The 117,543-nt window shown below is 42.1% G+C and overlaps 2 protein-coding genes across 3 annotated transcripts in view; one reads left to right on the forward strand and one right to left on the reverse strand.

Annotated features, from left to right (window-relative positions):
* The window catches only part of KCNS2 (potassium voltage-gated channel modifier subfamily S member 2), a 7,400-nt gene extending 6,521 nt beyond the window's left edge, over window positions 1–879 (reverse strand). The window contains exon 1 of one of the 2 annotated variants that reach the window (XM_027717609.2): window positions 781–879. The gene's annotated coding sequence lies outside the window, so the exon portion shown is untranslated. Of the gene's footprint in view, window positions 746–780 lie in introns of those variants that run through there. The other variant, XM_027717608.2, reaches the window with a different exon arrangement.
* Window positions 880–60,696: 59,817 nt separating this feature from the next.
* On the forward strand, window positions 60,697–107,589 carry NIPAL2 (NIPA like domain containing 2). The gene is made up of 11 exons (XM_027717557.2): window positions 60,697–60,801; window positions 78,705–78,773; window positions 80,992–81,163; window positions 90,049–90,108; window positions 92,088–92,209; window positions 97,319–97,415; window positions 101,501–101,636; window positions 103,481–103,569; window positions 105,363–105,426; window positions 106,738–106,832; window positions 107,139–107,589. The coding sequence occupies exons 1-11, from the start codon at window positions 60,697–60,699 to the stop codon at window positions 107,231–107,233; spliced, it is 1,104 nt and encodes a 367-aa protein (XP_027573358.2). The 3' UTR covers window positions 107,234–107,589.
* Window positions 107,590–117,543: the final 9,954 nt, after the last annotated feature.

Consider the following 117,543-nt stretch of genomic DNA (forward strand, 5'->3'; position numbering starts at 1 on the left):
GCCGCAGCCCCCCGCCGGCGCTCCCCGTCGCCCCCGGCCCCCGCCCGCCATCGCCGCCGCCCGCGGGGGCCGCCAGGGCTCGCTTCGCTGCCCGGGGGGTGCTGGTGCCGGTGAGGTGTCGGGGTGATGCCGGTGCCGGGGAGATGCCGGTGCCGCTGGGATGACGGTGCCGAGGGGGTCCTGGGGGGATGCTGAGGGGATGCCGGTGCCCGTGCCGGTGGGGTGCAGGTGCCGGGCAGGGCAGGGCAGGGCGGCCCCGGTGGCCGCGCGGTGCTGAAGGGACAGCGGCCGCCCCGCTCAGCAGCGGGAGGCGGCGGCACGCCCGCTCGTCATGGCGACGACCCCCGAGGCTGCCGCCCGCCCCCGCCGCTCCCACCTACCCCCCGCCCGACCCCGCCGGCGGCGATCGGGGCTGGTGGGTGGGCGGCCGGGGGCTGCGCAGGGACGGCCCGGCGGGGCCGCTGTGCCGGCGGTGCCTCCGCTCGCCCGCTCCCGCTCCTGCCCCCGCGCACCGGCGGCAGCGGCGCCGCAAACTCGGTTTCCCTCCCCACCGCGGTCCTGCCTCACGCCGGCTCCGAGGGGGGACGGGGGACGCCCACCCGCGGCCGCAGTGGTTCCGGGCAGCCGCGGACCCTCTCCTGAGGGGCGTCACCCGCTTCTCTACCACTCATCCTGCCGGGAAGGGACCGGGGGAGAGGGTGCCGCTATCCCCCCCTCCCCGCCCGTGGCACCAGCAGGTCCTCGCTGTGTTGCCTGGGCAGGGTCCCTGCGGGGACTCACAATAGGAAAGACGGGAGCACTCGTCGGGGCCATTTGGCGTGAGGAGAGCGGGGCTGCGTGTGGAGGCTGCTAGCCGCCCCCTCAGCTGCCAGATGGGACCCCCGACCTCCCCACGCTGCCCTGCCAGCCGTTTCAGGAGGGATGATCCTGAACGGCAGAACCTCGAGCGGGGCGGGTGGAAGGGCTGACCTCCCTGCGTTGCTGCTCTTGGCGGGGCAGAGTTTTCCGGCTGGCCCGGAGTGGAGTAATGTCCAGCTACATGGCCAGCGAGAGCAGCGTCCCTGCCTATGCTGGAGGCGACTGGGAGGAAATCTTTTCCCTCATGCTGAGCCCGACCTGAGGCCGAATTTTCTGGGCAGAAGTCTGGTCCTGACAGTCCCTGCGAGCAGGAGCCGACTGCGCACCTGACTCCCCGATCAGAGGCCGGCTGTGCAGAGCATAGATGCTCTGAGACAGGTGCTTTACAATGGGCTAACCCGCATGGTCTCCTGCCAGCTGCCTCCTGACCCCCTCTCACTCATGGTCCCACGCATCTGAAGTCCAGCTCCTGGAAATGAATTGCCGTCAGTGCTTTGTAGGATTAGGGAAGGCAGGGGGATGAAGACTCCTCGCTTGCTTCCCCCCACCCTGTCAGAGCCCCGAGCACTCCAGCCCTGTGCATCGCCTTCGGCTTGTTCCTCAAACCCTTGGCAAGGGAGAGGGGTTAAACCTTCCAACTCCAGCAGCCCATGAACCCTATTTACAAGGAACCCCCAGGTAATAAAGAACAGCCCTTTAAGAGCCCAGGAAACCGAGTGCAGACACGGAGTGGGGCAAGTAAGTCCTGGTGCATGGCTGGGTCTCCAGAACCCAGCTTTCCTGCCTGGGGTGTTTGATCACCCCACCACATCCCACCGATGCTGGTGCATTGAGTGTCCAAAGACTCCACATCTCTGGAGACACTTCCACAGCTGTGTGCATGGACCCGTAGCACCCTCAAGCCCCCAGAAATGCTTCAGAAAAATCCATGCTTCAGTAATACTACAGATGCTGCCTCTGCATGCCTTTTCTTAGGTGGTATTTGGTCTTGCTTTGCTCTCCTGCTGGTGGCTGCCTCCTGCCTCCCTTCCCTACAGATGCCCTGGCTCAGAGCTTTGTGTCCCAGAATGCTTCACTGCATATCCAGTGACATCCCAGGGGACATTAAATTATGTACACCAGGCTGCCCTCCTGGCCAGGGAAAATGCTGCTCCTCTCAGTGTGGTCCCCCAGCTCTTCCCCTTCCGGGACGGGGCACACAGGAGATAGAAGCTGCACGTAGCAGGGAGGAGGCTTTGCAAACCCAGTGACGACCTGCACGTTTTCCTGTAACAACGACTTTTCATGTTCAGAGAGGCATCTGTCCTGCCTCCCAGCAACAGCGTAGCTGTTGGGTTACTTTGTGACAGCCGCCTCCTCTCAGGGCTCTGCTGGCGAACTACTCAACTGGGGAGCTCTAATTGTACTGGCTTTTAATGCCTGGGGCAAGGGATGGCAGGACATAGGACTGGGAACCACCACGTTGAGATTTCTGAGTTGGATGCCATCCTAGGGCTTGGATAAATCACAAAACTTCTCTATCGTAATTTCCTGCTCACTCTTAGGAGAACAAGCATAACTTGTATTCCTTAGTGATGTTACAAGCAATAGTAAGCTGCTGCTGCTGGTAGTGCATTCAAGTGACGTCTGTGTGTTTTCATGAGCTCTGCTCTATCCTACCTATCTAGTGGGGTCTTTAAACATACTTAAACATCCTCAGAAAATTAATTAAAAAATCATTACTCTTCTTTCTTACTCTTAAATATTTTTTCCCTAATGCTGCTTCAGAAGAAACTAAGTGGAGATACGTTTAGAGGATTTCCAAGCTTTTATACATTGTTCTCACCTTCTGAGCCACTTTACTAAGAAAAACGGTTATAAGCAGTCTCATTACTCATTTATCAATCTCCATTCTTATCTTTACCTTGCAAAAAGCACTGGTCACTTTTCTAATTTGCATTTTCTTTTAAAAGACACAGTGAGGTTTATGCAGAGATGCTGGAGATAAGCAGCAAAGCAACATAACTGCATAAGGATACAACTCCCACTAGCGTAATATAACTGGTCCTGTAATTAGGGCTAATTGGATCAACCCAATCATTTTGCTAATAAGGCTAAAATGCTTCCAGCACCTAAGTTAGTAATCCAAAATTCATCTGAATGTTTCTGCAGGGTGTGCTCTCTGCTCCACAGACACAGAAGCAAGTCTGTTACTGACCTAGTACTTTTGCCTTTTCCAACAGTAACTACAGGAAAAATTGCTGTGGAGACACTATCACTGGTGGAATCCAAGGCAAAAGATATGTCAAAAGAAATCAGATATGTCATTTTTGCATGAAATGAGCTTGTGATGTGTCAGAGAAGAGCACATTTTGGGATAAATACAAAACAACCGTTCATTTCCAACGCCTTGCGGATGTTTATTGGACTGGAGAGAATGCAAGAGGAGTGCTGTGGTGGGGCTGGGCTGGGAATGTAAGGAAGCAAGAAAGAATTGCCTGTTGGAGCGGGGAGATGAATGAGTGATTCTTATCACCCTAGGGCAATAGCTAAACTAACTTTGGGTTTGCTGGTTATAGTTGCTGACTCTGAGACTGTGTGAGAGAGACAGAGCTTGTTTTATTGGTACACATGGTACCATGGTTTTTAAGGAACACGAGAAGGTGCCAGTGCTGTGTAAAAGCATGGCATGTGTACAGGTGCCTGCCAGGGCCGGGAGACATGGCACAGTGTTTGACTGTACACCCTGTCTGGGGCTTGTGGTGACCTGAACTGTGAGGGAATATGGAAATTATTGCCTGCTGGCAGCTGACTCAGCGTAGGAAGCTGCTGCTTAAGAAGCCATGTCCTTAGACCACATCTCCTGTCTGGTCCCTCTATGGCACTGTGTTCTGCAGGTGGGATACCCCGAGCCTTGGATGCATTATCACCTTTGAAGAAGTGAAACTGCTGTGATAACTACTACTTATACAGTGTTAATGAAGTACTGAATAGGGTCTAAAGGAAGTTATCATGAGTGGTTTTATTGGCATGGTGGATTTGGTGGATAGATTCGCTCTGAACTGGAGGACACAACCATCTATTATGCTGAAGGTGGAACTTTAGTCTGAACTTCATACTTATTGAAAAGTTCCCCTCTCTCCCCAGAGCCAGATTCAAGTGTACATTCTTGCTGAGTGTTTTCTTTTGCTCCAAATGGATTGGAAAATCCTAGAGTCTTAATGTGTTGGTTTAAGATCAATATAAAAGATTTGTTTTTCTTTCCAAATCCTCACAGATGGCTGAGACCCTTTTGTGACAGCAATTCTACTGCCACAACTGTTGACTGTGACCATTTGGTAAATACATCTAAAAGAAATCAAAATGGTTTTGCACATCATGATCATTTAAATACCCAAAAAGGACTGTTGCAGAACATTGCCAAGTCTAAAAGAATGAGTAAGTTGAAAATAGATTTAAACAAAATCATAAAGGCTACATACATCTCTGGATATTTATCCAAATGAACTGAGTACAGCCCAAGTTTGGCAGAAACCCTGATTGAGAGAGAACATTGCAGAAGAGGGACCCTTTTAAACATATTTTTTTCTTATCCCCTCACATCAGCAAGGTAGCCATTCTCATGATGTTTGGTTGCTGGCAGTCTATGGCCAGCCTTTTCTGCCTGGAAGCTTAATGAAAGGTGAGATTAGCCCTGCTTTATGATCTTTCAGTCATTCTCAAATCTCCCATAACCACAGGCAGAGAAGAAGTGCCATTTGTTTATGAGTCTTCTCACCCTGTAAGATCCCTGGCTGACATGCCTGCTTTTCTCAGGAGGGAAAGGCTTTGCACAAGCTCTGTGGTATTTGCAGTATAAAACTGGGGAGGGAGGAGAGTCAAACAATTTACTAAGCTAGAAGTTTACAAGGCAGTGATAGCCATGTTGGAAAACAGACCTCCACTGTGATAGAGTGGAACTCCAGTGGACCACAGAAAGGCCATCTGGCTGCTGAAGAAACTGAACCACATACTGAACATGAACTGAACATTTCTTTTCGGCTGACAGCACCTCAACAGAGTGACAAATACTGATCTTTTGTGGTGTGCTGATTGCATGAGCAATGAAGTTTTTCTGTGATGACTCTGTGGTATTCTGCCTTTTGTTGTGAATTGACCTGCTTAGTCACTGTTATGCCTGCTCCACCTGATTCTTGACTCTGAGGGACATGCGGCAATATAACCTTTTGCAAGCCCAGTGGGAACCTTTGTCTTCCTTAATTAAATCACCATTTCCAGATTCATGGAGTGCAAGGCAAAAAAGCATCATTAGATAATTGTGGCTTTCTTTTAGTTAGATTACAGAATTTCAACCTTCTGTCCCCTCCTGAAAACTGATGTCTGAGGTGGGTGAAATGAACCATACTGACAGATCTGCCCAGGCACCAGCTGAACTTCAGCAGTTAGCATTTCCCGTAGCAATAAACAATGGGAAAGAAGGGGGTTCAGAGCTGCATTTTTGGATGTAAATGTTGACCCGATGCAGTGCAATGGTCACTTTCCCAGTGGTATTTGGTGCAGCCAGCAGTGGGCATGACCTCTTTCATATTTGCTTGAATGGAGGTGGGGAGAAAGAGGATCTTGCTTGGATCCAGGTGATAGCTACTAGTTTTAAATCATGACTAAAAAGCCTACTTCTGTGCTATCAGTCAGATGACATCTCACTTGCATTTGGAACCTACCCCTGTGTTTCTTCTCTTATGCTTCTCACACTTCTGTGTATCTAGAAAACAAAGTCATGGGAACTCCAGCTACAGCACAGCTCCGCTCCTCTGGACAGATCCCCAGATTTGATATATTCTCAGCTGATTTGCTCTCACTGAGAACATGCCTCATGCTCAGATGGTGCAGAGTGTTTTGCCTCCATTTTTTTCTTCCGTGCACTTTTAAAGAAGATGGGGGAAATGCTTCTTGCTCTATGCAAATTGGAGAAAACTCATGCAAAACAAATCTGGGCCCCTTATTCTAAAAATAATAATTGAGATAATTTCTTGTTTACACACATATATATGTATGTGTGTGTATGTGTGTGTATGTATGTGTGAGACACAGGAATCTCCTCCTTACATTTTAGGAAAACCAAACCAATAAGTTTAACATAAGCAGGAAGAGCAGTTCCTACTTGGAAACATTTTACTCAATGAAAGCATGAATATGAGAAACCCCTTCCTAGCTTGCATCTTTTTCAGTCTGTGAGGAAAACTGATTTTGATTATGAAACCAGCATGCAGAAGGGAGGAGAAGCTTCTCAAGCTAGGTGACCCAAGCTCATAGCATATCCTTATTTTCAGGAGTCACAAAGGACCATGCAATACTTTACAGCGGTTAGTAGGCTTCAGGTCAGGGTTGTTCACTGTTGCAATGATGGGTCAGCTCCAACGTTGTTAAAATCACCTGACATGGATTAGTATTATCTTCTTTCTTCTTCCTTTTTGGGGGCAGTTTGGTGCTAGGAGACCCTTAGCTAATTCTGTGTTTTTGAAATAAATAGTAACAACATTGAAATTGTGTTGGTAACAGCCAGAAGAGACTGCTGCTGAACACAGTTTCTTAATCCATTGACTGTGCCTTCCAACCCCTTGGATGAGTTTCTGATGGGTGTCCAAGTCTTCTCATCCATATAGTCACATCACACAGCATATAGCCAGCCATGAGACCTGCCCCACTGCTCTTGCCTTTTGTTGCCCAGCTTCATCACTAGTGGTATTGGCAAGGATGAACTGATCATTCCACGGCCAGCACATCCACAGAGGCTGAGGCTAGTCTGCAGTGGGCCAGGTAGAGTTTGGAATTATAAGCATCTTTACTAACCTTAAAAAAAATTAGAGGAGCATAAGAGAATGTTACACGTCATCTGTCCAGATGTATGTATTTTACAACTCAAAACCTTAATGCCCGGCTAGATCAATGAATGAGATAACACAAAGAAGCAAAGGAAATGGGAGGCAAGCATACCAGTAGCATTCCCTGCACCTCCCAAAGGTGTTTCTACAGAGAGAGAGGAGAAGGTGCACTATCTGCTTTCCATGTCTGAGTTGCCTCTGACATCCCTCCCTGGCTGCCCAAACAGCTTGATGCTGCAATATCTGGTGCCTAAAACCATATGAGAGGAAGCTTTACTGGATTTTTGGATGAGACCATAGCAATTTAAATAGAAAGATTTCGAGGAGCTAACTTAACTATTAAGACCCTCTCACCATAGAGGACCATCAGGAACTCCAGCCTCCTGCATCCCGATACTTGTGTGGCTCAGCACAGATTCAGAAACTACTGGTTCCTGGCTTCTAAACAAAGGTCTCAGCTTCTTAAATATGAAATACTAGCATTTTCTGTTTTTTTTTTTTTTTTTTTTTTTTTTTTTTTTTTTTTTTTTTTTTTTTTTTTTTTTTTTTTTTTTTTTTTTTTTTTTTTTTTTTTTTTTTTTTTTTTTTTTTTTTTTTTTTTTTTTTTTTTTTTTTTTTTTTTTTGTTTGTTTTTTTTTTTAATGAAGCCACCCAACATAAGATCCTTTGTTTTATCTTCATATTATTTGTGAAGGGTTTAATTGTTGCCCTGAGGCCTCTGGTGTTCACAGTTCTTTAGTACCCAATTTATTTACATCAGTTGCCCCATCAAGAAAAGAACAAAGTTTGCTTCTGAAGTCAGCCTGAGTATGAAGAAACTTAAGGGTCCTGGGTGGTTAATAGCAACATGGGCCTGAAAAGGAATGGTTCAAAGTGGCAATACAGGTATATTCTTGCAGTTTAGCATCGCCAAAAAGGAGTGATTGAAAGCACATCACACCTAACCAGTTTCCTGAAGCTTCCTAAAACAGGCACTGTGAATACTCTCTGTGAACCATTCACGGTTGCCGCATAAACCACCATGTGCAGAGTTTGCCAGCTGAGATTTTAAGATAAATCCAGCTTTCCTTGAGCTGTTTGTAGCAAATAGCTTGGAAGGACATGACCATTACACACTGCCAACAAAATATGTTTCTGTAATGGTATGACCTCCAACAGATTCTTCCTTTTTTGTTTTTGGTTTTTTTTTTTTTTTAGAACAAGCTAAAGCACAAAAAGAAAGCTTTTGTTCCACACAAAGCCTTACTGTGATTAAGATAGGTTTTTTGTTAAATTCTGTTTAGTGAAAAACAATCAACTCTAATAATTTTTACCTTAATAACTGCCCACACAGCAAAAGGAATTGAAAAACTTTTTCATAACCTGCATAAAACTTATGTTCCATTTTTAAAAAGGGAGAGCACCCTCCACTTGTTTAAAAATACTAATGAACTGTTTGCAGCAACAGTCTATCTCTGAGTCATTCACTGTAACTTTGCAATGGCAGTACCTTGCCTGAAATGTATCTCAAAGGCAGTTTGGTGTGTAATTTATCCTAAAGGTTAGACTTGCCTATCTAAGGATCTGATTAAAGGTATGTACATTCTTATATGCCTCCAAAAATATTCTGGTTGTAAAGAGGCCTCTCACTAGTGGATGAAGGATATAGAAACTATTTTCTTTGGATTTGATTCACTTTGATATTTTTGGATCATATGTAAAACAAGAATGAGCCAATTTAAAAAAAAAAAAACAAAAGGATCACTAAATAAGATTCTAATTAATGTTTCCCACTGTTCCCACTGCTATCATAGAACAAAAGGTTTTAAAATTTCTGAAACATGTTGGGACATCTGTGCTCAGTTTCTATATACAATACAGAAAGTCCAAAACATCATGGGAAACCTTATTCTGAAGGGATGCCATTCCAGATCCATGCTCTGAAGAGTTTCATATGGTTCAGATCAGTTTATAAGAAAAGCCTCTGAACTGTTTTATCCTTAGCTAACATGATTTTAAACTTCAATTTTTTTAACCTCAATTCAAGAAAGCACTTAACAATATGCTTAATTATAACCCCCTCTGTTTTTCGGAATCATGCTTTTCTTTACTCTCCTGGAGTTTGTTATTCCTATAATAGAGTAAGAGGAAATAATGAAGTAATTTTTTTCCAGAGCTTATACTATGAAATTATGAGAAAACAGCAGTAGTTTAAACTTCACCATTTGGTTTGCTGACTGATTCATTTGCTATAAAGTCGAGTGAGGGCCAGCATGTTGTGAAGAAAACTTTGTTTTTCTTTTCAAGCTGCTGCTTTGTGGAGCAATTCTGAACTTCATTGCAGTTGGAATATTACGCTAACCAGCTGCTGATCAAAGACTTCACTGAATCTAGGTCAGGTCTAATTTATGAAGCTCACAGAGTTAGTCACTATGGCAGCTTTCTGAAAGGTACAGATGGAGAATCCATGAGCTGCGGGAACAGAATTACGGGGCTTCTTCTCACCATCAGTTTTAATGCAATTTGTTTTATTTCCTTTTCCAGGAGTTCCATTTTTTTTAGAGTTCCTAGTAAAAGAGAGATTAAATGTGACAGCCACATCTGTTTTAGGAAATTCCCGTGGAGATATCAGATTGGTAGCTGACTCAAGCGATGTTAAAAGTAAATGCTTCTGGTCTGAGCAGGTGGTCTATGAACACTATGAAAAATCTGTAGCCTTTTATAGTGACTTTCATCTCAGGATCTCAAAGTACTCTGTAAACATGAGTTGATCAAACCTTACAATGTCTCTGGGAGGTGATCACTGTAATTGAAGGGAGTGGGTTTTATGGCTCACAAGTTTGCTGCTGGCTGTGAAATCCTATTTTTGATTCACATAATCTGCCGCAAGTAGAGCAGATGTATTGCTGCTGTGCCTGGAAATAAGAGCTGTTTGAGAGGTAGCAGGGCTTGTACCACTGGTAGACAGGTTCTTCTTTTGATCTGCTCCACTATCCCCTTTCCTCCTATTGTCTTCTCCTAGTGCTGCCTGTCAAGTGCACATACCACTTTTGTAAATCACCTTGAGTGAATATTTTCTAGAGAGAGCTTGACATAGATGTATGCTTTAGAGATTTTTTCTCTGCAGTTCCTAGGACAAAACGTGTGCTGAGATGTACTTCAGCCAGTTTTCTACCAGGTGTAGCAGTGGGAATACAGCAGTGCTGTCTGTTTACAGTATTGTTGGGGTTAATTTCAAAATCTAAACTTAGCAGCACGGAGACCACACCAATAGTCAGAGAACATCTGTTTGAACAAGGTTCTGCAGCCAGCAGAAGCTGCCTTGTAAAGCATTCCTGTCTGACCCACAGAAAGGCTGGAACATAGGCATCACCAAGGGCAGGTTTCCTTCAGTGAATATTACTTTTGTAATTCTCAAGAAACAATGAACAGGCTTATTTCAGAGTCCAGTCATAACATGACAAATAATATTTGTGTGTGTACATCCACATATGTGTATGTGTGTGCGTGTGTAGGCACTGCTTATATGGTTACCACCAGTACTTAGAATTAAGGACAGGAGTTTGATACAAAATTAATCTTTCTGTGGTTTGTTTTTACTTTGGTTTGGGGTTTTTTTGTTTATTGGTTTCTATAGCTGTAGAGGCTGTTTATGTTGAGCACACTTTGACTTGCACTGAACATACATATTCTAGTTCTAATTGTGGCCTCCTGGGATTTTGCCATTTGGACCCTCCAAAACCAGTGTTACTTCCTTCAGTAAAACTTGGGATAGAGGGCATGGAGGAAGATCAGTATTTCCAGATGAAAATACAGGCAGTTGCTTGGATAGGGACATGAGGCTTTGTTGTCTGTGTGATAACACTCAGATTATAAATATCAACTTTTGACAGTTTGGACCCACAATCCATTATGCTGGCTGGAAAATCCACATTTGTTGTTTTAAACATTCCAGAAAATATGATTGCCATCCAAGGCTGAAAGCAGAGTCTCCACGACTGTTAGTCTGGAACTTGTACTGCATATTATACCTCCTAGTATAATAAGGTTAATAATACCAACTCTATCCCCAGCCAATATTTATAGCACAAAGAAATCCTCAAATGAAAGGATAGTTGAGGGCTTTATGGTGTTACACCAGGGAGAATTTGACATCTGATATTCAAGTGGTTATAATTTTTCAGTTTGTTTTGTAAAGGATTTTACCTTCCCATCCTCACAGCAATCAGCATATCTGGATCCCCACCCTGACTGTGACCTCTGGATATTGCCATAATATAAACATTAAACAAACATAATTATTGATAAAAAGTGCGCAGGTTATTTCTTCCCTCATTTTGTCACTTAAAAGGTTTTCATAGGCACATATTGTTCCTAGTCTACAGTTGCCAGTAAATTAATACAATGACCAGTATGTGAGCATAGTGTCACCGAATTAAAAAAGCTGAGGATTCTTTCCAATGACTGAACCAAAGTGCCTGAGTTCAGCTTTTGCATTTCGGCTACATCACAACATGCAACAGATATCTTAGCAAAATGTATTGAATGATCAGATGGAACTGAAAACAACCTGGAAGAAACTACAAATTGTACTGGGGGAGAGGAAGCAATCAGGAAGCTTACTGTTGTAAAAATTTGTTCTGTATCCCAAAGAGGGGAGTAAGAAGAAGAGTTTTTTGGGGATTAAAATGTGTAATAGCAGGCAAACCTTTGTACACTCAGAGTATCCATTTCTCAACACAGCAAACACTAACACAGAAACATATGTGATGAGCAATAACACTCATAAATCTTAAGAGATTATGTGTTCCTAAAGTACGACTTCAGAAAGATCCATTTTGTTAATTGCCAAACTTCAGCATGATTCAATCAAGTTTTGTTTAATCTGAATTTATTTACTCTTTGTGATGATGAATCACTGAAAATGTCTGTAGTCCAGTCTGTCGAACTAATTTATCAGGCATTTTGATGGACTGGCGATTTGTCTTTTCTGAATCGTTCATGGTTTATTTATTTGTATCATCTGGATTGTGTAGAACAAAAACTGGAGTCCTGCCAAGAACTGAACATTCCTCAGTGATGCCTTTAGTAACAGGAAACACTCTCTAGATAGGTATTCTTATTGCAATATAGCCAAACAACTAAGCCAGGAAAACTCTTATCTATGGACCCAATATCCCAGACTAAATTAATTTGTTAACCTGGGTGGGTTTGTATCAGAGACACAACCTTGCAAAGATGGACGACAGTGGGGAGGCTTCTCTGTGCAGGACACGGGGGTTTCCTTGGAGGGCCAAGAGTATAGGTCATCCCAAGAAGAAATAAGACAGGAGGGTGTTGCTTACATAGCCCAATTAATGTGCAAGTACTGTGTAGAGAGGCAGTCTCACACTAGCTGTTCTCTTGTTCTAATGGATAATAATAGTATGAGACAGGCCAGTCTGGACTTCAGTATGAGTTGGCAACTTATATACATTCCCAGAACTGTACTTGAATGGTTGTTCTCTACTGAAATCTGCATCACTATGACCACACTACTGTGGTTACTTGTTAAAGCTAACTTCAGAATATCTGCAAGGGGCTGGCATGCCTACCTTCAACTCAGGTATGTTGCTTTGGCCATCTCTTTTCCAAGGGAATGTATATCATCAAGTATTTTTCAGAAAGACTTCCAAGCCTTTACCTGTGAAAGAATTAAAGAATAAACACACAGAAGTGGCAAATTATTTCCCAGATTGGAAAGTTCTGATTTTCTGTACATGCAGATGCAGAATAAGAATCCTCTCACTTCCAAAGAGGTGCCATATGCTAGGTCTGGGCTCCCCACTACAAGAGATGTGGACATAAGTACAGTGAAAGGCCATCAAGATGTTTGAGGGACTGGAGCATCTGGCATACGAGGAAAAGGGATGAGAGGTTGGGCTCTTCGGCCTGGAGGAAAGAATGTTCCAGGGGATCTCAGTATCGGGTATAAAATACCCGATTGGGTAAAGAGATGAAGAAAAACGATGGAGCCAGACTCTTCTTAGTGGTGGTCAGTGAAAGGACTAGAGGCAATAGGAACAAACTGAAACACAGGAAACTTTACTAAAAGATAAGAAAAAGACTTATTTGATGCAAGGGTGGTCAAGCAAACACTGCCACAGGCTGCCCAGAGAGGTTGTGGAGATAGTTAAAACCTGATTGAACATGATCATGGGCAACATGACTGATTTGGGCAGAGGATTGACTAGAGGCTCCCCAGAGGTACCTGCCAGCCTCAGCCATTTCACCAGAGTAACTTAAAAAATCTCAAGTATTTGTTATATTTTCCTGACAATAGATAATGAACAGAGCATTTCAGTTTGCCAAATAGACTTTAACACTCTTGAGCCTTGGGTCTATGATGTTCTTTTGGTGAGCACTCAAATAGTAGATATTAAGTAGATATCAAGCACCATTAATGGAGCAACAGTACTAGAACACATGTGGTAGTAAATGTGTGCACAGGTATGCAACATGAGTATCAGTTAAGGACATAAGAAGAAATGGGGATGTGATTCAAACACCAATCAGATGTGCTTTATTAGCTACCATTCAAGGACTGCTGTTCCTACCATAGCACTGAACTTGATCAGTGGCATCAGATTTTTGTTCGTATGCTTATTGTTGCTATTTCATGGGCTACATCAGCTCTGGACTTTGCTCAAAGCCTTCCTTAGGGTAATTTTGCCATCATGAGAAACAAAGAAATTGTCAAAATCCAATGTCACACGGATTTATGCCATACCACTGGAGTTGTTAGTAGCAATAATCAGGCAAAAACATGTCCCTTTCTCCTGGCTCCTCGGTGTATTGAATTGCTCTCTAGATTAACTAGCCCTGAATAACAAAAACCGACCAGTTTGTATCTGAGGACAGTGAAATGCTTCTGAGATATCCCAAACACATTTGGCATGTTTAAACACATCCTTTCAGCTTGTCATTTTTCACACAGCTTCTAAATGATACTGATAATAATATCATTTATTTTGCATGATTGATCCTGTGATTCTTGCTTCTATATCTCAAATGCAATACTTCCAGTCTTGGCTTCTTTTCTTCTGCAGGGAAATGCATTAGAATTCTTCAGTTATTCTAGATATTTAGAGCTGGAAGACCAAACTCCATTTATATACAGGCCTAAAGTTACCAAACAACCCAAACTACTTCAGATCTAATTGTTTTATTAATACTTCTATGTTGACTTTGATTGAGGTAAGAGATTTAAATTGCCAAAAAAAAAAAAAGAAAGAATTGGACTTTTATGTACAGACATATGTATTAGATCATTTGTGAATTTTTAACATGGGAAAACAGCCATGTTCAAATGATACGAAATATTCGTATAACAGTACTGTTACTTGCTGGTGTTTCTTATCTGAAATTAACTCCACAGTAATCAGTGTAATTGGAAGTATATAAAACCTGGGGAAGATCAGAATGGAGATGTGTGCTTTCAGTCTTATTTTAGATTCAGAAATCGGCCCAGGGACTATGCACAGTTTGAGGAAGAAGGTACTTAGTTTTCCTATCCAGTTACAGATCTGCTGTGGGTTATTTGGCCCTAAAATCTATGGAGACAAAAGTAGCTAACTGATCCTCTTTTAACAATATGCCTTAACTTTTTATATCTGAAGGAGAGCCAATATGCTGTTAAATCTGTAAAATTAACCAAAATTGAGGGATAGAAGCTGGATTGACAGCAGGAGATGTCAATTTGTCTGAAGAGTATCTTTTTCAAGAAAAGATGTACCACTGTTTTCCTGTGGAATGCACGAGTCACGTCTGAAGATATACAACTGCAAAAGCCATCTGATAATAACAGTGTGTCAGTATTAGAAGCTCTGCCAGTGTCTCTCCACTCACCCGCTGAACTGTGGTGAGGATACAAAAGTTCCAGTTCTGCTGTTTACCCAGCTGTGCATCATCTGGTTCCATGGGAAGAATTTATCTTTCCAGTTTGTTTTTGCAAAAGGCCTAAGAAATTACTTGAAACAGTAAAAAAAAATAACCCCCCAAAAGATCATAATAATTGCCAAGCCAGGTTAAGGAATGCCAGAACTAAAACTGCCATAATTCGAGTCCGTTGTGTATGTTGTCTTCCAATTTCTAATGGTATGACCACAAACTGGTGGCTTCTTTGCCTTATTTTTTTCCCTCGCTGCAGAGGATAGACTTGCTGTGGGATGAATCATGGTTACCTCATTGCAGAAACTCTGGAATTTAGAGGGTGATGGCAAAGGAACTTCAAGATAGGAAAGGATTGTACTGTGGTTTGGGAAACTGAGTTGTCGTGGTATTGGATTTTGTTGCTATTATGGATTTTGTTGTTATTCTTCTGCACATCATTCCAAACATAATGCGGGGCTAGTCACTTAACTCACAGCTTTTCACAGATGGTAACTGATTTTCTGGAAACCCTGACAACTGGAATATGATATGGGATATGCAGAATACTCACTATTATGGGAAATTTGCTTTGAGGATATATTTTAGATGCTGAAAAAAAATCTGTCCTTAAACACCTCAAGTGAGAAACCAAAGTCTATGGTTTCTTTTGGCAATTTTGACTCAGTGGTCATGAGTAAACATAGAAGGTAATATTTCCTTCTCATTTTCAGGAGCCCTGGGAAGATAATTTGTCAATGCTCATAAAACACCAGGGTCCTGCAGAGGAGACCATAAAATGACTTTTTTTGGAATAAGTAGTTGTTTCAGCACTGTGTGAGATGATAGGTACCATACCTAGAATAAGGGGGGAAAATTTTTCTAATAGCAATGCCACTATTTTTGTGTAGTGAATCAGCAGGGAACCATGGCAAAGTCCTTGACAGTTCATTAAATCCCTTCCCTTGCCTGAAAGCAGGATCTGCTAGGCCAAATGTTAGATATTGGTCTAAGCTCCAGTGACAGAATTTTCATGATTGCATGATTTACTATCACTTCACTTTCCATACCATTAAAAAGTTTTTCCCAGTAGCAGTTGAAATCTCCTCTTCATTTGCCCAATATTCAGAGAAGAGAGAGAAATGTTCGTCTGTGTGACTGTCTCATAGCACACACATAAAGGGTGCAGAACTAAGATTATCCCTTTATTTCCAAAGAGATTTAAAAATTGTCCCAGACCAATGGTCTGCAACAGTACTTGTTGGGGCCTGACTGCCTGGAGAGCAGCTTGGTAGAAGAGGATTTGGTGGTCCTGGTGGATGGTAGGCTGGCCATGAGCCAGCAGTGTGCCCTGGAAGCAGGGAAGGCCAACAGCCCCCAGAGATGAATTGGGAGCAGACTGGGGCAGGTGATCCTTCCCTTCTGCTTAGCACTGGTGAGACGTGTCTGAAGTGCTGGGTCCACTGTTGGACTCCCCAGAACAAGAAAGATATGGATATTATGGAGCTGGTCCAGTAAAGGGCCATTAAGATGTCTAAGGGACTCAAGCATCTGACACACAAGAACAGGTTGTGATAGCTGCAGATGCTCAGCCTGGAGAAGGGGTCTCATCAATGTGTACAAATACCTGATGGAGGGGTTGTAAAGAAAATGGAGCCAGAGCTTTCTCTGTGGTGCCCATTGACAGCACTAGAGGCAACAGGGACACACTGAAATGCAGGAAATTCCACTAAACCACAATAATAATACTTTTTCAACCCAAGAGTGGTCAAACATTTACACAGGCTGCCCAGAGATGATGTGGGGTCCCAATCCCTGGAAATATTCAAAACTCTACTAGAGACAATCATGGACAATGTGGCCCTCTTTTGGGTATGGGACTGACTAGATGATCTCCAGGGTGCCTGTCAGCCACAACTATTGTGTGATTCAGTGCCTCCAGGAGTTTATAGGAAGCATGACCCTGGCATTTACCTCCTGCATATTGAAGATATTGAACAACTCTGCAGTAAAATTGGAAATGGCTGTTTCACTTGTGGACTGTCTGTATAATAGGCAGAATCAGAGGAGAAATATTTAATGTTTGAATACCTTTTATGATTCTGTATGGTGAGAGTTCTCCCTTCTCGTAAGGATCTTTAGTTTGGGTGTCTTCCCAGCTTTCTGGAGTAAGGTGTAATAGTTTTTGTTGGGTTGGTGTTTTGTTTGTTTCTAAAATATATTTCTATATTTCTTTACCTAGGTAAAGAAATACAGCTTGTTGCCAAGTCTAATATTAATGACTTATTAAAATGCTCCTCACTTTCACTTTTGCCCTTATCTTTTCCAGACAGCTGGGAAGCCAGTTCCTGGTGTCTTACGCTTGCAAACATGATTTTCAATAGATTTCTTCTTTCATCTCCTTCAGCCCAGAGCATGAGATATCGTTTTATAATGGATTATAGCTACCTGTCTGGGGAACGGAGTTACCTAAATGAAGGGTAATTTTCCAGTGTATTCTGGACATTCACGTGGCACAGGAAAGAGGCCTAACACCTTGAAACAATGATCCTGTAAGAAATCAGTGCTAGATTAACACCACAACCAATACTAGACCTCAAAATTTCTTGCCCTTTCCTCTTTTTGCCTAAATTCCTGAGCCATCTGCATTTCCGTCAGCTAAGTTTTTCCTGATCATCAGCTTCTAGTCCTGACTCCAGAGCCATCCAAACCCATATTGGGCTGAGCAGTCGGCTTTAAAGCTCACAATCCACACTGCCACCCCGTGCTTTTCTTCTGCTCATGTTTTTCAGGTTCCCTTCTCCCAGGGAGGACAGTAAAAGCATGAATGGGAGGACTGGTAACCATGCTCCCTCTTCTAGAATGTATTGTTAGAGCAGTTTGGGGGAGTTGGGAGATGTGGGCTCAACTTCACCCTGACAAAAGGAACAGTGAGATCAGGTTTCTCTCATCCCTGAGGAATAGTGCAGCCCCTAAGCTGTGAAGTGTCCAGGTCCCTATCTGTACGTGATTTTTTCCTGGGTGGTACCTGCTGGCAGGTCATTCACTTTCTCTTCTCTTGTTTTTGCTTCAGCTGTTCCCTGGTTTTATGATTTTTTTTTCCTTCCCAGGCAACTATACTGTGAGGGCAATTAAGGGGAGAGAGAGATTCACTTCTTAGGATTTTACAACAGACAAGACGCATCAGCAGACAAACCCTGGCTGCCATTGCCCTCTATATCCATTCAGTCTCTCCTCTCAAAGACAAAAGCCTGTTTCCTTGGACCTATTTTCTCACGTGTTTTTATACAATCTAGTTTTAAGGGATTCAGAGAAAGAAATGTCACAGGTAGCAATTTCACAGGGCAGTACAGCTCACCCTGTCAATGAGTCAGCCTGTAATTCTTCTAGCTTGTTTTTGACCCTTGTTCCTCCTCACTCCATAAATCAGTCCTTCTCCTCCTTTGTGATGTTTACGCTGTCAAAACAGATAGACGTCCCCAGGGTATTTCCTCACCTCCAGCAGATAGTCTCAACATTAACGCCTGAGCACACTCTGCTCTCTTTGCTCAGCTGTCATACAGCCAAACTTGTCTCATTGACTTAATTTCTCGTAAATCAATAGGTCCAGATACTTACCCCATTGTTTCCCCTGGGATGAGTCTGCCTCACAAGATCACAGCCAGTTTGTTCATCTCTGCTGTTATTAGGACCTTCTGCCTCTCTTCTTTAAGCACATTTCTCCACTTCATGTCTGCATTTGAGATTGAGCTTTCTCCTGCAGACTACTGCCTTGTGCCCATCCACTTGGCTGTTGTTTTGTCATTTCCAGCCTAAGTTTCTTTATGGTTTGTGTCTGTCCCCATTGGTTTACACAACATATTCATAGGAGTTGTTACATCAAATATAAATTGAATTAATGTGGTGTTTATTGCTTCCTTCCAGATCATAATAGGCATTAAATAAAAACAGACTTAGGGCAGATTTCTAGCCTGCCTTTCCTCCCCTCCCCACACCCAATCCATGCCCCACATAGTCTCCCATCAGCTCTTTATATTCATGTTTATCTCTTGTTCCTCTTTGTTTATGGACTCACAGCCTGTGTTCAATCTCTGTGACACTGCTCATTTCCCAGCCAACTTGCATCCATTTTTCAAGTAATTTTGTAGCTGAAGCTTTTCTCCGGACTGGCTGTAGGCTGCTTCTTCATTCCCTTCATCAGCTGGTTTTGTAAATCAATAAGAAAGGAGTGACTATGTTTGTTTGGCAAGATTTAGCCTTTGTTGACTCTCTGGGATGACTTTCATGCTGGTCCTAACCAAAAGCAGCATTATTGGTGATGGGGTATGTGCTCCCTTTTGCACAAGCAATGAAATCTCCCTAGGCTCTTCACTGACTGATTTTATTAATCCTTTTGTATTTATTAATCCAGTCCCTTAACAATGTGAAATATGGGCCATGATGGCCAGCTGGTTGTTGTTTCGTGCTGACTCTTATCTACCTCCTACTAGCAAATACTTTATCCATCTGCTAAGGGATGTCTCAAATTTGTAGCAATAGGAAAGAGACTGCCATTGAAAAATTCTGAGAAACAAATTGTTTTTTTTTTCCTCCTAGACAGATCTAGGAGAGCAAAGGCAGGAGGGAGATTCATGTGGTTAAGACGTCATCTCCAGCAGAGCCAACATCCCTCCCACATTGCAGTAGGACCTGTACTACAGTTCCAGCAACCTGGTCTCTGAAGGCAGGATCAGGTAAAACGAGCTCTTACAACCCATCACTTATGGTTGGCACTCCACCACTTGCTGCTACTGGGGATCAGCCATACAGGTTGGTGCAGAGAGGGCACTGAGTGGAATCACTGAGATCTTTCTGGAGAGATAGGTCCATGGGGATGAAAATCATCGAGACCCGATGAAGAGAAACACTGAGTAGGGTTTCCATTCCACTGCTACACATTTCTGTTCATTTTTCTATAGTCCATCAGAGCTGAGAAATGCAAGTTAAAAAAAATCTTGTCTTTCCACAAGAAACATGATTTACTGTCTTGCCAGTCTCTTCTTGCCCCTTAACTCAGAGTTCAAGCCTTTCAGCACAAAGAAATAATAAAACAGTCACAGTCAACCTGATCAGTGGTAGCTCAGCTCACTAGTGGGCTAACTGCTGCAAGTGTTTTCTAGGTAGGCTTTGGGACGGAGAATTTGCAAGGAGGACTTTCAATGTGACCAGGGTACATGGGTGTTTATGGATCTTGAATAACAAAAACTGTAGTACTGTAGAATTGTGACCTTCCAGACCAGGTGAATCAATGGAGGGATTCAGTGTGAGCAGAAGTATGGGCCAATGCCCTTTGAGGGGGGATGGTATGATCTGACGTTTGATCCAGCACTGAGCTAGGTAGGGAGCAGGACCAGTGACCACAGTCCAAGCAGGATGATATCCAGAATCATCGGAGCAGGGGGACCATGCTCAGTGACCAAGTCGAGGGTGCAGGACCCAAGGAAGAGTTCTGTGCCTACAACTCAGTCATTAAATTAAATGTGTGCAGGCTAAATCTCAGGCACTGAAAGTAACTGGCACAGGAGGGCCTTGGGTTTGCTTAGTTTCCAAAAAAGGATGACTGCATGAAAACTCCAACTTGAGCTACATCCCAAAGCATGCTTTCAAATTGTTTAGGAGTGTTTGCTGGCACAGACTTGGAGCACGACAAGGGTTATTCTTACAACCTTACATTTAATGTGATTGAGTTCCGTGCCCAGGAACAGTCTCTGGTGCTTTTCAATTTACTTACACAGAGATACTTTATACATAGCAAGGTACAAAGAGTGTAGACCAAGGTCTGGAGCATTTCCATCACTCACAGACAAACACATAGGCCTCTCAGTCCCCTATGCACACTGTGGATCCCCAGTAAGGTCAGACACCAAGCCTACCCAGAAACTAGCCCTTGCATCCTTTTGTCTCCAGCTGTGTCACGCCCAGACTTGCACACACACATGTGCACTTGCACACACACGTAAAAGGGTCTTCCAGCTGACTCTGAGACCCCACAGTCTCTTCAGGAGTAGACCTGGATCTCCTGGTGCCTCCAGTAGCCAGTCCCTCCAGTGGTCTCACTCACAGACATGCAGGTATCCAGCCCAGGCTTATGGCCACTTTGGTACTTGACTCCCAGGCCACTTCTATCTGCTGGCTAGTCTCTCTTGAAAATAGCTAGCAATGGCATTGTTGTACCACTTAGTCGACAACCAACAATACAGTTTCTTATGTCTGGATTGTTGGGACCAGGATATAATTTTAAAAGTTACTCTGGTGGAAGCAGACAGCATTGGCATTTTGACCCTCTGTCACTGCTGTACAGCTATAGACAGTCAGGTCATAAGCAAACAGGTCTAGAGCATCAGGTTTTGTGTCTGCAACTATACAAGGAGGACAGGTAGTGGACTGGTCACCTTGTGAAGCACTTTTTCAGAATATTGGGCAAGGAAGCTGCTGGGATGCACATGCACAGAGATGAATGAAAACAGCATTTCCATACAGGTGTCACTGTAATGCTGGAGATACTGATTATCCTGAATGAGATCTAGATCTCTTGGCCTTGACAGAAGTCTCTTTGGAGACATGCTTTCTGTAAGGATGGTTCAAATTATAAGGGAGATACTGCTTTTGTGAATGAAGGTTACTGGTGATTTTGTCAGTCCTATGTAAAAACCATGTAACCAAGACAGCTGTATTTGCAGATCCACCAACTGAGAAATGAGGAAATCAGGAATTTTTCCTCTTCAGCATAGGTAGCATAAATGTTACACAGTGACCCTGGTTCTTGGATTACATGGAAATAGCAATGCATAAAAATCACATTTCCATTACTTTTAGGGAGCAGACTTTCAGCTTTATTCTTCACATAAGCATGTAGCAGGAATAAGAGTATCAGGGTAAGAGTGGAGTGCTTTGTCTTCTAGTGAATCCTTTAGAAGTTAAAAGCATTAAATGGTATTAAGCTTCTCCAACACAGTTTGAAGACAGAATATAACAGAAGATTAGAAGCCACTAACTAGTCCCTGCTGTCCCTACTCCTCAGTTTTACTAAGTAGTCTCAGCTGCTATAGTGGATCTGGACTTTTCTTTTCACAAGTGAAAAATGTTCTCAAGGACCATGCTTTTAAAGCCACAAAGCATCAATTGCACCAAGCCATGTAGCCTAAATGCTCTGTTTAAATGGGTAAAGCCACCCATGGTTTGAATGACATCTGCAAATGTCATTAAAACATTACTATTCAGCCAATATGGTGATTCTAACGAGAAGGTCCCTAGTGCAGAGAGACAGCATCAGTGAGCTGCCAGCCCCATGCACTGTACTGAAACCACATCTGCAGTAATGACACCGGATTTGGATGACTTGGCGTGGAAAGTTATAGCCAGCTCTGGTCTCTGGAGAGAGGAAAAGAGAAGGTTTTAGAGTGACTTTGCACCTGTGAAAGAATGTGCTGCTATTACAATGCCCAGCACCAGCCAACCTTTGCACCAGGGAGGGCTGGAGTGCTTTAGGAAGCTTTTTGCAACAGCTATGGTCACTATAAACACAAATGGAGAAAGCAGCTATTAAAAGATTTTTGAAAGGCTCTCTGTTGGTTTCTACTCTCTCTAGCTGCCTTTGGAAACATTAAGGATGCCAAATGATAAGCTTTGCAGTCCTCAGCACTCCTGAGACCTGAAAGAAATCCGTTGGCAATTGTTTTAAGCTAATGATTTCCTGCCGGTTGATTGGTGCTTATGTGCTGACTGGTGAGAGCCTGTAGCTACAGAAGTTATAAAAACAAATTGCCTCTCTGTTAAGGAATGCCAAGCTGCCTGCTCAGTCTAACTCACTTCTACATTTTTTATTTTAAGGTCTGTTTGCAAACTCTGAGCTTGGTCTCTGCTGATTAAATAGCCCCCTGCTAGGATTTACTGGGATAAATCCCTGAGCCACAGTAGGACACTGATAGCAGGATGCTGTCTCTCCTAGTTAAATTAAGGGCACTTGAATGTGTTGCATTTAATGCAAATCACATTGGCTATTAGATTCTTGGGAAACTCTTTCTCTTGAAAAAATAGGAAAAAGATGATATTTTCAACAGGTGGGTTCTGTGTTTAGTCCCTGTTTGTGACTAATCAACTGCTCCTCAAAGGTATTAGGCTTGGGTCAGAGCTGGAAAATCACCTGATCTCCAGAAAAGCCAACAAGAAGACTTCATTCTGGGGCTGAATTCTCCAAAACACTTGGGTACATGGGTCCTATCTGTGTGGAACTGAAGGAGTCAGGCTACAAAATGCAATTCTCAAATACCCTGGCTCAGGAACTGCCTAATTCTAGAGACACCTAAGGTCCCTTCAGGGGACTTCCTTCAGGAACTTATCATTAGGTTCCTAAAATCTGAGTGAGTGCTTAGCCCTTTTGTGAAGTGTCTCTTCAGAGCATGAACCATACGTGCCTGCCTGGATAGCAGACACCTACAGGCAGGTCAGAGGCTGCTGGCTTTGAAGTACCTGGCACATAGGGCCAGGGACTACCAATAGCTGTCCAGTAGGATAAGCTAAACCAGGATGTCCTAACCCTAGGATTCTGAGGTTAAGATATTTTGCTTACCTCAGAGTAGTGTCTTCAAGTGAAGGCGGATGAGATGAAGCCATTCCCCTTGTGTTCGGTTGCCTCTTGGCTGCCTTGGGTGGCAAGCCACAGTCACACAGTGTGCCACCAGACACTGCTGTCCCTCAGTGCTGTGCTTCCTGCAGGCTCCTTGCTAGTTCTCCAGTGAAGGCAGGTCCAGAAGCTCTGTGGCAGCACAAGGCTCTCAGCCGAGGTGACTGCTGTACAGTGAGCACAGTAAGACTGTCATGTTCCAGGGCATTCCAGTTCTTCTGAAACAGAAAGCTGACATGACTTCTGATTTAGTTAGTGTTAAACAGGTACTTGTGAAGGAAAGCAAGGTCTGAAAGTAGACAAGGGATCCTCTTGTCCCCCTCTAGAAGGGGGAGGGTTCTTCAGAGCATTATACAGAGAGTTAAGCTTGGCAGCCCACCTGGACCAGGCAGAGGAGAAGAAAACTGCTCCAGGTGAGGGAATCCTCCCCCCTCACACAGCTTAATGACCAGCAGTGCAGTAGGCACAAGGTCCTTTTCAGGAATATCTTTGCCAGAGAGACCAGGTCATGACTAACAAGGCATTAGGCTAGAAGACTAATTCAATGACAAATCATAGAATCATAGAATCATGGCTTGGAAGGGACCTCCAAGATCATCAACTTCAACCCTTGATCCACTACTGCTGTGGTTGCTAGACCATGGCACTAAGTGCCACATCCAGTCTCATCTTAAAAACCTCCAGGGACAGAGAATCCACCACCTCCCTGGGCAACCCATTCCAATGTCTGATTACCCTCTCTGTAAAGAATTTCTTCCTAATATCTAACCTAAACCTCCCCTGGCAGAGCTTAAGACCCTGCCCTCTTGTCTTGCTGATAGCTGCCTGGGAGAAGAGACCAGCCCCCACTTGGCTACAACCTCCTACCAGGGAGTTGTAGAGAGTGATGAGGTCTCCCCTGAGCCTCCTCTTCTCCAGGCTGAACAGCCCCAGCTCCCCCAGCCTCTTCTCATAGGACTTGTGCTCGAGTCCCTTCACCAGCCTCGTTGCTCTTCTCTGGACCTGCTCCAGCACCTCAATATCCTTCCTGAACTGAGGGGCCCAGAACTGGACACAGTACTCCAGGTGTGGCCTCACCAGCGCTGAGTACAGGGGAAGAATCACTTCCGTGATCCTGCTGGCCACACTGTTCCTGATCCAGGCCAGGATGCCATTGGCCTTCTTGGCCACCTGGGCACACTGCTGGCTCATGTTCAGCTTCCTGTCAATCCAAACTCCCACATCCCTCTCTGCCTGGCTGCTCTCCAGCCACTCTCTCCCCAGCCTATAGTGCTGCAGGGGGTTGTTGTGGCCAAAGTGCAGGACCTGGCACTTGGCCTTGTTGAACCTCATCCTGTTGGAATCAGCCAACCTCTCCAGCCTGTCCAGGTCCCTCTGCAGAGCCCTTCTGCCTTCCAGCTGATTGACACTCCCCCCCAACTTAGTGTCATCTGCAAATTTGCTAATGGTGGACTCAATCCCCTCATCTAAATCATCAATAAAGATATTAAACAGAACTGGGCCCAGCACTGATAGAACTGGGCCCAACACTGATCCTGTGCTCGTGTGGCCACCTGCCCCTGACTGAGCAGCTGCTCCTTGATGTTGGTAATGGGGATGTACCCAGTTAACTCCAGAAGGTGAAATGAGAACAAGTGGACCTGCAGGAGATTCAACACCAGAAGATCAGGCAGGCTAGCAAAGAAGCAAGATCAGCTGCACAAAAACTCCACTTGTTCATGGCAGCAGGCCTGGGGGAGTGGCACTGGGGCTGTGAGTCCTGTAAGCCATGGACTGGGGGAAGGACTAGAACTGGGACTGCCCATCACCCACTGAAGCAGGTATAAAGGGAGATGCTTTGTTATCTTGGTACATATGTGGAAGTAGAGCCCCCAGAATTATGAAGTGAATGTATAAAGACTCGGATCTTATTTCTGACCACAGCTTGTCCTCTTCACTCCCTGAACGAACATGATAAAAATGTGTGATTACAATGTTGAAGCATCAGTACTGGCCATTTTTAGCTTACTGGAGAGCTACTGGGGAGCTGGCAAGCTGGGCAGAAAAGAGTGGGTTTGGATTTTCTTCTAACTCTCCCTGCAGAGCTGAGAAGAAAAGTTCCCCACAGACCATCAGTCCCTGCTGCAGTCTCAGTGACTGTGATTCCCCATCAAGTGTCCAATGAACATTGTGTCAAACCCACAGAAAAACGCCACTGCAGCAGCCTTGTGTGCGTGGCATTAGCTGTGGGATGCCACTGCAGGAACTGATGGGGTAATCGTTTAGTAGTGGACTTGGCTCAAGCAGAGGAGATCCAAGTGCTCTCCACTGATCACATGAAATTCACACCTGAGAATGGGCATCTGCCCAACCTATATAACATAGTGTTAGGTCCAGGCTTGGCAGGTAATATAGATGTAATACCTGGAATTTCAGCTTCCTTTTGAAACTAGGTTTCATTTGGTCAGTCTTATTTTTGATGGTCCACCAGTAAAAGTGCTATTCCCATTATTATTTCTAACGGTATGTTTCTCATCACTACCAGCCTATGCATTAGTTCTAACACAGTAGCACAAGCCCTGAATTTTTTCCATCATGCACAGGCATTGAAATCATTCCGTAAATGCCTCACCAAATAGGACACAAGCTTCTCTGGGAACCTGTGCATTTTATGTAAGATGAGTATGTGATCGTTTTGAACTCAAAGGCTATTTTTGTGATGTGGGGGAGAGAAGGTCAGTTAGAGCTGAGAGCCTGGATGATTTCACAGGCGTGCTGAGCTTTACCAGGGGAGGTGAACTTTTCCCCTCTCTGGAGCTTGAGTCTTTCAGTGCAATTGCTGCTACATTTTCTGATGAAGTCAGCTTTGGGGAAATGTTTTTTATTATCCACTGAGGGAAGAGACACAGAAGATACCTACCCACAAGAACATGTTCTTTTCCTGAAAAATTTAAGCTGATCAGAGTGGGAAGCAGAGTCTTGAACACAGTATTATTATTCAATCTGTCGACATGAAACCTGCTCTTTCAGAATCAGCAGCACCTTCACAAATCTTGTAATAGGCAGCTGCTGCTTAAAATAATGTAACACAGACCAACAAGCCAGTTGAAGGCAGTAATGTAGATTGCCTACACATTCATGCTTTTCTTTTAAAATTACGAATTGATTACACTCCTCTCTGAGAAATATTCCTACCTATGGCAATACTCTGTTCAGCTATATCTGGGCGTACGCTTCCAAGTCAAATAAGCTAGTAAGTGCATACACATTTATGTTTCTCTTGGTAATCATGACCTTTTCATAGCATTCTGCAGGCAAATGCTCTAGCTGTCAGTGATATAATACAGATGCAAGCTTCTCTGTCAAATAAAACTGTGCACTAGACATGCAATCTCATTGCTCTTGAAAAGAAATCAACATGAAAATATTGTTATTTATACAGTAACTTTAATTAGCAGAAAAATTGCAACTGACTGTAATCCCCAAGCAACTAAATGGCATGTATTTTGGACTTCTTATTTAATAAATTGGCTACTACAATCAATATGGTCTGCATCATCTACATGAAAGCAGTGCTTTCTTCCCATTCATACAATAAGGCACATAATCTCTTCTTGCAGGCCAAGAAATCATTTGGCGAATGTACAAACAAATATAACAGCAGAGGCTCACAAAAAACATCTGAACAATTTCTATCAGTGATGTTTTTGATGGTATTTGTCACTTCATTTTATATTTCATTAAATGGTAGGTATCACTGACCAATCAAAAGTTAAAGTTATCCATTCCAAGAATATTTCTCTGTTTATTACACTTGTTAGGAGATGACACAAAGTGTTTAGCAGTGCAGTTCATAGATGCAGGGGATTTCTAAGCCCAGAAGGGACTGCCAAGTGAGCCTGACCTCCTGTCTGTCTCCAGATTTTAAATTACTTCACATTGCTTCTGAGTACAACAACTTTTTTTTTTTAAACTAAAATTTAACTTGCAGAAAAGCATTCAGACTTGAACAGGGGGACATTAGGAGGAAACTGTGGAAAATCCATCCTTTCCAAATTTTTTCCCAGTGGTTATTTGTTCTCACTGATAAGAATCTGTGCTTTATTTCCAGTGTGAATTAATTTGGCTTCATCTCCCAACCACGGTTCTCATTACACTTTTCCCTATGAAAACGAACTACCCTTTCAAAGTGGGTATTTTCTTTCATTAACATCCTTGTAAATTAGTTCTTTCTCTTCTTCTTTTAAATCAGGCTGATTTCTTTAAGTCTTCCAATATAAGGAATTTTCTCTGGCCCTTCAATATTTTCATGTCTCTTTGCATCTTCTTCAGTTTTCCAGAAGCCTTCTAAAAAGCTTGAGAAAGAGTATGGTGATGATACACAGTATTGTGGTTTTGGTGCCCATACTCAGTGGCTGACTTCAGTTAGTTTTGTTCACCATCAATTATGGTATTTGTTTACTGGGACCTATTCTGGGTCACCCACTCCAGACTAGGATACCTTCTCTCTGCAAAGGTTTGATCTCCATTCCTTATTCAGAAGTGTACAACATACAATTTACCTGTATTAAAGGGTATTTAGATAGAATGAGCACAGAATTCGTCTTGCATAACTGTCCAGCCCACACAATTATTTACTTTTCGGTTACCAAATATCTTATTAGCAATGATTTTATGCTTCCAGATCACCAGTGGAGACATCAAAAAGTGCCAGGCTCAGCACTTGGCCTGACAGAGCCTTAATAAAGCCATCCTGATTCGATAATGGCTGTCACTATGATATGTTGGTTTCTCATCAGCTTAGTGTTCACTTTGTTGATATTTTCTAGCACTACCATGAGAGCATTGCGTAACACTAGATCTAATAACTTGCCAAAGTTGAAGGGTGTTATTTATAATGATTACCTTTACTGACAGAAGATACGCTGAAAAATACAGTGGAGTTGTTGGAAAAGAACTGCTCTTTACCCACATGTAGTTGTGAACTTGCTGAATAAACCTTGATCTGATCCAGAAATTTAAAATTTAACATCCCCTCTCTCTGGAGGGAGAGTAACTGTTCAGTGTGTGTCTTGGGGGTGTGGTCCCAGCCAAGAGCTCATGGCCAGCAGCAGCTCCCAGAACCTGCTGAGAGCTCATCTTCCCCCTCCATGGCCCATCCCAGAGGAGCTGCATCCCCCATCATGCTCCTGTTTGCTTGTCTCATTCCACTTCAGCAGGCTGCAGAGATGGTGCCACTGGGGAGGAGGCTTTTTATGTACGTTCATTTCAGTTTAAGAAGAAGACACAAAGCAGGGGTTTTGGCCAGATTTGTGTTGTCCCCTGAGTGCCTGTTTAGGCCCAGCATGGTACATTCTCATCTGCAGTTGCCTTTTGTGAAAGTCAATATGAGTCTCCCCTGTGAAATACCCTCTACTTCCCGAAGAGACAGGGGGACTTAGGCAGGTTATGGTAGCCCTCCACATGACCTTCTCCATTCCTCTACAATCACAGAATCACTGAATGGATGGGGTTGAAAGAGATCTCTGGAGAACACCTAGTCCAACCTCCCTTCTAAAGCAGGTTCACCTGAAGCAGGCTGCACAGGGTTGCCTCCAGATGGGTTTTGAATATCTTCAGAGAAGGCAACTCCACAGTCTCTCTGGGCAGCCTGTTCCCCGAGCTCTCTATCACCCTTGCAGTAATGACATTTTGCCTCATATTTAGATGGAACATTCTGTGTTTCAGGTTGTGCCCATTGCCCCTTATCCTGTTGCTGGCCATCACTGAAAAGAGTCTGTTCCCATTCTCGTAATACCCACCTTTAAAATATTTGTATGCATTGATAAGATCCTGTGGTGAGTTGACCTTGGCTGGATGCCAGGTGCCCACTCAGCCACTCTATCACTCCCCTTCCCAGCCAGACAGGGGAGACAGTAAGGTGGAAAAACAACTTGTGGGTTGGAATAAGGCAGTTTATTTAAAGTGAAAGCAAAGCAGAAGCTTGTACGTGCAAAAGCAAAGTGAAAGATAGCAGGGTTTATTCTCTACTTCCCATGAGCAGCGACGGTCGACCACTCCCAAGCAGCAGGGCTTCAGCACACCTAACAGTTCCTCAGCAGGCAGCCACTGGAGACAACGAATGCCTGCCTTCCTGCTCCTTGCCTTAGCTTTTACATCTGAGCTGACATCATAGGGTATGGAATATCCCCTTTGTCAGTTTGGGTCAGGTGGCCTACTTGGGTCCTCTCCCAGGATCTTGCCCTCGACTGAGGAAGGAATGTTACAGTGCTCATGCTGTGCTCAGAGGTAGCCAAAACACTGGTGTGTTATCGACACCCTTCTAGCTGCACAGCACTGTGAGGGCTGCTCTGGGGAAATGAACTCCAGCTCAGCCAGACCCAATACAGATCCCTTCCCAGTCATCTCTACTCCAGACTAACCAGGCCTAGCTCCCTCAGCCTCTCCTCACAAAAGAGATGCTCCAGTCCTCTCATCATCTTCACAGCCCTTCACTGGACCTGCTCCAGTAGTTCCTTGTTTTTCTTGAACAGGAGAGTTCAGAACTGAACACAGTACTCCAAATGTGGCCTCACCAGGGCAGACAAGCAGGATCACCTCCCCTGACCTGCTGGCCACACTCTTCCTATCACCCCAGGGTGGCCACCAGGGCACACTGCTGGTTCATGGACATCTTGCTGTCCACGAAGACCCCCAGGTTCTTCTCCGCAGAGCTGCTTCCTGGCAGATCAGCCCCCAGCCTGTACTGGTGCACGGGGTTATTCTTTCACATCTACTATCTCTTCCCAGGTGCAAGACCCTGCACTTGCCTTCGTTGAACTTCAAAATGTTCTGCTCTGCCCATCTCTCCAGCTGTCCGGGTCTTGCTGAACAGCAGCACAACACTCTGGGGTATCAGCCACTCCTCCCAGTTTTGTAACACCAGAAAACTTGCTGAGGGTACACTCTGTTCCTTCATCCAGGTCATTGGTGAATCAGTTGAACAGACTGGACCCAGTACTGACCCCAGGGAACACCACGAGCTACAGGCCTCCAACCAGACTCTGTGCTGCTGATTGCAACCCTCTGAGCTCTGCCGTTCATCCACCTCGCTTCTGCTCATCTAACCCACACTTCCTGAGCCTGCCTAAGAGGATGTTACGGGAGACAGTGCCAAAAGCCTTGCTGAAGTCGGGGTAGACAACATCCACTGCTCTCCCCTCATCTTCTCAGCCAGTCATGCCATCGTTAGGTGGCTGTCAGCTACATAAGCCACTTTTAGATTAACTTCAGAGTGCTGGAGCAGTTCTGGTAGCACCAGTGGGGCTGGAATTTGCTGTGTAGCACTTGGCTGGCAAGTGCAACAAACTTTTGAGTGGCTAAAAAATATTTGGATGTGGGTTACGAACCATGTGAGGATTCTTTTCTTCTCTTTGAAACTTCTCACCAATATTTGATGGTTTCTCCTTGATGGTAGGGCTCTACTCTTTTCCTTTGTAACTGAAGAAGCTTTTTGCTAGTCTGTGGGTTTCTGAAGAAGTGTCACCCTTTATTGCTCATGTGCAGCAATGATATTAAAAATAAACCAGCCAGTTGTCATAGATCAGAAACATGTATATGAATTAGAAACAGACAGTAAGCAATATCTGGGAAAATCCAAATCATCAAAAGCTTGTAGTCTAGTTCAGTTAGGTCACAGGTGAAGCTTTTCGAAAAGGGGATCAATAAATGGGTTGTGTGAACTGTGAGTGTATTTCTAGTGAAGCAAATTTTAACTTGATTTAATCTTTTTCCTCTAGAATCTACAGCTGGAGTGAGCCCTGCCACACTGAGTTACTGTGGGAAAGGCAGGAGAGGAAATTGAGTAGAAATGAGCAATAAACAGAAATGAAACTAACTTGATTATTCTAAGTCCTGGGCCTGAACATAAAATGGACGCCATTAAAATATGGAAATTTTACACCACAGTCGTTTCTCTTTCTCTTGGAAAAGTCTGGGGAATTCAAAGAATTCCCCCCTCACAGAAAGTTCAAAAGTAATGTTGCTGACAGCGAATATTCAGCACTGAATTCTGTCTTCTGAAGAGGATGTGATACCATCACATATCATCTCTTCTGAGAACTCAGTTCTGTGCAGAAGAACTCTGGTGCTGACAGCTTTTCTTCAACTTGGAATGGGATGTGAGGATGGTGGGAGAGGCTTGGTGGGGTTATGACAGGATTTTACCTGATGTTAATGGGTCTTAGTGGCTTATCTGCTCAAATAAGTTGTGCACCCATGAAGAAAAGGCTTGTTTTCCTCACCCATATGAGAGCCAAGGGAATTTATATAATAATATAATAAACCCCTGGAATAAAGGGCAGCTGGTGAGCAGGCTGTGATTCTGTGAATAAACTACATATTGGTCCATATTCTGGATTAGTAGCAAAGTTACTCTCTGTCATGGAAAAACTCAACAAATGAGACAATGCTGCCAACATTGATTTTAGTACAAATCTCACCAAATATCGATTTTTTTTCTTAGAGCTGCAAAGAAAAGTATTTGAATGAGAACCTTATGCTTTATTTTAAAAAGCAAGGACAGTAGAGGAAGGACTCAGAATGTGAAGCACATACATCCTAATGTCTCAGAAGACAGAGAAATAAAAAAACAGTGAAGGCCTTGATTGATCTGTTAAAAAGCTCCTACTTAAACTAATTTCACGATTTCTGTTTTTCTGGTGTATCTTCTGAGTGACAGCTTTGGGCAATTCAGATGCTGTGGCAAGAATCCAAATGGCAAGCAACACGGGAGCCTGAGTTAGTGAACTACATCGTCATGGGCATTCCTACCAGCCCAGGTAAGAGAGCTGTCTGACTGTGTCTGCACACTGTTTTTGAGCAAGCATCTGTGTTTATGGACACTCAGGGGGCAGCTCCATGCCAACTGGGTGCAGGCCAGAGTGCAGCTGCTTCAGCTGTGGCCCTGGCTGGAGCCAAACCCAGCTCCTCTTTCTGCTGGCCCTGGTGCATGAGTGGTGTGCAGGGGGCTCACGTAAGACCTTGGGGCTTGAAAAGAGTGGAAAAGTTTGAAGTTACACAGTCTCTTGCATGTAAAAAGCAAGAGACTCCTTGCCAGCCGGCCTCACTCTGTGAGCTGCTCCTGAAAGATGGGCTTGGGCAGAGGCCAGCAGCTCCCTGCACCAGCAGTGGGCTATGAGTTGTAGGTCTGGCCTGAAGGAAACATGAGTCGCTTAATACGCAACTAGTGGCTATAGTCAGTCTCCCTGTGACACCTGGTGGTGGTCCTACCTGCCTCACAAGGATGTTGTTACACCTCTAGTGCCCACCTCCATGGCCCTGGGGCTGCACAGTGCTGCGGGGGCCAGAGAGGACACTTGCCAGTGACAGGGGGGAAATGGGGTTGCTGAGTGAGTGTTCTCCCTTTTCCACTCAGGAGATACAGAGACACCAGCTGTGGGATGCCCCTTCAGGCATGAAATGTGGTGAGGATAAGGGATGGCTACAAACAGGCCATAGCCAGTTTGGGTAAGGAAATTAACTCACAGCTAGTAATAATATCAAAAGGGCAGTAGAAAAATTACAGCTGTGAGCCTGGAATACAAAACAAACACAAAATAAACCATAAGAGTCCCCAGAGAGAACTGCAGAGGTGCCTCCACCCTTTTAGGTTGTCAGCAAATATCTCAATGGTAAAGTAGTGGAAGGCATTGAAATGCACTCAAAATTCTGCATGCCTCCAGGCCCATAATGTATGCACCTCATAACTCCAGAAATGCGGGCACCAGCTCAATGGGCAGACAACATTTTTTAACCTCTTTCTATGTCTTTTGTTTTTTTCAATAGGAGAAAAGACACAATTGGACTAATGTATTACTAGGGTTCATTAATATGTCTCCTCAAATGGCAAGATGAATGACAAACTCATTCTCAGTCATTTTCCAAGTCAAGGAATAGATTTAAAATTTTCTTTTCACAAACAAAATTAATGGGGCCAAAATTTTTCTGTTGTTGCTGGCAAGTCTCTTCCAATGAAAATAGGCATCCTTCACATATCGAAATCCCACACAGAGCCAGAGCCTGTAAGCAGTGCCTTGCATTTCTAAGCCCTTTTGAGCATGGGCTGTGATCACGAAATCTGTAACATAAGAACTGTGTTCTGAATCACAGCACAGGGAATAATTGGCAGAGACTAACTTGCCTAGTGAACACTACTGGCCTTCCAAGTAGACTTGCCCCAGCATTCCTAAATGAGTTCAATGTGAGCTGCTCATGCACAGAGATCTGCATCGTTCTGCCTTTGCTAGCTCGGTTGGAAGCAATTAGTGATGTTAGCATTTGATGCTCAAAATTCAGGCTGCAGAGGTCTCAGGAGTTTCCTTCCTCCCTCAGAACAAATGGTTTGTGTTGCTTTGGAACCCAGTTACAGGAAGCATTCAAGCATGTGCTGATCGATGGACAGGGCTAAAAGCAGGCTCCCAGGATAGAAGTGTGCAAAATTCGTTGGTTTTCCCTTGTAGCATTTGCAGATGCTGTCCCGTTGTGGTCCACAAGCCTGCAAATACACTCATTGGCCAAATTCAGTGCTCCAGGCAACTTCCTTACCAAATTTGCCAAAGATTCATGTTCCAAAAATCTCATATATCAGTTCTGAAAAAAGGATGTTTATAGTCCTCATTACTGTGGAATAATGTGAAAAATGTATAAAACATGTTAGTGCTGTCCTTAAGTCTTTGTTTTTGACAAGTGGCGCTCATTCAATACTCTAAAATGCTCAGAAGGTCACGGTTAATTCCTGTCTCCCAGCTCAAACAAGCTTTGAATAAAAATCTGCGTGTCTTGGACTACATCTCCACTGTCTTTTAACGGCAGTCTCAGGACCCCCATCGAGAAGGGCTGTGCCAGCCACCCTTGCTCCTACTCTCTTTGACATGATCAGTGGTACAACACACACATATGCTCCAGGGGATGTTGGAATACATGTCCAAACACAGCCGCATGATGACTTGCCAACAGAAGCGACCGGCCAGTGGTCACTACAGCAGCCAAGTAATCCGGAGATGCGTGGGCTGCTCAGTCCATCACCCTCTAGAGTCATGTAGACATAGATTGGGAGATTAAATGCCAAAATCATGGGGAAGACAGATGAGTATTTGAGCACATATTCTACTGAGAATGGAGGAAAGCACTTAAGAAAAGCAGCAGTCAGGCAAAGCACTTAGCATACACTTAACTTTAAGCCTGTAAGCAATTAATTTTTGAGTATTCATAACTATAAGGAATCAAAAGAAGAAAAGCTGTCCTCTGTTACATTGGTGAACAGATTCATACACAGTATAGTCTTCCGAGGATGGCCATATGTTTTCCTTCCTTATTGTGTAAAGTGAGACCTTCCAAAGCTTTAAAAATGTCCTGTTAATAATTATTCAATTGATTAGTAGTTGCTGAGAAGGAAAGTAAAATGATGATTGGATCTCTATTCCTATTCAAAACACTCCAGGTAAACAGCCGCTCTCCTTCCCCAGGCCTCTTATCAATGCTACCTTTAATACTGCATACTAGAATCTGTGAATATAAAATACTGAGACTCCAGTGCTGTGCAGTGTACAATCCATCCTTGTATCTCTATGCTGTATGAGTCACAGTGCATTTAGAGATCTCCTTCCATCTAAGTGTGATCTATTTACAAGCATGCGTAGGTTTTCAGAGTTTCACAATAGCTGGCAGAAGTACATGATTTATCTAGAAGTGAGCCATGTGAGTGTAGCTTTTTTTTTTTTTTAAATAGAGTGTCTGACTCTAAATTCAAAATAAAATTTTGATCCTGCTGTATCTGCGGTGCTCTGTTTTCAAGAAACTTTCTTCCGACAGGCTTTTGACATTCAACCATGAGTATTTTAATGCAGAATGAATTTGATCCTTGTGTTTCTTGTAGAATCCAGTATCTCCATGTACTGTGCATATTTCAGAAGTCAAGGATATAAAGGCAAATAAAAGCCACTGGATTGTGCCTAACACAAAGCTGGTACAGAATATAACTTTTACAAGCCTTGCAAGATTAATTTAGACTCAGAAATCTTTATTATCCTCATTCCTTTGTTGAAAGTAATAACTGAAACCACAAACTACCATCAGAAGAACCACCCAAACAGCGAGTTGGTCCCTGACAGATCTTTTATATTAGACAACTGGGGCTAAATTCCATTTGTGTTTCTGTGCTTGATGTTCCTATTGCCTAGCTCCAGGCAGCTGCCTGCTTACTGCCTTATTTAGGTCCTATGAATCACTCTCTGAGGCTCCCCCACTGCCATAAGGAGGTAGGTGAAATTTAGCTTTTTCTACACCTACTCAAAAGACAAGGCTGGTTTCAGTGCAGCTGTGCATGAGTGTGGGGCTAGGCCCACACAGCTGCTGGCTCTCTCTTCACTGACCTGGTTGCACATACCCTTTCTTGCAGGTTCTCCATCTGTGTGTCAGAGCAGTGATGTTCTCTTAGATAACAGCAGCAGGCAAAGACCTCTTTTGTCGCCTTTTCATCCTGAATTGTATCAGATTGTGTAAAGCAATGAGCTAAATGAGGAATATGGAAATTCCAGGGGCATATGGAAATAAAAGGGATGTGTGTTGCTTTGTGAAACATTCTGAGATGTATTGTTGAAGCATGCTACATACAAGTTAGGTGTTATTATCATTATTAATGACTGGTAATTCAGCCAGAAAATAAATTCAACAAATGTACAAGTGGCAGAAAAGTGGAACTCTAACTTTTGAAGGCTTCGAGGATCACATTTACATTCACAAGTGGTTGCCCTAGAATATACATGTCTTATAGATTGAGTTAGCATTAAATCACAGAATATTCTGAGTTGGAAGGGACCCACAAGGATCATAGTATCCAGCTCTTAAGTGAATGGCTCATACAGGTATCGAACCCACAACCTTGGTGTTATTAGCACCATGCTCTAACGAACCGAGCTAATCTCAAGAATAACAAAAAAAAAGAACTGGAACGGAGTGTCCCCAGTCCTCTTTATGGGCAGTAGTGGACAAGCTGTATGATATGACTCAGATACAGTCACTGATTATTCACACCAGATACCTGGACACAGTGGGTTCTGCCTAGACCCCATTTCTGGATGGATTTCTGGGGTTTAGAAGGGTACAGGAATCATTTGTAGGCAGCTCTTGCCCAGGTACAGAACGAGGACACAGCTTGGTTGTGTCCCTGGTCCAAGATGCTCAAAGGCATTCCCAAGTCTGGGAGTTCACACGCAACCTGTGTATTTTTTTTTTTTGTTTTTACCAAAAGAAGCAATTTCTACCCCGAGGTACATGTTCACACCTCACCCTTTGGAGTTTGCTTCTGTGTATCTTATAGCAGAATTTAAACGTAGCCCAGATCTCTCAAATGAGAAACCATGAAGAATCCCTCTCATGAGGCAGAAATGCCAAAATCCCACGAAACAGCTCTGAGAAAGTCTCCTGCAGCCAACTATGCAGATAGTCTCTCTGTGGTTTCAGGCAAGGAAGAGCTGTGCAGTTCTCACCCTGTTGAAGTAAATAGCAAATGCCTCAATGACTAAGTGCAGCCAAGATTTCACCCAGGAATTTAAGTGCTGCAGTGCTACATAGCTTCCATTCCTGACAACTGGGAAACACGGACAACGGCTTGTTTGGCATATTTAAAAATATACTGTTGAAAGGGAGTATAAAAGTCTCGCTAAGATCCTTCAGTCATGTTCCTTATTTGTGCTATAAAACTGGACATAGAAAAGCAGGAGGATTTGTTTCTAAAGGTTAATGCTCTTTTTTTCATACTCAACAATAACACTATGCTGCACTGCTTGGAGGAATCGGTCTGGGGAGTACCTCAGTCATATTTTGCCAGAAATAGGAAGGCTGATTTCACTGCTGCTGTTGGAATTGCTCTCTCCCTGCACATTGTTGAATCATTGTGTTGATGAGGGCATATTTTTGGGGATTTTGTCTCTTGTACAGAAATGCCTTTTGCTTTTTGGGAAGGATCACCTGTGCCACGTGACAAGTATTTACAGCTGGGGGGAAAGTCACCCTGGACCTCCATTCGGGTTCTCTTTGCAAACTCCATTTCTAGCTCATCCACTTGTGCACTTCATCAGGAACACAAAACTGTTCAATATTTGTTTCTCTGACATTTTTCAGAGAATTTCTGTAAAAGTTCCTGAAACTGAAAATGTTTCTCAGGCAGGACAGAGCTTACCTGCACACAGACCTTTAAAGTTGCTAACAGCGTTACCTCCTTAGAGTTGTGAAGAAGTGCTTTGCTTAGAGCGAGATGAAGGGAAATTTCCTCTCCATCTCATGAGCCCGTATGACTCTGGGGAACGAAATTTAGCCACAAGAATTAAGAAAGAATTTGCTGGGATTGCCTTGTTCAGCTTAGGGCCTTGTCAGAAGATAACTCCATGGCTAAGGCTAAGGTATCGGGGTGACTGCAGCAAGACCATCACAATCAAGTGATGCTGAACAGAGGAAACAGAGGCAGGGCTGTGGTGTCCTGGGTCACGTTTATGCACTGCACTCAGTCTTGGGGATATGCAACATACATCTGATTTCTCTAGAGAAATGTATCCAAGTCAAACCTCCTCAGGTTCCAGATAAGTGAGAACATTGCTATATCTGAATCTTGAGCTAAACTTGATAACTTACCTTAAATATTTTCCTTTCTCACACCACTTTTAAAACAGATCTTACCAGGTAGACACATGCAAATGCATTTGTGATACTGGGGAGCGTTTAATGTTGGAGCAATTTATTTAGGCATGTGTTTATGTTGCTCAAGTCTGTATATGGACATGTTCAACAAAAAATCTGAGACGTGGTGCAGATATCAGCTCCTGAGATTTTTCTATGTCACATGAGATCCATCTTCATGATTTTAAAATATTCTTCTATCCCTAGACTCTGCATCAGTTGGCTCATACACATGTGGATCAAATGGGTTGGGGTCTGAGAGAGATAGAATCCTTTATATTTGTGTGACTTAATTTTTTAATATATTTTTCCTTGTATATTATATACCTTTCTCTTCCATCTCTCTGTGCTCTCATTGCGCATAAAAAAGTGTTTTTCTTTCATTTCCTTGATTCTGAGAATTTTTGGATGGAGATGAATATTTTCCAGTAATTTGGTAAGATTTACACCATTCTCACAAAAAAGCTCTAGTTCAAATCTATTCATTTCTATTCACATAGCTGAGCATGTCATTCATGTAAGATTCAAATGCAACTCATAAGAAGTTTGCATGTATACCAGGGAAGGGAATGGTTTCTTTTAGGTGGCCTCTTTAGTTTGGAATAGATTCCTCATTTTAGTACTGAGAGTCATTTTAACATGTGAGTTTTGTTGTGTCACTAGAGGTGATCCAAAACAAAGGAGTATGACCCGAGAAAAATTTGTAAACTATTATCTTGGAACAAGTTGGCCTGAAAACTTTTTTTCTGCTTTTCCTACTTACATTCAGGAGGTGCAACAATCCCACTCTCCTGTCTTGCGGTGTAGACAGAATCACTGTGGCTTGTCTCAGCCCTTCTAGGAGTTGGCTTTGCAGCTGGGAATTGGGTAGCTCCACCTGAGGCTCTGTGAGATGCCAGCATCCCTGCTCTGACATAGCGAGCCAAGACCCGCTCAGAGCCAGAGCTTGCAGGCTTCTCACCTTTTGGAGTCGTTGGGTCTCCAGACTCACAGTGTGCTGCCTGGCATCCTTCTCTCAGTCCTGCAGACCAGGGCTGGCTGCCAGAGTCACTCACACTGTGGCTACCTTGCCTACAAGCAAAAGTCCCAGCTGCCAAAAGCCTATGGCAGATCTGGATGTCTGGGCTGGCGCAGCATCACAGACCCAGAGAAAGGGGCCCTGGTTTTGCTTATCTTGCCCTGAATCCAGGCAGGGTTGTGCTTATTTAATTTGGTGAAAACTTGAATGAATAAGAGGTTTTTCAAACTAAAACTTTGCAGGAGTAGAAACAAAAGATTTTCCCATGAAGTATAGTTTTGTCAGGAAAATTCCTTGCCGTGTTTCCTATGACTAGGGTAGCCTCTAGAGCAAGAAAGATGCTTCTTGTCAAAGAATGCACATAGAATCTAAGGTATGAAGGAATGAGCCCTCCTCACTGGTGTTTTCTATTAGCCACTACAGCAGTCTCTACTACCTTTCTCACCTCCTGCAGGTTTTTGAAAGATAAACTAATCCCATCATGATGGAGCCTGACCAGTCCAGACCAGATGCCCCTGAGAGCAAGGAGTTGCTCTGAAGACTCCTTCTGATCCTCAAAAATTTGTAATGAAAACCTTTTGTAATTGTGCTGATCTTCAAAGAAGCGATGTGAAAATTCATGATGGGGATGTCAAGTCACAAGAGTCAATATTTAAAAAAAATATATCATTTGCCAGGACTGCCAGCTGCTGGCCAGACCCTGAATTAGCTGCCTTCCTCAAACAGAGATGTCCCCCATCTGCTGAATAAAATGCTCCTTTTGTGCACGTTTTCACAGCTGAGGTTTGAACCAAGAGCCTTGTGGTCTGCAGACAGCAGCTCCACAAAGACAGCCAAAAAGTTTCTTGCTCTGGACTAGACAAGCAGGAAACTAAAGCCTTTCTCAGCTGGAAGCATTCTTTGCCTATCTCACAACATCCCTTCCAATCATATAAAAATCTTTGAAGGAGAACATCTCCCTGCAATCCCTCACAGAGTGAATCCACTCAGGCAAGGCATATCTTGGGGAAGGAGCCAGATTTGCTTGGTGGTCCTGGCTTTTGGCATCCACCATGACTCAGTAGGGAAGAGAGAATAAATAAAATACTATTAAGAGGTACAACAATGTTACCAAATGAGATTGTGCCTTTCCCAATTAGAGTTGTTTTTTCTATCTCCATATGTTGCATATTACAGAGCCCTTTTGTTGGTAAACATATCCATGGCTCCCTGCAGGGGTGCCAGGGCCACTCACCAGCAACTTGGAGACTGAAATTGTGCATGACGTCTGATATGCCATGCAAAGATGGTCTTGTTTCCATGTGTGCTCTGCTAAAACATAGAAAGGCTCTGAGAAGTTGGAAACTGCTGGCAGTTGGCACAAGGCTTCTTCCATAGGTATCTCTCCTTAAGAAAAAGAAGGAAGACTGGGAACAGTATTAGCGATTTTTGTTTCTTTGTACAGTAGATCCACACTAATAATAAAGCAACTAAAATACTTCCAAAGGTCCTTGAGAAGCTCTGAGCCCTTACCAAGGACTATGGCAACAGTATATTTATGACTCAGGCAATGTCATCACAGTTTGTAGCTGAGATATGAAGAAGCAAAGTGAATTTTCCCGGCACTTAAATACATGAGCTGGTAACAGGGACTTAACAACTCACTGTGCATCAGCCAAGCTGTGTCTGTGTTTCTGCTTTCAGCCCACAGCAGATCCATCTTAACTATCTTCCTCTGTGGACCAAGTAGAGTTGTTACCTAGTCTTTAGTGGCAGACTTAGAGGTTATAAACACATGTACAGACAGTTACTGGGGCTTAGTTGTTCCATGATTATCTGCATATGATGGTAACTCACTTTTGTGCTAAGCTTTGAAATCACCTGGCACGTTGATGGTAGACCATGCAATAAAATTCCCAAACCCTGGTCCTTGGAGCTGTGCTTTAAGCACTGACCTGTAAGTTCACTTAATGCTGCAGCAAACCAGGCACACCTTTGTAACAAAGCTTGAGCATGAATCACAGGAGACTGAATTTTCAAGTGTAGGTACAGTGTGGCTTTGAAATAGGATCTGTTTCTGACTCCAGCTGTTATTTCATTAGCCTTTCCTGGCTGACTGAATAAAAGCTGATGGGCACCAGAAAATTTCTTTGTTGTCCCTTTCTCCATTAATTTCTCTGAATGTGTGTGGTTCGAGAGTGATGTAAATCATCATCGCCACCTCACTCTATTTATCTGTTTCTTCAGCAGGCTCTCATGGTAACCAACAACTACTGTATTTAAGTATGCACTGTGCCACACCTACTCGGTACAGCGCTTTGCAACGGAATAGCGCGAAAGAACAAAAGAAAGACAGGAAAAGAGAAGGACAAAAGGAGTGAGAAAGAGATGAAGGTAAAAAAAAAGGTAAGATAGAACCTCATGTCCTTTATCAGAAGAAGGGAAAGATTAGATTTGTTTCTGGAGTGGCTATGAATACCAGATCAGCTAGCTGCAGTTTAGGAGGTCTTTCTATATAGTCTGCTCAGTCCCAGTTATTTTAATTCTGTGTTGCCAGCTGGCCTCTGCAAAAATCTATTCAGGGTTCCATTCTAAACAGTAATGTTTGGGAAAAGCACAATCTAAAACAGACAGATCTGTATGTGTTTAGGTTTTGCTTTCTTTCCACTTTTAAATATTAAAAATTGACTCCAGCTGTGGGGTAAAGTAACGCCCAACCTATAAAGACACTGACAAATAAATCACAATGCTATTTGCTGTACATTTTCTGAGGTCTAAACACCAGCTCTTGAAAGGAATTTTCCATGATTACATCTTGGGAAGATATCTTCACTACCAACAACTCATTTGACTTTTATACTTCTTAAAAGTCATCACATTCCAGCAGGGCCAGACCTTGCCATTATTTCTCTGGCACATATCTCAGGAGTTAACTGAGCTATCTGATGTTACTTAGGACATGTGCAAAGCTTCATTCTCCCTATCTATCATGCTGTTAAGCAGAACAGTTACCCTGTGTTTACAAGGCTAAATCACTGATCGACTGGTCAGTCTCCTCAGCTGATCAATTCTGTTTGAGTCCACTTCTTTGCTGTGTCAAGTTTAGGCAGCCTTGCCTGAAGCTAAAGCTTTTACTACTGTTCATCGCAAAATCACTGGGCAGCAGAAGGTTTCCCACTCCATTGGGATGCAGCCCAGAGAAATCAAGTTTAGCTCCTGAATACTGATCCAGCTCACCCTGGCTCATTTTGTGGCCCACAGCAAAATTACTCCTGCCTGTCCTACATTTCCTCCTCAAAAAAAGTATAAATATTTAGTGTTAGAGAAAGGAAGAAGATGGAAATTCCAACCTAAAGGCATTGCACATCTTTTTTTCAGGAAGCAGCCATTAATCCACAGAGTTCCATTAATCTACACAGCCTGGATAATAATCTAGAAATAGCTCTGATGTTGATATCATATTTTTAAATTTATAAATTACCTTACAGTTGAAAAAAGCTGGCTCTGAACCAAAACACTTGAACTATCCTATTTCAGTTTTAAATGTATTTACAAAACATTAAAAAAAGAAAGTTTCTGGCCCTTGCCCTGTTCCTGCCAGAAGTTGTAATGTAAACTTTTTTGTGGGGAAAAATAATTAAAGTAAAAATTCCTGACCAGTTCTGCTCTGCATGGCATTTCACTGGTGCTTACTCCAGATCTACAAGTTGGTCTCCCCTTGAGAGCCAGGCTGTGGAATGCCTGCCCTCAACAGGGAAGGGATTTAAGAGGTTCCTGTTGTTCTCTGCCTCCAGCTACACTACTGCTGCCTCTGTGGCACTGGCTCAGTGGTTTGTGTAGTGTTGTACTGAATCGTATCAGCAAAAAATAAAAAGAAAAGTCTCTGCTAAAGTAAGTTTTTGTTTCTACTGGATCAGTTCCCTGATCCAGCCAAAGTTTTACATTGTCCTAATGAGAGGAATGGGAAAAAGAATGCTGATGGAGATACTTGGAGCCTCCTGCACATCTGCCTGGTCACTGGAGGAACTCTAAAGTGCAACTTCACTTTTAAAAAATGCAATTGGGTCCACAAACAAGTTGGTTTTGTCCCAACACTTTTGCTATCCCTATTCAAACACCCACACATAGATTCACTCATGAGCAGTGTCAGACCGTTCTTCAGAGCATCACCCTCCCCACGTTCAGCTGAATCTTTTTGTTGAGAGTGGCTCCTTACCCTCAGGAGGAGTGCACTCAAGATCTCTTCTTCATCTGGAAATTCAAAAAGGAGAAACAAGGACGTGTTCTTAAACTGAACAGAAACTACTACATAAGAATAAGGTAGCTATGAGAAAGACTTAAAGGGCCCAATGCTGTTGCCAACAGCAAGAGCTGCAAAAATATCCAGCTAACCCAAAAAGTTTTCAGTGAATGCAGCTGATGTAAAAGGTGAAGAAATCCTATCAAAAAGACTGGAAAATATGAAGTTTTAAAAGGCTGCACAGTATAATTAATAGTAACAAGGGAATAGTGTGTTAGAACAAAGCAGGGAAGATGTATATGAAGTTTATTGTAGTGGGTTTGATGTTTCATGCAGGACAGTTTAATAAAACTTGGAGACACAAAGAATTATCAAAAGCAGTCTCTAAACAGAAGCAATTGACTACAAATTGTGGCAATATCACAGAGCTAGGAGAGGAAAAATATCTGCCTTTAAAAGGGGTGAGAGGTGGAGAAAGGGTCTGGAAATTTAAAATTTACAGAGCTTTGCAGTGATTTAAAGTTATTCAAATAAATTCATGTATTTAAGAGCACCTAGATGGAAAAAAATACGATAAGAAACAGGAACATGGAATTACCAAGAACCGATCATGTTAAGATAATGTACTTTCCCTCTTTGAAAAGAAATGGACATCATAGAAAGGGGAAAGTAGATGCGATATATCTCAACTTTAGTAAGATTTCTGACATTTTTCTGATGTTCTCATGCAGAAACTCAGTCTGGTCTAGCTGAAACTACTATGAGAAGGATGCACAAATACTTTGAAAATGTAATTAAAAAGATACTCAGAAAGCACTTCCCAAGAATTTCCTGACAAACAGGAATAGTTACATGGATGAGAAATCATAGAAATCTGTAGGCTTGGTACTGTCCTGCATTTTCATGAATTACTTGAATGATGGAAGGCTAAACACGTTTGTGAAATTCACACATGACCACCACATTGGCAGGTTTCTTGGGAGCCAGGAGAGGAATTTAAAATGATCTTGATAAATTTAAGAAATGGTCTGAAAGCAATTAGGTGAAATTCAAGAAAGGCAAGTACAAAGTCCTAGCTGTGGGATGGGAAAAATTGATCACATGAAGACAAAATAAATGCAGGAATGTCTCTTTCTAAAACTAAGGCAATTTTCGAAGTAGAAGGGACTCAAAATTGCAGTCCAATTTTTGTGAATCCTGTGGGCAATGAGAGTGTCAGGTAATAAATGGGCACTCCTCTAAGACTTTTCACCTACATGAAAGATCACAGAAGTTCTCACATTTCCATTTCCTAAAAGATGGAGAAGGGGCAATAGGCTGGCTTTGCTCTCCCCTGATGGTGAGACTCTACTGCACTACTGCTATAAGTTAAGGTGTATTTGGAAACCCCAGGAGGAAAGAATGAGGAAATATATATGCCTTTTGTTTTCTTCATAAATATCAGTACACCAATATCATGATCTTCTCTATTTTCCTGACTGATAATATCCTGCCTGCATGGAGTTAAATCAAAGCAGGCTGTCAGTGAAAAGCTAGCAGGAAATGAAACAATGTAGGGCCATAAGTAAATATAAATATATAAGGTCCCATCATGGTGAACACCAAGACTCCATGAGAAAGTAATGGAAATTAGTCAAGGAGAAAATGGCCCTTTCTATGACTCTGAGTGAGCACAAGGTTTGTCACTGGAGGGAGATTTTGTTTCCTGGTGGGGAGGCACAGTGACCACCACAAGAAATGTTTGTTGAATGCCAGCTTTGCAAAGGGTTATTCTGCCCCCATCCCAGCATGAGATCAAAAGGAGAGCAACAGGCCAGGAAGAGGCTGGTGTAGAAGGCAACATGGGCAGGGGCATCTGGAAAGAGCTCCTGCAGGACAGGCACTCTCCAGGGAGGGAAAGGGGCTGCCTGTCCTCTGCCTGTGCAGCAAGGAGGCAGGAACTGCTGCTCTCATTCACATTCGCTGCTCTGCTGCCATACATGGATGAAGAGATGAAGCTTCGTTTTAGTGGTGTTAATAATCTTGACTCCGTCAGGCCTATTTACACACCCTTACACGGAGCAAGGCAAACAGCTTTTTAGAGTGACATGAGGGTGGCACAGAAGGCTTTCTCTGCAGAGCAGGATGTGCTGCCTACACCTTCCTCCGCTCTTGGTGGAGTGGGCGTCCTCTGCCTCCCCTGCTTTTCGTGGTGGGGCTCTGCATCTGTTACAGTTTAAAAAAAAACCCAAAACATTTTAGTGCATATAAAGGGCATAGGCATTTCAGAGACCTTGGGAGTTAAGTGGGTGTAGGAGATAGCGTGTATGTCCTACACAAACCGGCTGAAGACTATGCAGAAAGAGAAAGGGAGAGACAGTGTAGTGCTGGAAAAACTGAGCAAGTGACAAATGTTCTCCCTCTTAGTAAAGGAGCAAGCAACAAAAGAAAATAAATACAAATTCACTGTTTTAACTCAGAGACAGCTCTTGTTGTCTTCAGCGTGCATGCTTGTTCCTGGGCACTGCAGCCTCCAGAACTACGCAGTTTTAATGATGTCTCTGCAGCACACACACTAGTTTTGAGAAAATCAGTGCTTTTATACAGGAGGACGTCTGGGTTGCTACTGTCTTCTTTGCAAACTATAAGAAATTGGTGGTGATTCTGCAAACAAGCTAAAGATCTCAATATTAATATGCTGCTTAGAGCCACTCAGCAATTAACACCCACCCTTCCACGGACGGCAGTTGATTATAATAAAAGCTTCCATCAAAACCTCAAAGAATCACAGTATTAAATGCAACTACTCTGGAACAAATGGCATGTTTTTTCCTTGTCATTATGCTGTAATGGCAAAATAGAGACATTATTTTACCTCCTATTAATTTCTCTGGATTTGATTACATTATTAGTCCCGCAAAGGCTATCAAATGCCCCCAGAGACAACCAGGTTTATGAAAACATAACTGGCTGATATAATGAATTGTGGCTGTGTGGTGAGAAATGACAGTGTTAAACCAGTATTTGCTGTCTGAAGACAGACACTATTTGCAGAGGAAACTCCTGTGCAGTGGTGTTTAAATCTAATTCAAGCACTTAAGATTTTGTGTTTGGGTGATTTTCACTGTGTGTATTTACCTTCTCTACAGCTGAAAAAAGAGAACATTGCTGTCAGCTCTGAAGTATCAAATTGCTTTTGGAGAGAAAAACTTCACCTGAGGCTATCAGACTCCCATGGCCCTGCACAGCAGAATGGCAGGTAATGGGGACACCTGCACCTACAGCTGGGCTTTCCTTGCTGCCAGCAAACATTGCAGGGGGGAGCTGAGGACATTGAGCAAGGACTACAAGGCTCTAGCAATGCTTGTAGCCTGGCAAAGAGACATTGAATTCATATGACATATAAAGGGAATACATTTTACTTGCAGTTGTGGGATCAATCATCATCATGGCCAGTCTTTGTGAACAAAGATTTGGGAAAGATCATTACCCTTCGAGCCCGCACAGTGGATTTTTTAGGTGAGACACAGTGTGCGCTGAACTGAGCCCACCCTTTAATCCTGAGGTTCATCTGACGGGGCTGAGCGAGCTTGGACGGTGACAGCGAGGTCCTCAGGATGTAGGTTTGTTTAGAGTGACCTTCTCTTAGATGGATGGCCTTACAGGGCTGACGGGCTCCATCTGCCCGGGGGAGTTTCCCTGACCGGGAATCGAACCCGGGCTGCAGCGGTGAGAGCACCGCATCCTAACCACTAGACCACCAGGGGTCTTCAGTTGTGGGATGGACAGAATTGAAATGCAAATACCAGCCTTTCCTCTTATAGCATCCTTTTCTATGTCCAGGTTTTCTGTGTTTCTACCATAAACATAACTATATTGCCTCTCCTAGCTGCAAAATGTGAGAAATCCTAGGGTAGGAGTCAAGCGCTATCAAATGCTATGGGATTTAGGTTTCTTAAATTCTTCAGCTGAGATCATGGTTGTATTCCAAGACCATGGTGTCTCTAGAGGTACGGGACTTCAGGCTGTGATGCTTTTGCTTGCCAACTCTAAAGGAAAAGGGAAGGATAAATGAATCTCTTATGTGCTGAGAATGTGTTCAGCGATCCACCTAGCTTGGAAGGAGCTTATGAAAAGGCTCAGTTCTACATTACTGTGCCATTTTTCTGACAGAAAATGTTGGCTTCCTATCAATTAGCTAGGAGAGAGAAAAATGTCCTAAACTGGGATCTTAACTCTAGATTCTCCTCTTTCTGTTGAGGAGTAAGAATTACAACAGCTTTAGTTTATTTATTCAGGTGTAAATCAGTTGCCGTCAGTAAAATTTTATGTAAGGAAAAATATCATGAGTGAAACCAAACAGATCAGATAATCCTTTGGTCTCCCTGTGGACAGGGTGAGGTCAGTGCTTGCTTTAGCCCTTGCTCCATACCAACTGCAAAGTATTATTATTGTTATTGCCATAATATTTTTTTTCCTCCTGCAAAATGCTCCCAACATGGCAAGATATTGAGTACACTTAAGTAATTTTCAGTGTTCCTTCTGTGCTCCCCTGTCTCTGCATCTCTGTCCCTCACTGCACTGTCCTGAGATGACTTTTTGTCAAGTGTAAATGTTAAATTGTATGTGAAGCTGAGATTTTGTGATTTTGAAGTATCTGATTTTGCTTGTAGGAAATCATTAAGCACCACTGGTCAGCTAAAAAGCCAGCAGAATGTCAGTATTTGTTGGTGTACACCTTATAAATCATAAAGTAATTCAGAGCTGTGAGACTGCGTAAGTACCTACACTACACAGGTGAATGTTGCTGCTGAGATTCCTGCTCTCCTTTGCTCTGCTCACCCTTGGAGGTACTTTAGTGCAGCTTTCCACTCCTCTGCATAGACAGATATCCTATTCAAGATCCAGCTGTGTTGACGGAAAAGATGCTCGTGGCAGCTGTCCTCATTCCTCATCCCCGTGGTTTGCTCTTGGAGATGCAGGTGGAAGTGTTTTTAGCCTAACCCCAGTACTGCCTCAGGCCAGCAACTTTAACTGTCTCAAATCCCATAGGATGATTTGGACTTGTCTGTTTGGAAGGACAGCGGTGCTTACATCCCTTTTGCTTCTAATAGAGGGGAGGACAGCAATCACAACTGCACCCAGAAAGGCAGGCTGCAACCTTGAATCTGAACAAATGCACTGGCTTAAATGGAATCCATTTAAAGCTGCCATAATTAAGCTGATGCATGCTCTGCACACGCAAAACAGATGTGAAGTCTCACCTGGGCTTGTTACAGTTGCATTACATTGGATTTGAAGCACATGAGAAAAGAGCTTGCACCTTCCTGAAGCTGGCATCTTTGGACACTTCTGCAACACTGGCAACTGAGCCCAACATGAATGTTTTTTGTTGGCCTTGAAACTGGAAAGAGATATCAGTGAGATGGTTTTCACTGGGAAATTACATCATGTTAGAACATGTTGCTTGAGACTCCCGGTGACTATCACCACAGTGTAATTTCCCATTATAAACAAGGCCTGTGAGACAGCTGTTGGGAGGCCAACCATCCTCCGACTGGGCTGATCCTGCTCCCATCTGAGCTCCTCGAGCAGTGGGTGACTCAGCTGCATGCCACAGGTGCTGCAGCTGAGGCAGGACTGAGCCCCAGCTCTCACCATCATTCCAGTGGCATGGTGCAGGCATGCTCTGCTTGCTGGCTAAAAGTGCCAACAAGCTTTTTGTTTCTTTGTTTGTTTTGGTTTTGATTTTAACAGCCTTCAGAGAAAGAGGTCATGCCTTTTTCTCAACAGTCTCAAAACAAGAAAAATCCCCCCTTTTCTAAAAACTTTGCCTATGAAACCTCTAGTAACTTTAAAGTTTTTATCTATGGTTATTCTCCACTGGATAAATTGGAAGCATAAACTGTGGGTAACAAGTTTAGGTCTTGTAGGGCTACAATACTTGAGCCATCCCTTGTGGAGCTTTCTCCACTTAATTTAAAATCACCTCCCTTTCAATTCTCTTGTGGTGTGTATCACACACAATTTTACTGAGAAGCAGCTCACAACAAACCACTTCAAAGACAATGCTACATTTGCAAAGGAAGGAATTTCTCTCTGACAGTTCAGCAGCATCAGCATGTGCTGGAAAATAAGCATGCATCACAAGACAGTATGCTACACATGGGGAATCCTAAACAAAAAACTGCTTATAATGGGACTGCATGCAGAGAGCTAACATGATTCTGAAGCAGCTGCTTTCAGTGCCTTGGAGCATTGAATCAAACTGCTCAGAGCAAAGAGAATTTGCTCTTGATCTCCATGTGAAAATCATTATTAGGGGAATGAATTATCATTTTGTCATGTTTGTACAGTGGAGTCTTAGTCGGTGCTACCAGAATGCAAATTTTTTACAATAGACATCAAATTCCTTCTTCTTTCTTGAAAATATGGGGATTAGAGAAATCTGTGTTCACAACTTCAGACACCATAAAACTGAGCAACTGGCACTTAACTAATTCATTGCAAAAGCTTGATACTTGCAACATGCTATTTAAAACCACTGACACAGAGAACATTTGCAAGCCACACCTGAGGCTGATGGGTGACCTACAAAAGCTAACATGCCTTGCAAATATGTTTTGGTTTGGCATTTTTCAAATTAAATATTTGCTTTTATTTGCTTTTCTTCATAATTTTTTTGTCTTTTCTGTGGGAAGATGTTCTTTCCTGGACAATTTTTAGGTATTCATTTGGAAACCTGAGACTGAGTTCTGCTTTTTATTAGGTTTCATTTTAAAAATAAATGAAAAAAAGCATAACCGCAAAAAGAAAAAAACCCCATTTTATAAGCAGTGTTACCCGTGCTGTGACTGCTAATGGTAGGAAATTTACATTCTGTAAGACAAGTAAGACAAAAATAGCTCAAGGTCATTTTAGACCACTTAGACCTGAGTGTCTGTGCAGCACTACAGACCCAGTCAGAGCCCAGCCCAGCAGCCTGCTGCCCCCAGTCCCCACCCCCTGCCCTGTACGGCTCTGCAGCACTCCAGGCAGCTGCCTCAGCAGGCCGTAGCAGAAGCTGTCATGCAGCAATCCCAGCTGAAAGACAGGGTATTCCAAATCCCTTGTCCCTCTTACCACCCGGGACGTATGAGCATATTTGGTCTGGGAACAACTTGTGACACTGGAGTGGTGCCTGGCTGTCCATTGGGATTTCTCATCTCCCAGGTTAACCCTGCAAGCCTGTTAGCTAGCAACTAGAATTTTTTCTTCTTCTTCTTTTTAGTAGTCTTCATCTCCACTTGAATTTTCAAAATTAGCAATCTCAGGAGTTCTACAGGCTAAATGAATGCCATCTCAGAAGTCAGGCTTAAGGGCCTGATCCCTACTTTACCATTTCCATATCCCAAGACAGAGAGGAAAAAGGAGGATGTACACAACAAAAGGATGTACACACACACACACATACACACAGAGAGATATATATATATGATATATATATGTATATATAAAGAATATATAATGAAGGATAAAGTAAAAATAGAAAAGACAAGGGGAGGAGACAAGATTTTACAGAGATGGCAAACACAGCTTGCATCTAAAGTTAAGGAAAACCTCTTATACCCTTCAAACTCCAAAATACAATTTCTCACAGAGAATTAAAATCACCCTCTAGGAAAAAGGGAAAAAATAAAACCTCCTCAAAATGTCAAAGACCTAAATTCCCCCTGGCTTACAGTTTCTGTGCGGATTTGAGCTATTTATAAAGCCAATCTCCACGCTTTCTGTCATACGTTTCTGTTACACACGTCCTGAACTAGCTAACTAGTGGATACAAACCTGATCAGTATAACCATGGCAATAAGTGAAGATATTTGTGCACACTCCAAGCTGTGCTTATTAAAATAACAGGAATTGCTGCATTTGATTTATAAAGAGATGAGTAGGTTTCTACATGAAACTCTACTAATAGTTGAAAAAGCCTGTTCTGCTATGGACTGAAAATGGTCTCTCCCCACCCACACATGCATCTGGGATTTGATCACCAGCCTTTAGGAGAAACCCACAAAACCTATTCCACTTAGCAGAGTATATTACACAAGCAAAGGAAAACCTTGCAGGCTCGAGATTTGGGTGGAATCCATTTATTCCACATGTGCAAAGACTGGATGAGGATCTGGAGGATCCGCAGCAACTAAACTGAAACCTCTCCATGTGTTACACGCATAAGCCACTCTTGATTGAAATACTGTAAATCTTTTCCTTACATAATATGTTTCCTTGTCTGGTATAGCTTGATTTCAATTTATACTGTTCCTTTGTTTCTTTCCATCATATTCAAAACGATCATAAACAGTCTGTAAACTCTGTATTGCAAATGGCTCTCTAATATTAAAAAAGGTATTTTCAAAAGAAAGATCAGTTCCTCGTGTCTACGTTGAAAAAGGGACATTGTCATGCAGTCTGAAGTAAAAAAAATTCTATTAATCTTAAAATTATTATGATATGGTAAAAATTATAATAAATATAGGAAGAAATGTTCTGCGGCCTCTAAATAGAGAACAAAATTTCTGCCAAGAAAATAAATACTTACCTCAAAGGAAGTTAAAACTCATGAAGCATCCTTGATGGAGATATTTTCTATATGTATTATTTTTAAGAACTTGAATACGTATTCTAACAAATTTGTCTATGTCTAAAAAAAAACCCCAAATCACAGGCAAAATATGTATTTTTTTCCATTAATGAAGTCAGCTTCCTCTTCAATTAAGTACTTACAATCCATCATTTTCCTGAAGAAAATATAACACCTCCCCCAAGAGATAACCCTGCAAAATCTTGTTTGCTTACACGGTGATAGTATTCCTCACCAAAGCAAACATCTGCACTTCTGCAGCAAATGCTTCAGGGATCTCTACTTGCTTTTTCAGGAAACATCTGTGTCAATACACCTCATTGAAGATGTTCTCCGTGAAAGAATTCTATCACCATGTTCTTGATTTATTATTATTTACTGTTGTGCTGCCCAAATAATCCCAGAATTTTATCCCCATCTCTGAAGATCTATATGGCCTTTGCTTGCTTGAATGGCTTTACAAGGATGAAAGCAGCATTTCCGAAACACTAGAGTGAGTATTGTTATAGTTATAGCAAAAAAGCATGGGACTTTGATCTTTGAAGTTTATTAAAGCTACTTTATAATCAGAATATCTTATCTGTTCTTAGAAGGCAAAATGGTACATTTATGAAAACAGAACTTTTAAGGAAGTTAAACTATTGAATCTTAATTTAAAACGCAAAGGCATAAAAAGATTTTGTCCTTTGTAACGTGAAGAAAGCTTGTTTCCAATTCTCCAAATATTTTAACGAGTAACATTGTGTATATACAAGCTTTGCAATATCAATTGACTGGTTATTAAACATATTTGAGCTCTTCCCCTGCTCCCAGCACACACACACACACACACACAGACATATGTGATATTCATGTTAACAATTTATTTCTTGGAGGGAAGAAAAGTAGTGTGTTCTCAGTCCAGTTATCCTGTAGGTTGCCTCAGGTTATTTTAGTTTTTATATTTAATATTGCAGGGATTTTATGGATTTACCAAAATACCATAATTTTTATTTTTAAATCTCTATTTTTTTTAAAACAGATTCAATCCAGATCAAACCTTATCGTACTCTGTTTCAGTTCACTGCCACCCTATGTAAGTGTTGTCAAGGCTGTAATACATAAAGTATCTGGCTTCAGGGCTGGTTTCACTGTAGTTTTGGAATACAGATTTTATAATATGTAGTTTTCTTCTTCTGAAGTCAGTGGGCTATTCAGTGGAATAAGGTTTCTGAGGCACAGGTCAGATCTTCAAAGACACATAGACACCCAAATCCTGTTTAAGGATATTCAACTGATTTGAAACAAGGTGCCTGCCTTATCCCCTTCAAAAGAGGGGAGATTTCCTAAACCACAGACAGAGCCAGGTTAAAAAGGCACTTGGGCACTCCATAGACAATCTCCTGACTACTTGTCCCCTACCCTTACTGCCAGGCCACTATCATGAGACATAGGCAGGACATGCCCTTCTTTTGAGACTCAACTGATTTAAACAGAACCATCCTCAGACTGATCTACCTCATGCCATGGATTAGACCAAAAGACCTGATGGATTTTTTTGCCCTTGGATTGCTTGAGTTTCAGCAATGTTACTGCATACACACGTGCAGTGAGCTTGCTGCACAGATCGTCTGCATATACGCGCCTCTGGTGTGGACATCTGATGCTCCTGGGATATACCAGACTGCCTGAGCAGGAGCAAAGCAGCTGGATAACATGCAGGTAACGGTGTTGATAGTGTCCAGAAGCACTCTGCTTTTCGTGTCTTCTCTACGAACATGCGACCTCTGAAGTTGCCTCAAAGCATCACATCTGCTGTGTTGGTGCGTGGTGACAACAGCACATGCCTCCAGCAGAATCACCTGCTGCAGCACAGTAGTCAGGGCTGGGAAGTCTGGAGGGGTGCCAGTGCACTTGGAGCTATTGTACTGGACCTTCAACCAAAGCTTCTGTACCCCCAGGAAGTCAGCCAAACACATCAAAATTCTGCAAACTAAATTAAAACTCCAAGACAGAAAAAGAGGACACGCACCGGAAAACTCAGATGTATGGCTTTTTGACTCACAGCTCCAAAGAAATGCGACCTTGCTTGGTTGTCCTGTGGAGTGACTATCTTATTTGGACTTGTGCGTTCTGACAGAATAATGTTCTGTGATTTCCCAGGATGTGTGTGGACAATGGCAGATTTAGGTCAAAACTTACAGTAACAGAATAATGGCTTCAGCTCTGTACATGTTCATTAAGAAAAACAGTTTTGAAGGGACCTTGTTGCTTTAGCTGTTTTAAAAGGTGTACATGACTGGAGGAAGAAGAAAATGTACAGTGTGTGTACATGTGAACAGAATTTAAATCACCAAGACTTCAGCATGTGGATTGGCATGTTTGATTGTATTTCATGGCCTACCATAAGACAGGTAATAAAAAGCAGGAAAGAAGTCTTGCTGCAGGTTCTCAAAGGTTGGCCCTTATTCTGAAGAGCTGTGTCACTGATTTCAGTAGGAGAAAATACAACCCTCAGATACATAGATTGTAGTAGAAAACCTCATTTGAGCAGGTATTAAACTGGGTCATCCAAAGGACAACTTTGACCTTCTGGTGCTTGCCAGAGTGGAAAAGAGTACATCACAGAATAAAAAAATCACATCACAATTTTCCTGCTAGTCATATTTTTTCCCTAAGTCATCACAAACCACTCTCTGTGCCCACCTGCTTATTGAGTTCTCATGTTTGTTCATAGCCATAGCAGATACTCCTGCAGTATTTTGGGGTTGAGGTGTATATTTTGTAACTACATATAAGAACAACAGGTCTCTGGATCCTCAGTAAGTTCCCCTCCCCCCCTTGCCCTGGATTTGAGGAAGATGCAGGTCTTTGGATCCATGCTAGGAAACCCCAGGGAGGTGGAGGCTGGGGACAGGGCCAATACAGGCCTCTCACAGACCTATGGATGAGGAGAAGGGGTAAAGGGAAGGCAGATGGGCATGCCCCAAGGATGGAAGAACTAAGCAGATATTTGAGAAGAACCTCACAGCAATTTCTTCCAGCTAATCCCTGCCATTATTTTTCCCCTGGCAAAGCTGATATGGTCCATCATTTCCATGAGACAGAAAGCATTTTTTTTACCGCTCACTTCTCAGAAGTCTTAGACACTTGCTTTTAATCATATAGTGTATACTGACATCTGGTGGCATTCAGCAACCAAATCTTCATTAAACAAATATATTTCAGTTTTAAGGAGTCGGCATTCTTACTTTCCCTTAGTTGTGTGCAGAAAAGAATTCCTCTCAGACCACTTCAGACTGGGGATTAGTCTAACACACATGTATGGGACAGGCATGATCCTGGAACTCTTATGAGACACATACATGGGCACTGACCTCCTGATAAGGAAGGGACTATCAGCCAAGGGACATGGCTATGTTAAAACATGGTGGTTCCAGTACAAAATGGAGCAAGTGACATCTTATCATTCCCTCTTCTGAACACAGAGAATTAATGCACTAAATAGGAACGATGCAAAACTACCATGGGTTTTAGCAGCAACAGAGCTACTGTAAAATCTAAGGTAGTAACCCTTCTCTTGTAATTTATTTTATCTTTATTTCAAATTGGAGAAAAAGAAGCAAAATAGCATGCATGAATGGCCAGTGAGATGTATGAAAGCCTTGTTTCATGGTAAGTAATAAGTAGCATGGAATCAGCTGTCATGGTTAAAAGATACCCATGATGTAGCTGTTCCATTAAAATTCGGATTAAAATCATGTTTAGATTTCATTTCCTCCAGTCCTTATCCTGCTTTTGATTAGTTTTAAGAGCAGTTGATGGTCTTGTGATTTGAAGATTTTTCATTTTAAATTTTGTGTACATGGTCTGGAATTTTATGTGAAATTGTGGGTTTGATCTTTGACCTCTGTTTACTACAGTCCTGATTTGCCACTAATTTGATAGCAAGCCATAAGGGCCTACTGTAAACAAGCCGCTCACTTTACATAGCTATGTTTGGCTCTGAAATGAAGAAGAATGTATGGAATATACTTTGGGTACTGTAGCCTCCTAAAGAAATAATAAAAACCACATCACTGCTTAGCTCTCCAGGTAACATTTACATTTGGAGAAAATAAGTTGCATGCCTAATAGAGAGAGAAAATGCAGTTCTTATCCATCTTGGGTTTGTTTGCTTAAAATTATTCTTTAAAGTATTTGAAAGCTCAGGCTGCCTCTTTTGAAGTCAGCGGGAACTGACATTGACTTTAAAAGATCAGGATTAAGCCTAAATTGGTAAGGTCTAAAAGTCAAAAATGAAAATATCCAAAGTCTACAAGTCTCTCACTGATCCATCATCCAGAGAGAAAGGACAAAAGCCTTCTCCAAGGTCTGTAAGGTATGTCTTGATTCCAGGGCTCCTGGTTTTTGTACAGTTGTAGACTGCAAGATGGAAAGCAACTTCCAGTAAGGACTGTAATTGCTAGCATATGAAATAGTACATACTTGCACCATGGTCTTGTAAAGCTGCTGGGGGAAGGGAGATGAAAGCTGTTTGTAAAAATCAAGACACATCTTCCACAAGTTGTTCTTTGCTATCCACTACACAGCATTCCCTGCCTGCAACCCACCCCAGGCAGATTCCCTGGCTCATGGGCTCAGTCCTTCAGGTACAGCCTTACACACAGCAACTGACCCAGCAAAAGTCTGCTTGTAGACATTTAACTCAGGAACATGTCTGATCATCCTGCTCAAGTTTAGTACTTTTGGCACTAATCTGGCACTCTGAACAGCAGGTGAAAGCAAGGTCTTCAACTATCTCCTGTACCACTCAGCAGGGACCATCCATTCCAACACTGAACTTCCCATCACCTGAGCTCTATCCTTACAGTGGAATACCTAAGTGCCCTGGACAAAGGGCTGTTTTCCTATAAGGCAGAGAAGGAAACCATTACCTCTTTAATCTTCTGGCTTAGGAAGTCTCGGTAACTGACCAGAGCCCAGTAGTCAAGGATGTGGACTCTTCTCAGCTAAGAGTGTGGTTCATTCCAGAGTCATAGTTTAAGCTCAGATACGTGATGGGACATGGGCAAGGAAACATGAAAAACCCTTATTTCCTCTTCAGACACCCAAGTTCACTGAGTATCTGAAATGAAGGGATCCTGGTGCCAGGTCAAGCTCTCTGTGGATGACTTCAGAAGGATAAAGCAACTAGAGGTAGGAAACTGCATAATGATTCCATCGGTTTATGTGGCCCCAATATCATACAAGCCAGAGTTCAGGGAGACACACGGATCTAGCACTGTCCCAAATCATCTGAACCTGAGGCTGACAAAGCATCCATTGCAATCACTGAATCCTTGTGACCAAATAAAGGAACATCATCTACTGTTAGCAGCAACTGTTGCTCGGCCAAAGAATATCAGATAGGAATACAGAATCCAAGTAAGGGAATCCATGCAATTAACACTCAAAATTGTCTGTTGCATCTCCATTGCTCAGAAGTAACCCAATCTGTTAAGAACTTGATGGGTGAATGTAATTTCCCAGGCTGTGTAGCCCCTTCTCTTCTACCCAAAAATGACTGGCAAGAAAATGAGAGAAATCAAAGACTACCACTTTGCAAATTACTCAGTTTAACCAACCTTGAGATTTTCCAGCAAACCAACTCAAGCAGCACCTACTCCATATTCACAGGTGCTACGTCTTGCTGTGTGCTACTCAAAGGGAGTGAGCTGCTACTCAGAGGAAGGAACAATCCTGTCTTGATACTGATGTGGGTTAGCCACCACAGCCAGACACAAACCTGCACTTCTGTTGCCTTTGTTCAGGTGATCAGACAGATCCCACAATAGCAAGTCAGGTCACCTTTCTGCAGATACTTTCACTAAGGTATTTTTTGAGATACCCCAGTCTCCCCACAGTACAACAAGGACAACAACTGAAAATACATACATAGGGAATAGTACATGGTGCTTTCTGCACACATCCCCAGTGATGTAACTCTGACCCTGGTGCCAGATCTCTGCTGTGTTGTTTTGTTAATGTATTGTGGTGCCCACTGAAAACACCTTATATTTCCATGTTTTCAAAGTGGTTATAATCTATTCTGCCAGCCCAGCTGGCAGGGGACAACCTTGATTTGAAGGACCATCAAACGGAACTAGACTTTAAGCAGAAACTTTCTGCCACTGAAAACTGGAAGTAATGTTCTCAGTTAAAACATCCTGCAGATCCCGTCTTCTGCTTTCACTTTATGGGACATTTCTGCAGGATATTTCAAGCATCAGTTCCAAGGACTTAATACCTTTATGCCAAACACCCTAGCATCACTTTCAGCCTGAAAACAGAAATGCACAAGTATAGGGACTTTTGCACATAGTTGTTTTTTCTAATGGAGGGTAGTAACTGAGCAGAAATAGTTTCTAAAATAGTCTTTACTTTCTTAATATGGCTGGCTTACAATGTAAAGAAAAGTTAAATTAATCTGAATAATTCAGGGCAGTTATATATGCAAGACAATCAGAGATACTTAATAAATAAAGGACGCCATAAGGGCCCCTGGCATGTTTAGACAGAGTGGGTATGTCTGGACCCAAGTGTGGAATGATGTGTCACTGCTAGATCAACTTCAAAAGCAATTGAACAAGGGCTTCATATAGACAACATTACCGAAAACCCGTTCCGATAGCTTTCTTATGCAAGAGAAAACCACAGTCACATTTGTATTTTAGGCAGCGAACCAACAAGAATGAAGCAAAACAACAGCAACTGTCCTCAAGAGATATTTTGGGCTGCTCCTCTCCTCCCACTCCCCTTACACTCCTTTTCAATCTCCTACCAGTTTGTGCATTTTTGGCAACAGAGAACCATACCGCGAAGGTCACTGGCAGGCTGGTGGAGACTGCTGCGGCATTTGGCTACCAAAGACAATTTCCCCAGCCTGGGGAAGCATTGACATCTTTGCTCCCCATTTTGAGCTGGGGCAGGAGTGACTGGGTGAAGAAGCATGAGAACTTTCCTCAGTCTAGCAACCTTTGACAATCGTTGCTGCTTTTCCTCTTCACCTCAGGATCTGCTATCCAACAAGTGCAAATTGAGGATGACAAATAAGAACATCAGTCTGGTGTTTCTGCTAAAATGATCCGCCTTGAAGTAGCTGATGTTGACACTTAAATTGTCAGCAGACTTCCAGTTTAGTGCTTGAGTTAGAAGAATGGGACCGTTCACACTCCCCTCTGAGCTTTTGTTTCAACTCTCTCTAGATGGGGCAAATATCATTGCAGCAGTTTACACTCCAGTTCCACTTTAAAGGGTTTTTTTGCAACCATAACCCGGATTGTCTCAAATTTTTTTTCTTCAATGTAAACTTGGACTGCAGAGAATAATTACACAACACTATAAAAATAGTCTGCAGCAATTTACATAGCCGTGAAATATTGGAGCTGTTTTTTTCCAGTGTACCTATGTATACATGGCTGCAGCTAATTCCAGTATTTACAGGGGACTCACCAGAGCTGTGATCACAGAAACTGGTATTTCAAGTTAGGCCACACACGTGAACAAAACATTTATTGTTAAAAGGCAAGGTTTTGTGTTTTGGGGTGTTATATCATCACCTAACTGAAGCACTATTTTGTCATTTCTGCCTTTTCTATATCACCTCCTATCTGGATTCAAATAACATCCTTGTGGCTCAGACATTATTTAGTCAAGTCAGAGAGTGTTATTTTAACTTCAGTTTCTTTCCTGTAATTGTGTGTCCCTTCCATTTTTTGAACAAATTAATCATACTGAGGGGCTGCATCCTCATTTCTCTCTCTGCAGCCAGCTTTGCTGCATTTCTATTAGGGATCATATCTCCTTGCCTGCTGGAAGCCCAGTCCCTAGACTGATATCCTGCATGCTGAGGTGTTCTCTCTTCTCTTGGTCCATATGGTAGGACCACCAGTCCCGCTGGAACTAAGCAATCAATGGAAGTTCTTAAGAGTAGGAGAAAACTCTGTTGCAGCAGAGGGCAGAATAACTTTCTGCTGACCCTTGTCTGCCACAGTAATTGTCATGACTTTGGACATTTTCAAGCCCAGCTAACCAATGGGATGAACAAGTTAGTTCTTCCAAGGTACAGTATGGACTCTCTGGATTTCAAGCAGTTGTATTGTCCAGAGTCTGAAGATTCAGTGTCTTAGTATTTCTTTCTGTGCTTCTCTAGAATTTTACTTCTGTCTCCCATGTAATTCTGCCAAGCTCCTACCTTGTTAGCTCTACTCTACCTTTAATGACTTTGTTTAGCTTACGTTTTCCCCAGGAGAACTTAAACGATAAAATCAACAATATGAGAATGAACGGATAAAGCCACAGATGGGGAAAAAACCCCATTGCCTGAAATATCTGCAAATAAACTATTCAGGAAATACTTACAAGAGAACAATACAGGACATAAGTTAGAACTTATGCAACTGACTACATGCCTTTGGGAACAACAACTTCTAAGTCTTGCAATCTACCAGTGAGGAATTAATAACTGAGCATTAGATTTAGGCACTGATTTGAAGGAGTTAAATTCCCAGGCTGCCTTTTCAGAGCAGGGTGGGGCATTGGAGAAGTCAGAGAGAGAAAAAAAAGGCACCTGAATGTCCTGGGAAGGAGTAGGAAAAGCTCTTGTCAAGCTCCCCTTCCTCTCCTATGCTACAGCTATTCCCCAGCTGAGGGTCTCCTGGTGTACACCTGCAGACGCAGCCCTCGGCTGCAGCCTCGGCTGCACCGGCAATCGCAGCCTCTACACCTGTGTGCACAGTAACCCCTGCCAGCAGCCTATCCCACACCAGGAAGTGAGTGCCACGTCCAGATCCTGTTCGCCTTTCCTCACAGCCACCCATCCCCTGTCACTGGTGTGACAGTGCGTGGCATGGCCAGTGGCTGGGGCCTGAGGGTAGGGACATGGGCATCATCCCAGTTTCAGAGAGGGCATCTTGGAATGCATCCTTTGGGGGACCAGGCACCATGAGCGGGCCCCTCTCTGGCCCCTGGTACAGCACACACAAGGTAAGTGTCCACCGTGTAGCACCATAGTGGGGTCCCCTGAAGAGGGCTTGTGGAGAGTGGGACAATAATTTCAGCTTCTCCCCAGCGTCCTGTGAAAACTTGCGGAGAGCGGGACAATAATTTCAGCTTCTCCCAGGCGTCCTGTGAAAAGCACTTGTGTGCTGCTGGCTCTGCTCCCTCTTCACCCTGTGGTTCAGCCTGGCTTCCCCTTCCAAGCAGTCCTTTCTGATTAGGAACCAGGCAGAGAGCTGTGCTGTTCTGCACTAGAGCATCACTGTTTTTTGTCATTGGTGTATCTGTCACTGTCAGTGCTGACAATGCATTTAGGCAACTGCAAAAGAGAGACTGAAGCGGCCCCTGAAAACTAGCAAGCTGGAGCATCTGCTAACAATAAAAATGAATTGGAGGTTGATTAAACCCTTTACCTTTTCCCTCCTTTTTGCTTCACAAACTAGAAGGCATGGGAGGATACTCAACATTCTTGTTTTTCTCTGCATGAGAGGCAAACAACTTTCTTACAGTGCAAAGTATTGGTATAAATTGTGCATAAAATGACTTGCAATTATCTGCTCTCCTTCCTCTGTGATCAGCCCAGTTGCAGGTGATAGCCTGAGGAAGGTCCCAAAAACTTTCCCCTCTGGATACTGCATTTGCTACTGTGTGAATATCCATAGAGCAGGAGGCATTTTTCAGCCCCATCTTCTCAGAGGGAAGGAAACCTGTGAATTCCTGTGCTCAGGCACCTGGTGCAGCAGGACTCCTGGCTGATGGCTGATGGTAGTGCTTCCCGGGACCAGAGCTGGGACCTCTTATTGCGAGACAAGAATGTGGAGCCAACAGTTTTACTGTGGGTTTATGAGTTAGGGTCCCAAGGCTGTGAGCTCGCAGAGCTGCCAGAGGAAGGCAATAACAGGGAACTCCCTTGGCATGGGGACACCTGCATGTCAAGGTGGGGTTATTTGTTTGCTTGGAAAACCTCCCAGCCCTGCTCCTGTACTCCTCGGGACTATTGCACAAGGATTGCTGGATTTTAAGCATGGTAGTTTTCTGGGAAGACCTTCATAATTTTTTAGAGCTGCTTGGGTGTTTTTGGGCAAGACTGATTTTTGTTCTTTTATTTACTTGGGTTGTAGCTTTGCAGCAGGTGATGGGTAACTATGGGTCCTGTGTTGATGCCAACCTTAATTTTCCCAATACCCCCATTTTCACATTTTACACTTTTGGAAGCTTCAGAAACTATTTCCTCTTCCATTCAGTTATATTTGCTGCGATTCAATGGATCAGCCCAGTTTCAGGTCTTCACACAGGGCTCTTTCCCTTCCCCTTTTCTTGAGGCCATCTGATCCTCTTAGTTTGGTTTGAAGAGGAGCTCTTTGTTTTCTGCCTCTATAAGAGACCATAACTGCACTGGCTCTCATCTGCCTGGAAACATTCCAGGAAAGCTGAGGTGAGTTGCTATTGTGGGAGTATTTTTTAGCCCCTTCAACCCCATGAACAATCAAGAAGTGAAAGAGCGAGATCCCTTTTCAAGAGCTCCTAGACTTGAGGGGCTTGGTATGGCTATCAGTCACAGTTGCCTACTGCCATGTGATTATCAGAGACATCCACACAGGATCAGCACATGTGATACATTAATTAGGAAAATCCATAGCACTAGAGTGCCCTTAACTGATGTCTGTAAACAAGCAGCTCCCTGGAAAAAGTTAAAATGCCTACATGTGGCTACGTAGTATAATGCCCCTTTGTGCTGGCATTACATTTCTTTGTTGTTTTTTTAATGGGGGTTATTCTCCTGCCAGGTCCCTGATCAGGCTAATTGGTGCTAACTGTTGACATAAAGGTAGAAGTGGGAACACATGGTCGTGGGGAAAAAAGGGTGGAGGAAGGATTTCTCCTCAGTATCAGCGTGGATATAGTTCTGCTGATGGTGCTTGAGGAACCACATCTCTGAAATCAGCAGTGCAGGAGCCTGTGCTCCCACAGCTCACACTCTCTCTGTGTGTGTATTGTATGTTATGGGACATGAATGTGTTTAATGGTGCAGTAAAATCTGATGAAATATATACTTTGTTACCTGAAGTATTTCCTGGTAAACTAATATTATTGTAATATTTTTTGTGTCTGCTGAAGTAATGAATGTAAGAGGCCACAACATGTGGACTTTGTCTGCTTAATAGAAACTGTATGTAATTGCCTCAGTGTAATATTTTATTATTTCCCTCAAGACTTCTCAAAGGTTTTTTATTTATTTCCAATATTGTTGTTTATGGACAAAAACAATTTGCAAGATTAATTGAGATTATTACCTACCCTATTGATCTTGGTTTGCCTTTGTATCAGAGAAGGAGAAAATAGCTGGGCGAGAATAGTCATTGAGAGCTCAGATGTAAAAGAATCACAGAATGTTTTGGGTTGGAAGGGACCTTATAGGCCATCTAGTTCCAACCCCCTTACCATGGGCAGGGACAATTTCCACTAGAGCGGGTTGCTCAGAGCCCCATAATACCTCTTCTGTAACTCAGCACTTCATATGTGTGTTGTGTGTAGACACTGTGTGTAGTTGTTTGAGAGCAGAAGCTGAGCCGGAGATAGAAAGATATTTCACTTCTGCTTCTTTCTCCTCCTTAGCCTGGGTCTTAATAAACTCGGAATTATTACTGGCTGCCCAGACAGTCACCTCGAAAATTGTTTTATTTTGTGGGTTGTATTAATAAATCATTTCCAATCTGTATTTAGAGGTTGAAAATGTTGACAGTACCTTCAGACGGATTTGTGGCCTCTTGTCCCATGATAATATATCACAGCCTGTCATGGGCCATACGTGCAGGTGGTGAGTGTGTGCTGCCAGGAAACCTGATCCTTTGTGTGGTCTCACCAGTGGGCAGTGGTAGCTGCTAGCAGGTGTGATGAGAAATCCCACAGATTAAGCACATCCTTGCAGAGGTATTTCTATGCTGCCTTCTGTCATATACATGAAATGTAGATTTTGCATGAAGTGCCACAATTAAGATTTTTAGCACATTCTGTTCAAGAAGAAAGTCTACAGTGCTTCCACTCAGCCCTCTTTACTAGGGGCTTGATGTCTAGTGCCCCTGAGCCTCAGCATGGTAAGAACGTGATTTGATCCTGTTTTCTTTCAGTGGCAGCACAGTCACTGCTGGTACTTTTGATGCCATGGGAGTTCCTTCACCTGTGCTATGAGGCACCCAACGCAGGAGGGCAAGGGGGCCTGTCTCCATGAAGAGGAAGATTATCTCTCCTTTTGCCTTGGCTGAAGGAGCACCCCAGAAACAGTGAAGTTCTCTTTAGCTGGCACTGCCACCAGAGAAAAGTATTATCATGGCACATCCCTACAAATGTTCATCAGAATATTTTAAACACTTTAACAATGACATTTCCAAACATGGTTTTCAATTAGGAGAAGCTCTAGAGCAAGCCAAGGTGTCCATGGGAAGTGTGGGTGGGAGTCAAAAGGGCAGCATGGCCACAGCACATGTGGGTTTCAGTCAGGACATCTATCCTGTGCAAGAAGGAAGAGAAAGGCTATTAAAGGTGAAGGCAAACCATCCTGGTTTCTTTTCCACTTCAAGTGTTTTGTAGGGGTTTTTAATGCTATTTTCTCAGTCTCTGTAGTGTACCTCATACTCCAGTCTGCTCTCTGATGCACTGCAGATGTTAGCTGTTTCAGATTAATCATTAAACCAGTCCCCAAGTATGGGGAATGTGGAGACAAACATGTTCTCTCTCAGCTTTTTGCTGCTGTACTCCTCTGTGAAGACTGTGGTGAAAAGTTTTTCCTATTCAACATCACCCCCCAGTTCCTTATTCTAAACCTGTTCACTGAAAGCAAACAAGGGTATCAAAACAATGACTCCATTTAATCGTGTTGTCCTTTACCTATCAGATTTCAGAGTTCATGCAGTTTCAGTATCCTTTATCTTATTGCGGAACGTGTATGGGAGAAGATGCATACTGTTTCCTACGTATTAGGGAAGTGTATGTTATTTTCAGTCCTTATAAATCAAACTTAAGAAGACGACTTTTTTCGTCCTTTCAGAAACAACTTTTTTGAATCTCTCATAGGGGAATTCAAAACTCAAAGCTTATATAATGAAGCACAGAATCACAGAATGGGTAAGGTTGGAAGGGACCACTGGAGGTCATGTCATTCAACTTCCCCGCTCAACTCCCCTAGAGCACATTACTCGGGATTGTGTCCAGATGACTTTTGAATATCTCTAGAGATGGTGAGTCCACAACTTCTCTGGGCAGCTGTTCCAGTGTTCTGTCACCCTCTCAGTAAAGAAGTTTTTCCTCATGTTCAGATAGAATCTCCTGTGCTCCAGTTTCTGCCCACTGCAGCACAAGGCATGAAAAAGCATTGCATGGTCTTCCGGTGTTGTTCTGCTGTTGAGAATCCAGTGGCTTTCCATGGTTAGTCCCCATTTAATTAGTTTCTGCCAGAAAAGAATTTGTGGCTTTGGGTCATAAATGCAGGACTGTCAACTAGGCCAGCTTGCACCCAAGCTTTCAGGCTCTGCCAGAGCTGTAGGTCTGATGTGCTGGGAGTTGTGTTCTGATTAGCTGCAGTGTGACCAAGAAGCTGGATGAGAAAGCAAAATAGAACACTTGTTAGAAAGGATCACCCACATCTATTTTTACAACCTCATACTTCCATTCTGCCTTGCTGAACATCGACTGCCCCTGCAGATGTAATGGTCACGTCTGGTCTGAAATGAGCATATAGCTTAGATAAACTGCAGCCTCCCAGTTAAAGGAAGGTTAGCTGCTGCATCGTAACTTACTCATTACTCAGAGTTAGGGGATATAAGCATAGGAGAGTGTTACCCCTTGCCTGTCCCCTTGCATGGTACTACAAGCATGTCTATATCATCATGGCTCTCAAATTCCTTAGGGGAATGTATGAGTTTTTCCATCAACCACTGCAAGCAGAGTGGGAGTAAACCATGGTTTGTTTATACCTCTGAATATAGAGGAGGCTGGACATGGGGCACCAGGCCGGGAACAGATACCCTAGGCGGGAAAGTAGCCCAAAAACTGGAGGCAGTATGCAGCTTTATAAGTCAGCCTGAGGAGTGACCTGCTTATCTGGTTTCCACCAGGTGATTCTGTGCATCCCAAAACAGAATTTCCTAGTGCATGTTGTTGGCAGGCCTCTACCACCCTGCTTGTGTTAATCCTACGAAGCCTGGAAGGAGTCAGGTGCCTCTGGCAGTTTCCCTACTAAGCTCAGCATGGTGCTGGGCAGCAGAAACAGCAAACCAACCCAGCTCCACATTTTGAGCTTGGGGCACACAGACTTAAAGCAAATGCTGATGATAGGAGAGCTCATACTCCATCTATTCTGAACACTCTCATCTCTTCACCATTGCTGGCAGACTTGCCTGCATGAGTGTTTCCTATCCTGACAGACAACAGAAGCTGGTGAAGAAAGCCCCTTTATTTAAGCTGATGGCTCAAAATTCATTTTGAAGCAGTCTTAGTGGCTCCTCCTGGACACCTCATCCAGGAATTGGAAACAAATGCTCTCGCAGGGCTGGGGCTGTGCTGAGCATCAGCTATAGCTCGTCTGAGTGTCTGTTCCCTGATTCTCACTGGGCTATTTTCCCCAAATCCCAGGCTGTTTTCAATGCTTCCCTTCCCAGTAGCTGCTATGGTACAATGAGTTTTCATTCTTTTTCTGAGGATCTTGAAGAACATATGTATTTGATTTTTTCCTTTTTTAAATTTTTGTTGATGATTGAGGTGACAGTGAGTTAAACAGGAGCTTTGTAATTACACTAATCTGTTTTAAGAGGTTTGAGAATGATAATTAGGAAATTTTTAGGCAATAAGGAACTATTCTTATTTTTCCTGGTATGTAATTACAGTACTTGTAATTTTCAGAAAGTGGGGTGCAGAAAACAAATGCAGAGAAACTTGAGTCATTAGTTACGCATTTCCTACCTGGTACAGAATTTAGTTTTGCTTTGGACTGCTTCAGAATGTTATTTTATTAAAAGACTGGGGCATAGTGCAGGCTATATCTGGTATCCAGCTTAGGCACTGACTAGAGGGCTTAAAACATAGGCATAGTGCAGGCTATATCTGGTATCTAGCTTAGGCACTGACTAGAGGGCTTAAAACATAGGCACTGCTCTACAGCCCAGTGATCCAGTGTGACAGATTCAGATTTAATATGGAGCCAGCAGAGCAGGGTGAGTTCTCCTCTTCTCTTAGTCAGCACTGAATAGGAAAAGCTAGGCATGGGATGAATCTGAATCCCTCCAAGGCTGCTTTGGAGGTGCCTGGCTCAGTGTAGTGCTTTGCTCTCCCACTCTCCAACTTCTAGACTACTCTCCAAGCAATGGACTTTAAATTAAATTGGTTGTGGCTCCTGTATTGCTTTTGGTGTCTCACAGCCTTCTCTGTGACTTGCAAGGTGATGTAGGGTGAATGTCTGGCTGCTCATGCTAACACCTGTCTGCTCCTAAGATTTCATGAAGTTGCTATGTGGATCTAGGACATCACTGTTAGCCAAAGCAGTGGTGTTGCTCCCACCCTGAATCTGTGCTTCTTCTGCTTCATTTGCACGAGCACTCATTTGACTCCTTGATGAGGTAGTTTGTCAGGTAAATTGACTCATTGATATAACGTTTAAAATAAAGCTTGTCCTGCTTGTAAAATCTCACCTGTAATACTGGCCCCTTATGATTTTGTGATCCAAAGACTTCAATGCTCTTTGAAACTTTAAGTATGATCTTGTCTTCCTATGCTCTTGAAATCTGCTTTGGGCATCGAAAAAAAAGAGATGTCTGAATCTTATCCTTGCTTGTCTCCAGCAGTCTGCTGGATCTGATTAACTCCTGTTTGAAGGAATCAAAAGAACCCAAATTACTCAAGTAGAAATTTGACCAAACTCAAAAAAATGCAAGGCTTTAGGAAGATGAAAACACAGCAGACTGTGCACTTTAGTCATAAGGGAGGTGAGGACTTTTGGCTAACTGGAGACTGCAGTTACTCTGTTTGGAGTTTTGATGACATGTATAAACTGTTATGCTTGTGTTTACAATGTCACCACAAACTGTCCCAGGAGAATAGCATTCGTTAATGTGAGCAGTTGGGAGATATGCTTTCCATTCTTTGACTACTACGGACTTTGAAACATATGGCCAGCAGCTTCAAAGGACAGCCAGTTGGTGTGTGAATCAACACCAGGCCTGGAGCAGAGCTCTTAAGAAATATGACAGTGATATTTGCAGTATGCTTGAAAGTAAATAGTCAATATCAAACTAAACAGATATGTACTGCCTAAATTGAGATTATACCAGTATAACTTCATTCTCCTCAATGATGTCCATGATTGATTTATGTCATTTAGGCTGGAGGCTTTGGCCTCATTTGGTGATATGAACTGTTTTGCCCATAATGGGAAAATTAGAGAGATTATGGAACTATGATAAAAATCATGGAACTGTTGGAGTTTAACTCTTGAATGAAGCACACAGTGATTCTCTGGTTAATGAGACTCCCCTTCATTAAAGTGACTCCCCTTTGTATCCTGCTGTGTTTCACAGAAACACCTCTGTGTTTCTGTGAGGCTTATGGTAAATGGAAGGTCTGGACTGTGATGAGGAAACCCCTCTACACATGGAAGAAATGACTCAGACCAAATACTGGCTCCTTGGGCAGGGCTTCTTCATGGTGGCTGAGGTGAAGTAGTAACATAGAAGTACATACCTTCTTGTGGACAAACCTACCTCTTGCTGACATCTAATTCCCTAGAACCAAATCAGCTTCATTAAAGCTAAAATCTCCACCAGAGTCCTAGACAACATGTCCGATGACTTAACTGTCATCCTGCTCAAACCAAAGTAATTTTGCCAGCTGATATGGATTGCACTTGAAGCCTTTTTCTTCAACAACCAAGGATATCTCCGCTGGAAAAAGGTTCCTGTGAAAACCAATCAAAATATGGGGTTTATGTACATAAAAGACTTGTATCAAGATATTTAACTCCCATTTGAAACCTAGTTTAACTTTTTGGGGCTCCTGATGGAATATCAGGATAGTGACTCCAATTACTTTGCTCTGTGGCTCTAACCTACTATTTCTTAATGTTTCTCTTCCATTTTTATGGGGTTTTTTTCCTCTTATTTTTTTTCCTGCTTTGGAATTTTCACAAGGCTCTTGTGTTTATTGACTTCTAATTACATTATTCTCTTTCCTTTGTTTCTCACTCTTTCAGTGACAGTCTTTTGCTCCCTGCAGTGACTAAAGCACCATGAACATTATCATTGCATGTCTGTGTTATCATGCAGCAATGACTCAGTTGTTGTGTCAAGATGACCCAGAGCAAAGCTTGTAGTGTTGTAGAAGTTTCAGTCAAACAAATAATATCAGCTTTCGTCTGGTCAGGACTCTGGCTCCTTCTCTTGTCTATTGTACTGGCTTTGGCCAGAGATAATTTTCTTCAGAGTAACTTGTATAGTGTTATGTTTTGGATTTGTGATGAAGAAAGTATTGATAGCAATTGGGATGTTTTAATTATTGCTGAACAGTTCTTGCACAGCATTGAGGAGTTTTTTGTTTCTCATACTGCCCCAATGAGTAGGCTGGGGATCCATAAGAAGTTGGTAGGGGGCACAGGGGATAGTTGACCCCAACTGACCAAAGGAATATTCCATATCATATAGTATCACGCTCAGCATATAAAGCAGGGGAGAGAAGGAGAAAGGGGAACATTTGAAGTGATGGTGTTGTTCTTCCTAGTTAACTCTTACCCATGATGGAGCCCTGCTTTCCTAGAAATGGCTGAACACTTGTATATCGATGGGAACCAGTGAATGAATTCCTGATATTGCTTTGCTTGCACTTGCAGCTTTTGCTTTATCTATCAAATTGTCTCTGTCTCAACCCATGAGGTTTTTTGGCTTTTACCTTTCTGATGCTCTCCCCCATTTTGCCGGAGGAGTGGCTCCAGCTGTGTGGGTCTGAGCTGCTGGCTGGAGTTAAACCACAACAACTATACATCAGAGACTGCCAGGACAAACTAAAGAGCATGGTTTAAAAAACATACATTTGAGAGATGATAGCATCTGACTCATTAAAATGAGTGCTTAGTTCTCCTTCATGTTTTTAATTGCTGAAAAGCAATTTATCTTCATGGCCCCATTTCTGCAGTAATCCCTGTCAAGAAAAGCTTTATAACCATTGCATCCTACACTAACACTAAAATACCAGAAAGAAACCCAGAAAGTTCTATATTGGAGAATCCACATAAGATACAGTTGCTGAAAGAACTATAATACTCAAAACTGGGGAAAAAACCCTTGCCGCCTTGTTATCTCTTTAAGTAGAACAGAGTATAAAGAGGTGTTAAAGGTACCTAGAAGGGATTATTCACCTATACAGCTCTTAGTTTTCTCTAGCAGAAAGCAACTATGAAGTAGATGTTTTGGACTCTTGTGAACTAGATGCCTACTCTTCATGTCAGCACTCACCATGAACTGTAAAATGCTAACCAATATTTTAAACCAGGTTACAGTTTGTAGTGAAAAGTCAAAACGTACATCTGTAATGTGTCACAGGGAGAGAACTAAGCAAACATTAGTCCACTGTCTATATCTGGAGCCCCTGCAAGAAACTTGCATGTGAGGCCATTTCTTTAAAGAGTTTATTTGTTATTCCCAGATTCGCATCTTACAGTTTTGAACATAAATATCTGCAAATTAAAAGCATTCAGTTAGTTGTGTGGTTTTGTGTGTATGCACCCATCTATATATGTCTGAATATTTTAGAGAGTGCAAGACCTCTTGTTTTTAAATCATCACTGATAATCTAGCAGTTGTTTATATTTAAATGAATAATGCTGCTAACCAGAAGGTTCTGCCTTCTGGAGTCCAGTCATTTTTTTTGCATTAGGAACTATCTGTAAATGATTAACACACTCTGTGGAAATGAAACTAGGAGAGCCAAGTGCATGAGGTGCAGGAAGGAAAGGAAGGCACTATTGTAGAGCAGTCCTCCTCTGCAGGAACAGCAGGCTGGAACAACCTTTGGGCTGCCCATTCCCCTACTGTAAAATCAAGTAATTCTTTTAACAGATGGACCAAACTTCATTTTAAATGCAGTCAGGTCTTTTCTTTTTTCCCTCCCCTGTTGTAACTACTGTTAGAAGCAATTCTGAAATGCCACTGGCTTGGAAACATTGTCATTCCCAGCCTGCTTTTACCCCTGTCCTGCATATATGACACCGGAGTTCAACAGCTGAGCATGATCACTCAGGCTGTGATGTGGAAAAGTGTTTTCTGTGCACTTCAAAGGAAGGGTTAGTTACAGCTAACATAAGATTAATTGAGTCAGGATGGGAAACAAGCCTGCCTTTGTTGGAAAGTGATGCTGGAGAGGTGCATGCTGGAAGAGGCATGCCATTCCTCTCATGAGCTCCACTCAGCTGGTAAAGGGAGATTTTTATATAAAAATTCTTTTGAGGATTTGGTAAATAATGTATTAAGCTGACTACATTTCTGTCAAGGTTTTGTGTTTCTGATTTAAATGGAATCAGAAATAGCTCGTTCATTCTTCAGCAAGACTTGTACTACAATAACAAGAGGAAATGAGCTCTCTCTGCTTGATTTGGAAGCACGTTTGTGTGTACATGCAGAGTGAGGCATCTCTTCAACAGTACTTGCTGTGCCTTGCCCTGCCTGATGTAACACTTAACAGCATTATTTACTCAGTTATTCAGACAGCTCCCTTTTGAGCTTACCTGTCTTTCTGAGCACAGACAGAGCTCTTAGGACAGGAACTGTTACACTCCAGCTTCCTGTAAGCCTTGTGTCCCCTCCTTGGCTCTCAATGTGGGGGTCCAGGGAGCCACATGAAGCAAGGATACAAGCAGCACAGCCTCTCAATGTGAGTCAGACTCTGGGGATTAATATACCTACGCTTTGAGTGGTCTGGCTTGAACCTTCCTCTGTACATCAGGAATTAGACAGGGTCAAACAAGAATATCCAGAAAGCCTGCTCCTGGGCAGCAATAGAAGAGCATCCCTGAGCCAACTGGCCATTTTGTGGAAGAAGCTGGTGAGGCAGTGCTGGCTTGCCTCCTTGTTTCTCCTGTGGGACCTGGAAACTGGCAAAAGTTTATAACACTATTCTTATTTTTCCTGGTATGTAATTTTTGTAGCTGCCATGGAGATGGTACGTGATGATACTTGAGAAGAATCTTTCTATTAAGATGTTACTGGCTGTGATTGACATTTTTATACAGTCACTTGAGAGGTTTTTGTTTGTGTTCTAGCAGACAGTATTTAAAAACATGAAATGGTCTTTGATTATGCAGCAAAATACCCCAGGAACTAAAGTGTCCCAAAGTATCACAGGCTATTCACAGGAACAGTGGAAAATCCGTTCTGCCCTTTCCCCATTCTCCTATTTATTTCTAATGTTGAGATTTCTTTCCTGAGAATAAGAAAATGACATTTAGGAGTTGAGAGGTTTGAGTTTAACTCTTCAAAAAGAAAAAAAAACCCTACTTATAATGCTCTCTTACAACTACCTGAAAGTAGGTTGTAGTGAAGTGGGTGATGGTCTCATCTCCGTAGTAACGAGAATAGGACAAGAAGAAATGGCCTCAAGTTGCATCAGGGAAGGTTTAAATAGTACAGTAGGAGAAATGTCTTCACAGAAGAGGTTCTGAAGCATTGGAACAGTCTGCCCAGGAAAGAGGTTGAGTCACCATCCCTGGACATGTTTAGAAGACGTGTAGATGTGGTGCTTAGGGATATGGTTTAGTGGTGGACTTGACAGTGCTGGATTAATGGTTGGACTCTAGAGGTCTTTTCCATCTAAATGACTCTATGATTCTGTGCTTGTTAACATGATAGTGGATGGATATGTTCATATACAATCCTAGTTAGCATATCCTAAAGTTACTTTAGTTACTCTATTTCACAATTCATATTCTTCAGCTAGGTTTGTTATCCACTGTGGATATTAATTGAAGTAATCAGACTGATGAATATAAATAGGGTCTCATGAAAATAATTAAAGCATAGAGATAAATGGAAGGGTCACACTTCCATAGCTGCTTTATCCCCTCAAGTACCCCCACCATTTCAAAAGTTAACAGGCTCTTATTCCAGCCTTTACAATTTGTACCTTTTATGGAAAAAGATATATTTTAAATTTGTGAGATAAGGAAAGGTAAAACCTAATAAAGGTAAGTATGCTGTAATATTAATGGGAGAGGAACTTTATCTACTATGGTCTGCAATCCAGACCAGCAACTTGTGTAAAACCTACAAACTGTCTTGTCTTTACTCAAATTTATCGTGACTTAATTACTAAGTATACTCTCTCAATTCCTAACAGACATGATGCCAAATGTTGTAATTCTTTCCTTCTTGTATATTGGGCAATGTTCTTTTATGTCACAATGAAGAAATCAAGTGTATTTTCATTTCATGTTCCCACACTGGTAATTGCCCTTTTATTTCAACTGTCCTTCAGTACTTCATATGGACCTGAACCCCTATATGAGTATATGAATTGCACTATGAAAACCATTGAAACATGGACCTTATTTTCTTTATACATCTGTAAAGTGCTGAGTACAGCCAGAGCTCTGTGAATAATAATAGCTAAATGATAAGCCTCTTTCAATCCCACATGGTAGCCCTTTGAAAAATACGGTTTTTGTTAAGGACTCTGAATGCCCTTCGCTTCGGAGTTAACTCATAATTGGAAGTTTAGAAGGCATTCCCCTGCCTCCTCTTTTTTTTTTTTTTTTATAAGATCCATTGAGATCTGACAAAATCCTAATTACTGGAAATGATGCATAGCTTTTGAAACAGTATATGTCATTAAATTTGTTGGGAACACCATTAGATCACAAATAAATGGAGAAATCAAGAAAAGTAGAAGGAGCAGTTTTTTTCTGCTCATCAGTTCAATTTATAGGCATAGCAAGTTTTCATAAATAATGGCATATACCTTTTATTCAATGCAAATTAAGTTCACTTTTCCAAGTTTTCACTTCACAGACCTGGCAACTGCAGTTTGATGTACTTTAGGAAAACATACATGTAACATAGATAAATTGCATTTCACTGTATAACTGAATCTCCAATGCAGATTTTAGTCTACAAGGGATAAATTTATTAGAATTAGTGCCAAAGATATAGATTTCATGCTGACTTTCATTTGCCTTAAACTCCTTACTTTACTTCAACAATAAATAGTGACTTTGCACGTAAGATGTCATTTTAAAATACTGTCAGAATGATGTGAAAAGGTGCTATGGTAAATAAGCATCAGATCCTGCCTGAGTGCTCAAAGCAGGACCATACGCAGCAATGTGCCGCTCTGCCACTCACTTCTCTGGAGTAGCAATATGCTGCCACTGCACTTGGCAAATGGATTTCTACTGACCAGCTGTTCAAACCTCCCTTCCCCACACCTGGGCTTGCACTAGAGCTTCGTGCAGCTGAGATGCGGGATGCCAGGTGAGTGCTGAGGGTGCCTTGCTCAAGCTGAATTTGCCATTTCTTGAACTTGTTCCCCCAAGGTCAATGTCACCACTGGCAAACCACGCAGGTCACTATTTTAAAAGCCTTGCTGTGGCTTGTGAATTTTAATGTGCCTTTAGTGTTAAACACTGGCAGGTGATGTATAAAGAACATAATGCTAATGGGGTATATTTTGGGAGGATTATTTCAGGTGCTTAAATGAGGCAGTGAGGGAGTGGGGGGCCAGAGGTAGGCATTCCTCAAGCCTGTTTTGCCACCAAGGAAAATGTTGGCAGATTCACAACCTCAGTCCATGGTCTGTGCGCTCAAGGATTATCTAGAAAGGACTGCAAAGTGGGCAGGTGACTTTCATGGCTTGTTCCAAAACATACTAAGGTGAAGGAAATAAAAAAAGTAGTGATTTTTAGTTTCTGGAAAGCTTAAGACTGTGACAAGACTCATGTATTTGGAAGTACTGGAAGAATGTATCAACAGTTTGAAATCTGGGATCTGACAAAGTGGTCTGTATACTCAGGCAGGTGTTTCAGTGATGAAGAAACTTGCCTTTTATGACAACAGTTTTGAATATTTAAGACTCTTTCTTGTAGAAGTCCTTAGCTGACTGAAGTAGTACCATGGCTCTGAAGTTGTGTCTGCAACTGAATTCCCCAGCTGGAGTTTGTCTCAAGACTTATGTGTGGAAAATTCTGCAGTACTGTGGAAGGCATCACAATGGATATCACAACTGGAAACTCAGAGAATATGTTTATTACTTATAAAACTGGCTGTTCCACCAGTCCTTTAGCCTCTGAAAGATGTTAAATGGCAGACACTGCACAAATAATGAAACCATTCACAGGACAAGGTGGGAACAGAAGGGCTATGGTGGCCTTCAGAGTAATACAGCAACGCTTTTAGTTTGATACGGTGATCTATCTTCTGTTGCAGGTCGTCTTTCATTCATGCATGGTTTTACTAGCCTGAGATATACCACTCTATTTTTTCCTCTTCTCTTTGAGCACTGCTGTATGTGATATCTCTTGTGCAATAGAAATTGCCTGCTGATTTAAGATTCACTCTGATTTGTGATGTTTGCAATGTAATTTTCCTCTTTACTGCATTTTTTGTTCCCATTGTTTTATTTAATATAGGCCTGTCTGAGTATGAACCTGTGCAAGACAGTTTTGCCCTGCTGTAGCTGCATGGTGTTACTGTACTTTCATCTCATCTCCCTGACTGGATCCATGTGATATTTGACCTCCTTAGGGCATCATACTCTGCTTTTAATCTTTAGGGGTCTGTCCAGCCCTGGGTTTGAAAGTATGGTTCTATTGCCATACTAACCAGAGCTCATTAGCACCTGTCAGCCTGGAGCAGGCAGCGCAGTATATATGCCAACAGCAAGGCTCAGGTGAAACATGTGGTCGTTGCAATAAAGTGACCTGAGCCATGAGGGAAGGTTTTGAGCCCAGACTGCCGCTGTGCATTTGCCTTGATAATACACATGCACTGTTTTTCCTTGTGTACAGAGCAGAAGGTTGCTAAAGTTAGGCACAAGGGAGTGTCACAGGGTAATGATTTTAAACTAAAATAAGGTAGATTTAGCCTAGATATAAGGAACAAGCTTTTTACAAGGAGGGTGGAGAGGCACTGGAACAGCTTGCCCAGAGAAATTGTGGATGCTCCATCCCTGGAAGTGTTCAAGGTCAGGTTGGATGGGCCTTTGAGCAACCTGGTGCAGTGGAAGGTGTCTCTGCCCAAAACAGGGTGGTTGGAATTAAATTATATTTAAGGTCCCTTCCAACCCAAAACATTCTGTGATTCTATGTTTCTCTAAGAAGAGAACTGACTTTTATGAGATGGTTCCAGTTGAGACAGAGGCTGGTCATCGTGTTAGAAATCTTATGTGTCCCACAAGGATATGTGAGCCAAGCTCACAGGTACCTGATGAAGCAACCACTGTGGTACAAAAGTAGTTGCTGTTCTGGGGAGGACACCCATGATGCAGGGCGTTGGAAGACTTATTGCTGGAGACCCAGTCCATGCAGTGTGTAAAGTCATCAAAGGGGCGTTTGATTCACAGCCTCTGGAGGCACATACTCAGGTCATCATCAGTACTTGTACATGGATCTGATTTCACACATTTTTTTAGATTGCAGAGAGAGCACAGAGCCTCATCCTCTGCTCACCAGCTGCATGCAAATTTTACCTTCAGAGTTGGGTAGATACCCTTTTTTGGGCTGTCTCAAGATCAACTGTGTTTCCTTGCTGGGTTTCTGGCTACCTCCTGAGTCCTATGCAGTGTTTGTGACCCCCAGCTGAAAAGCGGGAGGAAGGAGCTGCAAGGCGTTATCCAGAGATGCAGCCATAAGGATAGGATCAACCACTGGAACAAAAAGAGTTGCAGAGAGGCTGTGCTCTCTGCTGGGAGTAATGGGGATGTAGTACAATTAATGATGTGAAAGCAATAAAATGATGGGGTAAATGAGGTGGCAGTTTCTGTTTTCTATTCCCTGCTGTCTCCCTTTTCTTAAACACTTAATGACAAGGCTGACAAGGCCACTTCTCCGCCTCCTCACAAGGGAGCATGTTGTCATTTGAAAAGAACAAGACTTTGGGAGCAAGAAAACAATTTCAATTTAACTGCTGTTTTTTGAAGCTGCTGTGCGCGCAGGATGAAGTGGTTAAACTTTGTGCAAGATCGGTGTTTAAGATTCGATGCTACAGCATCAAGGCCAAAGGAAGGAGAACCCATCCCTCTGCTCCGCCTGTGTGGCGTCCATGTGACACCATTTCCCCAGTGTGGAAGGAGGCTGCAAGGCAGCTTATGTCCTAGTTAGTGCCTGATCTCAGCAAAGATGTCTGTGCTGACGCATGCTGAGATGTCTTGTCACACTCTCCCCGCTGGTTCCAGTGAGGTGTATTTCTAGAGCATGGAAAATGCACTGGCTCGAGAGCCCAGGAAACAGTGCTGGAACATCCACTGGAGGAGGTGGGGGGGGGGCAGGAAGAGGATACAAGATGGAAAAGACCAGTAGGCATGGGCTAAACTCTTGAGTAATGCTTTTTGTACATAGGCTGTGGCACTAATGCTGTAGTAGTTAGCAGAGGGAGCCCTCTCACCTCCTGTATTCTCCACTCTGTATCCCCTTGTACCCATCAGTCACACCTGGCTGCACCTTGGCTGACACCTGGCAGTCAGCCAAGCATTTCACTCAGAGCAGTTCTGTTGTCTGCTTCTCCTTCTAAGTCACTACAGAAACATAGGGGATGGAAATGGTTGGATTCTACTGTATCTCTTAAGTAAGAATATTACAGTCAATTTGTAATAAAGGTGTGTTTCTTCACCGTTTTGGGGATGCCTTTTCTTTCTCTGGGAATAATCTAGCCACAAAAATTATCCCTCCTCCAAGCGTTTGCTGGACCACATGTTGCTCTTTATAGATGTTGAGGGGCAACAGTCTCTGTGGCTGGTGGGCGCTGCCTGTTCACAGCTGCCCAGGGACCTTCTTGGGTAAGAGTCATGAAAGCCGAGGCTGCAAACACAGAATTGGATGCTGTTTTACAGCCTGCAAGCAGTAGTTGTGCTGGGTTATGTTACCATGACCTTGTTTATAAAAATTGATAGTATGTTTGTCTTCTCTGCGAAATAATGGGGCTCCTCACAGCACTATAACAGTAACCTTGAACGGGTCTTGAATACACTCACGATGACTTGCAAAGTGTTTTTTGAAAATGCTTGTTCAACATTTTGAAAGTAGACTCTCATGCACCTGTTATTTGGTCTTGCTTAAATGGCATCTTTAAGTGGCCGTTTACCAAAATAACAAATCCTACTTGAATGTTATTAGTTTATCAGCTTCATAGAAAGTTTGTAAATCTTACTGAAAATTGGACAGTCTGATAATTTCATGCAATAACAAAATACATTAAAGAAACTGTCAGGAGATCTATGTTCCTGGCTGCCCTGTCAAATAGCGGATATGTTAACATGTAAGACAGTTGTGTTCCAATAGGAATTGTTTGATTGCTGATGATTTTCCTTCCAGATTATGTAACAAAACAGGTCTTTTTTTAAAAAAAAAGAACACCTGTGAGACTTGCCTAGTTTTTTATTTCATGGGAGTTAAGGTGTTCTACTGAAGGACAGCAAAACCACCCCCTGCACTGAGATGCCCTTTCTCTTCCCACCTGTTTGCTACTTGGGCCATAGTCAACTGCGCAAAGGTATTTTTTATCAGTTTACTCAGTGCAGTGTGAACTCAGTGACTGAAAAGTGCAATAATTTGTTTTTTATTGGGTTGCAGTGTGCTATCAGAAAACCACCATTATATTGTTCTTCTTAAACGAGTAAGTATTTTTGTATTTCTTTGTTTTGTGATCTTGCAGACTCAGCTCTTGGGAGTTTTACTTGCTGCTGCTTCAAATTTGCTGATTAGTGTCTCCTTGAATATACAGGTATGAAATTGTTTCTCTTTATTCAGAGTTGTTTATATTTATCAAGTAGCTTTTGTTGCAGTTTGGTTTTGATAAAGTTCAAAATACAAATTTTGTTGCATTTAATAAACAATCTCTCTCTTCAACTGTAATTTAACAGTGCCCTGCTGTAGTTGTTGGGAGCTCTCAACCTGTTTTGTACTGTGATTCTCATACAGGAACTGAATAAGAATTCGTAACTAGTGCTCCTCCTTGTAATGTGCTATAAGGAAATACCAACTGTGACTCACTTGTAATCATTAACAGCATTTGCTGGATTTGAACTATCTTCCAGCTTTTTAAATGCTATTTAGGAAGACCCAATAGCTCTCATTGCAATTTGACAGACATTTTAAACTGAAATTTTTTTAATCCTTTAAAGTATGTTTTTCTCCATTTAGTAACAGTATCTTCTAAATATGAATAATGAGTTTCCCTAGATCTCAACATTTATTTTCATACTGATATTAAAAGGATAGGCTGAACTTTTTTGTTCTCTGCCCTTTTCCCACTATGCAGTCCATTAACCTTCCTCTCTTCCCTCTAGCAGGTTTGTCAGCTAAAGAACAGGTCATCATTTGCAATGTATTTCATCTAGGTTATAAACAGTCTCCACCTAAATACCATTCACACATATTACTATGTAAAGAAGGCAGACATCTGGAGAAAGAAGGCTATAAGAGAGTTGCTGAGATCACTTTCCTGTGTTTGTTGCACATCTTTTCAATTGCACTGTGCCTTCAAGACTTAATCCTACAAGAATCTGGGGGAGAAGACACAGCTCAAGATTCAGTTAAGAACTTGGTTTCCAGCAGAAACTTGCATTCTTGATTTGAATATTATTTAATATTAATTTCATTTGTATTTTTATTGGGCTTTTTTCCCCTGTGTTTACAAATATGGAACACTCAAAATCCTGGATGTTACTGTGAATAACATCCAGGTCTGTGGCTCAAGGAAGTTCGATTTCCTTGTGCTCTTTTTCTCCTCAGAGGGCTAAACTTCCTAGGATTTCATCCTCTGAATATGTTCCTCTGCATGAAGCTGCAGTAATGTGCTGCATCCTCTCAATAGGAGTGACTAAGACTATGGAGTGTCACAGACATTACTGTTAGGCATATACTCTGTAAAGTAGCCTACAAAGTAGAAAGGGAGTTTGAGGAAAATTGTTTACAACCTCCCCAGGGCTCTGCAGGGATACTTCTAAAATCAAATATCAAGTAATGGAGAAAAAAAATAATTTTATCACCATTTATACTGCAATAAATGTAGCATTTGATTTCCAACTTTTTTTACCCATGTGCAGAGAGGCTGGAGAGGAATTTGAGAAAGGAAGCTATATTCTGCAGAACTAATGTGGTAAACATTGCATCATTCCCAATTATGACACCTTCCTGATGGACACTGCCTGGACTCTGTTTCAGAAGATCAGTGTGATCAATGGCACATTATTATCTTGTTATATACAGGTTCTTGCTGTACAGCCAGAGAGAAAACAATTACAGCCTGTATCGATGATACCTTCTTCATGTAATAGGAAGTGTTGATGGAGTATTACTTGAGTATACGTTATACCTGTTGTCACAGGTATAGCTAGTTTTCCTTCAGAAAATAATGCTTTACCTATGATCTTCTTCTAAGGTCAAACAGGAGACTGTAGCCAAATCCTAAATTCTGTCTAATTAATTTAGAGCCCTCCCTACAGAAGATGTGATTAAGTGCTACCTTTTTCATTTTGAAGTTTTATTTCTGGCGAGGATATGTTTCATGGGCAGGAATGCCATGTTGTCTGTTCCCCTTCTTCCAGTTTGTTGCCGCAGTTCTGATTCTGCTCCATCTCCGGCCTTTGAGTGTTTCCAGATTCAGAGCACAACTGCTGGGCTTCAGCTTTGAGACAAGAACAGATGCGTGCAGTGATAGCTCAGAAGCACTAGCTAGTATTCACTTAGTATTTTTCAGGTTTATTCAGAGGCCTAATTTTTCAGCCATTTCCACCACAGCTCAGAAAGCACACATCTGAAGCAGCACTGAGTTAACACAAAGCTGTGCAATAACAAGCTGAAAACCATGCTTAAAAAGAAACCTTGACGCACCTGGAATTTGAAGTTGACAGCCCCCTTAATTATTCCACTTTTGTCAGACATAAGAACACAATGGAAGTCTTTCTATTCATGCCTGTTCCTAATAATTAATTTTTTAGAAATGCGCTCATCTTCGACTGGCTTGCCAAACTGAGCTGAAGCCCTACTACACGAGCAAGCTGTGGTGGTGTGGGATTACCCTCCTGGGGCTTGGAGAGGTGGGCAATTTTGCAGCCTATGGATTTGCCCCCATTACTCTTGTTACTCCACTGGGATGTGTATCTGTCATAGGTGAGATTTTTGCCATTTCTTGCTTGGGTACATGCTTTAATCAAACGCTTGCTTGTGACTAGGAATAAAACCGCAGGAACTGCAGAAGGAACACAAGAGGAAAATGTTAATGTTGTGGTTTGAAAAGAAATTATTCATATAATTACATGAGCTGACAGTTTAACAAAAACTGTCTACTTAACTCAGAGACTCTTCTAATATATTTCTTTTTCCACAGTTTTTTCTTTTGTGTCACTCTGTGCTCTGCTAGTTCCTGCCAGTTTGCCACCCAGTGCTGCAGCAGTGTTGCCAGCTCTGCAAGCCCCCGAAGAGGGAGGCTGGCATCCTGCTGACTGCACAGAGCTGTGGTCTGATCCTGAGTACCTACACGTTTTCTATGTTACCATCACGCCAAGTAGTTTCTGCTGCCTGTCCCCTGCCCATCCCCATATCTCATGTTAACATGGGCAAACTTGCTTGACTCTCTGCAAGTGTAACAAAAAGGGCCTACAAATTTAGTGTATTTGTGGACATTATTAAACTTGTTCATTTGTTCCTTCATGTACAGATTAACTGGACTTCAGCAGAAGTGATATGATCTTACTCTTTTCTTAATTTGGTTTTTTTTTGTAATTAAGATATTGAGACAACTGTGATGTTTCTTTGATAAAGTAACATAAGTTTTAAAATATGTTATCATGTTGTGCTAATGCAAAGCATGGTGGAGAGAGTGATATTGTACAGAGGCTGTGAAAACAGGAATTCAGGGTGCAGCTGCATCCCTTAACTCAGTCACTTCACATCCACAGCTGAAACATCCAGGGCTGAGATATCTCAAGATATGCATATGCTGGAGCTCATTTACTTGCTCTTGGCAGGTGATAACACTTCATGATCTGTCACTGGCTACCTGTTTTATGCTCAGAAGTGACATTGCAGTGAGTGATTCTGCATGGGAACGTAGAAAAGATGAATTATCTTCCCAGTGGACTACCTGGCTGTAGTGGAAGGAGGCAGCTAACCATGTGTGGGTGCAATTTAGTGCAGAAAGGAAACTGCAGACAATTTACTGCAACCTTTAATGTTAAACTATTGCAGAATTTCAGAGTGAAATGTAAAGCCATGTTAGTTCACCACAGTAGGAAAGATTTCTCAAAGAAAGGAATGCAGTATTACCTGAGGTGGAAATGTAAATTAATATGACGTATCTCAGTGTGATTTTGGTGGTAGTAGTTATATCTTTAACAACTGTAGACATTTCCACATGTCTCTGAACATAAAAGGATATCGACCAATCTAATTTGTTGCCCAAACTGAATAAAACGCAAATATAGAAAACGAGAAAGAAGAAGTGAAAAGCAGTGAGAAGATGAAAAATCCCACTGGTTATTAAACTGCTGCAAAGAAGAGATCACATTTAGGGTTGATTTTTATCTGAGCAGATTCCTTCTTCTTTATTTTCGCAAAATGTGAAGAAATGTTGCATCTGATGATTCCTCCATTCTCCATTTCCCCTTACTTATAAAAAATACCAAGAAATCATTTTCCTAACTGTTACGTCTTATCAAAATTCTCATCCACTTTTTTTTGACCCAAAATGCTTATCCAGTAAGACCCCAGAAAGCACTTTAATAGTTTATATTCCATTCCCATATATCAGCTGACAGTATCCATTTCATAGCCCAAACAAATACCTGAAATTTTATTTAGTCTAGCAAATGCTCCCTTAAGGAAGGGAAAATTAAAATTATGTAGACAGCCAATAATAGTGATAACTTCCCAATAACATTTTCTACTACTTTCCTGTTTTCTGAAATTAAAGCCAGAGAACATCTCTTAATTTGAGAAGAGTTCATCATATAGGCCAATGACAAATTAACCAAGACACATGTGCATCATCTGCTAACGACTGGGCAAAGGATACTGTAGGCAGCAGGTCTTCCAGTTTAAAAGATCAAGAAATATTTTTCTCAATAAGTTGTGACCTCTTTTAGGTGGTGGAGGGTGGACTTTGCAGAGTCTGGTAGTTGTTTTGAGGTATTGTTGAATTTATGTCTTTCATGAGTTAATTTTTTAAATGAAGAAATTAAGTACTTGATAAAAAACTCCAAATGTATATCTGAACCCTAAGTCCAACCTTCTGAGCCGCATTTTTTCCTAAATTCGGTGTCAACACGCCCCATATGGTAAGAGCTGATTCTCAGTGGCATTGGGAATGCAGTGCATATGGTTACTGAGGAGAAATGTGCTTTGCGGCATGTCCAGTCATCTAGGGGGTTCTCTGCAGATCTCCCTCACTCTGGGTCTGCATGGAAAATTGTCTTTGCTTGGAAACCAGGGTTTTGGAGGAGTATAAGGTAGACTGGAGTATCTGCCCAGAATGGATTTGAGCTGTACCCATCATATATCTCCAGACTTCTGATGGGAAGCATCTTAAAATAGATGGAGCCAACATCTATTATGATCTGCTACCACATTTAACTGCATCCAACTGCATTTTGCACTTAACCTGGTATCAATTAAATAGTGAAAAGTTTGTGCCTCATTCTATTGAACTGGATGCTTTCAATGACTGGCTTTAAAAAGAATCCAGCACCACAGACCATGAACTGGCATGGCACCAACAGATTTTAATTTTTTTTCTTAGAATTAAGCTACAAAGGCTATATTTTTCTTCTTACACAGTGGAAGTATTTCTCTGTGTGGTTGCAATGATGCAAGCTCTACATCTGTTCAGGGTTTTAAATAGTTTGAGAAGACAGCAGTTGTTTTCTTCAAGAGGATAAATTAGTAAATTTTAATTTAAAAGTGGAGGAGTAATACATGTTTGATGTGATCATTAAGAAACTTTTTATACTTAAAAAATAAAAATCATGTTTTACATGTAGCTCGGGTAATTTTAGGCAGCAGTGGTTTTAAGCTCATCATCTTGCTTTTGCCTGCAGAAATAGCTTGGAGGTGGAGGGATTGGGGTGGTAGAGGCCAATGGCATTCGAGATAATTTCTTTTGCAGTTTTCATCATGCTGTAGAGAGTGTCTTTACACTTAACTCACTTAGACTGACATTGCTGAGATCCCTTTCCTTTTTTTATGTGCTCTTCGCAAATAGCTGTGGGGCAAGAAATTGCTTCAGGCTTTGAATATTGATAACACGATGGTACTTTGGAAAGATCCTCAGACATTCCTGTAAAAGTGGATTTCACCCACTCCGTGTAATGTAACATCTTTGTGGCCCAAGAACTTGGAATTTTGAGGACTCTGTTGCTAATAATATCTGGGAAACATTCACCAAACTATTCTTTAAAATACTTTTTTTTGTACTCATCTAGAAGATGCAACAAAAGAATTCTCAAAGTTTTTCCTTCTCTCTGCAGTTTTTATCTCCTATAATCCAAGTTCCAGAATTAAGCTCACCTTATTAGTCTCTCTTTTGAGCAATTCCTCTGATATTTTCAATGTTTGTACTCTTTTTTTAATCAGGTCACATCTCCAAATGTAACTGGCAGCAACTGCATCCTCATAACTTGAGCACTGCTCAACAGATTTAGGGTAAAATCAACTGGATGAACTTAAACTGCTTGATTACATGGAAGCAGACCCTTAAGTGGGCATAAAACAGAGTAAATGCTTGGTCTGGAAGTGAAACGCTGTTGCACAAACTGGGAGAGGTGCAATAGTCTTTGAACCATGGCTGGTGCTCCTCCTTTGGTATTTCATCCAGACCACCAGTGAAATGGGGACAAAATATTCTGCTAAATGGGTAGTTTTAAATGCCTTTACCTGACTGAATCAGTTACACTTAACAAAATGAACATCTGAGGCAAATATTAAATTTGGTGTGGTTTTTTTTTTTTAAACTATTAGAGAAGACAGAAGTAGTACAGGCAGTCTATGCATTTATGAGGAGAACGCTAATGTTTTTTAAATCATACAGAAAGCTCATCTAGGAATCAAAAAGAGGAAAAGGAAGTATATACTACTATTTGAAGCTATGATCGATTGTGAAAGAAATTATATGGTGTAAGACTTGACAAAAAAGAGGTAAAAAGGTCATATTCATAAATAGCCTTAGTATCAGGAAAACAGTAGTAAAATATATCTTTTTTAAATAGTTATGGGTAGGAAAAATAAATGATGGACACTCATTTGAATTTTTAAGGCTGGATTGGACAAATACAGAAAATATACACTATGAATCAGTGTATATTTTCTACCTCTTAACTTCTCCTATTGCGTATTATCCCTTTCTTAAAGAAACAAGCAAGAAACAATCCTAACTGCAGCTTTCATGTCTAGGATGCAGAGGAGTTATTTTGTGAGCTGGATTCTCACCATTCATTGTCTGCTAGTTGCAGAACCCACACATCACAGTGCTCTTTATTTCTGTTTGTGCTGGAGAAAACGTACATATGGAGATAATTGTAAACGATCACTCTCCTAAGAGAATGAGCAGCTGACTGAGCTATGTGTAGCACCATGACAGCCTTCTCTCAAGGCACTTAATTGCACACCATGAAGAAACTCATTTTTTTTATCATTTTTTCGATTTAAATTGAAATTTGCATGCTGCAGTGAATATATGTTCATTCAATAATGTGAATATATAATCATTCAATATATAGTAAATATATATACATTCAGTAATGAATGTAAAACAGCCTAGTTTATGCTCATGTATGAAAAGATGTTGTTTCAACATAAAAATTAAGCTCCTGAACAAACTCTTTTTTCTCATTTATCACCCAAGAGTTTTTATTTATCATTATTTTGATATAGTGTCAAGTCATATTTTCCCTTTGAGTTTAATGAGCATTCAGAAAGGCTTTGTCATATAGATACAGGCATTTTACAGGACCTATTTACTTCTCAAATTATGGATATTACTATAAGCATGCAATCAAGGCATGAAACGAACTCAAGGATTACATTAGGATGTGTTGGTTCTGTAATGTTTAATCCTTAACAGATCATCTTGCAGATTTTCTGCCCTTCTCTTGATCTAGCAGGCGACCACTTTCAGTGGGAATGGGAATTGGATCTGTGCCTACTTTTGAAAGTTTTACCTTAAAAATTAGTTAAAAAGCCAAAAATAGTTCTGATTCACCCAACAGTATACAAGTCTTCTCAGATGACCAGGAATGTAGTCTTTGCTCTGATGATTTAAAGGCTGACAATCCAGGCTTAGAATTGTGCACGTGTTGTATTCCCTAAACCAGTGGTTCAAAACTAGCAAGGCTTCAGAACAATGATAAATCACTTGTTTTGTTGCCGAGCTGTTGCCAGCTTACTCTTTGACACAGTTTTTATGTCTGCATTTCTGTGTTCTATTGCTGACCAATTAAAAAAACCCAGACCAACAGAGACTATTTTTCACTTTGACATGGATCTCAGTCTCTAACTGTCTATAGGTTTGGGGGTTTTTTATTTTAAAAAAGGCAAAACAAAACCAGTTGCAAAGATATATTAATACTTTGCAGCACACCAATTGCCCAAGTTCCTCATATATTCACTCACACAGTTGAACATAATGTTCAGTAATTTATTTCCCACATCACTATAATGGTGAAGGAGGAGGAGAAGGAGGCACACAGTTTCTGTGACAGGGAGAACAAGAGGACCCTGGCATGGGAAAGGGAAAATTGGGACTGGGTGGTAGGAAGTTAGAGTTGTGCTGTGGTTATAGGGTGAAATCAAGGTGAAGGGAAAGAGGCCTAGGAGGAAAGTGTGAGGGAATAACATCATTGGTAGTGGGTAGGAAAGGTGGGAACATGCAAAGCACCTCCCCTGTGATCTGAGGGATGGTGGGAAAGAAATGGAGAGTCTGGAGAGTTTCAGCAGGGATGCATTTAGGAACTGAATTTGGTATACAGTAAGTGCTTAAATCCATATATCTGGTAGGCTTAGTTGTAGCCTCTGGATGCCCACTTACTCTCCTGCCAAGAATTCAAGGGCTCTAGGGTAAGTCAGGTTAGAAGGAACCTTGGAAAGTCCCTAACACAACCTCCTGCTCACAGCAGGATCAGCTTGGAGGCCATCCAACAGAAAGGAGATGGCAGGGAGTATGTGTTGGCCATTTAACATATTGTCTTTACCTTTTCTGGAGGAGTTAATGTCTCAAGCAGCTGAATGCACTTGAGGCTGAATGGGAGCTCAAGGGAGTTAAGGAGGAGGAGCAGAACAGCTGGGAGGGCTATGCATTTCTTGCTGGATTCCTGGGATACACTTTGGTGTCTGCCATTTATCCTGCCAGCCAAGGAAAGCTGCAAAGCCATCAGAATTGAAAACCAGAAAACACCAGCCTGCATACCTGCAACTCACAGGCTCCCTCCATATCCCTCCTCCCAGGCCCACCTGGTTTCTTTGCTTTAACTTGATCCATCCCTACCTCAAAAATTGAAGAATATGAAAGACTATCTGAAAGCCAAACTTGGGAGCTTAAAACCGAGAAAATTAAGAAAATGAAAGTAAATTAAAATATCTTGTTAGCCAGTGTGTTCTCTTGGCTGTGCTACCATAACTTGCTTAAAATTCAGCCCTGGAGGTAATAGCCAGAGTTTGCCAGGCTTCTGATCAGTCACATATGTCTTCTAACATCTCATCAGATCTGTGTAACCATTCTCTGCTTCTTCTCTTAGATTTACCCCCTTTGCTTTTCTTCTTCACTGGAATATATATGGAGCATTGGCAGTTTATCCACAGGGACAGTTGTCTTTTGTGTTCAGAGTATCTCCTAGGTCTTACTCTCCTCACCTTGGTTTTTCACCTCCTCCCGTACTTCAGTTTTCCCTCTAATCCCGGATGGTCTAATATATGTTCTTCAAACCTCTGCTATTTTTAGATTCCTCTACATATTAGTCTACATCATAAAGAGCATTAATTATACATACATTCTGTTGAGCTCATGTTCATTGGTGCATTACCAGCTATCTCTGGAGAAGGAGCTGGCTGCATTTGAATGCATTATTAAAGTGGATGACAGGCTGAGTGACAAGTTTCATTATCTGGCTCCATTCCTGTACCTCCTTGTGCCCACTGCCAGCCTCAGAGGTTGTGATCCCTCCAAGCTGCCATTTGTCATCTGCAGAGTATTGAGCTCTGAAAATCTGGGCATAACTCGTCTCACCCCAGATTGAATGCCAACAGTGAAATTGAACCCTAGATTGCATTTGCTAGATCTCTGCTGAATGTAGAGAGCCCCAACAAGGGAGTACTCAAAAAAAAAAAAAAAAATCACTAAGGTATCAGTGATTTAAGCAACAGGTCTTTGCTGTGACACTGACTGCCTAGGTGGGTGGGCTGAAGTGGGATTTGGGAAAGTTATGAAAGCAGGGCGACAGAGCAGTAATTAATTCCTGCACTGTCTTGGATGATGCTACTTCTTTCCTGGTTTTTGTCCTCTCCTTTTTTCTAAAGCTAGGTAGCTCTGCTATTACCAGTGTTGCCTGGATACCACCAGTGTCTTTGCTCCAGCAAAGTTGTCACTGAAACACTGAAGAAAACTGTGTCAAGCACCTTACTTTCTGTGAGGCATTTTCAGTTCAAGATTCTTTTTTTGCACTTATTAATTTGTATAGGTCTCCATCACTCTTGATACAGTTTAACTTTGTGACTTCTGCTAGATCTGATTTTCTGCTGACTGGATAACACAGACATGATGCTGAACTCCTTTTCTCTGTTTATATCTTGGTATGTACCTCTCCAGATTTATCTAGGGTACATCTACTAGCTAATCACAAATTAAATTTTCCATCAGAACAATAGAGGTAATGATGCAAAGATAGTTGCAAAAAGGTTGAAATGTTGTTTCAAGAATAAAACAATAATTTCACTTTGTGGGCAGGAACAGAGCTCTTGTAACAGCATCCCATGACTTAAGTTCAATGTGTGCCTTCACCATTCCTCCTGGGCAGAGACTTTCTTTGAGGTTTCTAAATGAATCCAACATTACTTATGCACCTCTCCCAAAGGACTTTCCTCATCTCTTTTACATAGGAGCTACCCAGCTTCTTTTGCTTCTTTTTAGAGGTAGATGCTCTAATGTTGTATGTTGTAATGGAGCCACCTCTCCCAGGTGGCCAACATTTTAAGTACAAACTCCTTCTTTCCTCTCTAGCACATGTCCACATTGGATTGCTTATCAGAAATCCTGGCCCTACCACTGCTGCTGCTCACCTGCGCGCTACTTCCCATCCTAAACGGGCAGGGCTAGGAGCTGGCAGAGGGCAGATGCAAGAGCTGAACAAGGGACAGAGTTTTCCAGGAAATGGGACATCATTTCCAGAGCTCACTTCTGGTTTTCTCCTTCCTCAGTACAAGTCCCTCTGGAAGAGCATGGGCAGTGCTCCCATACGGTACATATATGGGGCTTTCTACCTGTTTGTTAGCAGACATCATGACCACTCTATTAGTTCATATTCAATGCTATGCTTTTGCAGTGGCTTTCTTCCTCTCAATTGTACTGCAGTTACTTTACTTATAAGCCTCTAAAGAAGCAGAATTTTATTGTTCCATGATGCAGTGTGCCCTGAGCAAGTCCATATAGTGAGTTGGTAGCAGAAAGGAGAGTGAAACAGTAAGGCTGATTGGTGCCTTTTCCTGGTGTTTCCACATATGACTGAATCAGAGCAATTTAAGCAGTGTCTGCTTGGGAGATGGAAAGTGTATTGCATCTTTTCAACCACGTAAGAGCCTGCTGGATATATCTGAAATATTACAAAAACTGAGCGTTTGCTGGTTGTAGGAATGGACTCCTGGTTGTTTATATCATGATATGGTGCAACAACAATAGTCATGAGATATATTTAAACTTGGCCCAAGGCAGCTTTTTGCTATAGCACTTAATATTATAACATATATATATATATATACACACACACATATAAAAGGTCTTTATATTTCTATTCCAGGTAGTGCATTTATTTCTGTCTTTTTCCTAAAGAAGACCATGAAGACTGCTGATATATTGGGTAAGTAAGCATTTGCTAATATGGACATGTGTGCTGCCATATGCTTAGCAAGCTGTAACTCTCACATAGCCCCCCACCTTCACACTCCCACTTTCCCGAGCAAGTGTTTCAAGGCAGATACTTTCACAACTGGGAAGAAGTGATAAAAAGAGAGAGAATCTTCAGTGCATGAGGATAAGACTGCATTCCCAAATCCTCTGCTCTTCCAACCGTAATTCATTCCTTATGTGTCCTTACTGCTCAAATTTATTTTCATTTTCTATTTTTGCCTCTGAGGTTGTCTTTAGTATTATCTTTATGAGTACAACACAGTTTTAATAAAAACAGGGAAGTTATTGAGTTACTCATTCAAATATAAGATTTTTTTTCTTACTGCATAGACTTCGCACAAAAATTCAATCTCAATTAAAAGTGATAACTTCCATTTAGGTATTAATTTTATCACTTCAAAGAACAAATAATCATGTTGCCAAGTGTTTTGTTGAGAAATGTAGTCTTCACTCTAAAAGCGTGCCAACTTTTTGTCTGTGTCCCAGATTTTTTTGCATATCAAAACTGCCCACCCTGAACACAGCAATACTGAGAGACAAGCACATTTCAGGGTTTGGGCTTTACACCAAGCCATCTCAGCTGGGACAGCACACCTGATGCAGGGCACCTGATATTTCTGTGCTCTCCTGACATCTCTAGGCCTGATTGTCCAAACTATACTGAGGACAGCTGTTCTCATGAATGTTTCAAAGAGATCTGTTCCGTATCATTCCAGGAATACTATATACTATTTATTTAGTTTTGGAATCCAAGTTTGCCAGCTCAGCTGCTACATTCAAAACTCCCCCTCCCTTCACTGATCATGTTTCCCTTATGGCCCTATACACTCTGTGTTGCTTTAACTAGTGTTCAGCACTGATTTATTTTATTTCTGTGAGTTTGACTTTGCAAGAAGGATTTAACAATGTCGCTACATTCCATAGGAATGAGCTGTATGATGGGAAATATGATGATGGTTTTGCAAGCGCATAAATATAGAACAGTTCTGCTTTTCCAAAGGAACTGTGTGAGATAACAGTGCCAGCAAAGCCCTCCGGATGTGCTTTGTTTTGTATTCCTGAGCCTTGTATTCCACACCAATTTATAGGTTTGCCAAGAATTTTAAGGATTACTTGAAGAAAAATTGATTAGCTAATATCTTCCTTAATCCAATACAGTTTATGAGCTCAGGATCGGCTCACTTATATCTTGATACTTCAGTGAACATCTGTGTTTGTCAGCTGGATGTCCACAAGGCAGAACTTCCAGATTTTTATTAAAAGTACAATAATGCAAGTTCGACCTTGAAAAGGGGCCCTGGCAACCTAGTGGCTGAATAGTCTTTGGAAATCAAGCTTTTATAAAACAGTTCATAGGCCTGCAAATACAACAGGGAGTGGCCAAAATGTTGGCCTCACAACAGCTTCACATAAGCATTGGACTGGAACATATGTGTTGCATCTAATATTTCCAGGGCAGGTTGATATCTGGTGCGGATCTCAGTGGCCACACTGACTTTGGGAGAGTTACATATGTTTACGCTGGTTAATGATCTAGCTGACTGCACCAGTAAGCAATTTGTCCTTTCAGTTTAGGCTAAGTTTATGTGATGTGCTTTGTGCCTGTGAGAAATACAAAGAATTGATTCTGCTTTGTCATACCCTTGGTTTTAGAGTTGAGAATATTTGAAAATGCTTTGTTGAGTTGGAATCCAAAATTACACGGCTTTACTGACAACTTTTTTCACATTTCCAAAATTCTCTGAGTCTTTAATAAAAATTAGACTAGATAAGACCACAAATGCAAGATGATCCAATTACCTAAGCACAGATCTGCTTTAACGGACTTAAATGTTTTTCTAGAAACCATTTCCAAATCATCTGGAGAGCAAGGATGACCATGATTGCCAAATACTGTATTACCAAAATAATGTATCCTTTTCTTTAAAGGTGGAACACTGACAGTAACAGGGACATACTTGTTGGTGACATTTGCTCCAAATGTACCTCAAGAGCTCACAGCAAGACAAGTACAGAATTACTTAGTGAGCTGGCCTTTTTTGGTATATTCAGTGAGTATCTGATTCTTACTACTCCCTAAATCAGAAAAACTGGTATTATGGGGCCTTTAACAGCATTATGAATTAGTGGTAGAAAAACTGCTCGTGGCAATAAATTGTGTGATTTTCATAAGAGAGAAAGTCCCTGGGTCATCATCCTTGTCCCCTGCAGCACCAGAAGCTGTCTTTTGAGCTACATGCCAGGGGAAGGTCATAGTCGTGCAGGATTAACAAGAATGGAAAGATTTGGGGGTTTGGGGATATTGAGGGAAAACCTAAATATTGGTACTGCTTATATTTCCTATGTATGTGTTCATGCCACTCTGTCTGCATGTACAGCTAAGTTACAGGGCTTGTCTGGAATGTGATGGAATTGTGCTTTTAAAAAAAGGCTATGCAGACTCTTGGTCCTGCTTTTTCCATTCTTATCACTCTGGTTTATCCCCATGTTGTTAAGCTTGGCTGAAAGGAGCTTTGTATGGAGTTGAGATGTGAAGGGGTGGCCTGCTTTAACCTGAGTTAGAATTCAAATACAAAAATACCATTTTGATTAAAGTATCTGTGTACAAACTTCAAATGCCATATGTCTTCTTTGATGTATTTAATTAGCATCAGAAACAAGACCAGAGAGTGTAGGAGGAATTTCTGTCTCTCTTTTCCTCTGGAAAGTTGAAAATGTTTTCCTCCAGCTGAATGTAAAAGATGCAATATAGGAGCTTCAGAAGCAGTTACTTTTTTCCCAGTAAAGTGACTCACTTGAATTAGATTCTTAGTGCCCAGGCTTTTCTTGGTAGGATGCTCAGTTAGAAAGCCACTGAGTAGACAGTTTGAGGACCTTAATCTTTTAACCAACCTCCAGACTTTACATACATCTAGATATCCATGAGACTACTGATTAAGCGCAAATTACACGCTACCATAAAAAAAATGTTGATCCTCTCTTTCAGTTTGTTGTGCATTTTAAACTCTCTTTCAGTTTTTGTGCATTTTAAAGATCCTGAAAGATGATGATACAGCTCAATGGAAGAAATTAATGTTCATGTTGTATAAATCACAACATGCACTTTCAATCAGGCAGTAGAGAGGCTTTTGAAAGGAGTGCCCAAGAGTTTTGGGGTACTCAAAAGGGTTGCTTCAGCCTCCACAAGAGCTTCAGCAAGTCCATACAATCAGCACAGTGAGAGGGACTTCTTTAGGAGAGGGTTCAGAAGAGGGATCTCAGTGCTCACTGGAGGACCCTCTCTCTTTCCTACTGAATATCCCCCTCTACCATGCAGTTTCGCCTTTAGATGATAATGCCTGGCATTTTAGGCACTGATTTTAAATTGTTGATTCACCCATTTGTATAGAAATGGTGGAGAGAGAAAACTCTCCATTCACACCCAGTGACACCAGAAATTTCTAGGTGACATGCCATTCACATTTTTTTGAAACCAACAGGTTGCTAGAAAAGGGCTTTTCCCCGTCTGAGGACTTTTTTTACTTTGTTTTAGAAAAGTTTGTAAGAACACAACTGAATGTCTAGGAAGACTGTGCTGTATTCTTCTTAGATAACATTATGAGGAAGTGGTAGGTAACTCCTGGACTTTTTTTCCCCTCTTCTCTCTTTTCCCTGCCTCAGCCAGCATCTAATTCTATATGTACAGGATGGGTCGTAGGGAGGGATGGAGTAAGTACACAGCAAATCTTGTTGAATCAACAATATATCAGTCTTTATTTGTTCCTTCTGCTCCCTGGATTCATCTGTGTTGGGCTTCTTCTCTCCAAAGAAAAGGGAGGGAGGAGTGAAAGGTTCCACAAGAGACTGTGAGATACCAGACTGATTATCCTTGTATGCTGCTGGAAAATCAACCAAACCATGTTGTACACATTCTCTTTGGGCAGGGAGCTAGCTATTCATAATTGTTCATAAAATGCCTAGCACAGGTTGGCTCTTAAGATGCAAAAAAGTGCAGCAGAAGTTGCAGAGTTTTCAGTATAAATATATAGTGAGGAGACAGTTCAGAAGTATAATGCAGTCCAACAGTCTTTCTAAAAGTAGCCCCAAAGTGTTGTCTGCTGAGAAACACAAAGCCCCAATGGTACAAAATGTTCTCTGTGGGTGGTAAACCATCCCTATGTGGCATTCCACTGCCATATTGTGCAGAAATAGCCTCCAGTTCCCTCAAGACAACTTTGAGTCACCTTCTGAGACTTTGCAGTAGCATAATCATGTCTGAGCAAGAATGACTAGCCTAGCTTGTTTTTCTCTCTTTTGCTTATGTGCACTTTGAGTCACTACAGATAACATAAATTATAGAGGAAGCTCTTAGGTTTCCCTAAACAGAAGCATAGTAACTATTGGGTTGTTAATATTTAATCTCTGCAAAATCAGGTTCAAAACATTTCTGCTTTTCTTTCAAAGTGCCTAGAAGACCCTCTTGGTTTATTGGTCCTTATGTTGCTGTATATGCTGGGAAAACACTTGAGGCAGACAGTGTGGTATTTTGTTCTGGTGCCTTCTGATAATGCTCAGAAAGATGAAAAACATCATGATTATAAAAAAATGTTGATGAGATGAGGGCTTGAGGAGACTTCTGTAGAGGTTAGTTACAGCAGCCAAGATCATTGTTAGACAGGTCACGTTCCTTCAATTCCTCTAAACAGAATATGTGAAGCCGATATATCTACACACTTCCCATTCCTGGAGTTCATATTTAACACTGCTACAGCTATGAGAGCAAGCAGTGTTTTGGGTAGTTCTCAGGAGACAATCATAGGCAACAGCTGAGACACCCCAGGAGGGCTCCTGTCTGTGTGAGGTCCTGTTAGGAGCCATGCATTCTGCTTGCAGTGTGACTTAATTGTCACAGATTCTCCTTTGTCTTGTGATTAAAGGTGGCCTGTTGGTGGTTCACCAAGCGGCAAAGAACCATGGAAAAACAGTTTGGCTGCTGGGCAGCACTAGGTGAGAACTAATGTTTGAATTTCATGCTTAGTAGGTGAGACTTGGCAGAGCTGAATAAACTTAAATAGCAGCCCTGAAAAGCAAACATCATTTTTTCTCCCTAGGTTTGGCCACAGGACTGCCATCTCTGTCCCTACACCACTTCTGCTCTTGGGGCTTCCTCAGGAGGCAGAAGCAGACATGAACACAGATCTGTGCACCCCTTCAAGAGCTGCCATCAGGGACTCTTATGTCCTTTTGATCATTTTTCTTGGCTGTTTCCTTTCTGGAGTGAGTCTTCTTGGTGGGTTTGTTTGCTTTTAAGCAAGACGAGATCACAGTGGAGCTTTTTGGTAGCTTTAGCAAGAGAAGAGCTGATGATAGGATGAGGATCAACAGAAGGCTGATGGACAGAGCCTGCTGTGGTGTCCTGGTTCAGTCAAGGATTGTGCTGCTTGGCAATACCTGCCAGTCAGGGGTTAGGAGTGAGGTGGAAGAGGGAGTGGAATGCCAGAGCTGCTGTGATGGAACAGTTTGAGCCAGTGACTGCCCCTTGCCTTGGTTTTGGATGATTATTCTTGCATAGTTTGAAATCTAAGTGACAGGGCAGATGATGATGCTTCCCCTGCTGGGATCATCTAGAGGATATAAAATGAATCAGTGTAGGTTTAGCTGACTGCCTGCAGTAGGGTTGTCTCATGGGTTTCTGTACGCTCCAGGGCAACCAGACCAAGGGTGAGGTGACTGGTGCTCAGGTTTGCCCTGGCAGGGGAAGCAAATCTCACAGTGCTGTGTCACCTGATGCCATCTCACACCATCCTGTGTGCCAGTCCTGGACTTGTGTGTCATGGAAAAGAATGCCTAAGGCGTCTCTGGAACTCCTTTCTTAGACTGGATATCCTTCTGAGTGAGGAGTATTTATTTAGCACATCTTTCTTCTATTCTGTTATCAATTTTTCACTATCAAAATAGCAATTGAAGCTATTTGGAGGTTGTTGTAGGTGCAGCCTGATAATGTGGTATTCTGCGGTGGCCCTAATATGTGTTTGCCAGTGGCATGAAGAGCAAATCTGCTAACTTTTACTTCTTCTCTCAAGTTCCCTTAAAGCCCTGTCACAGTTTTCCACAGGGAGGCCAAGATGAACTCACCTGTCTGCAGATCTTAAGATGTATTCTGCCTCGGTTCCTGATTTAGACATACCCAGTGTTGCACTGTTGAATAAAGCTGGGGAGGCTGGCCAAGTTACTTACCGTGAGACTGAAATTTCTCTTTCTTTGTGCTGTCTCAAAGGCTACCAGGTTTCTGAGCACTTTTCAGTGCAAAAGTCTATCATCCCTGTTTTCATAAGTCTGCTGGGCCTCACAGAAGCTTTATGACTCTTGCACTTGTTGCTTTCTTTAGGCATAGAGGGGGAGAATACCCACACTTTTGAGATGGCAAAAGGCAAGAGTTACTGAGGGAATCTGCAGAGACAAATTAAGAGCAAGTCAGTAAATTTAGCTGTCTGTCATTTAGCTGTCATATGTTATTGAAGGAGCAAAACCAGACCATGCATGGTGTAGGTAAAGCTGCTTCGGCAGCTGCAATTGCAGCTGCAGTGTGGTCTGTTGGTTGCCATTGAGATTTGCAAGGTAAGCTTCTGTCAGGTACCTTCGATTTGAGAACTGCTATGTGAAATAAATGCTTTCCTCCTTATGATGTATGGCAGAAAATTTGAACAAAATTTTGAGGAGAATTTTTAGTAGAAATGGTGAGAGGGGCAAAAGGGGTAGGATAAATGAGCTTGCACATGGCAAAGAGTGACACTGAGAATATTATAGCTAAAAGCAGAGACTGCTCTATCTTTAGCTAAGTGCTTTACTCCATAGGAATTATAAACAGAGTTTCTGTAAGAATTATTACAATAAATATGGGTACCTTTGCTGTCACATTAAAAAAGTCTTCTCAACATTACCAGTGATAAAATATAGATAGAAGTGCAAAAAGAAAAACTAAAGAAATAAGAAATGCTCAGTTTAAATTTTGCTATAATAGGAAAGATAAATGACAATAATTGTTTGATAGCTCAGTCAACCGGCAATAAAATTATTTTTTAGCAGAAGGTGCAATGAAAAGTGATGTGACATCTCAGTCTTTGAATGAAGCATTTATTGCATAGTTTCACAGCTCTAACTTTCTTCTCTTTTATTTTCAGATCTTAGAAATTTTAATATTCTGCATTCTTCTCTATTTTTACAAAAGAAAGGCTGTGAAACACATCGTGGTTTTGTTAATGATGGTAGCGCTACTGGGTAAGAACATATTATTCACTTTAATGTTCCTGTCTGTTACTTGATAATTCCTTGTCACTCAGTCTCAGCTAGTTTAGATTGGGGCCATTTCAAAGCGGTGTGCTGAAGGAGAAACATTTGAAACATTTCACATGATTTTTACTGGGGTCTCTTTTTGGAGAAAAAAGCTGATTATGAAACAGTTTCTATGCTTATTGATGGGAGTATTTCTTTTTGCAGATACCTTGAAATGAATATGCTATGTGGAATGGTATTCTGAAGCCTTTTTTTAGATAACACTTTAGGTTTAGATCCTGGGAAAGTGGACTGTTTGAAATTTTGTTTTGGAGAACAGGCTGTGAAAATCAGTTCTTTAAAACAGAGCAGCTTAAGACCTTGTAAGCACTCCTTAAACAAATGCAGTGATATGCTGTGACTGTACAACAACTTTTCTTTGAATTATTGATGACTATTGTCTATGTTGCATATGCAACATTTAATATTTTACCACCTTTCCAGAAGCATAACAAGAACTCAGTGGGCCACTGAAGTTTGTGGGCCACTGTCACCACAATCAATAACCAGAGAAATAGGGAGGTCACTCTATCAGGTAACTTTCAATAAAGTTAAACTTGAATCAGTTTTGAGAAATGTCAGGAGGTTATCTCTGAAGCTCCACTGCTTATATTAAGAATTTTCACCACCCCATGTGACAAATTGTCCAGTCCTTGTCGCTTCTCCATGAAAGCCTCATGGGACACCACAAGTCTTTGGTTGAAGTGAAAAGTGCTTGAACTGTGTTGTTCAAGTAAAAGGTCATTCTCTCAGTTCAGTGAATGCACGTATTAGTTTGCAAAGACTCATAAAGCACATTTCTAATGGAGATGATCGTGAGGGTTTTGATAAAACAGAATTTCACTAAGGTTGCCAGGTACAAAATTTGGACTTGACTGAATGTGAAAAACCGTCACAGCTTTATTAAATATCTTCCTTCAGATACCTGAGTGGTTTCTTAGTCAGCTCAAAAGCTCAAACTTTTAGAACAACTTTTTGGGATAGTCTTCCCATATAGGTTTCCCAGTACTAGGAACATTAGGATGTGTAGCTCTGCAGAAGCATCGAAGGATGTCCACGCTCCATGTATGAGGCAGAGATGGAAGAGCTCCAAAAGTCTTAGGTCTAACTGTTCCACTACTCCTGGTTTGCAGGAGGGAAGTGTGAGTCTAGCCATTCCCCAGCTCCTAGCCCAGAGCGTGGCAGCTTTGGCAGAGCTCTCCTGAGCTGCTCTGCAGCTTCCAGCACTGCTATGAGGAGTGTGAAGCACTGTGCACTCCTAAGCACTCCTGAGTGGATCCACCCTCCTTGTTGCGTAGCTGGAAGCCTGAAGATCTCCAGGTGGGCTCCTACACCTCCCTGCCACAGTTCTGGGCAGGCCCACCGTGATGGCTGCCCCAAGCAAGGTCAACACACAGCTCCAGGAGACGTGGGTGGTTCATCTGTGTAGCCCTGCACGCTTATTTTGCTGTGGAGCCTGCCAGCCGTGATGCTGCCAGTGTGAAAGGGACACTTGGAGATGCTGAACAGCAGCAGGGCTGCAAACCTGTGGCCTGGCAGGCACTAACTGCAGCTTGGTAGTCAGGCTGCAAACAACCAAAAATACAATTTCAGCTGGTGGCTGCTGAGGTTTTGGTGAGCATATGCAGCTTGAGGAAAAATTTGTTATTACTTCTGCTCTATTAAAAAAGACACAAACAAACAAATCCTGGTTTATGGGAAGTTCTGAAATACTGATATTTCCCTTGAAGATGAAATACATGATTTCATCTGACCCTGGTTCCTGCAGCTGTGCTGGTGCCTCGCAGTCCCCACAAAGTTACACCTAGAGCCTTCTCTTTGGTCTCCAACCTTTCTGCTGAGCAAAGTGGTGGAGGGGTTGAGAAATTGCCCAGTAACTTTGCTCCCAGCTGTGACCTGCTCCCTGACACGTGACCCTTCGAAGGCCCTGCCTGCTGGAGGAGTAGATGAGGCTTGGGGTCCTGTTGGAAGCTTGGGCAAGGGAATTTTATCTTTTTCTGTTCAGATACATTCCTAGTGGAGTGTTCATACAGATATAAATTAAATGTAGAAAGGTTTCTTTAAAGAGAGAGCAGCCCTTGTGTTTCACTGGATATGCAAGCTACTTTCATCATGAAGAAAATACAGAGATGATCATAAAATCTGAAAACATTTTGCTTAGTACAACTGCAAATTCATTTGGTGAGAATTATCTTACCTCATGTGTATACTGAAAGTTATCATAAGTTTGAGGGGACATATTTCAGATTAAAGTGAGATTTCAGAGTTTTCTGCCCTAACAGCTGGAAAGTGACATCATTTGTTACACTAGCCTTGAGGGGAGGTCGTTACAACAGAGAAACGAAAACCATTTCCTAGGTTTTGAAACTTATTCCAGAGCTAATTTAGCAAAAAAGACCATTCCACTTTTCAAAGAAACTAAACCAACCAACAAAACAAACAAACGAAAACCCCCGGTCCTTTCTTTTCTACCTTATTAAAATTATAGGGCATGGAAACTGCCCTTTCGTCAGAAAAAAAATTTCAGGAATGTACTCTTAGGTGGACAGTTCAAACTACTGATTTTTACCTATAAGTGTTCTTTTAAAATAATAACTCCCCCATATTACAGTGCAAATCTCAATTTTTATGTGCACTGCTTGTTGGGGCTTGAGTGAATTTTTGACTTTGTATCATACCATTTGCACTACTGCAGACCAGCATTTGACCTCTACTTGGTGTTACAGCTGTGTTTGTTAAACCACTTCACCTGTTTCCATTACAGAGAAAGAAGTGAAGTACTTGGTGAAAATGTTGTTATGAAAACAGTGAATTTCATGGTGGTGAACAGGATCATCACAAGATGTGTGCAACTCTTAAACTCTCCCTGAACTTTTGGACTTGCTAAAAGAAAAATACTTACAATCAAAACCACAGACCTGAATTCATTCTTTTCCCCCCACCTTTTCTCCCAACCTTGGCCTGAACTTTTTGCGCAGTACAGGTCTCCTTGCCAATCTGAATGTTGCAGTTACAGGAGGATGAATCAAACCACTGAAATCCAACACTCCTCAGCTCTGCACGAGGGTGGAACTGGATCCCAGCTGGGGAACGGTGCTCCTGACAATTAATTACCTTTCTTCAAAGGTCATCTCTGAAGCCTGACTCTTAAAATTTTTAGTTTCTTTTGGATTTGTTACATTTTATTTGCAGTAATCACAGCCTACTTGGGTTAGGCTGTGATTCAACAAACCAATAGCACACTCCAAAAGAAAATCTAAAGTAACTCTCAGCTCCTTTTCTAAAAGACCTGTCTTGCAAGACTTCTGTGAACTGATGACGTGTTAAAACTGTTGCCTGCTGTCTGAGATGTTTGTGGTGATGCAATGAGAGTGATTCAATGAATTGACAACACCCTACTGAAATATTCTGTTCTATTGGCTAAGTCCCGTAAATGTTCTTAAGAGCCCCACCCCTGAAGAAAAGTGCAGTTTTGGTTGTCTGCCCTCCATACATAACTCATGGGGAGAGTTAGGAGCTTTGGGATGTGATCCCAGAAGTCAGCTTTGGCGAGCTTTGGCCAGCTCCCACCTCAGCAGAGAAATCCTGAAGGTGAAGAGTTAATTTAGGCTGCCAATGTCACATGCAGGCTGCTATTAAGAGGTGTCCTAACTGCTTTGAACAGATAACCAGACCTCTCAGACCTCTCCTGAATAATGCAACATGGGCTCCAAATCAGCAGCTGGAGCTAAGTAAAGTATGTCTAGAAGTCAAGGGGGCTGTTGTACCACCTCCAACTGGTAGTCCAATGTGCTCCAAAAACTTAAAAGCAAAACACAAAGCACACATGGAGCTAAGGCCACTTTGGGTTTTGACGTAGCTTAGCAAGTGTTTATAAAATTATACACTTGGTTTTAGGTGCCCAAATCCTACCTGTCTTATTTTAGGTAATCAGACCTCTGGCTCTGACCTGGAACCTTGTCCTCTCTCCCTCGTGCTCTGAGGTTACTGCTGTGAATCCAGCCCTGCTAATCTATCCCCTTCTCTTTCAGCATCAATGACTGTCATTGCTGTAAAGGCTGTGTCCAGTATGATAACACTATCTGTGAAGGGGAAAATGCAGCTAACTTATTCCATTTTCTATGTCATGGTTGCTTTAATGGCAAGTTCTTGTGCTTTCCAAGTCAAGTAAGTGACCTTCTGCTTATCTCCTAACCTTCATACACATTTTATTGCTGGGTATGGCAGTGTGGTAAAATATGTCTTACAGCTGAACAGAGTGTCTGTTTCCTTTATGCCTGTCCCTCTGCTTCAGGTGCTGATAGCATCATTCAGTAATCTCATCTAGACTGCTCCAGTGTAAGCCTGAGTATTTACTTGCATGATTATTTTCCAGTAGAAGAGCCAACCCAGCTTTTTCATGGCAGAACATACCATTCCCATGTGGAATCAGAAAGTCCATGCATTATTATGCAGTGACTCTCCATGGCTGACTCAGGAACTCCCCTGTAGCAGATTATAGAGTGATTTACATCCAGCTTGTCTTCACTGGAAGAACAGCTCTGGGCATTTAAAATAGGAAATAAGAGCTTGGTAGATAGGAAGCTTCTGAATTAACCTCCATCTTTCCAGTTTTTTTTTATTTCTTTTACCGGGCCAAAATTAAAACAGAAGTGAAATGTGCCCATTTCATTCCCTGGGCTGAGTGCCTTTCTCTCTTCTCTCTTGGATGCATTTTCTAATGGGGACAGTACTGTCAGAATAAATTTTTCATTTTATTTGTTTCCTCATTTTATTTGATTGTCATGTGTTAGCTCAGAACAGCCTGTGCTGGAACAATCTCCTGGATCCAGCGCTGGGCCTTGGTATCATTGTTTTAGTTCCTGTGACCAAGTTTGTTGCAAATGGGAGAAAATAATGAGGTGTTTTCAATGACTTCAAAATCCTGACTATCCTGTGGATATGTAGGATTTCTTTATTTTTAAAGCACCATGGAGACTGTTCAACAGTTGCTAAAATAACTATGCAATTGCTTTAATGGCTAAAACAGATCCAAGCTTGGATTTTTACTGTGCACATATATTGCACCAGTGAAACATTTAAATGTGGTTCTTTTTATAGGTTAGAATATACTCTGAAGGCTCCTGATTTTTCTCTTTTGGTCTGAAATGCACTGTTCACATAACAAAGTATCTTCTGGTGCATCCACAAGTTCACACTCATGGTTGATCACTCTGTGGGTAAATGTTGATAGCTGTGGTCTCTGTGAAAGTGAGTTAATTGCTTTGCCTTTTCGATCTGCTGATGCAGACTGTGCAGGCTACTCCATGGCCAGTTTCTTGACCCTGCAGGTCTGTGTGCAGTGTATGCTGCTGTGGTCCTGCACACTCTTGGTCGTGAATGTGGTGAGGATTCATGTTGCCTTTCTGAAGACGACAGCAGAGAGTTTCCAACCCAAGGAGCGCAGGCTTGGAGCTATCTTCCTGGACTTTCCCGGCGGGACAGAATGTTTCTGGGGTGTGATTGCATGGATAAATATACAAATAGGTGTTTCAGCCAAGCTGGATGGAGCATTAGCAGCAACGTTGACTTCAGCAAAGTGAAACAGTTCCTACAAGAACTCACATGTTCATGTTTGTGCTGTAAATATACCCTTACACAACCTGTTTAAATTAGAGCAACTTGTCCCTGGCTGCTTGCAGGCAGCACTGCTTCCAAGAACCAATGCTGATCATAAGAAATAATACCCTAGCATTCCTGCCTTATCTGTGGCAGACAAAATTTTTCCAAAAATGCTTAAAAAAAATATCCATTGATAGCCCATGGCCAGAGGGATTCATGCCAACTCTCTTGTGTCTTGTTTGTACTCTGCAGAGTCAAACCAGAAAGTGAATTCAATACATGTATGCTAGTTAGGGCTGTCAGAGTAAGAAACAGTCACACATTGTTAAACTGACATAAGGTGGCTTAACCTGACTTAAAGTACAAGGAACCTCTTGTAGGCATGAGGTGTAATAATGCTTGTCTTGCAGGTTCTTGAATCAAGCAATGCATCTGTATGAAGCAACAGCAGTTGTGCCCATTAATTTTGTGTTTTTCACCACCAGTGCCATCATTTCAGGTTTGTTTCCAGCCTTCTGCCTCTACACAATGATGTTCTAAACATCACGTTTTCAAAAATTACTACCTGTGAACAGGAACCCGAACCAGCCATGGTTTTTCTCTTCACAAAAAGTTTTTCCTAAGTCACAGGTGTTTAAGTTCTGAAAAATAAACAAGTTCACAACTTCTGAAGCAAAATAAATGGCAGGGATGTTGGAACTAGATTATCTTTAAGGCCCCCTTCCAACACAAACCTATTTTCTATGAAAAACAATCAAATTCTAGCTCTTCCAGAATAGATATGTGTGATTTACTGTGTCTTGCTGGCTTACTAGAAGTACCTGCATTTATCCTAGCCTCATCTTGACATCCAGTAAATGCGTTTACCATGTGCACACCAGCCTCTCTGTATACGAACTGGTAGAGTAATTTTAATGGCCTGGCAAACTACTCAAATGACAACCAGCTGTGTTTCATAGTAGTTAGCGTATATTCTGTTTCAGAAGGTGGAATTCTGGGTTAAGTGAAGGAAATAAAATTACTCCAAAGACTTTTTAAGCATTTAACATTTTATTCTGGGTGAGAACTTTGAACTCAGCATTGTTAAAGAGGGACTGCAAATCTTGGAAATGGTGTGCAGCATCAGAACATGAGCAGGGAGGACGACTGAGATGCTGTATCAGCAATGAGCCAAAATGATCATGTTGTTAGAACATTTATGACTCATTTTAACACACACTGGGGGCTTTCCTGTCATTGCTGTGCAGAGTTTCTCATGCAGAGCTGCCATTAATGAGAAGGGAGTTAGCTTCACGCACAGATTGCCTCAGCACCTGTGTTAGAAGAGACCTACACTTTGTGACTGAGAGAAGACTTGTGCCAAAAAGGGGTTGCATTCCTATGGCCATATGGGAAGTTTGGCCTGGTGCCTCCTTAAGAGATCAAGTACCTATTCAGGAATGGCTTAATAGCTTTGAGACTGGATACACATGTATTTGCACCAGGTTAGTTAAACCAGTGTAGGGCTTAGAAGAACAACCTCTGCTGAATCTTGCTGGGCTACTCGTAGAAGGTATCTTGTCTCGTGCCACCCCCATCCCCAGTTACAGCCTTTGAAGACACAGTCACACTTCAGCTGCACTGGTTCACACTGGTGTTTCTAAGCAGAACTATGCTCATCAGTGGTTTAAAGCTAATATACTTGGCTGCTAATCGGGGCAGCTGAGATCCAGATACACATCTGGTTCTGTCACCTCCACTACAGAGGTGCTAATTCCTGGAAGAGGGGTGACCAGAAAGAGCTAGTGATCCCTTCAGCCAGAAAGATTTGGCAAACTTGTCTGCTGGAGCCCTTAACTTGGTATAAACATGAGGGACACAGTTAATTATTGAAAATCTGTTCCCAATTGGAGTTAAGATGTCCACATGGTCTGTTGGAGTATCTTAACGAAATCCATGAAGAACCTCTTAGCTATATTGGTATGTCTTTGCTTGTGAATAAGACCTTGAGTTTGACCTGCATAAAAACTGTTGCTGACAATGCAAAAAATACGTGCATCCGTGCAGTTACTAACCCAGCACATGTTCCAACCTGATTGACTAAATCTTCACCAGTCCCATGCAGTATCTTGAAAAAGCCTAGATTATAGAATATAGGCACATAAAGTGAACACATCACACTGTGCATTAATACCTTATTTGGGATTTTTTTGCTCCGTTTAAGCATGACACTGCTCCTGACCCTCCCAGCTGTAATTCATATCACTTGGAAGCCAGTCAAGATCTGCAATTCTTGTTTCTGTCACATTCCAGGGGTCATATTTTATCGGGAATTCCAAAGTGCAGCTTTCCTGAGTGTGTTCATGTTTCTGTTCGGGTAAGTATATCAGCCTAAAATCTGCACTGTTTCAGTTTGTACTGAAACACCATTGCCTTGTGCCTTCTTTTCTCAGTAAGAAGAAACCTGCCTTGTTATTAAAATATTATGGAAAAGCCATTATAGCAGGATAAAAAAAACACTAAAAAAAAAGATTGATGTCTGTGCTTTGGGAGTTTGGAGCCCGGTTTTGAATCCAAATATGTAAAAATGTGAGACACTTATGAACTACTAATCTCATGATGGAATGAAAAACCAGCAGCATGTGTTGCTCCAGCAGGAAGAAGAAATCACTGCTCTGCACCAAATATCAAGTTACAGGGGGTTCTTTTACGACTGTGAGACGTCTCCTCCCATGTTACCTTCCAGTTGTGTGTCTGCTGCTGCTAGGCATGGGCAACTATATGAGCTGCTTGCCTATAAGGGAATAATATAATAACTCTCTCCCACCGTCCTGTGTCAAGAAAGACACAGTGTGCCTGCAGAAGAATTCAGAGCATGCTAAATAAATTCCTGAAGAATGGCCTAGGTGTTATGAGAGCAGGAACCTTCTCCTGGCTCTCAGCACCATAAAAACTTTTGGGACAGGGGACAGTTACTTGATAATGGGTGTGAGATGGTTAAAAGCACCTCAGAGAACTACTGGAGGTGTCTTGCCACAGTGCTGTCAAATAAATGGGGCTGATAGCTACAGACATCATCTTCTTCTGCAGTTGGGCTGGAGTAGGTGCACACAACTGCTGTCTTGTCTGACTGCAGACAAAAAAAGAGACAAAAACTGGAGATGAGCAACCATGTATTTGGCAAATAGGAATTAGGAGTTGTGCGTCCAACATAGAGCGGATAGAAGATTTGTCCAACCATAGCAGTTTTTCACTGCTTCTGGCTTGCAGCTTGCCCTTGAGACACACAGTCAAATGAGAAAAACAACAGAGATGTTGATTGTCTGCAGCTAGACTGAGTTGTTAATGAAATTGCACATGCTAGAATGCTAGTTTGGATGCTCCGTGAAGATTTGCTCAGGGATTCAAATGTTGTGGTCTCACACTCACAGGCATTTGATTAGGTATATATTGCTGAAAGTGTAATTTTGGCTGTGGAGCCTTTGGAACTGATAATAAAGCTTCAGGAGGCAAAAACTAGACTGAAAGAAAGCCCAAGATGAATTTATAGAGCTGCCAGGAAGAAGTGTTTCTTTATAAACTCAGCAACTTGTATTTGGAAGTCCTTGAAAAAGAAACATGGAAAGAAATTCTCATCTCAGATGCAGCGAACTGTTTCTAATGATACTCTGCCACTGTTATTTTGCAGGTGTCTACTGTCTTTCCTTGGTGTGTTTATAATTGCAAGAAATAAAAAAGAGGAGCATTTACAAATTCCTTTTATTGACTGTGGACATATTCCTGGTACGTAGGGCTTTTTTTCTGTCTCTGTTTAAATGAGGTATCTGATAATGGGATGACCTAGGAGAATTGAGTCACAGATGTGCTCTAGTTATATTTAAAAAATATACTGTTCCGTTAATTTCTATTCCTGTTCCCAACAGATTTTTCAAAGAATTTTTCAGTTTTTTCAAAGTATTGTTACCAGTCAAATGAAAACAATGATTACTAGAGCAAAGAATGTTTAAATGGTGGATTGATGGGGGATTTGTTTTATTAAAGTTCTTTACAGAGTTCTTGTTTTTCCCTTCTCTCACCACATTTCCTTAGGACACAAACTGACAGGGAAAATTCAACCAGATTCTCACAGTTCATGCTATGGCACACTGAATAAGGAAGATGACTTGGTGAAAAGTCAAAGCTGAAAGAAGAAAGGACCTTACTTGTCAACTAACAGGAGGAATACCACTGGAACAAGGCACAGCAGCACTTTTTTGTTGAACATATTTAAGTACACATTGAACTCCTGTATGTTGATGAGTCATAGTATTATTTAATCCTAATTAATTTATCCTGTGATTCTACCAAATGGATTCTAAATATAAAGGAAGCCTTAAGAAAAACTAAATAACCATTAATGATACAGAATATTCTCCTAGTATCAATGCCTCTTGGGGATATTTTTAGAGTCTTAATTGCCTTGAAATGCAAATAGGCACAGAACAGGATTATAAAAATTCCCCTTTGAAACCCCTCAGATCTGTGTAGATGCTTAAAGACAAAGGTGGGAAATGAGAATTTTCATAAGTGACTTCAAAGTATTCTGCTGTATGTACAATTCCTTTTAAATCTGTTCCTTCCTGTTCAGGAGTCAAAGCTGTGGGCATATATACAGTGGACACAAATAGGTAAACACAAAGAATTTTGGATTATACGTAGAGGGACAATCCTGATTATCTCCTACCATCAGATTGATTCTCTTATCTTCCAAGGAAATAAACACTTGTGTGAGGAGGGGGAAGAGAATATTTGCCATAAACATAGGCACGGGGCATGTGCATACATCTGAGGTGCCCAGCCAAGGCAGGTCTAAGGAATTATGCTTGACATTTTACATCCTTCGAGAAGAGTCCTGTGCACTGGGCTCTACAACCTGTTAGCATAGTCTGTTCTGAGTTTAGCTTCTTTTTCAGCAAAAGCAGGTTTTAGTGAAGAAAGTACATAGTTCTTCAAAGGAAGTGGGGTAGCCAGGCTCCCTCTCTTGATGTGTCTTGGAAAAATACTCCTAAAAAAGAAAAGTAGGGCAGGTCCTTGTTACCACTCTGTGAGGAAAGGCTGTAAAAAACAGAACCACAAAGAGTCATGGTAACTTTTCCTTCATTAAATGGTAGTGTCTCCACATTGATTTAAAGAGCCAGAAGTGATGGGAAACATGGCAATACAGGCTCCGTATTCAGATTTAGGAGGTCTTTGTGTCCCTCAGTCCCAGACGCCCAGCAAAAAAAAAGCTTCTTCCGGGCATTCGTCGTGGGTCCACTTAACCCTGCCTGATAGTACTGATACACCTCAGCCAGCACAGTGGGGAGCAGACACATCCTCTGCATAAAAACTTAAAGTGCTCTTGAATAATGTGCATGTCTTGTTTTTGGTTTAAATTAATCTGCAGTAATGGATAGGGGCCATAGACTGTGTGTATTTTGTTTCAGTGAGATAAGAGGAAATGAGGTCTCTTTTTCTTTCTCAAATAATTTTTTATTTAATTTTAAAATAGCTACAGTTGAAGATCCATAAGGCAATTTAATTTCAAATGCTACAAAGCACGCACAGAGCTGCAGTTTTTCCTGTGGAGCAATGGCCCAGGAACTAGGGCGTGTGGGGACTTGTGAAGCTGTTTTTCAATATGGACCTTTCCCAGCTGACACAGGACAAGGCTCTGTGTCTGCACCTTACTTGTACTAGCTGCCTGGCTTGGCCTTCCTTTCCCCTCTTACAGCTTGAGTTGAAGTTTCTAAAGCTTAAATAAAAATTTTTAAAAGTACGTTATTTTCAGGTGCTTTCTCCAGGGGGTAAGAGCATGCCTCTCTCTTTCTTTTACAAGTCAAATTTAAGCTTCTTTCTAAGTCTCAAGTGAGAGTGTGTGCTAAAGATGGAAATAGGAGGCCTACAGACTTTTGTTCTATGACCTGGGAAACAAATGAGTGAAAGGGTTTGGTTTTGTTGCTTTTGTAAATGATTGGCCTTGGGCATCTTTCCGAAATCTGTTTCCATGACTCAGGAGGTCTGGAGGAGGTAATAAAGGTTACCAGGTATAGGATTTTCTCTTTAGAGTAAGAAATCAAATGTAAAAATCTGTGGCAAAAGTTATTATTTATTTTATATTTCTGTATTTCTTCCTGAACAATGTTTTTTTTTTTTCTTCCTATGGGTTTATACTAAAATTATAAGGGTTAAAATGTTGTCTTTAAACCCTAACATATTTGAAAGTAATTTATGGAGCAAAACACTGGTGAGAATTATATGCAATTAAAAGTTGTGATTTGACACGGTCTTTGAAGCTCAAGTACGTTTCAACTAATTAATATATTACAAGATCAGAAAAACTCAGTGATGAGAAGTCATTACTGCTCTGCCAAGAAAGGGACATGACTTGTTTCAAGAATCAGTTTCTAATCAATGCTGTTTTCAGATTCTGCTTGCCATACTTAGGTAGCAAACACCACAGACAAAGCAAAAGCCTTTGCACTGGAATACTAAACCGTCTCTGAAGCCCTTCTCTTTAATAATGAGTTATTTTTCTGTAACGTTTTTCCTGATATCAAAAATGTGAGCTAGATAATAAGCTGCAAAACTTGCACCTGCAGACTGAATTTTCCTGAACAGATCCTCCATGGGATATGCAGAAATCAAACCAGGGGAAGGCATGGTGGGCAGGCAGCATCCCATGTGGTCCTCCAGGCTCCAGTTTGGGATTTTTGACAGACCAGAACCAGGAGGACTCGTTTAATGCTTGTTCCACTGCTGGTCACGCTGCAGCAAGGAATGAAGTATTAACTGGCCATGGGCCTGGAAATGGGAGCTCTGGAGTAGAGCGAGGCTGTTTAATTTTTGCTGTAAAATATCAGGATGCATTTACCAAATGGTTTCAGCTGGCAAAAAATAAGTGACCTTTGGACTGGATTTGTCTATCTGCCGATGGTAGGGGCCTGGTGTTCTCCTGGCAGGCTGATTGCCTGCTCCTCCCTACAGCCCAACTTTTGGCAGCATCATGCTTTTCATGTAAGGGCACTGGTTACCTAAAGCCAAAGGAAAGAAGCTGGACATTATAAGGGCTTGAGTTTCTATGCTTTGCAGCTATGGTTTCATGCACTTGGCAAGCTGCTTGAATGGTTCAGCGCTGCTGAAAGACTCATCCTCTTTTTCCTGGATGTGAGGTCCTGTGGCTTCCTGTGAGCCAGTTCAGCTAACCCATCCTGCAGACACAATCTGTATCCTTCTTGCTGGGATAGCTCTCTGAGCTGAGGCAACTGACTGGAGAGTATGGTGGGAAGGATGTGAAAAGGAGGAGAAGGAGTGAGACCTCTCTTCTTCAGGGGGAACTATTACATTATTTCTCTCCTGAGGAGATTCTCTATACAGCAAGCGTTCTGCTAAGATCACTCTTCATGTATCACCATAACCCAAATACAGTTATGAGCTTCTTGAAGAACTTTTAAGCGTCTGACTCCTGAAGCAAAACCGTGAGCCGGAGAACTGGCTTCTGTATAGTGAGCGATATGTGGCCCCAAAGGGGGCTGAGATAGGCAGCTTGTGACACTAGCAGTGTCTCAGGGTCAACTAGAAGCCCAGACATATGTCTGACTATGAATGATTCTGAGGATTAATTTTTTTCTTTCCAATGACTGTTTGCTATAAGGTGTATAAACAGTGCTGGAAGGATGGACTGAAAAGTCTTCTGAACTCAAAATGGTCTCACTCTTGTGATCTCTCCTTCCAGCCCACTTTATGCAGGATCGTTGGTTGCTTGCAGAGAAAAGTGTTGCCTCTGATAACACTGAGGTGCAGATGATTAGGCTGAGCTGTCTTTCAGTTTGCCCTTTTGTTACCGTCCTCTAAGACTTGGCATTTTTCTTGTTGGAATTTATTGTTCATTCCTTCTGCAGAAATCAGCTGGACTGTGTTAACAATCAGCCCAAAGGAGACAAAGGCTAACTACCATAATTATATACCATATATTGTATGTGGTTTAGCTTGGCTTTTTTTTTCCTACTGATTTGAGAGTGAAGGCTGACTATTCTCTGCCTAGAAAAGCATCTCCCTTGGTGGATGGGAGATGTTTTAACCTTTTGAAGATGAGAGATGCATAGAGACAACTTCCAGGCACTTGGCTGCAGTAACCATTTAGTTGCAACCTAAAAGGAGGCAAATACGTCGCTACATATTAAGCACTCATGACCATTTAGAAAGGATCCTGGTCCTCTTGCCATGTGTTACATCTGTTCAGAGCATATGTAGCTGATCTGAACCCTTAGGCGCATAAACATATTCTTGAAGCATGCCTTGAGGATGTCAATGTCTCTTGGGCATGTACTGTCTTCCATGCAGAGCTCTTACTGGGTCCTCCCTTTAGGGAAATTAGACTGTGGGGTGGATATACACCACAGGATTACTCTGATAAGAAGATACAGTACTGCCAGAATGTTCCCATGACCTGGGAAGTGTTTATAGAGTACTGCCTTACAAGGAAGTTGTATAAACTTACAGACTTAGATTACATTGCCTTTATTTTCTGATTCCCACCAAAGTAAGCAAGGGCAGTTTTGGGTATCCACAGAAGCAGAATTATTAACACCTCAGGAACTTCAAGATCTAAATAGTTAGGTGGCTGCTGAGTAGGCTTCTTATTTAATCTAAATCCCAGTTTTGCTCTAAGGCTTGTCCAGGCCTTTCAAAGTGCATTTCATAGTACAAATCTGCAGCAGCATTTTGATTGCTCATGGACTCGGTCACCAGTGCCAGGAGAATTTGTGTCAGTTCAGTTCACAAGGTAACCATGAGGAGGACGGTGTTCAGCGGCAGACTGAGAAATCATGGTGGCTGAAGAGTTTTGCATGAATGCAGAGGGGTCCACACTACAGTGGTCTCCTGGACTCCTTGTTGACAGTGTCAACAAAGAATTTGTTGACAATATTTAAAGGAGAGCTACTGTAAAGGAAATGATTAAACGGGTGGCTCTAACACTGACTGCTTTACATGAAGTCGATATTTCACTGTAGTCCGTGGCACTAATACCTTAAATATGAAAAGTGGTCTGTGGCCATTGATGAAGGAGCCAATTTTTGTACTTTGCTAAATCACATTGGGAAAAATAGAAATGATTGATTTAAGCCTCCAGCACAAACATGCACTTGCCAGCTCTCTAGTTGGAGATTTCCATTCTTGGAATAGGCATTGCCTTGCCTAGATGAAATCTTTGGAGTCTGCTGCCAGATCTTTTGCCAGAATCATTAAACTGGTTGAAATAACAGCACTGTCATTTGTCTTCCATTTGATAGCTTGTGGGCGTAAATCCAGAGCAGCATGAACACAAGATCAGTAGTTTTCTCTCCATTTGAAAAAAAAGTTAAAAGTTTTTCCTGAGTTTCAATAGCAAGTGTATCAAGCCCCGAGCTTTATGCTGTCTAATGCTCTCCAATGCCCTCAGCCAAGAGTAAGAAAGCAAGCTTGCACTGCACAGAGCCTGCTAATTAGGCAGTTCTTACCTGTCAGTGAAGGTCACTGCTGGTAACACACTGTACAGCAATAGAATAAAACAAACTACTTGAGCTTCTATTCAGTTTTCCAAGAACTGCTGTTCTGTGTTTTATAAGGGAAAAGAGCTGAGGAATATGATTTACTAAGCATCGCAGTTACCCACGTGTTTATTTTTTTTCCAGACAATGTTTAACAGTTAACTAACTGCATGTCCTGACAATACTGACTGGATTCTGGGTGTGTGCATGTGCTGCAGGATTTGATTCAGAAGTGTGAATAACGGAGTTTGCTGATATAAGAAGGCAGCTTTATGTCATCTGGCCTGGCCTCTTTTGCAGTTCAAGTCAGGCAACCTCCTCTGAGCACTTCTGTGTGAACCCCTTGGCCCATCTATAGAAGAAGGCAACCCATCCTCTCCTACTAGTCAAAGTAGAGGAACCACCAATGCCATTAGTAATTTTTACTACCAATGAGTCATTGCTTGCTTTTGAACTCTGCCTTATGTCTATTTTAACTTGTTTGGATTTAACTTGCACTGTTTGTCTTTTGCCAGTGATTTAAAGCATTCAGTGAGTCCCTCTAGTGAAATATAGTATGATGACTTGGGCTTTTTGCTAAGCCAAAGAGAAGGAACTTTTAAGTCTCTCAGCATCAGATCTTTCTTTACGCCCTCAAATTGTTTTCTGTGGTGGTTTTATGATTTCTCTCCATTTTTCAGTATCTGCATTTGGTCAAATACAAAGTGAAAATCCGATCCTAGCAGCACGGAAGAAGTAGCACAGAACTGGACCAGACCCAGGGCACCATGATCAAGTGCTTCGCTTCCCCTCCTCTCACAGCTGCAGCCCTGCCACCTCTCCTGGGAGGTGCCTACACTTTGGTTTGACACTGTATTTTAACATTGGCTGTTTTGCACACCCAGAGATGCAGCAGTATCAATTATTTTCAGTGATTTGATGTCTGACTCATTGCTTAGTTCAGTGGTGGTCCAGTGGACCTCCTGCTCAGAGGTCCCCAGGAGGTCTGGCACAGAAGGAGACCTTGAAACCCTCTGGCCCAGGGTCTGACACAGACGTGGTGGCACCTGGCAGTTGTAGTAAGCAACACTACAGAGCTGCTCTTTCTTCAACACCTGAGAGATTTGAGAGTTCAGCGAGATTTGGGAGGAGGATGACTAATTCAGTGACTGCTTAAGGTGTGGTAAGTAAATAGGACCTGTGAGAGGTGCCTGGATGTGGGGAGTCCCTGCCCAAATTGGTTGATCTCTTCTCAAGGATGGTGATGGTGCACCAGAGAGAAAAGATGCTGATATTTGTCATATATGACAGAAAGGCTTCTGCTCCCTCTGTCCCTCACTGCTCACAACCTCACAGTGAGCACAAGTTCTGAAAGCAGCAATTTGGACTTCTCCCCTCCAAGAGGACACAAGCACCTGCCAATGCTGAATAGGACATCAAGACCCCAAGTAGTGTTTGCCAGCTGTGGCCTCTTTGGATCGTTCTGATGATAAGCCATTTGCTTGGGCTGTGGATGTCCCACCCTGAGGTTTCCAAGGCTCCCACAGGGTCCTGCTCCCAGGTGGACCTTGCCCTTCTGGTCCTGCTCCTCCCTGAGTGTTCCCCAGCCCTTTTGTGGATATTGGATTTGGTATTCATCTGTGTTGGAGGGAATGTTGTTGTGTTTTTACAGCCCAAGGTCCCGTTACACCACAGAGCAGGCACAGCTATTTTGCCAGTAGCTTTGCACTGTGAACAGTTTGAATCCAGTGCTCTGAGATGTTTGGGGTGGTTCTTCTTGGTATTTTCAAATGAACAGATCTCTAATGTCACCTCAATTAGCCTGAGATATTTTGTGGTAGAGTTCATTTGAAAAAAAAAAAGCCGCTTTTAATACTGAAGTCTTTGCAAATAAAAGGCCCCGTCGGAGGACTTTGAATGTGATTACAGTGACTCACATTTTTAATGGCTTTTTTTTTAATCTCAAAAATGGCTTTTTTCCAAATAAAATCCTACAAGGCCTCATATAACAAACAAGGGTTACTGCTCTTTTCCACACATAACGTGAAAAATATCCTTGAGTGAAGCAAACTGCAGCCCATCTGCTGTAGCTTGGCCGGCGTGCGGCACAGCTCCCTGACCATTACGCATTGCTCTTGGTAAAGCAAACCACCTGCTTCCTGCACGAGTCCCGCCTCGAGCCTCCCCAGTGCTTCTCCGAGGAGGAAACTCATCCAAACTGCTGATGGGAGATGACAACCTTGGCATTCCCTTTCGCTGCATTTGTTCTTATGCCATTTGTTGTTCACTCAAGTGCTCCGTGGACTTGCGTCTTCTTTTCCATCCAGGCTAGAAAAAGGCAGGCTGTGCCAGAGATAAATAGACTCCTACCTTCCTGTCTATGGCACTCCTTTAATCTCCAGCTGCAGTCAGCAAAGTCTTCGTTTGGGAAGCCAAAAGGGCACCCTTGAAAGGGAAGGGAAAGGAGAGAAGTCTTGGGGCAAGTTTGCCAAGGAGTGATCTGAATGTCAGCCCCCTCCTCCCTGATTCAGGGTCTGATGATGCAGATGGTTAACTGAGCTGAGCTTTTCATGTATCCCACTTGGGTCAAACAAGTACTAACATGAATTCCAGAAGCATCCTGGACATGTACTTCCTAGACACATTTCCTAAACACTTATAGCACAGACAAACTGTAATTTTGCAAAGACTGTGATGAGTAAAAAATGGCATTTCCCCCAGCTGCTTGCCATCAAGCTGCATAGCTCTGGCAGCTGAACGGACCAAAGCCAACGCCATTACACAGCACATGTTGAGTATCCTCCCATTGCCTTCACTGTCGGTGAAGGAAGAACTCCATTAATCTTGTTCACTGCTTAAAGCAGATTAGGCACCATCTGCATAGCCCTGTCTACCAGCCTCACCAATAGGGTGCCCTGAAGTCCTGGGCATGGCTTCAAAGGATGCGGCACTGTACGAAACAAATGGCTTTCTATGGCCTAAATAAGGTCAGGATTCACACTGCTCTGGATACCTCTTAGTGGTCAAAACGTTAATGTGAAGTTTAAAAGTCCAAGGTGAAATCCTTTCCGAGTCTGAACTGAAGACCATTAGCTATGTCTTCAGAAACTAGAAGAACTGGACTACTGGGGAAAGAGGACTTCTGCTTGGCCATGACCCTGCTGCTGCAATCCAGAGAGTGCTATGGTGGTACTTCATATGCCTGTCAGGACAAGATGTTTCTTTCCTCCTACATTTAAAAAAAAAATCCAGTGTTGTTGTTTTCCTAAAAATTAAACAGTTTTCACTATCTTCTTCTCTGAAGTTAAACAGTATTGTTAAATTCTCCAACTATAAATAACCATCAGCAGCACTCTGAGGTAAACACCTCATATGAAAAATTCCCACTCAGACAGTAGAAATTTGGCAATTTTATGGTCAGCTCAAAATGTGATCTTAGAGGAGAGAACAAAGCCCTCTTGAAATAGCATTATTTGGAGGAAAAAGTGTTTGTGGGTATTTGTGGTTAACTGCATACTTATGTGGCAGAGATTAGTATCTCAGTGGTACCAGCCCTATCATGTGTTTGTTAGTGTGCAACATACTGTGCCACTCAGTTCTCAGAGTGCACCTTTTTATTATTTCTTTTTTAGAAATGAAGTTGTGCAAAATGCAGTAAATATCATTAAAACTGGGAAAAAAATAGTTATTTAGTGTGCATGAATGTGTTTTCTAATGCAAAATAATATCACATCTTAAAATGTGTAATTAACCATTGGCCAAAACGAAATCACATCTTAACAATGTGTCATGTTTGTCTCCCCAAAACTCAAAGCTGTGTTTATTTTTGTTATGTTAAGTGGTGACCTTAAGCACACCAAGCCACTGGCAGAGTGAAGCTGCAGCTGGGACTGCATGAAACAGGGTAAAAGGTGCAACATGCACTTCAGTAAAGCACTGGTTAAGGTTGTCTCATCATCAGCCTACAAGAATAGAGTGCTAAAGAAATTACAGGAATGGTCCTAACTTGTTTCAACAAATGTTGGTGCTCATAGATTGCAGAAGCCACAGCAGAGTCCCTGTGTTTTCTGTCAGCTGCTTAATAACTAACAACTAAACTGCTGGTGTGAGCTGGGGGCTTACTGGGAGGCATTCTGACTCTTGCCTTGAGCCTGTACTTACAACAAATTGTGTCCCAGCATGGGTAAGAGACAGGAATCCTGAATTCCTGGGTACTTATGTGTAGGGCAGTGTTTTGGTTCTTTTTTCCAAAGAATCAAAATCAGGTGAAGTAGGTATAGCTCTTAAACCTGGCTCCCTCCTTTCTGGAGCAACCACCCCTGTTGAATCTTCCCCATTCCCTCCAGTTGCCTTTCACAGCAGAACTTTAGGGTATTTCTGTGTTCCCTGTGATGGAGGAGGCATCAGCAGTCAGGACACCAATCTGACTCCCCTGCACACATTTTGTGTCTGGCATCTTCTGCTTAGAGTGTTGTCCTGAATCCTTTTGGGTCAGCTTTATATGCAGCATTTTTGAGTGTTCAGCAGCATCTGGGTAGGGCCTGTGGGTGTGTATGCAGTACAAATAATTCACTTAGATAAAAGGCAGCTGTAGAAGCCCAGAAGATAAGGGGCTAATGTGTATGGCTCAACATTCTGATAGCCAAATAGCCGTGGAGTCAACCAAGGATTGTTGGTAATAACCATGCCTGTGAGAAAGAACAGGATGTGGCTGGACAAGAGGACCATATGGAGGTAGGGCAGCACTTTTCTGGGACAAGTATCCTTGTTCTGGCTCCTGGAAATAAGCACAACACAGTACAGTGCAAGCACAGCAATGAGGTCAAGAAGCAGACGTGGACTGTTGACCAAAGGTCAACTCAGAAGAAGGGGATCAAGACCACCCAAGACCCCAAAATGCTCTGACTCATTTCCAGAAAGGTCTGAAAGAACAAACTGCGCATCATGATTAATTTGGATTAAAAGTG

Source organism: Pipra filicauda, unplaced genomic scaffold, assembly GCF_003945595.2.
Source record: "Pipra filicauda isolate LSUMZ 115617 unplaced genomic scaffold, ASM394559v2 scaffold110_size2237424_pilon, whole genome shotgun sequence".
In the NCBI taxonomy this organism is placed as follows: domain Eukaryota; kingdom Metazoa; phylum Chordata; class Aves; order Passeriformes; family Pipridae; genus Pipra; species Pipra filicauda.

Excerpts from the sequence above, each read along its gene's own strand:
- NIPAL2 (XM_027717557.2), top strand. The coding sequence starts at position 60,697 with ATGGGCATCATCCCAGTTTCAGAGAGGGCATCTTGGAATGCATCCTTT. Across the intron at positions 101,637-103,480 it reads TCTTGTGCTTTCCAAGTCAA|GTTCTTGAATCAAGCAATGC; the intron begins GTAAGTGACCTT and ends CTTGTCTTGCAG. Across the intron at positions 105,427-106,737 it reads GTGTTCATGTTTCTGTTCGG|GTGTCTACTGTCTTTCCTTG; the intron begins GTAAGTATATCA and ends GTTATTTTGCAG.